Source organism: Dipteris shenzhenensis, chromosome 15, assembly GCF_047967505.1.
Source record: "Dipteris shenzhenensis isolate YYH24624 ecotype China chromosome 15, Dip_SZ_1.0, whole genome shotgun sequence".
Taxonomy (NCBI): Eukaryota; Viridiplantae; Streptophyta; class Polypodiopsida; order Gleicheniales; family Dipteridaceae; genus Dipteris; species Dipteris shenzhenensis.
Genome location: NC_141610.1, coordinates 22516428 through 22658380, shown reverse-complemented (window position 1 = coordinate 22658380; position 141953 = coordinate 22516428). Strand labels below are relative to the sequence as shown.

General features: G+C 44.4%; 4 protein-coding genes and 1 pseudogene across 8 annotated transcripts; 3 read left to right on the top strand and 2 right to left on the bottom strand.

Annotated features, from left to right (window-relative positions):
* The first annotated feature begins 11340 nt into the window (after nucleotides 1-11340).
* Nucleotides 11341-13818, top strand: LOC147893548 (putative pentatricopeptide repeat-containing protein At3g47840). Its single transcript, XM_087386309.1, has one exon. It carries the CDS (start codon nucleotides 11341-11343, stop codon nucleotides 13816-13818), a length of 2478 nt encoding a protein of 825 aa, XP_087242435.1.
* Nucleotides 13819-29143: 15325 nt separating this feature from the next.
* ABC4 (UbiA prenyltransferase family protein) lies at nucleotides 29144-98775 on the top strand. 3 transcript variants are annotated; one of them, XM_087386129.1, is made up of 13 exons: nucleotides 29144-29555; nucleotides 30119-30222; nucleotides 41951-42022; nucleotides 42124-42262; nucleotides 42419-42525; nucleotides 42629-42728; nucleotides 42856-42894; nucleotides 43093-43203; nucleotides 58042-58107; nucleotides 97575-97689; nucleotides 97793-97918; nucleotides 98133-98293; nucleotides 98421-98773. In XM_087386129.1, the coding sequence occupies exons 1-10, from the start codon at nucleotides 29163-29165 to the stop codon at nucleotides 97686-97688; spliced, it is 1245 nt and encodes a 414-aa protein (XP_087242255.1). In that variant the 5' UTR covers nucleotides 29144-29162; the 3' UTR covers nucleotide 97689; nucleotides 97793-97918; nucleotides 98133-98293; nucleotides 98421-98773. The 3 variants fall into 3 exon arrangements, with proteins under 3 accessions (XP_087242255.1, XP_087242254.1, XP_087242253.1); XM_087386128.1 differs by having other exon boundaries at nucleotides 97793-97837; nucleotides 98421-98772; XM_087386127.1 differs by having other exon boundaries at nucleotides 97793-98293; nucleotides 98421-98775.
* On the top strand, nucleotides 54287-55574 carry LOC147893547 (uncharacterized; annotated as a pseudogene).
* Nucleotides 98776-102900: 4125 nt separating the features above from the next.
* On the bottom strand, nucleotides 102901-114079 carry LOC147893545 (putative lysophospholipase BODYGUARD 4). Of its 2 annotated transcripts, none has more exons than XM_087385910.1 (4): nucleotides 113498-114079; nucleotides 112408-112769; nucleotides 112034-112233; nucleotides 102901-103653 (listed from the first exon to the last, which is right to left on the bottom strand). In XM_087385910.1, the coding sequence occupies exons 1-4, from the start codon at nucleotides 114042-114044 to the stop codon at nucleotides 103311-103313; spliced, it is 1452 nt and encodes a 483-aa protein (XP_087242036.1). In that variant the 5' UTR covers nucleotides 114045-114079; the 3' UTR covers nucleotides 102901-103310. The 2 variants fall into 2 exon arrangements, with proteins under 2 accessions (XP_087242036.1, XP_087242037.1); XM_087385911.1 differs by having other exon boundaries at nucleotides 103328-103657.
* Nucleotides 114080-138336: 24257 nt separating this feature from the next.
* On the bottom strand, nucleotides 138337-141345 carry LOC147893544 (uncharacterized). 2 transcript variants are annotated; one of them, XM_087385571.1, is made up of 3 exons: nucleotides 140891-141345; nucleotides 139523-140768; nucleotides 138337-138799 (listed from the first exon to the last, which is right to left on the bottom strand). In XM_087385571.1, exons 1-3 carry the CDS (start codon nucleotides 141110-141112, stop codon nucleotides 138780-138782), a joined length of 1488 nt encoding a protein of 495 aa, XP_087241697.1. In that variant the 5' UTR covers nucleotides 141113-141345; the 3' UTR covers nucleotides 138337-138779. The 2 variants fall into 2 exon arrangements, with proteins under 2 accessions (XP_087241697.1, XP_087241698.1); XM_087385572.1 differs by lacking the exon at nucleotides 138337-138799 and having other exon boundaries at nucleotides 139046-140768.
* Between the last annotated feature and the right edge of the window lie 608 nt (nucleotides 141346-141953).

Genomic DNA, 141953 nt, shown 5'->3' with positions numbered 1-141953 from the left:
TATTATTTGTTGGTGGATTCGGCCTGTCCATTCCCTTAGGGGTAGTAGGGTGTGCTTTTTCTATGGATTACCATGAAGCTAGACAAGAGTTCTTGGATTACCTCATTGACAAAATGTGTGCCTCTATCCGACACAATTTCAATGGGGCATCCGAATCGGGTGATCACATTCGTATAAGAATCGTGCTGTGCTTCTGGCATCTGCCTTTCTGACTACTTTAGGTTCAGCCCATTTTGTAAAGTAATCAGTGGCCACAATGATGTAGCGTGCCTGTGTTCCTTTTGCTGTTGGATGTATGGGACCCACATAGTCAATCCCCCATTTTTTTAATGGTTTTTGTGCAACAACTATTGTTAAGGGATTGAAGTCTTTGTGTTGTGGTTTAGTAGTCCGTTGGCATACATCGCAGCCTTTTACATATTCTTAGGCATCTGGCCATAGTGTTGGCCACCAGTAGTCTACGAGGAAAACTTTTCTTGCTGTGGCTTCCCCTTGGAAGTGTCCTGCAATGCCTTCATGGACTTCACTCAAGATTGGCATGATCTCATGAGACATTACACATCTTCTTAATATTTGGTCCTTGCCCATCTTGTAAAGTTGTCTTGCAATGAGTTGATAGGGTGCAGCCTTTAGAATTAGTTTTCTGGCATCTACTACTTTCATTTCAGAGGGTGGTCTTCCTGCCATTAAGTACCCAATGATATCTTCACACCACTCTGGAACAGCATCTATTTGAAATAATGTGGCATTCGGTAAGTCGTCTTCTACTCCAGTGGCTTCTTCTCCCGACTTGACATGAGACATGTGATCGGCAATGTAGTGTTGGGCACCTTTGCGGACCACTATTTTGAAGTTGAATTCTTGAAGAAAGAGGAGCCATCTGGTTATTCTTCCTATTGTACACAGATGGTTCACAAGAGGAGCCATCTGATTCTTCCTGTTGTAATGCTTGATGGTCGGTGTAGAAGACAAAATCATTCGCCAGTAAATAGTGCCGAAATTTCTTTACACTATACACCATTGCTAGGGCTTCTCTTTCTGTGGTGGTATAGTTGATCTCTGCATCATTGAGTTGTCGACTGGCAAAGTAGAATGGGTAGGCTTTCTTATGTTCACCAGGTTAACAAAGCACACTCCCAATTGCATACTTGGATCCATCAGTATGAACATGAAAATCAATATCCCAATTGGGAGATATAAGGATGGGTGGTGTGATTAGGCACCACTTTAAGAGCTCAAAGGCTTGGTCGCACTCTTCGATCCAGAAGAATTCCACTAATAATTTGTCAAGTGGTCTAGCTATCATGGCATACCGCAATATAAATCTTCTATAATAGCTAGCATGTCCCGTAAAGACCTGTACACCTTTGGAATTTGTAGGAGGAGGCAATTCCATGATGATTTTGATTTTATCCATGTTAGTTGCAATCCCATGTTGAGAGACAATGTGTCCCAAAACAACTCCGTGTGAAGCTATATATTTCTGAACCTGCCCCTTTTCCAACACTGTTTCTATTAAGGGTAGGGGATAGTGATCCCTAATTGTGGCGGCATTCACATTTTTTAAGTTTACTTCTTGTTGCATTTAGGCACAATGATGATGGGCAAAACCCAATCAGTGTGCTCTATCTCGTAGATGAATTCGGCATCTAGGAGTTTTTCCAGCTCGTCATAAACCATGGTGCCATATTTAGGATTTGTGCGATAAGGTCCACATACCTTAGGGTGAGCACCTTCCCTTATAGGTATCGTGTGTACTACCACGTCTAGTGAAATTCCTTTCATCTCTTTGTATGACCATGCTAGGCAGTCACCGTATTCCATTAGGAGTGCTTTGAGTTTGGTTTCATCTTCTTGTCGAAGCTGTTTCCCAATGAAAACCAGTTTTTCTTCCTCTGCTTCAAGGGCGATGTTTATTGTGCGTGTTTCTGCTGGTCCCTCATAGATTGGAGTTTCTCCAATGCTATCAGTTTCTTGAACTTCAGATTCTCTTAGTGGTCTTGGCATTGCTATTGGCACACTCCCATGTGTGTAATTCTTGAAGTATTTTGGCACTTCTCAAAGATTGACCTCTAATGGTGTTGAACTATCCTGACATGTGCCATGTGCACTGGGTGGCATAGTTGCATTTACTAATTTGTTAGGCTCTTCTTTGCTTTCTTTTCTGAAGTCTCTTGATCGAGCTTCATCTGCACATGTGGTTATATTTCCGAAACTTCTTACATAGGGAACTGTGGGGTAACTTTTCCATTGGTAAGGTGTTTCCAAGTAAGGGTTCAGTTGTTGCGCGCATACTCCTTCCAGTCCCTCAGCGGACCATTCAAGAGGCGGTGGTTCTGATTTTGAGGGAGTTGGCTTTGCAAGGTACAATTCGACGATCCTTGTTTGGACTCATTCGAATTCATTGAAGTGTTTGGCCTTGAATTTTTGTGATTTCCTCCAGCTTTCTTGCGGGATCTTCTGCTGTTATTCAACTTTAGAGGTTCAACTTTTGGGAGTTCGACTGCCTTTAGGGCATGCAGAATGGCTAAGTCATTATCAAAGATTTGATTTTCAATTTCAGCATTCTCAGCCTCTGTTTCAAGGTCCCAATAAAATTTGAGTTATCATTGGTATGGGTACCTTCTTCAGGTTCATTATCCCACTTGAGGTCAGCCATAAAGAATGGCATCTCTAGATCAATTGGTTCTTCATGTGTGAGTGTAAGATCTACCTGTAGCACCTTAGCATCTATCTATGAGAAGATGGGGCCTAATGAATGGCAGTTGTCAATGGTTGCCAATGTTTGTATCCAGTTATTGACATTGCTTTGTGAGTCACCCGCTATGGCATGCTATTGCAAGGGAGCTGATTTTCATGAGATTATCGTGGAAGATGTGTCATCCAGTGCTCTAGGCACAATTGGTTTTATAGCTAAAGCCTCCTATTCCCACATTCACCCTGACTACGGTGTCGCGATTCTGGATTGTCAGTTTATCAGTTCCCTGCGCGGCATGCGGCATCAAAATGCTGGAGGAATCGGGCTAGATCTCCCCTACCATTATATTTGGGAAGCTCCAGTTTTCCCAAGGGGCGCCTGCCTTGAGTGTTATTATTTCTTCGATTAAAGAAATTGTCAGCCTCTACATCGAGGTCGATATCCCCATCATTGTCACGATGGCATCCAGCCATGTTGTGGCATGGAGGAGTCAAAGGGAGTGATTGAATTTTAGGGGGGGATTCGGGGTAGAGGATTGTCAGAGGCGGTGGTTGCAGTGGATTTGGCGAGTGTTAGAGTCGGAGGCATTGGCCGGAATGTAGCTGCATGCAAATTGGGCGAGATTTGCAAAGGGTGTCTCTACCGCAAGTGTGGGTGTGGATGTAGTTTTGTTGGGAGGGTTAGAGTGGTGTTAGTTTGTGTAGGGACCGTCATGTTAATAATGTGCCTAAGATTATCCTACGTGTGTAGGAAACTGTCGGTGTAGACGGATCGTTAATCGGAGGTCACAGCATGAAGATATGAGCGAATTTGTACAAAACAAGGCCCACACGGGGGCATGAATGAGCGAATGCTAGGGATGCCAAAATGGTGTGAAATGGGTTGGAAAAATACCCCGTAGCGTGATGTTTTCGTGTGTGAAATGTAGGTTCATGGGGTCTAGTTTGGGTCCCAAACGGATGAGTTATGAGGGGTTAAAGTAGGGGTAAATTTGGCTTTTTGGGGGGGGTCTTAAAGGTGGTGTGAATGGACTTTAAGTCCAACTGAGGGGTTTGAACCAAGTTAGTTCTAGCTAGATAAACTAACCTATATCCTCCCAGTTACTGTAACTAGAAGATTAACCTAAGTTTACTAACTACAGTTAGTTACTAGCTGATAGTTAGTTAAACTAACCTAACTGTTAGTAACTAACCTAGGGTAAACCTAACTAAGTTAGACTAACCTAACCTAGGTTAAACTAACCTAGGGTTAAAGTAATGGTTAGGTTAAGGTGTTTTTTTTTTTGGGTATTTTTGTAGGGGGGGGAATTCCCGCAGCGGTGGCGCGGGGGGGGGGGGTGTTTTCGCATAGAGGGGAGGGGAGGGGAGGGGAGGGTGTTTTCGCACAGAGGGGAGGGGAGGGGAGGGTGGAGGGTGCAGGGTAGGGGATGGAGGGGGCGGGCAGGTGCGGGGAGGAGAGGGAGGGTGCGCAGAGGAGATGGAGGGGGCGCACGGGCACGGCATTGAGATGGCACTGGCAAGCGGGCAGGTGCTATGCCACTCCACCGTAGGCTAGCGCTGCGCGCGATCGCCGCTTGGTTGACCGGCATCGCTACGGGTGCTGGCCCATAGAGCCAAGGGCCTTAAGGCCCTTGCTTAGTTAGTAGGTTAGTTTTTGTTAGGTTAGTGTAGGGAGCGGTCGGCGAGGGGGGGGTAGAGAGAGAGAGAGAGAGAGAGAGAGAGAGAGAGAAGACAGAGAGGGGGTAGAGAGAGAGATTGAGAGAGAGAGAGAGAGAGAGAGGGGGGGGGGGAGGGAAAGAGAGAGAGAGGGAGAGAGAGAGGGGGGGAAAGAGAGAGAGAGAGAGAGAGAGAGAGAGAGAGAGAGAGAGAGAGAGAGAAGAGGGAGGGGGAGGAAAAGAGAGAGAGAGGGAGAGAGAGAGGGGGGGAACAGAGAGAGAGGGGGGGAAGAGAGAGAGATAGAGAGAGAGAAGAGGGAGGGGGAGGGAAAGAGAGAGAGAGGGAGAGAGAGAGAGAGAGAGGGGGGGGGAAAGAGAGAGAGAGAGAGAGAGAGCACGGGGGGGGATGGGGGGGGTGGTGGTAGAGATGGAGGCCCCGAAAGGGGGAGGGGGTGGTGGAGGAGGGGGGGGTGGTGGTGGTGGAAGGGGGTGGTGGAGATGGAGGAGGGGAGGGGGGAGGGGGTAGTGGAGATGGAGGGGGTGGGGGGAGGGGGGTGGAGAAAGGGGGTGGTGGAGACGGGAGGGGTGGAGGGAAGGGGGGTTGTGGTGAAGGGGGAGGGGTGGAGGGAAAGTGGTAGTGGAGATGGAGGGGGGTGGGGGGAGGGGAAATGGAGGGAGGGAGGGGGAAATGGAGGGAGGGAGGGGGTGGTGGAGATGGAGGGGGGGTGGGGGGAGGGGAAATGGAGGGAGCGAGGGGGAAAAGGGGTGGTGGAGATGGAGGGGGGTGGGGGGAGGGAGGGGGAAAAGGGGTCTCTGAACTTGCACAACTTCTCTGCACCCAATGCCTTCGTGAATGTGCCAGCTACCTGATCCTCTGTGCTGACATAAACTAGATCAATAAAACCGACTAGAATCTTCTCCCACACATAGTGATAATGCACCTCAATGTGCTTTGTTCTAGTATGATAGACTGGGTTATTTGCCAAGTGTATACTACTCATGTTGTCACAATAAATGACAACTAGCCCATTTATAGACTGATGCATATCATAAAGTAGCTTATGCAACCAAGCTACCTCACATGCAGCCATTGCTACACCCCTGTACTCAGCCTCTATGCTCAACAAGGCAACTATAGGATGTTTCTTGCTGCTCCAAGTGATTGCAGCACTCCCAAAAGAGAACATATATCCACTTGTAGATCGTCTATCAAAAATACTACCAGCCCAATCACCATCAGTGTATCGATGCAAGTATATCTGAACCCCAGTCTCATAAAATAGTCCATACTACAATGTGGACTTCATATACCTCAGTATGCGTCTAGTCGCATCCAAATGCGGTTTCCTTGGAGCCTGCATAAATTGACTTACCAACCCAACAGCATAGCTCAAATCTGGCCTGGTAATAGTCATATATCCTACTATGCGTCTGTACATAGTAGGGTCTTCCAGAAGCTCACCTGCATTTGTGCTCAACTTCACATTCTGCTCCAAAGGGACAAAAATAGGCTTACAGCCTATCATCCCATATTTGGACAGCATGTCCAATCCATACTGCCTCTGTAAGAGCCATATCCCACTTGTGGATCTAATCACCTCAATGCCCAAGAAGTAACGCAACTCTCCCAAATCCTTCATCCCAAACTTCTGCTTCAATAGCATTTTCACATGAAGGATATCTTCATCACTATCACCTGTGATGATCAAATCATCAACATAAATGACAAGCAACATAATGCCTTTCTCTATTTTTCTCACATAAAGTGAGAAATCTGCCTTGGAAATCTAAAAGCCAATAGTGACAAGATACTATCCTATCTTGTCAGACCATGCTCTGGGTGCTTGCTTCAAGCCATACAAGGCTTTCTTCAACCTGCAAACAAACTCAGGATGAACAGCATGAACACAACCTGGTGGCTGCTCCATATAGACCTCTTCTTGCAAATCACCATGCAAGAAAGCATTCTTTACATCCATCTGATGTAAAGACCATCCCTTTGATGCAGCCATAGCAATGACTGCTCTTACAATTGCCATCCTTGCAACCGGACTGAATGTTTCTTCATAATCAATGCCATATGTGTGCGCATACCCTTTGACAACTAATCTTGCCTTATATTTGTTCACAGAACCATCTGCATTGTGCTTCACCTTATAAACCCACTTGCAGCCAATTGCATTCTTGTCTTTAGGCAAAGGCACCAATTCCCATGTAGCATTTGCTTCCAAGGCATCCATTTCTTCATCCATGGCTTTCTCCCATTTTTCTTTTCGCATGGCTGGCTCAAAAGAAGTGGGTTCTGGTTCATGTATCACTTTGACCATATAGGCATAGTGAATGGCTATAAATCCATCATATTTCAGCCTATCCACAGGATACCTAGCTTTGGTAGACCTGTGCAAAATAGGCTCACTACCAGGTGCTCTCAAAACATCCCTTGTCTTCCTTACTCCAGGTATAACAACAGAAGGAATACCCAACTCATCATTAAGGCTCTGTTCTGAGCCACTAGATTCACCATCCACATAGAGTGACCTGCATTACATCAACCATGGGTTGATCTACTTTCTCTTTTCCTTTTTGTGATACTTGCATACCACTATCTGCATTGCTTTGAGGAGATCCTCCTAATCTCACTCTATCTATCCATGGAAAAATATGTGAACCACTGCTAGAGAACACTACAGGTCCACTAATATTTTGTGATTGCTGCTATGAATTCTGTGCAGCATTACCATTTTGTGCATCTACATCATCAATCACATTTACTGGTTTATATCAGCTGCTCATCTCATCAAAAACAACATCTTTGCTCACTGTAAACTTACAAGTAGAAGGGTTATAGCATCTATACCCTTTCTGTTGTAGAGAATAACCAATAAAGATGCACTTCTCAACTTTTGGATCCAACTTGGATCTCAACTCATCTAGCACATGAACATAGGCAATGCAACCAAAAACTTTCAAATGAGAAATATCTAGTTTCCTACCAGTATACCTCTCCTCTAGCATCATGCCATGTATTGCTACAGTGGGAGTCTTGTGTTCATTATGTAGAGTGCTATAGCAACTGCTTCAGCCCAATAATAATCTGGCAGGTCTTTTTCATTGTGCATGGCATGAGATACCTCTCCAATATGCCTCTTTTTCCTTTCTGCAAGTCCATTTTGCTGTGGGGTATGACTGCATGAATATTGCTACTTTATGCCATGCTCCTGTAGGAAACTTGCAAACTCATTTAAGAGGTACTCTCCCCCTCCATCTAACCTTAGGCATTTTATTTGCAAGCCTGTTTCTTTTTCGACCATAGCTTTAAAAGCTTTAAATGCCCAAACACTTCACTTTTCTTTTTCAAAAAATACACCCAAACTTTTCTGCTGTAGTCATCAATAAAAGTGATAAAATAATAACAGCCTCCAATAGATGTAGCTTTAGTAGTCCACACATCAGAGTGGATTAATTCCAATGGCCTCTTATTCTGTTGAACATGTCTAGGTCATAAGTCAAACACATAAAATTCAAATCCAAGGTAACTTGAGAGTTGAGTTGGGAGAGTTGAGCTAGAGAACTTTGAAATTGGCATAATTTTGTAGAGTGAGGGATGAAGTGTAAAACAAAGTAGTTCAGATGAATCATTGGAACTTCAATGCAAGAGGGGAGATGCTTGAGGACATAAATCCAAATTAGTCGATGACATCTAAGTGTTGGGACAACCTAATTTGCATTAAGCGACAAAAAGCTCATTGTCTATAGTGATTATCTTTAATAGTACCATATCTTGGTGGTGGGGCTTTAGGTATTGGACATTTCTTTCCTTAGCTTCAAGGGTGTCAACTTGGTACAACCAAGAAATCCCCTCATGGGTGCAAAAAGGCATCATCAGCTAATTAAAGGATCTGCATTTGGGGTGTCCAAATCAACCCTTCATAATATCATTTCTAGGTGAAAGTTCATAGGACATGTAATGCTACATTAGTAAAAATTCTATGTGATATTTTCCATTTATCTAAGCAACTTACCTTGAGGATTTTTGCCTGACTATATAAATTTAGAAGTAGCTAGTGTAAATGATTAGAATTTAGTTGAAGATGCAAGGCCAAGGGTAAAACTGTAAGCAAAGATATATTTAGACCAAAATTTCATAAGGCAAGGTATCTAATTGTCTTCCACCTAGGTAAGCCTCACTTGTTAAGAAAAATGTAATTTTATCTTATAACAATATGGGTGTGATGTGTGGCTCATAGAATCCAATCCTTATTACATAATGACACATTCACAATACCAATCCTAATTCTACTCAATCCTTAAGTATACCAACAATAAATCTCAATGGCCCTTTCTACAGTCAAGGTAAAGCATTGCCTGGAAAAATTCCATAAATACTTATATCTAAGGATTAACTTCATGGTTAAGAGGGGGGGAGGGAGAGTAGTTCGTGCCTAACCACAAACCCAAAAAAGTCAATGGTCATCCTTACACAAGGAATGTGGGAGCCCCTTCAATGCCTTTAGAATCTAAGGCCATCCTTATGCAAGAAAGGTGGCAGCCCCTTCAATGCCTTTAGATTGGATTTTCCTATGCTATAATAAGAATAAATAACAAAAATTGTTATCAAAAATCAAATATAAAGCATAAGGAAAAATCACCAAGCCTTTTTATGTTCATCCTTACTCGAGGGAAAGATTTCTCCAAAAAGTTCATTATAATACTTCAACTATGCAATTAGGATTTTGCTATATCTAGAAAGTCCATTATAATACTTCATCTATGCTTGGAAAGGCTTTATGATGAAAGCGTAAACTTTGCAAAGAAGGATAAGGCTATCGAGTTTTTATACACGTAACCATTAATTAGTGATCTCCTATCAATTATGCTATCAAATGTCATGGTGTTTAAGCAAGGTGTGGGAGTCCCTATCAGCTCTCTTCTTTACCCATATTATGCAATTTGTACTTTTTCTAGTTCGAGTTCCAATTTATCAAGAGACTTGTCACATTATATGCACTTGGATTTATTGCCAATGTTTAGAAGTAACTTTTGTTACATGGATGATATCATGTTTACCAATGTACCAAATGCACACATGTTTTCAAATCTCCTTGAAAATCAAAGATGAGTTTTAGATTATACCCTTTGCAATCTTTAAAAATCAAGCAAATCTAGCCTCTAAACATTTGACTATAGCTAATTGAGAAATGGACCAAAAAATACCACCATTATAGTAATCCCTTATTGAAGACAACAAGGTGGCAATACAACTATAATTGTACTATTTGTGATTTTTTTTAATATTTGGTAGAAATATATCATGCACAATGATGTTTACATGATTTAATAGTTGTAATGTCCCAAAGACTTTATAAGGGTTATTTTAAAAATCCTCCATTTTCTGGGTGAATGGAGGGGTGAAAAGGGAGGGGAAAGTAACGTAATTGGGGGAGCCTCTAATATACCATTGACCCAAAACATTACCCATTTTAAACTTTGACTATATCCCATTTGGCCCTTGACGCCAAAAATCCAACTTACCTCAACCAAAAAGATTGAAGTGACGAGTCCGACAAAAAGTAAAGAGTCATAAGCACTAAATTGGGCAAAAAGGACCATAATGTGTCGTATCTTCTGTAAGGTGCTCTAAATAAGACTCAGAGTTCCCTTTTGTTGCTTGTTGATATGTTGATTACCAATATCACTCAAATCATTATTGAAATCGTGTGATTAGTATCATTGCTCACTAGGAAATTGCTCTCATTGCTATATTTTAACGAGTCCTTCCTTGACCCCCTAGTACCACTTTTCCAAACACCCAAACAAGAAGAAGAGCTAACTCAAACTAACGTCTTGCCAAAGGGAGATGATTGAACAATTGAACTCTAAGCGTGAATCTCATCCAAATTAGTATTTAAATGTATGACAAAAGGCTCGACTCCCTCTCCTTAATTAATGGACATTTGCCTTCCCTGCACCGAGGCCCAAAGGCCCCCCGTCACCTGCTCTTTCTTTTTGACACTCACCTCTCATCTCGCCCATATGCATTAACAGTTTTCTCTCTTCCCCTTTTACGAATCGTTGTTGGAGAATTTTATTTTTATTTTCTTTTACTTTTTGTAGGACCTAGTTAGGTAGCACAAAATGGGTACATAATGGAGTTTTAGTGTCAGCATTAGTTGTTGTTTCTTTCTTCTGCTTCTTCTTCCTCCAGGTTAGTGGTGGAAGTTTAACCTAATTTAATTCTCTCTCTCTCTCTCTCTCTCTCTCTCTCTCTCTCTCTCAATTTCTTATTCTTACTTTTTGCTTCTATCAAGTTGTATGGTTGTGATGTCAAAGCTTAGTAAGCATTGGGTCTATCCAAGTGATTCCAAAACCTAGACGACAACTTATGCTTCGGTACTCAAGAGAACATAAAAGTAGCTTTGCTTATTAAGTATTCTTTTATAAAAATATTTATTTTCCTCTTTTACTCTTAATTTTATCTAAAGTGACTTAGAGACTCTCTTCTTTCCTTTGTGCTTTCGCTTGTTTTATGGAAAATTTTAATTTATGATACGACATATTATTTGTTTTTTCGCTGGTTTCATGAAAAAATTTAATTTGTGAGACTATATATTCTAGTATTATGAAAGTATATAAAGGTTGGGTTCACAGCACCTGCCTATAGGTGGTTGTCCGAGTTGGCCGAATAAGAAGGATGGGCTCAGACACCTACTACAAGATTGGCCCATTCCATTTCCACCAACTCCTACACCAATCACAGGTTGGTGACATAAATTAGCAGGTGGTCGTTTGTGTGCGACCTACACGAACTCTTCATCCAATCAAAGGTTGGTGGCATAAATTAGCAGCCTGATGACCGCCTGCAGGTGGACACACCCTGCGGAAGCGATCCTCCAATTCTATTTCGTTCTCCACGGGATGTCCGCTGGTGTGAACCGAGCCATGTTTTAGTATCTTGTGTGAGCACAGTTCACTTGTTTCTTGATGGGTTATGGGCGCACAGCCCAGGCTGTTCCTCTGCCATTCCTCTCGTGCAGGCAGATCTGGATATGCAGCCCGCAACAAATTGCCTCAGCTGGATGAGATCAGGAAAATTCATGCCTCTTTGTTAGAACAATTAAATGAATTTCCCTTGTCCAAGGCAAATAATTTAATTCAACTGTATGCACAGCGTGGTAGCATGTCGGATGCTCACCATGTCTTTGACAACATGCCACACCGTGATCTGCACTCATGGAACATTATGATCCTGGGTTATGCCAGGCACGTAGAGGGCGCGTGTGCTTTGAATTTGTATGCCCGAATGCACCAGGAAGGTGTTCAACCTAGTGATAGAACATTCGTTGGCGTATTAAAGGCTTGCAGGCACCTGGCAGCACTGGAAGATGGAGGAGAGGTTGCAAGTGAATTTCCTAAAACAGGATGCCTGGAGAGAGGTCGAGCCATCCATTCCCAAGTAGTAAAGAGTGGCTTCAACTCAGATACTTTTCTGGGAACCATCGTGCTTGATATGTATGCAAACTGTGGGAGCATGGAGGATGCAAGGCGTGTCTTTGATGAACTGCCTGATCGTAATATGGTTACATGGACTACTATGATACTTGGGTATGCTAAGCAAGAACAGGGTGCACGGGCTTTGGAGTTGTATGGATGGATGCGCCAGGAAGGTGTCACACCAGATGGCCGAACTTTTGTTGTTGCATTGAAGGCTTGCAGTACCTTGGCAACCATGGAAGACTGTAAGCATAGTAACAGGGAATTTGTGAAAACCGGCTGCCTGGGAAAAGGTAGAGCCATCCACTTCCATCTTGTAAAGAGTGGCTTGGAGTCGGATATATTCTTGGGAACCACCTTGGTTGATTTATATGTTAAATGTGGGAGCATGGATGATGCATGGCGAGTCTTTAATGAGTTGCCTCATCGTAATGTGGTCACGTGGACGACTATGATTCTGGGGTGTGCCAAGCAAGAAGAGGGTGCACAAGCGTTAGAGTTGTATGCACAGATGCACCAGGAAGGCATCAATCCGAATGCTCGAATCTTTGTTGGTGCATTGAAGGCTTGCAGTAGCCTGGCACTAGAAGAGGGAAAGCAAGGTCCCCATAAATTTTTTAAAATTGGATGCCTGGACAAAGGTAGAGCTATCCACACCCAGGTAGTAACAAATGGCTTTGAGAGAGATGGATTCATAGGAAATACCTTGGTGGATGTGTATGCAAAATGTGGGAGTATGGACGATGCAGGCTGTGTCTTTGATGAACTGCCTCATCGTGATGTGGTTTCCTGGAATGCAATGATCATCGGGTGCAGCAAGCAGGGAGAGGGTGCACTAGCTCTGGATTTGTATGCACAGATGCAACACGAAGGCTTTGCACCAGATTATCGAACATTTGTTGGTGCATTTAAGGCGTGCAGTGACCTGGCAGCAGTGGAAGAGTGGGAACACGGTGACAGGAATTTTGCAAAGATAGGATGTCTGGAGAAAGGAAGAGCCATACACTCCCAAGTAGTAGAGAATGGTTTTGAATCAGATCTATTTGTGGGAACCACCTTGGTGGATATGTATATAAAATGTGGGAGCAGGGAGGATGCACACTGTATTTTTGCTGCACTACCTCATCATGATGTTGTTTCCTGGAATGCTATGATTCTGAGGTATGCTGATCAAGAAGAAAATGAGGAGGCCTTTAAGCTTTTTGTACAAATGCAAGAGCAAGGCTTGTTACCAAATATCTTCACCTATGTCGCCATCCTGAAAGCATGTGGCAATGCAGCAGCTTTGGAAATTGGAAAGGAACACCATTCCCAGATTATAAGGGTTGGCTTTGAGACTTTTGCAATTGTGGTAACCAGTCTTATCGACATGTATGCTAAAAGTGGAAGCATGGTTGATGCCCAGCAGGTGTTTGATGTGTTTCCTTTGGGGGATGTTGTACCATGGAGTGCATTGATTGCAGGGTATGCCCGCCAGGGACAAAGTGAACTTGTGTTTCATTTGTATGAGAGAATGAAACAGAAAGGCATACAGCCAAATGGGGTCACATTTGTGAGTATTCTCACTGTATGCAGTCATGTGGGCTTAGTAGACAAGGGCCAGAAGTACTTTCAGGCTATGAGCAAACAGTATGGAATTATGCCAACTATTGAACATTATACTTGCATGGTTGATCTCCTCAGCCGTGCAGGTCAAGTGGACAAGGCATTGGCGATTATTGGGAGGATGCCTTTCCTACCTGATGTTGCTGTATGGTCAACCGTGTTGGGTGCATGCCGAATGGGCAAGGATGTTGAAGTTGGAAGGCATGCCTTTGAAAATGCAGTGAGATTAGATGAAAAACTTCATTCAGCATATGTCTTAATGGCAAATATATATGCAGATGCTCACATGTGGGAGGACTCTGATAGAATCCAATTAATGAGAAAGAATGCCCAGGAAAGAGCTGGTGGACTGACCTTAGTGGAATGGTAAATGCATTTGTGGTGGGGGACAGAAGATATCCCCAAAGATATTCATGAGAAGCTGAACGATATTTCTTTGAAAATGGAGGAGGAAGGTTATACAGCCAGTTTAGACTATGTTTTACCGCGGACATGCGTTTAAGAAGAGGAAGGTTATACAGGCAGTTTAGACTAAGTTTTTTACCACGGACATGCGATTAAGAAGAGGAAGATGTTTTGTGTGGGCTGAGCGAGGAGCTTGCTAGGGCTTGCGCGATTATCTATACAGCCGAGGGGATAGCCATACGTGTAAAAAAATCTGCAGATTTATGATGGTATTACAAGGCCATGGCTCTTGGATCAAAGATAGAATGGCAAAAGATTATTTGCAGAGATGCAAGTCGGCTTCATAATTACAAGTAGGGACAGTTCTTGTGGGGAATGTTGGTGATATCTCTGCATAAGTTTTCCTGTGCTGAGTGTTACGCCATGGAGAAACTTTCTTGGAAGGCAAACTTTCGTCTTTTTGACCATGGCAGAGCAGTGTGGGGCAGAATATGATCATGTGTCTCCGGAAAGTTCCTGTTATGAGGGAAAAAAAAAAAAGAAACCTTCTCCCGAAAGCATTTAAGGGTATACATAGACAAGGTCACAACATGGTTGTATAAATCTTGACCTTAGTCAAGTTACCCTGATGGAGAAGAATGCAAATACTGAAAAGGGAAAAACCATACAATTGAGCTGTATACATGTGCGCCAGTGGAAAAAGATCGTTCATATTCTTGGTACATGAAATTGCAATGCACTGATCTTGTGCTATGTTCAATTGACCAAGAGCAACAAGTACACCAATAATGCCATGCTGCCAAAAGATGACAAGCTTCAGACATTGCGTGGTGGACCATAAGGAGATGGAAGATGCTGGCAAGATGAAGAAACAATACCTCGGAGTATGCCAAGCGTGTACAATATGACGCCTCTCATGGAAAGGGATGAATCCTCTTGGGAAAGCGAAGCCCTTGCCCTCAAAACAAAAAGAAAGAAGCCACTTAAGAGGCTTTTGATCCAAAGGATCTAGCTGGCACAGGCCTATAAGCTATGGTGACTTTCATCCTCTAGGGCAAGCTTAAGAAACCATAAAATTAGAGAAATTTGGCAAGGGTAGCACACTATATGCTCAACAATCAATATTTAAAGGACTGTATAATGCCCTAAGCCTCCCAACAGGTTGATGGTAGTGGGCTCCAAGCTGAGTGCTCCCAAATCCAATGTCTTCAAGTGGGATCAATACTAGCAATGGGATGTGTGGTGATTTGACAAATAGTTACCATTAGCAAACCTGAGTTGGTTTAGATGCATGGAAGTGACAATGAGATGAATACTGATAGGGTAGAACTTCTCTTTCTAGCCATAACTGCAAAGTGGATAAAAAACTAGTCCTAAATGACATAGATGCATCAATTTGGTGATTTGGACTAGTCGTTAATCCATGTGAAGCAATATGTAATCGACTACATAGAGCCACTATAATGGAGTGAGGTCGTAGACATGAAAGATGCCACGAGATAGTAGAAAGGAGGGAGAAAGAGGAAGCAAGAGAAAAGGAAGCATATAGAAATTGTTATGTTGCGGGAGTAGGGAAGGATGCACAGCATCGATTGGTAGCATGGTACGGAATTCCTATAATAGAAGCTATTACGAATCATCTACTAGGCATGGAGAGCATTGGCAGAGTGATCTTCGAACCGCTGATTTAGGAATGAACGCTACATTTTAGTCAAAATGTAACATGACCTTGGATGGGTGTGTTGAAGACGGTCTAGAGAGGCATATTAGAGTGATTTATAACATGAAAATATAGCATAACTGAAGGATAGCTAAGCAAATTGGTCCAAGGTAGTTGTTTGTGCATCAATCTAAGGAGCGGTTCGAGGAATGAATAACCAACGCATAGCAAAAGGTGTGTAGCGAGTAGTAGCATAGCTTTGCTTGTAGTGATGGATATTCTCAAGTGTGAGCATGTAGCAAAGGAGGGAAATCCAAATTACTATTGATCCTTGTCAAATAAGCACAAAGAGAGAAAAATGCATACTACATGCTCTCTCTCTCTCTCTCTCTCTCTCTCTCTCTCTCTCTCTCTCTCTCTCTCCCTGAAAATTCAAGTTCACTCAAGCACAAAAATTTTTGGAGTTTCACTCACCAAAATCAACCGACGTGCCACATAGCTCATGAAAACCACTATCCTTTGCATCAAAATGCATCGATCACCATGATTGATTAAGAAATGTGCATAAAATCAAAGCTTCTTCACTCTAGAATTTGAGTCATCTTGAATTATGAAGATGTGCCAAAAATTTCATCCAGCTCTTCCAAATAATCAATTTTCTCCACAATTGCATATAGATGTACAAGAAATAAGGCACAGAAACCATTCATAAGGAGCTCAAGTTGCTTTCTTTGAGGTTGAGTCAATGACTCTAGAGCTTAAGTGATTTAGCAAAAATGTATATCCCTTACTACAACTAGGCTTACACTTGCTAATCAGTAAAAGGCAATTCTAGTATGTATAAATGAACCTAATACATGCCAAAGTTGGATATTCCTTGGAGCTTGAGCACAAGGTACGTGATCTCAATTCAACCAGAATCTTGAGCTCACTAAGCACCTAGATTTGTGGCCATAAAGCATCATTAAGCAGAAGAACTACTTGCACTCTAAAAAATTGCCTTAAGGTATGAGATAAGGCTATTAAAACCCTCATATAAAGCCGACTTTGAGATCAATTCAAAGGTGATGTATTGGAGTTATAAGCTCAAGTCAAAAGCCATGCCTAGCCCTATAATTGAACTAAAATTCCAATCAAGATTTTACATGCTCAAGCCCTTGGAAAATCACTTAAAAATTGACCTCTCAACTTGAAAAAAAAATGGGTTTAGAGTTGGTAGGCAATAAGAGCCTATCACACCTTCTTCGTACTATCACAATGGCCTACTGTACACATCCTATAGAACATAAGACCTCAATCATAGAAGTTTAGCCCATCATCAAGGGATCCAACTATAGATAGAGTTTGTTTGACTAAGGTGTACTTGAGGAAAATCCCCCTCACACTTGGTACAAGTAAGTCTATGCCCTATTTGCCTATCAAAATGCATCCTGTACATCAAGGAAGCACTAGTGCACATATCTAGAGCACATGTCCATTTAAAAAACAAATGAGTGAGGGGAAATTGAAGAAAAATCAAGGCTTCAAGACAAAAAGAGCATCAAAATTGACAATTCGATCTCTAGTTCACAGATCCCAATGTTTTCCCACTTAGTTCACATTCAAGCAATTCAAGGTGATGCATGTGCATGACATCCAATTGACTACATCATCAAAGTATTTCATGATTATAACATGTTCTTTTATTGGGAAAAATTAGTGCTTTACTGTTCAAAATACACTTTGTGAACATTTGCTTGCAACGAAGGAAACCACATGAGTGGTGGACTAGTAGTGATAAAATTTAGCTCTAGAAACGTAGATATAACATTTTAGTTCCCAAAAACCGCAAAATTTCATAGATTTAAAGACCTCATGGTAATGATTCTTTGGAGCTCCCAAACTTATGGAGGGAAATTTCACCAAAGCCCCAAGTTTCATGTTAGCACTTGAGGATGGAAATTTTGGGTCAATCAAGAACTATAAAACAAGGTGAGGCTGACCACTAGAAAGAAAATGAGAGATAAGTCTTCAATCTGAAAGCTCCAAAACCCATGTCAAATAAGGAAAGAAGAAAAAATCTAGAATTTGCAAAAGTAGAAATCGGTCCATAAATAGATGCCAATCACTTAAGGGTAATAGAAAATTAGAAGGCTTTATGGCTGATCGAAGACACATATCCAAAATCTAAGACCATATCTCTTAGGTTAAATTTGAATTTTTAGTTGACTAGTGACATTCACATTCACTATGCTTACCCAAGGCATATTAATTTCGTCATGCAGTCATAGGTGGGAAAGAAATTGAGATCAATGAGCATCAATACTTCTTTATTCCTTATAGCCAAAATAGCCTATAAGTTAGGTACTTGTGGGGCGATGAGCAAAGGGCACGGCGGTGGTAGTGGTACTAGTATTACTAATACTAGTGGGCTTGCTTTCTAGGTTTAGGGAAATATTCATGTGACCTATGGTACATTGAGAGTTTCTCTTGGTATTCATTGAACCTTTGATGGGATACTCAATTATCTTTTCAGGCTACCATCTAAGAAAGTGCATTAAAGACTCATGATACCATCAAAAGATGTAATATCCCAAGAGAATACGCATCTAAGTATATGGAACATTGAAAGTCTATAATCAATACATTTCAAATTTCCATTTCCCAATTCCAAAGCTATAACCTCAAGGCTCATTCCTCGAGTGATTTTGGCGATTGTTCAAGTGTCTAGACAACATCTTCAAAACCCCACAAGAGACCTAAGGTATATATTTTCAAGATCCCATTGGTGACCCAAGGAATAAATTTGACCAAATCAAACCTTTATCCCTACTATATCTCTTAATTTACTAGAAATTCAGTCCTTTGGAGGATTCCTTAACATCGATAATCCTCTGGTACTCATCATGATAGAATTGGAAAAAGTACATTGCACAAAGGAGAGCATAAATTGTGCTCGTAGGCCATTCAAGGGCCAAGTGTTGCCTATATAAGTCCATCTTCGTCGCATGTGGCTATACGGGGGAAATGTCTAGGTCCTATGGATGTATGCCTACCATAAGTCATCACAAATGATTTGATGGATCTCTTATTGTGTCAAGTGCAAGAAAGAAAATCTAATGACTGGTATCATGGTATGGTGGTAGGTGGTCAATAGACGTGTCATATTATTGGCACCATCTAGATACTCGTGCATACTAGCACTACTCGTCCCCCTACAAGCTTCATAGAGGATGGAAGTATTAAAAACCATGGTGGAAGCAAGAGACATGGCATTGCATCAATGTGTGCGGAGTCTAGCCACATGTATAAAGCGTGGTTTGCAAAGAAGCAAAATTGGAAGGAGAGATAAGAAAACAAGGAGAGACCAAGATTACACAATAATTAAAACACATGTTTATAGACCTATGGGCTCATCCCTTTGACATCATGCATTAGGTCACTCCCTAACACCTCATGTCCTATATCATTCAATCTTATCTATCCTCGTCACTCACAAATGACAACTAATCAATATGTCACACTTCTCCTCTTCACACCACTCTCTCGCACACATGTGCATGCGCGCATACACACATGCATGCACCCCACCACCACCATCTCCAAGCTTCTCACCCAAGAAAGATCACATCTTCGACACCCTCTCTTGATTGGGCTGTTAGACCTTGCTTTTTTATGACCTCTACAATGTAGTCCCAATGCAGATGGACCATACCAAACACTAAGGATTCCTTCACCTCTCATGTGGACCAAAACCCTCTAGCAAGATAGAACCCACTCTCAACCAAAGAATGTACTCTTAGACCTCAAGATTTTTATCTTTTATACTTAGACCCCATTATCCATTTCTATGAGTAGACTTAATTGTAGACTTAACTACAAGACCCCTATCTCACTTCTCGCAAACCCACACTCATTATTACATTGATTTAGGCATTGACCAAGGTAGAGAACCTTCCAAACCACACAATTCCTTTCATTTCATTTCTTTTGAGCTTTTCTTTTGAATTTTTTTACTTGGGTAGAGCATCCCTAGACCTTTCTAAAAACACACACAATTGCTTTCATTTCTTTTGAGCTTTTCACTTGGCTAGAGTAGTGTGAAATATAGATGCAATTCATACTTCCTTTTTTCATAAAGTAAGGATAGAGCATCCACAATATCCCTTCAATAAGATATTCCACAACCACAAAACACAAGGGAAGTAGGATACAAGCTTAAATTCTGTGGCACCAATTATATGCGATGAATTTACATAATCATTTATATATCTAATTGTTGCAGTGCCAGAGAATTTGTGTTCCCTTTATTCACCCTTGTATAACTTTGTATTAACACCTCCATTACCCTTCTTGGGCTCAAATCCCAAAGCCATGAACGTGTTTGGCCTCCTTTGTTGTATTCTAGACTCACTTTATGCAACTTCTTGGTGGGTAGCTAGTGTTGTAGCCTTTTCCTCCTCCTTACACTTATGATTAGCCTCTAGTATCTCAGATGCCATGCGCTTTTATTCTTCTTACTTTGGCATTCATTCTCTTGATTTTCTTGTAGGTTATCTTAGTATGCAACTTCTTTTTTTGAACTACTTCTCTTCTTCAATTCTTTCTACAATAAGTGATGGGCCCTTCTTCCATAATATTCTATAGAGCAATCACAAGGTTGCCACTTGACTTTGGTCCTACAGCTATTGTACAAGATCAACCCTTTGATTGGGAAAAGCCATGACCACCACATAGAAAGGAAATATCAAAGCTTTTAGGCTCTTTCACATTCTAAATTCTTCACTAACCCTTACATTGCTACCCCGACCCACAAATTTTTGTTAACAAAATTGCACTATCAATTCAAAGCACAAAGTATTCTTAAAAAAGAGGGAGGTATCTTTTGGCAGTACCTAGGCCCTACATTTCTTGCAAAAATTTCTAGAGAGAGTATGGAGACTATCATCAGCTTCTACAAGTTTCATGGATGCTCTTTAGAGATCCTCCAACTTCAATGTGCAAAGGCTAGAACACATATACATTGATCCTCACAACTCAGGTGCATGAAAAAAGCTAGAGATAGAGGGCTACAAGGGGAATCTTGGCTTTGATATGATGTTAAGGACCATAGTGGAGAAAAGAGAGAGATGCATCAAGGTGTAGGGAGGTGGAGATTTGCTACAATGGAGGCTAACATGGAGAGACCTTACTATTGAAAATGTGATCTCACTTGGATAAGAAGCTTGGTGGTGTGGTTTTGTGTACATGTGTTTGTGTGCATGAGAGAGTGGTGTGAGGAAGAGCCAAAGTGCAGTAAAGTGTGAGAGATTGATTGGGTATGAATGATTGTGAGAAACTAATTGGTTGTGAGACATTGTGAGTGACTAGGAGATTAGATGTGTATATTGTAGGAGGTGAGGTGTTGAGGAGACCTTATGCATGATGTTAAAGGGATGAGCCCATGGGCTATAAAATATACACTTGTGTCTTATTGGAACGTAAAAAATTTTGACCATTATGTGATCTTCCTTTTATTTCGTTGCCATTTTAATCCACTCCATGAACATGTTGCCTTTGTGTGTCTTGCAAATTTCCCCACCAACCAAATTGTCTGCCTCTGTTCAGAATGGTAATGATCTAAAATGATGCATCTGTGTATAGAGATCTCACAACCAAATGTACTAGGATGATGGTGTCTAGTGCACATCTGTGTATAGGGATCTCACAACAAATTGTCTGACTCTATTCAAAATTGTAATGATCTGATGCATGTGTGTATAGGGACCTCACAACAAAATCTACTAGGATGATGTTGTCTAGTGGCACATCTCTACCTTAGATCATGCTAGATATGATCACGATCTATAGTCTTTCAAAGCTAGCTCACTCATCTTTCTTGAGTTCTACTACCCAAAAAGATCTTGCAAAGAGGACTGATTTGATCAAACTAAAGAGTTAAAGAGGATTCATTTTGTGCTCATTTTGGAAGTGTGCCTAGAAGCAATGTATCTCTAATCTCAATAAGGAATCATATTCTCTAGCATATGTTGTCGATTTCATTGTAAACTTGGAGCCTATGAAAATGCATCTCAAGTATACATAAGATCTAACTATCTCAAGCATATCCTCTACAAGTGTGAATGCTTTATGCTAGAGCTTAGCCTCATGGGTATTGAACATCATGACCTTAGTTTTACCTAGGTTGACCATATCTTGATTGCCACAAAATCCATTAGAGCTATTGGACCCTCTGTATATTGGATGAATCCATTAGAGATATCGAATGAATTTATATCCCCTCTATATGCTTACAATCAACGCAACGTCATTTGTATATAGCAAGTTGGGTGTGATACATTGTATTGATCGTCAGCCTCCTTGTGTGTCCACAAAAAAGGCCGACATCGTTACTTCTTCACCCTGATGCTTGTGTGATGCACACTTTAGAAAATGGAAGAAACACAAGAGGCTCCCCCTTTGGCTGATCCTCAGTGATGATGGACATTTTCCTTACTAGAGTTGAAGATGTAATTGCTCCAATTGATGTCATCGACTCCTTGTGGAGATTTCTTGTAGTTAGGGCTGTGGCCCTACACATGACAATAATAGCAACAATTTTCCTTGTTGCACATGTCACATATGTTGGTATCTAGGAAACCAATGTAGCCATTGTTGTCCTTAGTTGTCTAATTTGTAGCCATTTTTGTCCTTAGTTGTCCAATTTGTAGCCATTGTAGCCTTAGTTTGTCTTACTACTTTGCAACCCATTCTCAAGCTTCTTTCCATTGGTGGAGCTACTCTGTTAAAAGTGGAATCTTGGTACTTCATGCTAGGGGTAGCCTTTGGTCCTTGACCATAGGCATGATTGTCATTCCTCTACCTCTAAAAGATCCACCAGGGCCTTTATGAGAGTCTCTACCTCTGTCATGATAAAACACATGATCATGGCCACTAGAGCCACTGCCACTAGTGCCTCTTATGCCCAATTTTATTTCTTCTATCATGCATAGTTCCACAAGCTACTCAAAGTCAAGCATGTTCCCTCTGACTGAAATACAAGTGTCCAATGACTTGTATTGAGGGTCTAATCCATTTAATGTAATAGATACCAAATCATCATCCTCTACTGTGCAATTGATGGATGCTAAATCTTCAGCTATTTATCTAATCTCCACAACATAATCAGTGATGGAACTACTACCTCTCCATACACCGTATAGTCTTTGTTTGAGGCGATTTCCCTAACTTCAGTGCTAGTGCCATACATCTTGTGGATTATGTCCCATGCATTGTTTTCTTTCTTTATATGAGATATCAATGTCTTAGATGTGCAAAATGAAATCCTGTAGCACTTTTCTTGATTTCTCTACCCATTTTTAATAATTTTTCTTCTCGTGGTCACTCGGATTTACTTTTGGTAGATCAGGGCACTCATCTTCACCCGTTACCAAGCCCTGTAAATCTTTTCCCATCAAGAAGTTCTCCATTCTATACAAACATACACTGTGATTATCTTTTGTAAGTCTATCACCCACAATTCGGGTCACTTGAGAGGTCTTAGCCATCTCCAAAATTATTACAGCAAAGGCATACAATGTCCAAAATGCAACACCAACAATATCATCCAAACCTGAATTTTGTTTGGGCATGTATAGCACCAATAACATCCAATTTATGGCATCAACAACTACCAATAACCACTCACAAAATTTATGGCCAAGGTATGTGTAGACCACTTTTCAATCGAAGCATAAAATCCATCAAATGCCTCAAAAAACTGAAAATTTTGATCACACTTTTAACCTCTCACAACACGTGAGGGATGGGGGCATCAATCCACAACCAACCAGGCATTAAAACCTTTGGCGTAACACAAGCAAATGCCCTAATTCAAGGTAATGAACTGCATATTTGATGGCCCTCAATGAAAGAAAGAGATATTGTCTCTACAATCCTCAAACTTAGAGGATTTTTTCAGCCCATGATTGAGTTAGAAAAACAACTTTCTACTTGTTCACAGGAAGTGTTGAAGGATTTCTCCTTGTGCCAGTTGATAGTAGTTTACAAGGGGGAACATCATGCTGAAAATCAACATTTACAGCCTACACAAAAGAGTTTGGATGCTCTAAAACATGGTCATGAACAACCTATATGAGAATGTGGAAAAAATAGTAAGAGAACAAAGGGTTTTTGTAGAAGAAGCCAAAACAGTCCCTAAGTGGTTGATATAGACTTTGCAAGACAGCAAAGTCATAACTCCTCTTTCTAGTAGGGCATAGGTTGGTTTAAAAAGTTTTGAAGTAGACACACTTGACTGAGTAGTCTTTTTGATGCAAATGAACCTCAGATCTTTGAGGATGCTCAAGAGAGTGACGATTGGATGAGAGCCATGTGGGTTGAATTGGATTCAATAGAGTTGCCAATAAGTAAAAAGGCTATTGGGATAAAGCGGGTTTATAAGGTGACAAGAAAATCAGATGGTACCATTGATACATATGACATAAGGTTGTTGCCAAAGACCAGCGTCAATGGAAGGGATTACATGATGAAACCTTTGCTCCCATTTTTAGGATGATCATTATCACATATATTGTTTCAATGGCTGCTCATTATAAGTGAAAAGCACATTAGCTCGATGTAAAAGAGCTCTTTTGAATGGGAGCTTGCAAGAGGATGTCTATGTACGTCAACCCATTGGATTTGTAATGATTGAATGGGAAGGTAAAGTGTGTAAGCTGTCTAAGTCATGGCCTCAAATAAGCTCCACGAACTTGGTATGAGGTTATACACACTTATTTGACTAGTCGGGGTTTTAAGAATCGTACAATTGAAAGTACACTCGAGCAAGAGAGACAAAGGGGAGCAAGAGAGACAAAGGGTGGTCATCCTTTATGTAGATGATTTGCTGCTCACTGTGAGGCACTAATGGAACAATTTCAAAAATCAATAATGATTTTGAAGCCTCATTTGAGATGTCAGATTTGGGGCTATTGCTTGGAAATTTAGTCTATGTAGTTAGAAGAGGGCATAGTCATGAAATAGTTCAAGTATATATACATGCTATTACATGGGTTTGGAATGCAGAACTATAAGACAATTTCTATTTCGGTTGAACTTCCAGGCTTAAGCTGTATGCTAGGAGTGGGCCTTTTAATGTCACTCTATACAACTAGGCTAGTAGCTGCCTAAGCAATACATGTCCTGGCATTTAGTACAAGATGTCACAAGTAAGCAGATTTGAAGGCCATTCACTAGAATGCAGTTAAGCACATTCTCAAATACTTGTATGGCACGCAGCGTCTTGGATTGGGGGTTGAATAGTACTCACTATTAGCTACCATCTTGTATGTAAGGAAATTCTTATTTTGCTGTTGGTTTTGCTTTTTGTGAGTATGCATATCGATTCCAATGTCATATTTGTCTCTTATCTTGAATGCTGATAAATTGATGATGTTTTAGAGGAATTGCTTGACATAGAGGGAAACTTTGGAATGAGCTTATTGAATTTTTCTTTGTTAGAATTTATGGTTTCTTTGTTATCATTGTACATGTCATGCCATGTAGTAGTGATTGCATCAAGTTCAAGTTCATTGGTATTGTATGGCAGGTATAACACGCAAAGTTCCCAATAGTTATTTTCAAGATTAGTGAATTTATTGTAGTTGTTATAGCAAATGATTTTTCTTTTCTTCCTTCTTTGTGTTTTAGTTGGTGAGATTGTGTATCCACTTGTGAATGTTGCTAAACAAATGTTGCAGAGAATGGTTGAACACTTCAAATATGTGACTATAATGTCGTCGAAGTAGATATCAGTGCTTTCTGGATTAAGAAGTTGCAATTGTTCTCTTCTTTTCAATAAGTATGTTCGTCTTTCTGGTGGATTGGTGTTAATGTATTGAAATTGTCTTATGGACGAGGTTAGTGGCAATGACAAAGACAAGTACACTGCTTGTTGAGAGCTTATATGTTGTGTGTTCAATATTGCATTCCTGACTTTGCGTATTCTCTCGTTTGTTGGAGCATTTGTCGCGAAATACTGTGTGTTAAAGTTGATTTCACTGCTTCTGTTGTTTCCTTGGCTATTTTAGTTATGTATGATGTGCAATATGATGCTGCACCAAGGGGTTTCAAAATGAATTGAACATCTGTATTGGCATTCCATAGTTTAGATAAAGTTGGATTGAAGTTGTTTGTGTATATATCTTTGGGATGCATTTTCAAAAATAATGTGGGTTGTGAAATAAATGCTTGTATTGTTTGAATGTATTCATTTTTTGTCATCTGTAATATTTTGAGAAAGTTGTTATAGTCTAGCGATAAGGTTTTCTCATCTAACAAAAAAGATTGTATCTTCTTCATTTTTTGTTTGTGAGTTTTGTCATTGTCTTCTTTCTTTAGTGGAACCAGGATTTTAGTACTGTCCATTGGTAAGCGTGGAAATCCAAATCTGCATTTTGTTTTTTTCTTAAAACAAGTTTTGCGGTGTTTGTGAGTTTGCATGAGCTTGTTATTGAAGGGGAACTTGTCAATGTCTGTGGATATATAAGTATCGACAAATGTTTCAATATTGTGTGATGGTGAAATTCCAAATATGGGTGCATTTTTAATCCAAAGTAGGCCATGATGACTGCCTCTTTTGAAATTCTGTTACAAAGAAGTAGTCATTCAATTTCCCTAGTATAGTATTGTCTTTCTTTAGTAAAGTTTTAAGAGCTTGGAATTTATGGGGACATAGTATTGTGCTGTTGTCACCAGATCCGATCTTATTAAATTATGTATGCTTATATTGGTGTTCAAATTACGACTTTCTTCTGTTGGATTGAGTTTTTTAGGGGCATTCATTAAAGGATCCCAAAGCTTTTCAGCTGCAGAAAGTGTGATGAAGAAAGATGGGGGTCCAAGTTGTCGCAACATTGCAAATATGTTTTTCTTTAGATGATACTTGTAGTCAATGGCTCCCCTCAAGAAGCATCAAGAAGCAAAGAGTATCTAGATGTTCCACCTTCGATGGCTCCCCTCAAAACTACACTAGCCCCTTCAATTTTATAGAACTCTCCAACTTGGAGGAAATTCACAAATTGGTTGATATAGGTGGAGGGTATGAGCAAAGTCACAATGTGAGATCTAACCCTATCTATAAAATCGCCTTTCAAAAATGTAGGGTATTTTGGATTTGTGACTTTATAAGTGCCATATTTACAAAGCAACTTCCCTTCGAAAACAAATCTTTATGTTGCGCAATCAAACAATTGAGTTATAGAAAGGGTTGCCAAAGAATTTCCCTCCCCTTCAAAAATTTCCTTTGAAGGAATAATTGCATTTCCTATGGATGGGAAGTTATGAAATGATGGTTGCAAATTGTTATAACGATCAAGACCATTGTGAGAATTAACTTCATCGTTTTCTTCTTTGCACATCAATTTTTTGCTAGTTGCAAATACAAATGGAAAACATAGTAAGATACTAACATTGCTAGACTTTTTCCTACATTGGTAATTTGAAAATGTATATAGTCATATTCAACAGTAGAAATTCTTAGCAAAGTATTGTAAATTGAAGCCATAATGTCTTCTCATAGACAATGTGATTTTCACATACAAAGAGTAGTGTGATTCACATACAAAAGATCGTCGACTTCCAAATTGTGATAATACATCAATCAATAACAATAACTTCATTCATGCGTCGTTTTGAGGGGGGAGGTTTGGGTTCTTCATGTTTCAATTTCATAGGTGTGCATTCACGTTGCACACGTGACGTTATAGTTGATTTAAAACTAACGCACTCCGGGTTTTCATGGAGAAGTCTCTTCACTGATACACAAAATAAATACACACTTATTAAACAACATTTTATAAAAGGCCAAAAAAAAAAGAAAAACTCTTCACTATTTTCACCTTGTACATATGCTTCCTACACCACTTCCTGGAAGGAGTGCTTCAAGGAATGACGCAGAGTTTTCTGCTGAACTCTTCAAAAGATTCTTTTTTGGTGGTCTAGTTGGCGTACCAACAACCAATGGAGCTGAAGTTGGGCTACTAGGTGATACACTCTTTGGAGCATGAGAATAAGCAGAGGCAGCAACAAGACCTATACAAGAATTGCTCACCCATTCAACCCTTATTCAAAAGTTTAAGAACAATTGAAACTTAACATATAAAATTTTACTAATGAAAGTCTAATAAGTGAAAAGATATCCATTCTAAAGTTAGTCGTTATAATATGAGGTAGACTACCAAAGGAGAAACGAAAAACAATAACAACTCGGTCTCCACGACAGGCATACAGTAATCTAAGTCACAATTCCTCTTATGAAAATCGGGGTTGGGTCTGGAGGTCGCAACTAGCAATGGCGAAACTGAAACTCTGCTGCTACTGCATGCAGGAGCGATACGAAGTCTACAAGGCTATGACATCAGAAAGCTCTGAGGCTGCTATTACGACTTAGTACAAGGGCTGTACAAGGGACCTATATTTCAGAATTCGAACATGGGGCTAGGCCTGGGAAGTGACGCTGCGATGGCGAAAGAGCAAAAGGTTGCTGTTGAGACGCAGCGTCTTTCATAGCTGCATGTAGGAGTGTCACGGATACTAGAAGAGCATTAAAAGCAGAAGATCTCTACAACTGCTATTAGGAGATGTGTACAAGAGTTGTGCACAGAAACTATATTACAGCGTTCGGACAACAGAAGTGTGAGCAAATGGATGGAAAAAGAGAGAAAGCAAGAGCCATAGCAACAATCTTTACAAGAGACGAACAGACCGAACAGATGTAAACTAAAGCATTGTGTGCAACTTTAGCATAGACCATCGATGGACTTCGATTCGGTACCTGCAATCAGGTAAGTCCGTCACTCCATTAGTCTATTGCAATCCTGTAGAATTAATACATACAACGAAACGAAGAACGTATGTTTTTCCATTAGTCTATTGCAATCCTGTAGTATTAATAGATACAGGGAAACAAAAAGCATCTATTTTTTCGTAGTACAATGAAACGATAAGCGTCACAAATCAAAACCGTTGAACCAAGAACAAGCCATGCATGTACCTCCTTCCATCGGGTCAATGGCTTTGCCAATCTTTTCGATATCTTCACCAATGATACGTTTCATAGATTTTGGAGTAGAGGGAGATCCAATCACCTGGGGACATGCTTTAGCAAGCCCTGCGTGAAGAAAACGTTTGGTAAGTTCAAGATAAATCCAAAGAAGGAAAGAAAGACGCTTAAATCAACGAAGGAAGAAGTATTGTCACAATGCTCCACTTCAAACCGTGAACGAACGCACCGCTACTGGTATCCATGTAATCGCTACCACCCTCCATTGGATGCTAATGAAGTAGAGAGACACACTGAATAGTACCTAAAGAAGGCTTCCACCATGCACGTATTTATCCTAGGGAGGACTTAATCGCAAGGTAAGCAAAAGTCTCATGCATGCAGGGAAAGATCTCCATAAAGAGCCTACAAATTAAATCAAGCCAAGGAATTGAATAGCAGGAAGACGAAAGAGCGCTAAACGCCCCGATAATCCCCATACACTAATGCAAAGCAATCACCCAACTCTGACTCTGACTTAGAAACACAAAGAATTAGAGCTAGACCAATGAAAAACAACATTGAAATATAATCTAAATAATTCCAAGAATCACGCCGTTGCTACACAAGTGCGAGCTAAAGTCTGGCTATGGCGATGGTTATTGCTCTTCCATCTTCACCTCCTTTCCTCCTTCCTCCCCACCTTTCTCCTCCCCCCTTCCCTCGCTCCACCTCCCCTCTCCCTCTCTCCTTCCCCCCGTCTCGCAATTCTCACTCCTTCCGCCTCACACCCCCTCGCATTCACAATAACATTGACATTCTTCATCACGTAGCTGTGGGAAGCGCGCAGAACGAGGACGAGGAGAGTGAGACGGTGGCGGCGCAGGAGCAAGAGCAAGAGAACGTGCAGACGATGGAAAAGAATCGTGACGCGGAAGCTCAGCAGTTCCTCCCTGCGGAAGAAGAAGACCTCAGCTATCAAATATTGCTATGGCGGGCTATCAAACTGCCCATGTATTCCGTGGCGTTGGTTCCGCTTTCGGTTTGTCTAATTGCCTCCGCCAGCGTAGTTTAAGCTTCGAACAAGTGAGATACTCGTTGCCCAATTGGCACATTTTTATGCTTAAGGGCTTCCTTTATCGAATTGTCTTAGGGAATACCACTGTTTTAGGGAAAGTTTGAATGTTGCATGCGCGATTCTGTTACCTTTTGTAACTTCGTAAAACACCCTGTGCCAATTTTCACCTATGTTTTGCCTCCTTTCCAAGGCGGAGAAACATGAAATACGTAATTTGCACGCGATTGTTGAAAAGGAGCTTGCATTGGGCAAGATTAGCAAACAATGTCTCCCACACAAGTGGTAGTTGACAAGTAAAGTTATGCTATTCTTTACGAAAATGTCCTAAGTTTCGAAAATGTCTTAAGTTTTATCTACCTCTCTGCAAGTGGCTTTAAAAGTTATCTACAGATAGGTGCTTGCTGTTTCAACGGTAATCACGTCAGTACGAAATGACACATTTTAGTTTATCCTAGTATCTGTAAATAAGTTCTTGGAACGTGTGCCATGCCTGCCTTAACTGGGTGGATGTGAATTTTGAGAGACAGGTCGGTGCTGCTGTTGCCTTTTGGCAAACGAGGGTCTTTCATCACGGTCGTTTTTATCTATGTTTGGTTTCAGCCATTCTTGTAATCGCATGGCTTAATTTGAGGTGAGAAACGACGTCTCTCCAATTATTGCGAAGAATCATTTGACGTGCTATGTTTTTTCCCCTATTAGCATTCAAGGACACGTCATTTAGGTTAGGGCCTGGGAGTGTTATACTTTTAATATTTGTGGGCTAGAGATTATGAATTGAGCAATGCAGCATGTGAAAACCTTTGAACACAAGAAGACTTGGCGGTTATAGTAAGCACTAGAATTGAGTAATGCAGCATGAGAAAAGGTACGAATACCCTAGAAGAAGATTCAGCAGTTATCTTCAAGCCCTGTGACACCTTCGGCAAACCAATGGTCTAGCCTGCAACGTCCACTAGATCTGGATGTTGGGTATTGTTTTGTTCCAAGTATCTCCAAGTTGTATACATCAAGTTCCTTGGCTTTAGCCGATAGCGTTTGAGTTTGCCTTGGATCACTAAAGCTTGGATATATATTCATTATGTACAGCATTGTATAATTATTTGCTCATGCTTTTAAAATGTGGGTGTGTGAGTATGCGTGAGAGCGTTACGTGAATGTACATACTGATGATGTAGCTAGTCAAGATGAAATTGTTGATGTGTAACCATGGAGCCAAGCCAAATTTGTAAAAGCTGCACGCAAATTGTCATATCTGTACATATGTAATGAATGGATGTGCGTGATTGTTGATATGTGTGTATATGTTGATATGTATGTGCCTGTCTCCATGCAATTACGTATATGTATACTTATGTAGGCTTCTGTTATGTCTATTTTTTTGGCCTTTCTACTCATGATCTAGACTCTCCCTTATTCTCATGGCACCACACACACACACACACACACACACACACACACACAGAGTAGTTATTATATTTCAAGAAACAGTCTCAAAGAAAGGGACAATTAGCTACACACACACACACACACATTTTTTTTTGGTGAAGTCCATTTTTCATTATATCACAAAGAGCAGTCCCTAAAAGGGGACAGCCAGTTACAAGCATCAGAAGATCTCATTTTTATAACAAGAAAGCAGTATAATGATTGCCGTAAAGATACCCTGAAAAACCTATATTTATATGTATATATATATATATATAGCCAAAAGTGGGTCACAAAGACTCGATGGTTGCGATCCTTTCATAGAGTCCATAGTGCCCAATAATGAACCCAAGTAAAAAGAAGATCATATCCCTGCCTTTGTGCCAAACAGCCAGAATCGCTTGTCAAAGCAAGCACTAGGAAAACGAGCCAGAAGCCTTTGCTGTAGAAGCAACAAGAGATTCAAGGCAATGCCAAAACACACACACACTCTTCATCTTGGAGCTTTATATTACAAAAAGCAGTCCCCTAAGAGGAAACATGCAAATACAATCTCAGAATATGACAAGAACACTGAGTAATCTATCTGACGAACAGATAGGAAATCATATTAAGATTGCTGAAGTGACATACAGAAACAGTGAAACATGCCAAAACACACACACACACACTTTTTTTTTTGGGTGAGATTTTTTTGCCTTTATATTACAGAGTAAGCAAATACATCAAGAGAAGATTTCAATATAGGATAAATATACATCTTGATCTATAGACCCTGTCAAAAGCTTTAGCAATATCAACCTGCAATAATAAAACATCTTGCTCATTATATTTGGCATCTTCTATGCCAACATATGCATTGGCAATACTGTCTGTGATATGCCGTCGAGGAACAAAGCCATACTGTGCAGGATGAAGGCCATCATGCAGATACCGTTTGATGCGATCAACCACCAATTTAGTGATGATCTTGTATATAGCAAGCATAAGAGTAATAGGCCTCCAATCAGCCAGAGATTCACATATCTGTTTGTTAGGAATTAATTTTACAATTCCTTCTTCCTATGAATCCGGCAAATGCTGATTTTCCCAAGCAGAATTGATCATGCATAACATAGGTAGCTTAAGAATATCCCAATATGCAAGGAAAAAACTCAACTGTGAGACCATCCTATCCTGGAGATTTACATCTGCCACAAGATTTTAATGTAGCAAACAACTCCGTTTCAGTAAAAGACACTTCCAGTTCTATAACTTGTGCAGAAGTAACAATAGGAGAGACATAACGAAGGAGCTCAGCCCTTGCTGAAAGAACCTCTTCTGAAGGCACAGACACACACACACACACTTTTTTTTAGTGAAATCTTTTATTTCTGTGTGGGAAACCCCAAAAAGAGGTAAAAACCCACCAATAAGTACAAAGAAAAAATTTACAATTATAGCTTTAGAGGAAAACTCATGAGACAGTGAAGTAAAAAGTTACAATATCAAACTGGCGGAGGATCAAACACAACATCCTCCAGTTGCAGATTGTTGCTTTGTAAAAATTGATGCAGTGAAGAAACTGCACCTTCAATAAAAACCACCTGTTTTTTGCCCTTGTGATTCTTCTTAATATAAGCTGGGAGCCTGAATTTTTGAATCGCAGGGTCAAAAACTTGTTGCAACATAGGATGAAAAGACTCCAGAGAAAAAGAAACAACTACATCCTAAACAAAAAGAGACTCTGGCACAGTCTTCACAGGCATATGAACTGGATCAACATCTGTACTCTTTGAAGAAGGAGCGTTTGACGAAAGAGCTGCATTGGATAAATCATGACTCATCATGTCAGCTTCAGTCAGGGTATCACCTTGAGAGGTAGCAGGAGCATCATCTTGTATAATCCCTGCTTCAAGAGGCACATCCATATCCTAAGGAGAAAGAGGCTAATGGTGCTCAATAGGAGAGGGATCCTGAACTGCTTTGGGAACAAAAAGATCATCCTTGGATTTATCTACCTTCCTCCAGTAGTGCTTCGGAGTAGTAAAAGAAAGCTTATCCAGTGAAGCCATAGCAGAGACCGGAGGAGAAGGTAGAGGAATCTTGACAGCTGAGGAAGGAGCAGGAGGAGTGGTCCTAGAAAAGAAAGCTTATCCAGTGAAGCCATAGCAGAGACCGGAGGAGAAGGTATATGAATCTTGATAGCTGAGGAAGGAGCAGGAGGAGTGGTCCTGGAAGCAGAAGGGCAAGCTCATGTAAAATGACCAACCTGACGGCACCGATAACAAGCTGTAGGAAAAGATGTAAATTGCAGCCGGATGCGCAAAGGATGAACAAATCCCAAATCAAGATCCAGAGAAGAAGGCACCGGCTGCATCATATCCCATAAAATACAGACACAAACATCCCAAGTGGCCTGCAGAAACTCGTGTCTCGGAACATGTAGAGCCCTCCCCAAAAGCGCTGCAAGGGTAGGAAGATGCAAAAGAAGAGGAACAGGGAGCGCTTTTAGAGTAATCCAAACTGGATAGTGAGTGAGAAGAGAAGCAGCCGGATCAAAAATTGGATCCGAGGGCATCACATAAACAAAGAAACCAGCCCCAGGAACACCAGCACGGTTGACAAGGCTCTCCACCACCTCAGTCGAAGAACACCGAGCATAATAAAAACCTTTGCCCAGAAAAAGAAAGGAAGAAACAAGATCTGGGCCTACTGCAACTTCAGCCCAACGACGGTGCTGAGCTGCAGAAAGAATCCTGCCCATAAAAGAGAGACAGATCCCAAACTGCTGAGCCTATCGAAGACCAGAAACTAAGAGGGCAGACTCCAAAGAACAAACCATAGGAGAACCCGAGGAGGGAACATCTGTGACGGAGGCAGCACACAGTTGTCGAAGAAGATCCAACTGGAGGGAGGAAGAAGGACCATCCGCCACATTGAGCTTTGCAGATTTGAATAAACACGAAGCAAGCAGACCACCACGCTTCCGGGGAATAAAAACACGGGTAGGAGGATCAGGCACGGAAGGAGTAGTAGAAGCAGAGAACACAAAGGACCCATTTGTCGAAGCAGCAAGGAGAAAGGAAGAGGATACATCAGGAAAAGGCAACGATAACGGGGGCTGCTGCTGGAATTGTATAGATTTGAAAGGCTGAGCAGGTACATGGTGTACTAACAGCAAAGGGGGCACAAAAGAAGAGGGTACAGTCGAAATTGGAACAGCAGCTGTAGCAGAGAAACGCTGCGCATCCAACTGTACAGGCTATACAATCGGCCGTACGGTCTGTACGGCTGGCCGTACGGTAGAGGTAGAAGGTGCAAGTAACTGAGGCGGCTGCTACAGAGCAGGTACAGACAGCAACAAAGGGAGTGAAGGGGGTGAGGCAAAACGGGACTGCAGGAAGCAGGTACGGATGGTGAAGAAACCTGTACGGACAACAAAACTTGCACGGACTGAGACAGAGAATCTACAAAAGGAGGTAGGGACTGCAGAGGGATGAACGGAGGAGGGACTGCGGAAGGCTGAAGGTGTACGGAGGTAGACGGGAAGGGAACATATGCACACAAGGATACGGGCAGGGAAGGAGGAACAGTAGGGCTCTCCATGGCGCTACCTTCTTTCTCTCACACACACACACACACACACACACGTTTTTTTGGGATGAAATAAACTTTTCATGAAGAAGAATGTACACTCATAGCTGTCCCAGAGTGGAATAGCTACTACTCAAAACAAAAAACACTGACAAAAAAACTCCAATTGGGCTAGAGGAAGGTCTCCAACATCCTCGGGAGATTGAAGCAAGGATGAACGAAAGAAATGAAAGACATCAACAGAACAATGCCCCCCCACACACACACACACATTTACATTTTTTTAAAAGGGTGAAATCCATTTTTCATTATATTACAAAAAACAGTCCTAAAGAAAGGGACTAATAACTATAGACATAAGAAGACGTCATTAGATGACAAGAAGGCAAGATAACCTATGTCCCATGCATGCAAACAATTGTAAAACGATTGTCGTAAAGATGCACGGAAGAACTGATATTTAGCCAGATAGGGGTCACCAAAGACTTGATAATTGCAGTCCTTCCATAGGGTCCATAGTGCCCAATAATGAACTCAATAAAAAAGATCATATTCCTGCATTTCAAGATGAAAACCAAACTGCCAAATGTTCCTACCAAAGGAAGGATTGGGGAAACAAGACTGAAGCCGCTGCTGTAGCAAGAGCAAGAAAATCACGAGACACAAGCTAATGCCAAAACAGATGAGGCATAGATTCCTATATAGATAGGCATCATTGACAAGTGGTAGGAGCAATATGACGACGAGCTAGAATTTGTCCAAAAGGAAGAACCCCAAGCATAACCCCCCATAAGAAAAACTTTTGCCGAAGAGGGAGTTTGGAAGCCCAAATGCGTTGTAATCTTTTGTGTCACCACCGAGAGGTGCGTGCCATATACCAGATGCGATTGGCATGATGAGAAAGCCGAGGAGGAGGCAACAAAACCTTATACAAAGATGCAACCGTAATATCAGCTAATGGTAATGCACAGCAAAGACGATCATTTGATCGAAGAACCTAATCTTTGAGGCAGTCAAGGATCTCAAGACGAGGTAATGATTGAAAGTCATGGATCATTTGTGACAATAAATGCAATGTAGGCATATAATGCTGTCCCAAAGCATACTTTGTGACAGTTGCAAGCAAAGAAATGACCTTACCAGCTGCATCAAGCACATCATTCACATGGTAGATACCTTTAGACCAAAGAAATTAAGAGCAGTGAGGTTCCTATAAGGCCAAAGGATGCATCAACGCGTTTGACCAATGCATACTATCAGCACGAAAGGAGTTACTTGCAAGAGTGTCCCTGGCATTCTATTTAAGATGGGAGGGTATGTGATTCCAATCAGCAATCAAATGAGAGACAACAAGGCATGCCTTTACTTTACCCCTCTCTCTCTCTCTCCTCTCTCTCTCTCTCTCTCTCCCTCTCTTTGTTTGGCTGAAATCCATTTGTCAATATATTACAAAAAAGTCCCAAAGAAAGGGACTAAGAACTACAAACATCAAAAGATATCATTATATGACAAGAAGGCAAGGTAATCTATGTCTCGCCTATAGACGATCATAAAATGAAATGATTGTCTAAAGAGGCACGGAAGAACTGATATTGAGCCGGAGGGGGATCACCAAAGACCCAATGGTTGCGGTCCTTCTAGAGGGTCCAAAGTGCCAATAACGCTCCCAAGAATATCATATCCCTGTGTCACCGGATGACAACCAAAAGCCAAGTTCTTGCCAAAGGCAGCACTGGGGAAATGGGCCTGAAGCCACTGCTGTAGAAAGATCAGGAAATCAAAGAGACTACAGGCAATACCAAAATAGATGATGCATAGACTCCTGTGTGGACAGGTATTGTTGACAATTGGCAGGAGCAATATGACGGACGAGCTAAAGTCTGTCCAAAAGGAAGAACCCCAAGCATAATGCGCCATAGCAATTTTCTTTGCCAAAGATGGAGCTTGGAAGCCCAAATGCCCTGCAACCTTTTGCACCACCACCGAGAAGGATATGAGAGCATGGGTATTTGTAAAATCTAGGGTTTTTTCATTCACTTGGTTTGGGAGGTTGCATGCATGGTTTGTGGTCTTGCACATCTATAGGCTCCATCGAACATGACATATCCATCAGCATGTTAGGAACCTGCAGTCTTTCACGTGTGTCCCTATAAGAAACATTGCATGTGGGGATCCTACACCCACCACCTGGTCATGCACAGTAGTTTGAGAACTAAACGTTTTTTAGGGTTTCAGCCTTTCTTTATTACATGGTGGTTGTCACATTAATTTCATTGCCTATTAGATCGATTCCAAGGCCCTTCCTACATTGTGTTTCTCTCTATGCTAGGCGTAAAGTGCATTTATCTTTTCCTACGGCATGTGACCTTGAGGGTGAGGAGACGTGCACCCCAAAATCCCCTCTATAGGGCCAACTTGAGCATCAATGGTCTAGCTGCTTCTCAAGAGCCACTATCTTTATAAATTGACACTCATGTCTAGCTTGCTTGTCGCTATCAGATCATTACTACTCACCACGATCAGCTCCATATCGGATTTTTGTTAGCCGCACTAGTATCTGTAACCCCTACCTATGCCATGCCAATGAGCCATGGTCTTCCATCATATGGAGTCATCATGACTTTGGACTTCTAGGGGCTGCCAAATGATGCAAAAGCTCCAAAATCTGTGCCACCACTAAGTATTGTGATGCTGCTGTAGGCCCCCATCCCAAGAGAGCAGAGCCATCGAATCATTTCAGAATAGGTTACAACGTACAGTCCCACATGTCACCTTCGTAACAGAGTTTCAGTTCTTCCATGCTTTGATATGACATGTGAGGATTCAGCAGTCTGTGCCACGTGTTCCACTGTTTGTGAGGGCCTCAATCCCCACAGCCTAGCCGTGCATAACCTCTTGAGTACCGTATTGTAGAGGGCCTCAAACTTTTTATTATATGGGAATTATCACAGTAATGTTCTTGCCTTTGGGAATGCCAAGCCCTTCCTGCCATATGTCAATATGCACTTTGGCGAACAAATAGAAGCCTATGGTTCTTTCACTCCAATGTGCCAATTCTTAGTCCCATGGATCCTACAAAAAGCAGATGTGAGGTGTTAAGGAAGCTAACCCAGCTGAGGATAGATGTATTCATTTCTTCGTGTGCTTAGGTATGATATCTAGCAGTGTAGCAGTTGCAGACCAGCAGATTACAATCGTGGCTTTGAATTAGCCTAGAATATAGAGACGAGAAAGGTCGCATGCACTCGTTACAAGGATGATGTGGCATGCTTGCTAGACTCTTGCTAGGGTTGGGACACCTCCCATGTGGTGAGTGGCACCCATTGTGGGGCAGTGGGATGATCTCTGCCATTAGAGTATGCACGGGTTTCAGCATTTATTAGGGCCAAGAGATGCAATGTGTAGCCAATTGCAGGGGCCCTTCACCAGGCTGAGTACAAGGAGAGGTGGGGCAGCCGAAGACTGCCATATGGAGCAGTTCTGGGCAAGGGGTTGCAATTTGGAGTACCAGTTGGGCAGCTCATGGTTTGCCAAACGGCAGTAACTAGGGTCACCAAGTAGGTGCTAGCCTGCTGCAGCATCAGCACACAATTGCAGCAAGCCTTGTGGTATGTTGCCACATTGCATGTTGGCCAGCTGTCTGGTAAGTCGGCTGACCAGGTTGGCTGTCTGTCAAAATAGGACCCAGTCTGCCTGCAAGGGCCGATTAGAAGCAGGAAGGGGGAAGCATCAGCATATATGAAGGCCCCTTAGCCGGCTCGTTGGGGCATCATCAGCAGCAGCAGCAATCAGGTACTAAGCTTGTGGATGAGGATCCATGGAAGACTTTCTTATTGGAAGTGATCGGTGGTGGGCAAGGGTCTTGTGTCAGAGATATTAGGGATTTCAGTATGAAAACCCCAGCAGCCGAATGATTGTAGCCCATGTATCACACTACCCTCAGATCACACTTAACGAGTAGACCTAGACAAACGTCTGGAAAAATATGCAGCCAACTAGACAGCCAAACAGCCGAAATGTGAATATATGCTGCTCCACAATAGTACTGAATATAGTACAAAAGATACTCCTCATTGTACTCCACACCTACAGCCCAAGGCTGCTCAGATCTGGGATCAAATGTCGCAGTAGATTCTGGAGTGATAAGATCCTTGGAAGTGGGTGATGGTGGGCAAGGGTGTTGAATCAGTATGAAAACCCCAGCAGCGGAATGATTATATTCCATGTATCACAATACTCCCACATCACAATTAACGAGTAGATCTAGACACACAAGTCTGGAGAAATCTGCAGCCAAGTAGATGGCCAAACAACCAAAATGACGTATATATCATCTTCCACAATAGTACTGAGCATAGTACAAAAGATACCCGTCAGTGTACTCCACACCTACAACCCAAGATCTGGTATCAAAATGTGTACAATTGATTCTGGAGTGATAAGATCCTTGCCAAATTATTTGTGTCATACAGGTCCTAGGATGGTCCATGCTTCCAGCATTAGTGTGTGCCAACTGAATGCGATCACTCCTTCCAGTGTAGTGTGTGCCAACTGTGTAGTGTGTCCTAGGATGGTCCATGCTTCCAGCATTAGTGTGTGCCAACTGAATGCAATCACTTCTTCCAGTGTAGCGTGTGCCAACTGAATGTGATCACCATATCTGATGTACTCAAATTGATTATGGATAATGCCTCACAATCTTCGCCTTTCATTCTTCCAGCTTTAGTGGGTCTGCCAGTGGTAGTGCCTTCGCCTTCAGCATCCAATGTGGCTTCGGGCTGCAATTCCAGGTGGCCAGCCACCTTCAATATCTTCCTTTCCACCATATGGCTTTCAACTCTTTGCCTTCCACCCATGAGTAATATGATCAAACCGAAATAAAACACCGTGCCACCTTACTTGACAAATGGCAGGCCTTTCTAAATCGGAGTCACCTTCCTTCCCACAAAGGTTCTCGCTCTTCAAATGTTAGCAAATGCTCTGGGCTTGCTTTGATACCATGTCATAGACACTAGGGCTTGCTTGCTCTAGCCAAACTCCCACCGTAGACCGATTGATCATAATATCATTAGATCACACTAATATTGGATCACACTTCAACATGTGCTTCCAACTAGATCTGGAACACACAAGCTTGGAAAAATAAGCTGCAAAATAGAAAGCCAAAATTATGTATATATCATGCAACATAAAAGGATTGAACGTAGTACAAAAGATACCCCTCAGTGTACTCCACATCTACAGCCCAAGGCTGCTCAGATGTGGGATCAAAATGGGTCCTCACTGCTTCTACTCCTGCTATTGATCTTCTCCTGCCACATACCCTTAATTGAAGGCTTCTGCGGCCGCTACAATGCCCCAAAGGGGACTTATATACATGTAGGAGGCTAGGTCTGCCCCCCTCCTGCTGGTCAACTTGGCTCTACATAGTCTGACGAGGTTCATCCCTAGACCCGACATGAGTTTGTTGTTGGCTGAACAGTCCTGACTCGGTCTGGAGCTATCTGAATGGACGTGACCCCTTCAAAGGCCCTACCTCAGCGCCCATAAGGCTTTGTCCTACCTTTCTTTTCCAGACCATGATGGGTCTATTCCATGACAGGCCCATATGGACTGCTCCAGCCCTAAATATGGGCTCCAACTGAACCTTCCAAATTTAGGGGAGGGCTTGTAGAAGAAGTGAAACATGTTTTTTTTTTAGTATGCCTCTTCTGAATTTGGATGTGGCTTGCGAGTCAAGTGAGGATTGCTTTGTTTTGTCTTTGATTTAGGCTAAATTGTCGAACTTGCAGAATATAAGACAATGGGTTAGTGATTTGACATCATTGTACCTGCCAAAATCCTAGTTAACCCTCCCCTATCCAGTGCCCGATCACCAATATAAAACCCGTCTACTATCTCCAAGAGCTCATCATAGCAGCACTGCCCGAAGGAATATTGTAGGCTCCTTGGGACCCTAGTGAACGCAGCATCCTGCCAAGCATCCTGCCCTCCAATCAAATAAATGAACTCCTCCCACGTGCCTCTCTCGGCAAGAGCTTCTTGGACTTTGGGTTGTTCAAGTCACCTCCAACAACCCAAGAGTCCACATTTGGTAAGCAGTCAGTGAGATGGCACCAAAAGGGTGCTCTCTGTTAGCAACACATAGGTGCGTAGACGTTGGGGATCCCAGGTGCATTGACGTTGAGGATCCCAAGCCATAAATCCTTAAGACAAAGGCCACAATTCCCCAGCCTCTAATAAGCTTGCCTTGATTATAAACCTTAGAAGCTTAAGGTGCATCCCCCTCGTTCTGTCCTATTATCGGCCCTAGGTAGAGCAGGGGTCTCTGTACTAGTGTCTGAGCTGTCTCAACGGTGGATAATGGGATTACTAAGACAACATATATTGTCACCTCCTAGATGTGATCTCCATGTCACTATACCTAATCTTGTACTTGTCATCAAGCGATGGTAAGAACGACAAGACATCCAAGGATTTCTTTGTCGTTCTCTTGCACTACTTGCTCAACCTGGTTCTTATCCTTCGTGGATCCTGCCACTTGAGCTCCTCTGGTTAGACCCAATGGGGTCACCTAACTATTGGCTTCAAGGCAGGAAAGAAAAAAGGTGGGGAAAGGAAGGGGGGATGGAAGGGAAAAGGCAAAGCAAGAGGAAGAAGAAAACGGTGGAAAGGAGAGGCTCGAAAGGCTCCCTTGGTGAGAAAGGGAATGCACAACAGAAAAACATCGAAGAGGGGAAAGCGATGGGGAAAACTCTGCCAAAGGAAGTGGGTGAACAAGCAATGAGGCGGGAAAAAGAGGGTAAGATAGATGCAGTTTTCACGAATTTTCTCCTTTGCCAAAAGGGAGAGCTAATGAGGCCTCCTGGGTCTTCTAAGGCAGCCTTTTGGCTTGCCAAGCCAGCCCAAGGGCAAAATGTTGGGAGGGTGACAGCCTGGCAGAGAGGTTGTCGGGTGGCAGACAGAGGAAGCAAAAGGGGGAACAGCATGCAGATGGGATAGCAGAGGAAGAAGGCAGAATAGCAGTGGGGGGACTTGAGTGTATTATCACTAAGGGCAGCCTTTTGGCTTGCCAAGCCAGCCCAAGGGCAAAATGTTGGGGGGGTGACAGCCTGGCAGAGAGGTTGTCGGGTGGCAGACAGAGGAAGCAAAAGGGGGAACAGCATGCAGATGGGATAGCAGAGGAAGAAGGCAGAATAGCAGTGGGGGGACTTACTAGAGTGTATTATCACTAAGCTTGAAAAATTTTGAACAAGCATGATAACAATGTGCGTTAAAAGGTGCTTTATATTTGCTTACTGAATGTTGTTTCTGAAATCTTCAAGAGTACTATTCATTCCACATGTGCTGTTGGACAGCAATGATGCCTATGACGCTGAGACAGGAGTTGATAAGGGGAAGAAAGAGTCTGTTGTCAATATGACAGGAAGGTGAGCTGAGCTAGTTTTTGGATTGATATTAAGTTTACATTTTCTCAAGTTGCATTGGCTTCTTATAGAAGTATATTTCTTTGATTTTTTGGCCTATGCAGTCGTGAGGGAGTGCTAGTTGCTGCATATACATGCCTTCTTTCTGGAATCATGGGTCTTGCAAGAGGAGCTTGGGAAGCGCAGAATTTGGAAGTTGTTGTACTTTTAGTAGGAGCGATTGCCTGTGGTTATGTATACCAGGTTTTCTCTAGTTTCCCTTAAAACTTTTGTGTGGTCATAGTAAACATCCACTGAACATGTTCTGCTGTGAAGATAATGTCTTTCTGGAGACACGCAGTAAACAGGCATGTTTAGCCTCATGTCTAATCATGGTAACTTTTAAATGAAATTGATCAGTGTCCGCCATTTCGACTTAGCTACCAAGGGCTAGGAGAACCTCTTTGCTTTATTGCCTTTGGTCCTTTTGCAACAACGGCCTTTTATTTGAGCCAAGCTAGTGGAAGGTAGTATCTTCTATGCCAAGTACTGTTTTAAAAGCATGTTCTATCGAGTTTTGGCTATCAAATTTCGGACTCCTATGCCAAATTTAGATTTTTTTTGCTTCAGGGGAGCTTATAACCTTTCAGTAACTGGCACAATTTTCGCAGCAGCAGTGCTAGTGGGCATTACAACTACACTGATTCTTTTCTGCAGCCACTTCCACCAGGTACTTTTTAAGTACTCTTGTTTTTTTTAAATGGCACTTCCTCACCCCGTCCCCCTCCCCCAAGGATAGAGCAAATTTGGAAAATTGTTTTGTCCTGGATAATGAAGTTGCACCTTTGTGAATGCAGATTGAAGGAGATAGGCTTGTTGGCAAGCTCTCGCCTTTGGTAATACACCCAATACATGAAAGAGCTGCTTATGGCTGAAATGATTTATGCTGTCATTAGGAAATTTGATTTGCTTGGGATTCTAATGTTATTGAGAGCTCGACTCTGGATGTTTCTCTTGGGCCTCGATTCAAGGAGGTTGATGCATTTTTCAACCTTTTAATTTTAACACCATCATGCTTGTTGTGGTGATCTCAGGTGAGACTAGGGACACAGCAAGGAGCACGAGTAGTGAAGGCTGCTGTCATTGGTCTTTACTCACTAGCTGTAGCTCTGACTGCAACAAAAGTTCTACCTTATCCCTGTGCTGTGAGCTTCCCTCTTTAGCAACCTTTGTTCTCATGTAACCTTGGATTTTGGATTGAAAGAGAAATTATCCTGAATAAATGGTAGTCATTTAATATATATGTTCTAAGATTCTGATAAACATGTGAGATGAAATAACTTGTGCATGACATGTAATGCTTTAATAATTGGAGCCATCCAGTTTATCCTCTTGGGCCAAAACTCCAAAAACATCTTCTAGATTCTGGTTTTTATTCTAAGTCATCTTCAAAGATGAATGCACAAATTCTTTTTGGAAAAAAAAAGGAATGCACAAACAGTCCTGAAGATTCACCTGCTGTGAATTATACTGCAACAGCATAAGAACACTGCTTCACAAGCCAATACTTGGCTAGGCAAATGTAGCCTGAAAATGGACTGTTTGAATGTTCCAAATTAGAATCAAATCTGCCCTATTGATTCTGTCCCAAACAAGCCAATGCTTGGCCCAGACAAAGCACAAGTGCCAACTGAATTCTGAGTGTACCTAAAAAGAAGATTCCCCAAGGCACGAAAAAGCTCATTCCAAGAGCTTCTTCACCCAACAAGCACCCCCACCAGCTTAACAAAGCCATAAAGGAGGAATTAGAGCCCTAGTTGGAGGATTGGATAAGGTACAACTTTATGAGACCTAGCAATTCTCTATATGCAGCTCCCATCTTTTCTTTTAAAAAGGACATTTCAACTAGATGTATGTCGATTACTGTGCGCTCAACAAGTTCACAGTTAAGAGTCAGCTCTCCATGCCCAACATCGACTACATATTGGAACCACTCAATGAAGCCAAGATGTTTTCAAAGATTGATTTGAAAAGCAAGTATCATCAGATTTGGATTCATGAGCTGAATATGTTGCGGTTTCGGGAACTTGTGCAACAATCTTTGTTGTTCTTAATGATAGATTTTGTCAAAGGATCTTGCCCAGCATGAGCATCATGTTAGACAAGTCCTACAGCTTTTGAAGGACAACTAGATGTATATCAATTCCAAGAGGGTACATTATTTGGGCTACATCATCAATTCTATTAGTGTTGAGGGCTTAGACCCTACGAATGTCAAAGACATTATGTATTGAAAGGTGTCCACAAATGCATAGGAGAATCGCATGTTCATGGGAATTTGAGGGGCTTATAGAAGGCACATCAAGGACACGGGTGTATCGATCACCAATTAAGTGTAGGGAGTGAAGAAGCAGGCCAGCTGCTTCACTTGAGAAGCACTTGCCACTTACATCCTTCAGCCTATTGAAGGAAGTAGTTACTAGAGCTCTATGCTTGACATTGGTTTAGTTGATCGCCAACGACACAAGGTATTCGGTGTATGACAAGCAGCGTCTCGCAATTATCCTTGCCCTCATGACATAGAAGCATTTTGGTTTGGCGCAATGGAGGAAGCAGTAAAACCATCACTTTATGGTTGGAATTGGTTCAGTGGACCAGCCGCCGTGACAACTGCCAACAACTACACCTTAGAGCAGTCCTTGATTAACATCATCACCCCATTGCATCGGGGACGCGCGTTGATCCTTGTCGAATGTCCGAGTTGTGCTTATGTGGAAGCACACTTTGCAATTGGATAAGTTAATAAACTTAGAATTTTAGGATTTCCACGATCTTCAAATAAAAATACTATTCACACATATTTGTATATCTCATATAATAGAGGTATATGCTTAGTCCAATCAAAATTTGATACAGATCTTTGGACAAAACCTTGAGGACTTTTGCCTACTGGTCCTTGACCAAAATAATGATTCTTTCAAGAGACTAGACTCAAATACAAATATACTTTCAGAATTTCCAAGAAAGTAACCACTAGCAGCCCCTGGTTGAACCCAGGTGAAGAGGGTACGATTGTAGCTCCATCTTTCTTTTGAACCTTGAAACAGAGGCACAAATAGTTTTCATCCGTTAGGGTTAGTATGAACAGACAAAAACCCTAAAGATAGCGTGCAATCTTTGGTAAATAAAACCCTAACTATCTAAAGATCGAAGGAGAGAACGTTGGATTGAAATTTGAAATCTTTCTAAGGCACTTTTAGAAGAAAAACGAAATATGGAAATAAGGAAGTAATTTGTCAAGACAGTGTTGTGAGAGTTCAATGGAAGTTGGACAGAAATGAGAGAGAGAGAGAGAGAGAGCGAGAGAGAGAGAGAGAGAGAGAGAGAGAGAACAGTCACACAAGCTGCTCATAAAAACAGAGAGAGAAAAGGACAAGAGGATGCAAGTGATCTCAAGCAAAACTCGACCAACTGCTTGGGGAAAACCTCTGCTATAGATGCTCAACACTGCTCCACAAGAGATGCTCAACAAAGAGGGAATGTGGTCGGCTGACCTATGTGGGCTAACCCATTGCCGTCCAATGGCCAACTCCTTTTGCTAGGTGGCCAACCCCTCAGCCCTCTATAAGGGCTGGCACACATCCCTAAGAGGGCTGGTCTCTTGCCTCAAGGTACGACTAGACTGTGCGCCCACCTCTTGCCCTATAGGGAGCCGACCCCTGCCCTACATGAGGCCCTGCCATATGGGCTGCACACAGCCATAAAAGGGGCTGCTCCCCCGCAAGGCAAACAAGTGGCCGACCAGCAGGTTGATCCACCTCAGCTCATAACTGGGCCCACAGGGCTGGGGCTGCAACACACAAGGGTGGCCACACGAACCCTCCAAGTGTAATTTTTCTTCCTAACGGGAATGAAGTGTGCCTGCTCATTGAACCGGCACAATAGTCCAGAGACCATCATTCCTCGTAGTTAGGCGTCTCAGGAAGATCAAATATGAAATCCATGGCAATGCTCTCCCACAGTCTATCTGGTATTGGCAATGGCTGCAACAATTCAGGGGTCTTCTTCCTGTCAAACATGACCTTCTGGCAGATGATGCCAAAGGCACATGCCTATAAGAGCTGACTGGCAAGAGAGCTTCCCAAAACTGTTTATTATATTCTTCCAAGTTATGACAGTTGGCTGCATCCAACTTGTGCCATGCTGTCATAACATCTACCTCAAAGGTAGCGGTCATCCAGGTAGCTGAAAACACCTACTTAAACTGAACCCAACTCATGGGTGCTCTATTTTGGAGCAGCAAATTTGTCCACCATTGTAGAGCATTCCCCTTTAGGAAGGTGGCTGCCTTTCGCATTTTTGATGACTCGGTGAAGTTCCCCCCTGAGACGGCTGCATCAAATTGTTAGAAATGACCCAATAGAGGGTACGCATAGCGGAAGATTGATAGTAATGCCGAGGAGCTCACACAGTGTGCGTGTGGGGTGTGGAATCACAGACTTCTTAACTCAATGTGCATAGATGTGCAAGCCAATAAATAGACAATGCTCAAAAACAAATATAGAAGCAACTCTTTATATTTCCGTCAGTCCACAAAGTAGGACATGATACAATAACAAAAGGTTCTCCTACTGATGTCAAGCACTTCTAGATCTCTGACCCCGCGTGCTCCACCTCGAGCAAATGTGGATTCTCTGTCTAGAGTGATCCTCTTCACCTTGCTGTCTCGAAACCAGCCTAGGTGGGCAGCCCTTCTCAACTTAGTCTGCAGCTTCTCTGTACCTCCTTCACCTCCTGGATATAGGCCCAAGGAAGGTCTGTGCTGCTCCTATCTGTTGGCTGAAGTGCTGCTCCAGAAGATGTGATCACAACACCTTGCTGCCCCGAGAGACAGCTAAGGTTCAGGCCCTAGGGAACTCAGTCTGCAGTACACCTTCCTCTCTCCTTCACCCCGAGTGTGAGGCCCAAGGGAGTGGCTTCTGGCTGCTCTTGTCTGCTGCCTTTTCTGCTGAACTTGTTGGATGTGAAATGAGGCCTGAGGCCTCTCCTTTTATAGGCCCCCAAGTGGCTGTCATAGAACCGACCAGCCAGCCTCATTCTGGCCGACCTGGCTGACTTGGTTGGCTGGTCCAACCAGCCCTATATAAGGACCGTAGCCAGGCCCTTTTGGGCTGCTGCTAGGCTGTCCTTTGTTGCTGCTGGAGGCCCTCTTGCAGGCTGTACACCTGCCCACAGACCCCTGCCATGCTGCAGCTCTTTGCCAGCACTATGCCCTGCCCGTACACCTCCGTACTACTGCTGACATCATCGCGCCTCCTACCTGGGACACCCCGCCATGTCTGCTGTTCCAAACCACCTCTTCCAGGCCAGATCCTGATGCTGAATGCCTCGCCATGTGCTCCTGTTGTTGGCGCCATCTGTTGCAGCCACCTTTGGTCCAAGTGTGTTCCCTTTGCTTGCTGCCCACATGACAGCTTATGTGCTGCCCATGTGGCAGCCCCATTCTCTGCCCATGTGGGAGTCTATACATCCCTAGGTCCACCCCCCCATGCTCTCCTCATATGGGGGCTTACAGATGGGGAGGTGACCATTCCAACACAAATTGTTGCACAAAAGTTAAAACCTTCAATCTGTCTTGAGCCCCATTAAAGGTCTCAAACTTCACTGCTGCACCACGCTCCTTGTAATCTTTTACCTTTCCTTTGGGTGTCAAATTGTCATACACAGGTGGCTGCGAAAATGGAGGTTGTATTGCATTCCCTCCATCCAGCCTGTCCTGCGCTGCCACTACCCATCAGAGGATTTGTCAAACCAGCCCCTGGCATACAATACATACCTATAGGAGCTCCAAAGGCAGAGCACCTTCCATTTTGCATTCCTGGCTGTATGCCAATATTCCATACATCATGTTAGGCATTGCGGGCTGCATATCCACAGATACATTGCCTTGCATCCCCCCTTGCATCCCAGGCTGAAAACCAACAGGGTAATTTCCAAGCATTCCTTGACCATCATAAACTTGACCAGCCATCGCTCGAAATACTGAACCCCCACCAAAATACCCTGGATGCAAAAAGGGTTGGGGAAAGATTTGCTGCCCTTGATTTAAATTCTGAAAATCAGTCCCTTGGCCATGCATAACCATACCAGGACCTTGAAAGGGCTGCCGCCCTGGAACTCCCTTTGCATTTGGTATTATTGGAGGCTGTCCATCTAATGGATTCACACCAAATGACTCTTTTTGAACTCCACTAGGCCCCCTTGCATGAGAACGCTTCTTTCTCTCTTTAGACAAAGAACCTTGGGTCTTGCGTGAGCTGCGTGAGTGTTCCCACATCGCTCAATAACTGTGCCTTAAACAAAGCATTAGCATCCTCTGCCTCTTTTGACCCTTTTGACTTAGAGGTACTCACACCGAAAGGATTAATAGCTTGCTGTGCCTCAACATTTTAGTCATTCTGGGTGGCTCCCTCATGCATAGATTGCTCTTCTTGCTCATCCTTGGAGGTCTGTCCCTCCATATCCCAATCATTATCTGTCAAATACATATTTGCTGATTTTCTTCTCTCTGTAATCAAATTACAGCAAACGACACCTCACCAGAGACAATCATATTCTCACCTCCTTAGGAAAGATGGTGATGTCTCAGAAATGGAAACATGAAACCAGCCTCAAGGCCAACAAGAGGGTGGTAGAACAACTAACCAGCCATAAGCCTTCACAATAAGATATTCAGCAAACACTTCAAACACAGATTGGGGGAGCTAGAGTGCTCCTACTCAAACACAAGGACACAAATTGGCCCCAAATCCTTGGCCCCCCTTTCGGTATTTCTTTATTAATTGGAGAAACCAGCAAATAGGTTACACAATGAGTACTATCTCATTCACATTCAATGCTTTTCCCACTCTCAGTAGGCATCAATATCACAAACATTAGCCCTGCAGGGCTCTACTCTCACACCCATGTGACCATAGGCATCCATCTTTAGTGCAAACACCTGCATTAAACCTTGGGAGCTGTTACTTGCAGCCCAAACATGGCCACACGCTCCCGAGACAACCACAAGTGTCCACTGACTCACTGGGATACCCAAACAATGGGTGAAAGCATAACTAATCTGCCCACAATGCTCGGAAGCACGAACTTACTCTGCAAGCATTCATTGTGAATCATCGTGCCAAGCAAGACCCTCCAAAAACACAGCCCACTGCTCAAGGGCAATCACCAAAAAGCATGAGTGAACCCTTTAACAGCTCAGAGTTCAACCTAAGCTCTTCGTCGAGCCAATGCACAACTCCTGACTAGCTTTCTAAACACATTGCCACCTAGTTAGCTGCCTCAAGCATCCTCAGCCCAAATGCCCGTGCACACAGCCCAAGGCATCTACAAGCAGCCCACGAAAGTTGTACGGTTGATCAGCGCTATCAATCCACAAGGTTGTACGGACTGCTCAAAACTTTCTAGTGAAGCTGTATGGCCTGCATTAGAATGATATGGACTCCAAAACATTTGCCTCAAGACCTCCTTATGTACGGATGTACGGATCCATCAGCATATATACGGCTGAACGGACGCGTTAGACCATACGGAATCCCTCCACGAAGCGTATGGCTGTACGGATTGATCATGTGTTCACCGTACGGCTGCGAGCATTCAATGCGCTGCCCTCTCCACGAGAAAGATCTTCAGCTCATTCTCTTTTCTGACCCGTTAATTGACCATCCTGCGCCGTTTTGCCTTCTAAGGCCTTCCTTTCTAAAATCACTTGCATGGGCATGCACACTTGGCAGCCCACGTCTTGGTTTGCCTCTAGGCCCCCTCTAGTGGGAGCTTTGTAGAAACCCCACCAATGACCAACTTGAATTGGTAAAGGTTCTTTGGGCCCCTCTTGGCCTTAGACCTCTCATTTATCCCCAAGGCACAATTCCCTATGGAGAATCTTGCACACCCACATCCCGTGACCTTGCCTACTAAATTCCTAGGGTCGGACCCACATGCAAGTACAAAACTCACGCCCTCATGACAGCAAGAGGGGCACCTTGCATACGCAGCCCCAAGGCCTTCCTGAAATGGCCCAAAAGGGCCTAGTTTTATAGGCAAGGGCTAGCAGCCTGGTCTGCCAAAACCGACCAGCCAATCGGTTGTGCTGGCCCAAGGTTGGCTGGTTCCCAGCTCTATATAAGGGGCCTTCAGCCCCCCTTTTCACTCACTCAGCCTTCCTTAGTTGAGGACTCAGCTCCCATCCTTTAGCAACACTTCCAGCCAGCATATGAGCGAGGTTTGGGTGTCCTATTTCCGTAGCATAGTTCCATCTCCCGCATGTCATAGTTAGGGGAGTGGTCTCAACATAGTTTTGTATGCCAATTTGGTGACCAAATATAAATAAAGTAGTGTACAATAGCTAGGTAGATCTCTTGCGTCTCTCATGCTTGAGTTCTCTTGTATGTTAATCTATGTTTCGGCTCAGCTAGTCCTTGCTTGTTACATTGGTATTAGAGCAGTATGGTTACTTCCGATCTGAGTTAGGTTGGAGGGAATCCTGGCAGCAAAGCTTAGTTATGGGAACTCAGCTAGCAAAGGAGAATGGAGCATGTGTGGGATATTATCTAATTTTGTATTTGGTCCCTACCTCGGACTAGTGGTAGTACCATACTCCATTAGCCTCTCCCTCCCAACCTTCATCGTGCATTGGGCCGGCTCCCATCTTCACTTGTATTCTGCGGGGCAAGGTTAGGTAGGGGGAATTTTTTTTCTCCTCTGGCAAGCATTATTGCAGTAGTGGATGAGTCTACTAGTCTTCCATCCTGGACCCGTACAGTAGAGCAGCTCCCAGGCAAGCGTTCAGGGAACAGGATCATCTCCTTGAGCAAAATAAGCTCTTTTCTAAGCCGCCCGAGCAAGACAAGAAGACAAAGGAGGAAGCAACGAAATTGGACCGTTTTCGACTTCTATTGGAACATGAAATCCTTGAGGCGGCCGCGCAATGATCTAGACGTTGCACCAACTTGGCAGCATATGAAGTCCAATGCAGGTGAGACCGAGAGCAGATGCTTGTACAGCTCGAGTAGTTTCTCATGGCTTGCTCACAGTTACTCTCCTCATCTTGAGTACGCACAGACTGTGCATCAGCATGAAGTCCTTTATTTGCTCCGGAGTCTTCTATCTCTGAGCATAGTTCAGTGGCTTAAACAATGGTTTCCTTATCAATCCAGGGGATCATTCAGTTTCCACATTAGCTACATGCAGTGCCTCAAGGTTTTCCACCATGGGGTAGTGCAACCATCTCCACAGCGTGGTCTTAGGGGTCTTCCATCCCTGGGGTGAGCTTAGCTCATTCCACATGCCCAAATGATGAGACTCTTGGGTCTACCACTCATGGGGATCATCTAGCTTCCGCAGCCTATTCTCTTGGAGTTTCCACCCGAGAGGATCAGTTAGTTCATGCAGTTATGTCGGATGAGTCTTTTATTCGTCCAACAACTTTATCATGTCCAATTAGTTCCTCTGGGTCTTCCACCTCGGGACCTCAGTCAACTGGATCAGTTTTAGTAGGGGAGCAGATGGTTTTCACAGCTATGAGGGGTGTGTCTTCCTCCTCTAGAGATATCTCAGACCCATCAGCATTTTCCCTAGATTAGCCGCTTGGGTCCACTCCCCATAGTTAGCTCTCTTGGGGCTTCCACCCAAGGGGACACCCTAGATGCAACAAATAGGTGTGATGGGTTTTCCACCCATCAGACCTCTTCATCAGCTCCGGTCAGTTCCTATGGGGCTTCCACCCTTGAAGCTCTATTGGGCACATCAGCTTTAGTCGGCATGACTCACATCTCACCTTCTCATCAGGAATTCTCAAGGGGACATGCTTAGTCCCATTATCCCATCAAGAAGAAGCTATGCGAGCCATCTCTCACTTCTTTCGAGAGGCACCACTCAGCTCCTCGAAGAGACAGCCATAGTTCCATCTCTCTCAGAGTTTCTCAAAGAGATAGCTATAGTTTCCGCAGCTCCCGGCATCATGCAAGTTCTTTGGGAGACATTTCCATCCAGAGCTCTAGATCCCAGAAGGGTGGCAGGGTTTTTACCCTCAGTAGTTATGACGCAAGCGGAAAAGGCAGGTTCATTCCAGCTCTCCCTCACTATACTCATGCAGAGAGCAGTACCACAGTTTCGAGGAGTGCATGTGAGTATTTTGGAATTCCTAGGTTTCCAGTTTTGGCTGCCTAACTTCACTGGTTTTCTCATCACCCTAGCAATTCTTGGAGTAGCACCAACATTTCTATGTTGGTGGATCTTCCTCAATGGGAGAATGCATGCCAACAGTTGGTAGCCAGGTTCATGCCATTGGACTTCCGGAGTGCAGTGCCTCCACATCAGCAGCCCAATCAGCCCTCAACAGGTCACGAGGCTAGCAGGTAGTTACTATGTCAAGGAGCCTATTTGAGTGCCATACCACCCAAGGATCAAGTTTTCGCTATAGTAGTGTGGTGGGATGACTGGTCTCAGCAATTTGGCTTCCACTCTTCACGGCAGTACCGGTTCTCAGGAGTTTTTATTGAGTCATTGTGTTATCATAACAAAACATTTGTTCCTTAGCCTTTTGGAGCGGTATCAGATCAGTCCCAGTGCCAGACTGATATTCCTCAGTTCTTTGGGAGGAGAGTCAAGTTTTGAGCAGCAGTTGGTGGTCATCACAATCACATTTGCTTCACAGATTCACTCAATCCCTCAGCATAGCTATCATCCTCCAGAATTTAAGCAAGAGGGAATGTCACATGCACCCCTACAATAGGGAGCATGGTGACACACAGTCTGACCCATTTGTCATACGTCGTGACCCCGTTGTGAGCCCTAGTTCAGGGATGAGTTAGGCACGAGATATGGGGGTCCGTTCCCAGTTCCCAAGGTCACAAGCCACGGCGGAGCAATTCAGGTCGCTAGGGCAAAGCGTTGCGAGGTATCCACCTAAACAAGTTTAGAAGAGGGGAATGTCACATGCACCAGGGTGAAGCCCAGGTTACAGTGACAACTCGCTGCCCATCAGCAAATTGCAGCATATTTGGCAAGATTTGGGGGTTCCCAAAGGCAGCACACAGTGTGGACGGAGGGCAAGAGGGGCACCCTGCATACACGCAGGCCCAAGGACTTCCTGAAATAGCCCAAAAGGGCTTGGTTTTATAGGCAAGGGCCAGCAGCCTGGTTGTCCAAAACCGACCAGCCAGTCAGTTGGCTGGTTCCCAGCCCTATATAAGGGGCCATCATCCCCCCTTTTCACTCACTCAGCCTTCCTCAGTTCTGGACTCAGCTCCCAGCCTCCAGCAACACTTCCAGCCAGCATATGAGCGAGGTTTGGGTGTCCTAGTTCCCCAGCATAGTTCCATCTCCTGCATTTCGTAGTTAGGGGAGTGGTCTCAGCATAGTTTTGTATGCCGATTTGGCAACCTGTATAATAAAGCACTGTACTATAGTTAGGTAGATCTCTTGTGTCTCTCATGCAGGGTTGCCTACGTTCGACGTACGGAACAATATGAACGTTCCGTACTGTTCCGTATGGTCGACTGCGTTTTAGGGTTTTAGCCGATTAGGGTTTTCAGAGCTGCCTGTTTGCTGCCCGTTTTTGACTGTTTGGGACCATCCTCTCCTCCAAACCTGCATATATACCCCTCTCACCCTTGCCTCTCTCCACCAAGCACTCTTTCCTGTCCATTTCCCTAGCCATCAAGCAGCCCGCTGCCCACCTCTCCATCTCCCTCTCCCTCCCTCTCCCTCCAACTTCCAAGAACATCCCTCTCTATCTCTCACCCCTCCATCTCCATCTCCATCTCCATCTCCATCTTCCTCTCCCTCTCCCCCTCCCTCTCCATCTCCATCAAGCTTCCTCTTCATCCCCCTCCTCCATCACTTCTTCATCTCCATCAAGCTCCCTCTTCTTCAAGCTCTCTCTCTCCATCAAGCTCTCTCTCCATCTCCCTCAAGCCTCTTCATCAAGCTCTCCCTCCATCTCCATCTCCATCAAGCTCCCCCTCCATCTCCCCCTCCCTCTCCCTCTCCATCAAGCTCCTCTCCGTCTCCCTTGGGCCTCCCCATCAAGCTCCCTCTCCATCTCTCTCTCTCTCTCTCCCTCTCCATCAAGCTCCCTCTCCATCTCCCTCTTCCTCCCTCTCCATCAAGCTCCTCTCCATCTCCATCTCTCCCCTTCTCCATCTTCATCTCTCCCCCTTTCTCCAAGTATCAAGATTCAAGCCTCTCCGTCCTTCTCCCTCCTTATCTCTCTCCCTCTCTCCCACAATGCCATCAAATATTCATGAAGCCTTTTCCTTGCATTGTCCTTATTTTGAGAGAGTGAAAGAGAAGTCCAATGTTTGCAAGTGGCATTGCAAGTATTGCCCCAAGATCCAAACTAGTAGTGTGAACCGCCTTCTTATCCATTTGTGTAAGTTGGGTGGGCAATCCCAATCATGCAAGGGGATTCCCGATGACATTTTTCAAGATTGTTGTCAAAAGTACTTACCCTTGAAGCGAAGGAAGAAGACTTCTATGGTACGAGAGGAGATGGTGTGCTCAGACATTTCCTCATCCGAAGTGGAGGATGAGACCTCTCAATCCGTCTCCGTTGCCTCTGTTGGGGCTGCTATGTCCTCCGGTACGGCATCAAAGAGAACAAAGGCAAGTGATGCACCAAGGAGGAGGCAAGCCACTCTTGCCCTAGCCACGGGTGGCCTCTCCGGTCCATTGTCATTCCTGAAGGAGTGGCAAAGACAAGCTAAAATAGAGATTTCCTGCAACGTCATTGAGTCCAATCTCTCTTTCCATGTGCTTCGATGTGAACGGTGGCGAAGAATGGTGAAAGCCATATCCTCGGTTGGTCCATGTGAAGGGTGGGATGGAGTTAGCTACAACGACATGCGTACCAAGAAGCTAGATGAAGAGAGGGAGAGAATCAACAAGTCTCTCGAGCCCGTGCGTGGCGGGTGGGCCAAGTATGGATGCTCCATTCTCTCCGACGGATGGCGTGATAGAAAGAAGAGAGACATCATCAATATTCTTGCCTCTTGTCCTCTTGGCACATACTTCTCGTGGGCTGTGGATGCGAGAGAGAAGGGAAGAAAAACCACCGCCTCCTTTATCTATCGTCACATTCGGGATGCTATACTTGAGGTAAGTTGAGAGTCAGCTAGCTTCTTTATATTCTTTGATCTCCATAAGCAAATCTACTTCTTCTTGAATCTTATAAGCTGAAACTTGTCATGTAGGTCGGTCTCCCAAATGTGGTGCAAGTTGTAACATACAATGCCTCCAATTGTAGGTCCATGGGTCGCATGCTTGAAGGAGAGTTTCCCTCAATAGTGTGGACTCCATGTGCTAGTCATTGCCTTGGCCTTCTCATGGAGGACATAGGTAAATTGCCGTGGGTAAAGACCATTGTGAGTGACGCTTGCTCCATTGTGAGCTTCATCAACTCCAAAAAAAAGCTTCTTGCCATCTTTTGTATTGAGCTCCATCAAAGACACGATTTGCTGCTATGTGGCTACTTCTTGAGCGGCTCTATTACCGTGGGAGAAGGATCACCATTTGAGTTAGTGGCACTCGTGGTGGCAGAGCATCCACAGCCCGTATCAGGACATCCGTGCCATCGATTCCCCAAACCCATGTGAGGCGCGGCTTCGGGAGCATATCAACCACATCCATTGCTGAGGACACCCCGGTGGCTAGAGAGCCGGAGTATGATGAGGAGGGCAATGTTCAAGTTAGTGGCACTCGTGGTGACAGAGCATCCACAGCCCGTATTAGAACATCCGTGCCATCGATTCCCCGAACCCATGTGAGGCGCGGCTTTGGGAGCATATCAACCACATCCATTGCTGAGGACACCCCGGTGGCTAGAGAGCCGGAGTATGATGAGGAGGGCAATGTTCATAGTGAGGGTGACTCTAGTGAGGGGTCTCATGGATCCTCATCATCCTCTAGTGAGAGTGATCATAGTCTTGGATTTGACAATGATGGGAGTACCTAGAGGCCAAGACCTAGGCCCTAGGCTCTAGCCTGTAGTAGTAAAGCTTTTTGTAAAACTTTTTTGCATCTATATTAGACCTTGGTCTCCCTTTTTGTACTCACTACTTTATGTCACAAGTCACGACTCGCTACTATTTGTAATGATATATCTTCAGTCCTTTTGTCATGAATCATGAATCATGATATATCTTGGGTTCTTTTAAGTTTTGCAAATTGCACCTATGCAACATGTAGAATGTTTTTGTTTCAACTTTCAAGAATCAAGTCATGGACATCTTCTAAGCATTGAATGTCCATTCAAGAAAAGCTTGTACTACTCAAACTCTAAAATATTTGTTGTATCGAACGTACCATCGAACGTACGCTCAATATTTTTAGTTCTTTTAGTACCGCACTAATATCAAACGGTACGTATCGAACGGTACGTATCAAACGTGATCAGACGTGTCAACCATGCTCTCATGCTTGAGTTCTCCTGTATGTTCATCTATGTTTCTGCTCAACTAGTCCCCGCATGTTACACCGTCAGTGGATGTGACTATCATGGATACTAGAGATCCATCACCATATTGAAGATGGTGCATAGTATACTTCGGCTTGCCATGACAACCTTTGATGATATGGTGACTCTTCTTCTTGAAAAGGATCGTCGGAACGAAGAATCTCCGATCTATTCATCAGGTACTACAGAGGCTCTTGCCTCCACCGGCAAATGGAAACCCAAGCCCTTGCCTCCACCAGCACATGGAAAGACAAAGTCATTCAAGCCTCTCAAGTGCACCTATTGTAACAAGCTTGGTCATACGGAGGACAGATGTTACCAAAAGCTTGCTAAACAACAAACTAAGGACCATGCCAGTTGGGTTGCAGCCACCACTAGTGACGATGAAGACGGCGACCCTCCGGCACAAGTTCATGCTCTCACTGCTCAAACCCAACATCTCTCTCTTCCTTGAGAGGACGATGGAGATGATGATCCATTTGTTTTCTAAGCATGTTGAATTCGAGTACTGTGCACTAGGGGTGTTTTCAAAAAATAAATGCAATAAATCATGTGTGTTGAGTCAATAAAGGTTCTTTGTCATGGATAGTCCTCCTAAAATGATGTATGGGTTTTCTATGGTGTGTGGCTACATGTCTCTTATTAGTGCCTGGAGCTAGGATGGGGATGTACTATGGGAGCCATGTATTGGCTTTGATAGGTCTATTGATCATGCCTGGCATGTGTGTTCCAGGATGTTGGTGCATTGGTGTCCTAGACCTCTAAGTTGGTCATGCATCTATGCATGATGAGCTTGTGAGCCATGCTAGGTGAGCCTCTGAGTCTATACCATGCTCAGTAGCCTCTGAGCCATTCTCACGTGCCTCTGAGTTAGCATAGGAGCCATGTCTAGCTCTAGACCATCATTGCACAATCCAATGACCATCATTGTCATGTTCTGTTCTTGGTTCCATTCTAGTATTCACTCACCTTTTCTCCATGGGGGAGTGTTAGGAAATGGAGTCAAGTTGAGTCAGTTTTGGTGAGTCCTAGTGTGAGTTTTGTAGTACTAGGTGTCTAGGAGTGCCACATGTCCTATTGGGAGTTATCCCGTATACATTTGGTACTTAGTGTGTGTGTGCCTATCCTATAAAGGCATTGTACTTGTCAAATCAATCAAGCCTCAAGCCTCTTTTGGTTATGTAAGTAGTTTCCTTTAGTTGTTCATTTCTTTCTAGCATTTCATTTCAATTTCCATTTCCATTATGTTTGCTATCTAGTCTAGTCTTTCATGTCTTAGCCTAGACTACCTTGCCTCCCATCTAGTTCCAACATTTCAGGTCATGCATGTTGTGCTGTCAATAAATATTGTGTTCTTGCTCAAAGAAAATGCAATCTAAGATTTCTTGCAACTATAGCTGATAACACCACTTACCTCTTGAACATAGAGAGCGAACTTTTCAAGGTGTCACAATTGAAACTACATTGATTTTCTGCTTTTTAAAAGTAGCTAATGAAAAACCTTTGCATGTGTTGTATGTTTGTGCAGTTTTTTTGTCTACTCACTTTACCAATTGGGAAATTAGTGGTGGATTTTGTGAGCAAGAATCATGAAGTGAGTCTTTCAATCAAAGTTGTTCCTGGTGTTCTCCATATGCATTGTTACCACAGTTGATATAACAAGTTGCTGTAAAAGGGATCACTTTAGGCCTCCTTTATTCCCTTTTCCACCCCTCTACTTGTATTCTTACTATTTTTTGTGAGAAATGTTCACACTGGCACCAATGAAAATAATAGTTCCCCATATTAAATTGATATGGGACTGATAGATTTGAATGGACGGAAAAACCTATATTTGATATTTCACATTATTTTGAATGGTTCCTAAAGTTGGTTGTGGTTTCTTTGACTTTCTTGCCATGGCTAAGAATGTCTTTGTTGGAGGGAGTGCAAACCATGATGTATTTAAATATGAGTAGCAGGTTAGACTTTGGGCAGAGGAAAGTATCCTAGAATGTCTGTGGGGGAGCTCTAATCATAGTTCAAAAGAAAGCAGTACACCAAGTTTTAAATGGCAGTCTGTAGCAACTGGTGGTGAGTGAAGTATACAAAAGCACGTCGTAGTGTTAGGTCTGAGAGGAGTCAGACCAGGGGTAGTCCTCGAGGTAGTTGCCTGAGTGGAATCAAAGTCCTCTGGAGCATAAAGATCATGAGCTCTTCTCCTGCGAGGCTGTCCGTACTCATCGGATGAGCGACGTGATCCCATATCTAACATAGACACAAACACGAAATAAAAAACATAAAAACAAACATAAGCATAGGCATAGGCAAAGAGGGAAAGAAGAGGAACAAGAGGAAGAGGAAGAGGAAGAGGAAGAAGAGGAAGAGGAATCTGAAGAAGAGGGAGAGAAGAGGGAAAAGAGAAGGGGGAGGAGAAGAGGAAGAAGAGGGAAAGGAAAGAGGGAAAGAAGAGGAGAGAAGAGGGAAAGGAAGAGGAAGAAGAGGGAGAGAAGCGGAAGAAGAGAGAAAGAAGAGGGAAAGGAGAGGGGAAGAGAGAAGAAGAGAGAAGAGCATAAGAGAAGAGGAATCTCTTATGCTCATGCATAAGCATAAGAATTCTTATGCTCATGCTTATGTTTATGCATGAGCATAAGAGAAGGGGGAAAGAGAGAAGAAGAGGAAGAGAAGAAGAGGAAGAGAGAAGGGGGAAATAGAGAAGAGCATAAGAGAAGAGGAATCTCTTATGCTCATGCATAAGCATAAGCATTCTTATGCTCATGCTTATGTTTATGCATGAGCATAAGAGAAGGGGGAAAGAGAGAAGAAGAGGAAGAGAAGAGGAATCTGAAGAAGAGGAAAGAGAAGAGGGAAATGATAGAATAAGGAGTGTTCAAGAGAAAAAAAATCACATAAGCAGAAGGCTTCCAGCGGATTGGAGTGGCCTTACTTAAGAGCTCCATTATAGGCATTGCTTCAGCTTGAATTAAGATTTTGTTAAAATAGCTAGCTTGCAACAGGAGATCATACGCTTGCTTGAGCAAGGGCGAGCTGCTGTGGTGCAGTACCTGGGCTTAAAGGAAGCTTTTACTTTTTCAGAGCATTTTCTAGAGGGCCAATGGGGAGGAACCAGATGAACAGAGCTGCATGAACTCTCATGGGCAACAGGTTGTGGACAGGGCATTGGGAGTTTGTAGAGACAATACACAGCGTGCAAGTCATTTAGAGTAGGCTAAACATGAGGTGCCAATCTTGAAAAATGGTATATATATATATATATATATATATATATGTATGTATGTATGTATGTATGTATGTATGTATGTATGTACATATATACATGTACACATGTATATATGTATATAGATGTACATGTATATATGTGTATACATACATATATATATATATATATATATATATATATATATAGATATATACATGTAGATGTATATATGTATATACATATATATATATACATGTAGATGCATATATATACATATATACATCTACATGTGTATATATATATATATACACACACACACACATGTATACATGTGGATATATATATATATATATCCACATGTATACATGTGTATATATATATATATATATATATATATGTACATGTATATGTACATGTATACATGTACATACATATACATGTATATATATATATACATTACATATACATGTATATGTATGCATATATACATATACATGTACATGTATATGTATGTATGTATATACATTACATATACATGTATATGTATACACATATACATAAACATTCCTTCCCTAGTGTTCTGAGCTCCTGCGAGCCCTCCTCCCTCCTTCCGTAGCCTCTACCTCCCTACCTTCCTCCGCCTCACCTACGCCCTCGCCTCGCGCCCCTCGCCCTCGCCCTCGCCCCCCCCTCGCCCTCGCCTTACGCCCCTCGCCCTCGCCTCACACCCCTCGCCCCTCGCCTTGCCTCCGCCACCACGCCCTCGCCTCGCCCCTCGCCCCTCGCCACCACACCTCGCCCCTCCGCCCTCGCCCCTCCGCCCTCGCCCCTCGCCCCTCGCCCCTCCACCCCTCTGCCCTCGCCTCTCCGCCCTCGCCCCTCCGCCCTCCGCCCTCGCCCCTCCGCCCTCCGCCCTCGCCCCTCGTCCCTCCGTCCCTCCGCCCTCCGCTCACCCCTCGCCCCTCGCCCTCGCCCCTCGGCCCTCCGCCTCCGCCGCCGCCCTTCTCCCTCGCCTTCGACCTCCGTCCTCCGCCCTCGCCTTCGACCTCCGCCCTCCGTCCTCCGCCTTCCGCCCTCCGCCCCCGCCATCGCCTCCTCTTCCTCCGCCCCGCCTCGCTTCGCCTCGCCTTATCCTCCTCCGTCACACCCAGGCTCATCCCTCGTCTATCTCCCCCCCCCTTTTTTGGTGGCAGCCTCTTCTTCATCGGAGGTCTCGCAGTTTGTCTTGGCGGTATGGCGGCTCCCTGCCCGAAACCGAGGCCCAGCCGGACGCTCCCTCTCCAGATGCCTACCGCGTGATCTTGACAGAGCAACAGTCGTCTCGAGTACAACAGGTTGCCAATGACTTTGCCCTCACTTCCATCTATGGCAGAGTCATTGGACACTCTCCCTCCAGACCAGCCATCAGGGATTGGCTCCAATCCACTCTTTTGCTAGAGGACAGCCACATCGAGGAGGTGGCCCTTATGGGAAGGGGCATCTCCTGGCTTAAACTCTCCACTGCGAAAGCTGCAAGCAACCTGATTGCTGGTTCCCCCACATCTGTGGATGGAAAGATCATCATGATAGTCCCTTGGTACCGAGGATTCAGCGCAGCGGACTTTGATGCTCGTTTCTGCATACCTCGCCACCCAGTGACGCTAGTTTTTCCAGGCCTTGCTGCTGAGTTGCGGCCGATAGTCAGGGACCTGGGTTCCCACTTTGGCTGGGTGATGCATGACACTTTCGTCGACGCAGTTGCTGCGGCAGGAGCTCTCAGAGTCCGTGTGGCTGTGGCAGACCCTGCGTCCCTCCCTGCAGTGATTGAGATCGTGATAGATGCTAGCAGCATTACTCAGAGCATGGTAGTCACAGGACAGCCAGGCCAGTGCCTGAGGTGTCACGGCTTTGGGCACCTGGCTGCTGCTTGTCCACGCTTCTCCAGCTCCTCTCGGCCCCCCCCGCCCCCCCCCTCCCTCAGCCCCCTCCCCCTCCCTCCGGGCAGCCACGTCAGGAAGAGCAGAGGCAGTCGGAGTCCGGTTCAGAGGTGGATGGCGGCTGGACGGAGGTCAGAAGGAAAAGAGGAAAGAATAAGAAGACTTCTGACAGAGGCAAGGAGGCAGAGGTTACCCAACTTGCAGCAGCGCCTCAGAGACCTGACAGGCAGCCGCCCCAGGGTCCTGGGAGAGCTTCTTCTTCGTCTGTAGCCCACCCTCCACAGCCTCAGGTCCCCCTCTCTTCCGATCCCCAGCTCCCTTCCACTCAGCCCCAGCCCCTACCCCAGCCGCAACCCCCTCTTCCCGACCCGCAGCATCAGCCCCCGCCTCTTCCTCTTCAGCCCCCTCCTCTTCCTCTTCAGCCTCAGTCCCAGCCCCAGCCCAAGCCCCAGCCCTCCTCCCCCGCCCCTCTCAGCTCTTCCGCAGTGTCAGCTGCACCGGTGGTTCCTCAGCCGCGGGCAGCCCCCACTCCCCCTCCTCCGCCCCCCCCGCTAGTCGCTTCCGTGGAGTCTGAGTTGCCTACCCGTCAGCCTCCTTCCCCTTCCCCACCCCAGGCAGGGCATCCCGAGACTGCACCACCCCTGGAGAAGTCTTCCTTGTCTGCTAGCCCGACCCCCTCAGTTGCAGACTCTGGCGGGCCTCAGCTCTAGGAGAGATAGCTTCCTCGCGACTTCTACAAATCCGGTCCCTGGGACTACTTGGATGTGGCCGACCTCGGGACCTTCCCAGCTTGCCTCGACATCAGTATCTTCCTGCTCCGTAAAGGGGCGGATGGGAAGATCGCAGCCTTGGCCTCGAGGGATGGCCCCAGCTTTGCTTTCACCTTTCTCAGCGACGGCACCGAGATTTGGACAGACGACTCGGTCTGGGAGGCTCTCAGAGAGCAGACGCACGCTCAGATTTGCTCCTGGATAGGCCCGTCGGGTGGACAGCTTCTCGAGACTCAGTGGTCCGAGGGTGATGTGCGCCTGCGGTGGCGTTGCGCCGCCAAGCGTTTCAGATTGATTGTGATCCTCAGGCCCCCTGTGTCGTGGCCCCTCCCCCAGGATGTCAGAGCCTGGACTCCTCAGAAACTTCGCGCCTTCTACGGGATGACTACCTCAGAGATCTCGAGTTGGCTCGAGAAAGCGTTTGTCCATGGCACCAAAGGCCTCACGCCTTTGCTAAAAGTTTTGAAGAACGGGCAGGATGACCCCGCCTCCCCCTCCAAACCCTCACAAAAGCGTCAGCGCCTTCATTCCGAAATTTCAGCCTCTTCATCGACCTCAGCCGCGAGCAGACAGTTGTTTGCAGCCTACCAGTCCTCATCATGAGCTTACACCTTGTCTCCTGGAACGTGAACGGGTTTCATTCTTCTGGCACCCGTGGTCCTAGGAAGCTCATCTTGAGACAGGAACTTCAGCCAGCAATGATTGGTCGCTTGGATATACTCCTGCTCCAGGAGCATAAGCTTTCAGTGGCTCATTCCCGTAGCTGCGGGAAGATCCTCCCTGGACGCTCTCACACTTACTGGGAGCCCTCGATCGGTGCACAGGGGAGGAGTGGCGGTGTCTGCACTTCCGTTTGCGAGTCGTTTGCCCAGGGAGTTTTTGGTCATGGTACGTTGATCCCAGGCCATGCACTTTGGGTTGGCCTAGAGTTGGAGGGCTCCAAAATAGGAATCCTCAACATCTATGCACCCACAGACCTCCGATGCAGAGCCACTTTCTGGAGGACACTCACAGAGATTCTCCCAGACATGGATTCGTGGATTGTTGGAGGTGACTTCAACAATCTGGAGACTTTGGAGGACCAGCAGGGCAGAGGACCAGAGTTTACAGGTATAGCTCAGGCAAAGCAGTCCGCTTGGGACTCCTTTATCTTCGCAACACGAGGTAGGGACAGCTGGAGAGACGCGTCCTTCCGCCGATGGCATGGGAGCTTGGACTTCTCGTGGGGCTTCCGCAGGGAAGGAGGCAGACTCCTGGAGAGACTGGACAAATTTTATGTCAGTGATTGGGCCATCAGCAGAGGTGGTCAGGTGGGTATAGTGCCAGGGACGACACTCTCCGACCACGCGCCAGTGCTCTTATCAATAGACTCGGCAGCTCAGTCCCTTCCTCCCCGTTCGTGCAGGATTCTTGATTCCATCTTCTCTAGGGAGGAGGTGCGCAGTAGTATCGGTAGCCTTTGGGACAGAGATTGGGGCGAGTGCGTGGATCTGGTAGAGTCGGTGGCGCAGGCTTTGCAGGAGTCCAGCCAGATTTGCCAGCTCGCAGCCCTTCAGGTTCGCCAGGAGTGGTGGGGCAGAGAGAGAGCTCTTCATAGGGACCTCGCCTCCATTCATCGACTCCAGCAGGCAGCTCCGGGTTCGGAGGAGCTTCGGATCCAGGCCCTTCGAGCCAGAGCCCTTCTTGAGGAGACTCTCCAGTGTCGCTCAGAGTTTTCTTATCATGCCTCCCTCTCCTACTGGGCTCGGAAGGGCGACCGGATGAGCAAGGAGTTCTTCAGGACGCATGGCCAGAGGGCAGCAGGTGATCAGCTCCGGAGTCTTAGGACAGCGGGGGGGCACATCGTTACTGATCCGGAAGAGGTCTTGGGGTTGGCTACCGACTTCTACAGGACTCTTTTCCAGCAGGAGCAGCTTGCCCCCCGTACTAGACGCTCCCGCGAGGAGGTGTGGAGCCACATTCCAGTCCTTGTTCAGCCCAGCATGCAGACGTCGTTGATGGCACCGTTCACTACTGTCGAGATGCAGGAGGCCTTGATCGCCATCGATGGGCAGAAATGCCCTGGCGAGGATGGGCTCTCTCGCGCTTTCTTCACCTCTTTCTGGGATCAGATCCATCAGCCCCTCCTAGCAGCCCTCCAGAGGATTTTCAGCAGCGGACATATGCCAGAGAGCCTCTCTTCGGGATTGATTTGCCTCATCCCGAAGGGAGGAGACCGACAGGAGATCCGTCAGTGGCGCCCGATCACTCTCCTCACCACTGCCTACAAAATCCTTGCCAAGATGATCAGCGCCAGAGTTCGGCCACTACTTCCTGACCTCATTCATGACACTCAGACAGGCTTTGTCCAGGATCGCAGTATCCTGGATAACGTCTTCACCTTCTCAGAGGCGACGGAGTGGGCTCAGCACAGCAGGTCGCACTTAGCCATCCTACTTCTCGACTTTGAGAAGGCCTACGATCGAGTCGACTCGTTTTCCTGGAGGGTACTATGGAGAGACTGGGATTCCCAGTAGGATGGATTCAGGGTATCTCAGCGTTATACAGGATAGCTTCCAGCAGGGTCATCATCGGCGGCAGGATGGGAGAGCGATTTCGATTGGAGAGATCAGTGCGTCAGGGTTGCCCCCTCGCTCCTTACTTGTTTCTCTTCTTCGTCGAGGCGATGACTTACTACCTTCGGGCGAGGTCGACCGGGATCCGGGGTGTTCGCCTTCCCATTAGGGAGGACACGGAGCTCCTGGACTCGGAGTATGCAGATGACACAGCGGTGTATGTTTAGGATGATGAGATGATGCTGGAGAGGGTGAGGCTGGACTTAGAGGTCTTCTACTCGGCAGCCGGTGCAAAAAACAACTGGAACAAATCAGTTGGTTTTCTCACAAACCCTGGGGCATGCTCACAGTGGGGGAGGTTTTTGGGTTTCAGATGGATCCCGCGGAAGCAGACAGCTAGATATCTCGGCTTTCAAGTCGGCCTGGACATCACGCCTGCTCAGCAGTTCTCTCGGTGCTAGATTCCATTCGATGGAAGCTGGCTTTCTGGAGCACTGCTAAGCTCTCTCTTGCAGGTCGTGCTCTTGTAGTCAGCGTGACACAGCTCAGGAGGATGGTCCGGAATTTCCTGTGATCTGGGGGGGATGGTCTCGGAGATACCAGAGCCAGGGTAGCCTGGCAGACAGTCATTCTTCCGCAGGCTGAGGGTGGCTTGGGGGTGGTCATTGATCCTGAGCTTCAGAGTCAAGCCCTGCTGGGCAACTTAGTTATCCGCGGTTTGACCCCGGGGGGGCAAACGTGGAAGATGTTACTTCAGCAGGGGAGCAGTTCTTGCGTCCCGTGCGGAGGTGGAGAGTGGCTACCGTCCCTCCGATGGATCTTCACCTCTGCACCGCTTACTCACCCTCGCTCCCCGCTCATTCGTAGCCTTCTCATGGTTTGGAGGCGACTCCGTCTCAGTCTCCTCCAGTCCCCTCCTAGCAGTCAGGAGGAGATCGACCGCCAGCCGCTCATCTGGAACGATCAGGTCAGAGATACCTTGGGCCTTCAGCTGGGGGAGAGGTCACATATCCTGTTGGACGGTTGGATGCGGGGGCCAGCCCGGTCCCTTGGAGTTTGGAAGGACACTTACAGACACTTGGAGACCGTTGCTCTAGCAGCCACAGCTGGAGGTGTCCGTGGAGCTCAGGCGAGACGCATAGAGATAGATGAAGCAATTCCTGTCGGTTGGATGGTTCCACCCGAGATTCAGATCCTCATGCCTGGTGATGACCGTTGGCTTGGACAATTCACCCCCCGTGGCATCCCACTGGTGGTTGCGGGCCGGATGGACGACACCTCTGTTTCCTTCTTCGCGGTTTTGGGGGATGGCCGACTCAGGAGAGAGGGTGTGCTCATTGACCCCCTTCTCTCGTGGCAGAGGGTTCGAGTCGTAGGCCTCGTGGGGAAGGTTTGGCGGATCGATCCTAGTATAGAGCAGGATCAGCTGCAGTTATGGCGACTCTGGCTTTGGGAGGGGCGGGCCCTGTCAGAGCTTGATTGGGACCCAGGGGAGTGGAGATGGCCAGAGGTTGTGGCAGGCCAGGGGCCGATCCCTTTCTTCGCTTACAGCACGACATTGGGCAGGAGAGTTCTCGGGAGGATGCAGAGCCGCCCGCCCACCCAGCGGCCCAGTTGATATGCTCAGGGTATCTCCAGGCTATTTTTGCAGGCCTTCTGGAAGGCCTTGTGGGAGAGCTGGCGGCCGCGGAAGATTTCCTACTTCCTTTGGCTACTCGCCCACAAGGGTCTTCCAGTGGGGAGCTGGTTGCGGCAGATTGGTCAGGATGGACTTTGTCAGGTTTGTCATGAGGACGAGGAGTCACCAAAACACTGCCTGTGGAGCTGCACTCGCGCCCAGGAAGTGTGGAGGTGGACCTTCGGGATCCTTACTCGCGCAGCACCGGAGTTAGGTTTGATCACCTGGGGCGCGTTCTGCTGGTGCAGCACCACACCTGGCTATCATCAGTTGTTCGAGGCAGGCCCGCAGGACCCCATGTTCCTTATCACACAGGGGACTCCGCCGCACTTGGGAGAGGCGGACACAGGATCTCAGGAGAGGCAGCCAGTCTGGGAGATTATTAGCAGCATCGCTGGATGGCACATTTGGACCTCGCGCTGCGCGCAGATCCTCGGTGGTACCTCTCTTTCGACTGCCCAGGTCATGGCCGACATATGGAGTGAGATTATACACACACTCAGAGGCCAGTGGGACCAGATACAGGGAGATTCCCGGGCTGGCCGGGAGAAGCGGAGACGTTTCCTCCGAGATTGGGATACGCAGGGCCTCTTCTTCGAGCATACTTCTCAGGGCCTTCGGTGGCGCTATTCACCACCTCTCTGGCTGTTTATTCACACCCGCCTGATCCCTCCGTGAGAGAGAGCTTTTTGTTTCCATTTAGGGCTGCGTCCGATTTGTGAACGCAGCCCCGTCAGCTGCAAAACTGACCTCATGTATCTTGTTTTTTCGAAGTAATATAATCAGCACTGAGTGCTGATTATATTACTTCGAAAAAACAAGATACATGAGGTCAGTTTTGCAGCTGACGGGGCTGCGTTCACAAATCGGACGCAGCCCTAAATGGAAACAATGAGTGCTGATTATATTACTTCGAGAAAACAAGATACATGAGGTCAGTTTTGCAGCTGACGGGGCTGCGTTCACAAATCGGACGCAGCCCTAAATGGAAACAAAAAGCTCTCTCTCACGGAGGGATCAGGCGGGTGTGAATAAACAGCCAGAGAGGTGGTGAATAGCGCCACCGAAGGCCTTGAGAAGTATGCTCGAAGAAGAGGCCCTGCGTATCCCAATCTCGGAGGAAACGTCTCCGCTTCTCCCGGCCAGCCCGGGAATCTCCCTGTATCTGGTCCCACTGGCCTCTGAGTGTGTGTATAATCTCACTCCAGATGTCGGCCATGACCTGGGCAGTCGAAAGAGAGGTACCACCGAGGATCTGCGCGCAGCGCGAGGTCCAAATGTGCCATCCAGCGATGCTGCTAATAATCTCCCAGACTGGCTGCCTCTCCTGAGATCCTGTGTCCGCCTCTGCCAGGTGCGGCGGGATGCCCTCAAGCGGCCCCCAAGTCCCCTGTGTGATAAGGAACATGGGGTCCTGCGGGCCAGCCTGGAACAACTGATGAAAGCCAGGTGTGGTGCTGCACCAGCAGAACGCGCCCCAGGTGATCAAACCTAGCTCCGGTGCTGCGCGAGTAAGGATCCCGAAGGTCCACCTCCACACTTCCTGGGCGCGAGTGCAGCTCCAAAGGCAGTGTTTTAGTGACTCCTCGTCCTCATGACAAATCTGACAAAGTCCATCCTGACCAATCTGCCGCAACCAGCTCCCCACTGGAAGACCCTTGTGGGCGAGTAGCCAAAGGAAGTAGGAAATCTTCCGTGGCCGCCAGCTCTCCCACAAGGCCTTCCAGAAGGCCTGCAAAAATAGCCTGGAGATACCCTGAGCATACCAACTGGGCCACTGGGTGGGCGGGCGGCTCTGCATCCTCCCGAGAACTCTCCTGCGCAATGTCGTGCTATAAGCGAAGAAAGGGATCGGCCCCTGGCCTGCCACAACCTCTGGCCATCTCCACTCCCCTGGGTCCCAATCAAGCTCTGACAGGGCCCGCCCCTCCCAAAGCCAGAGTCGCCATAACTGCAGCTGATCCTGCTCTGTACTAGGATCGATCCGCCAAACCTTCCCCACGAGGCCTACGACCCGAACCCTCTGCCACGAGAGAAGGGGGTCGATGAGCACACCCTCTCTCCTGAGTCGACCGTCCCCCAAAACCGCGAAGAAGGAAACAGAGGTGTCGTCCATCCGGCCTGCAACCACCAGTGGGATGCCACGGGGGGTGAACTGTCCAAGCCAACGGTCATCACGAGGCATGAGGATCTGAATCTCGGGTGGAACCATCCAACCGGCAGGAATCGCTCCGTCTATCTCTGTGCGTCTCGCCTGAGCTCCACGGACACCTCCGGCTGCGGCTGCTAGAGCAACGGTCTCCAAGTGTCTGTAAGTGTCCCTCCAAACTCGAAGGGACCGAGCTGGCCCCCGCATCCAACCGTCCCACAGGATATGTGACCTCTCCCCCAGCTGAAGGCCCAAGGTATCTCTGACCTGATCGTTCCAGATGAGCGGCTGGCGGTCGATCTCCTCCTGACTGCTAGGAGGGGACTGGAGGAGACTGAGACAGAGTCGCCTCCAAACCATGAGAAGGCTACGAATGAGCGGGGAGCGGGGGTGAGTAAGCGGTGCAGAGGTGAAGATCCACCGGAGGGACGGTAGCCACTCTCCACCTCGGCACGGGACGCAAGAACTGATCCCCTGCTGAAGTAACATCTTCCACGTTTGCCCCCCCGGGGTCAAACCGCGGATAACTAACCTACCCAACAGGGCCTGACTCTAAAGCTCAGGATCAATGACCCCCAAGCCACCCTGAGCCTGCGCAAGAATGACTGTCTGCGAGGCTACCCTGGCTTTGGTATCTCCGAGACCATCCCCCCCAGACCACAGGAAATTCCGGACCATCCTCCTGAGCTGTGCCACGCTGGATCTCGAGAAGCACCAACAAGAGGCCACATACCAGGCCGTGGCCAGGAGAACTTGGTTGACTACAAAAGCACGACCTGCAAGAGAGAGCTTAGTAGTGCTCCAGAAAGCCAGCTTCCGTCGAATGGAATCTAGCACCGGGAGAATCGCTGAGCTGGCGTGATGTCCAGGCCGACCTGAAAGCCGAGATATCTAGCTGTCTGCCCCCGCGGGATCCATCTGAAACCCAAAAACCTCCCCCACTGTGAGCATGCCTCAGGGTTTGTGAGAAAACCAACTGATTTGTTCAGTTGATTTTCGCACCGGCAGCCGAGCAGAAGAACTCTAAGGCCAGCCTCACCCTCTCCAGCATCATCTCATCATCCTGAACGTACAGCGCTGTGTCATTTGCATACTCCGAATCCAGGAGCTCCGTGTCCTCCCTGATGGGAAGGCGAACACCCCGGATCCCGGTCGACCTCGCCCGAAGGTAGTATGTCATCACCTCGGCGAAGAAGAGAAACAGGTAAGGAGCGAGGGGGCAACCCTGACGCACTGATCTCTCCAATCGAAATCGCTCTCCCATCTTGCCACCGATGATGACCCTGCTGGAAGCTGTCCTGTATAAAGCTGAGATACCTTGAATCCATCCTACTGGGAATCCGAGTCTCTCCAAAGTACCCTCCAGGAAGGACCAGTCCACTCGATCGTAGGCCTTCTCAAAGTCGAGAAGTAGGATGGCTAAGTGCGACCCGCTGTGCTGAGCCCACTCTGTCGCCTCTGAGAAGGTAAAGACATTATCCAGGATACTGCGATCCTGGACAAAGCCTGTATGAGTGTCATGAATTAGGTCAGGAAGTAGTGGCCGAACTCTGGCGCTGATCATCTTGGCAAGGATTTTGTAGGCAGTGGTGAGGAGAGTGATCGGGCGCCACTGACGGATCTCCTGTCGGTCTCCTCCCTTCGGGATGAGGCAAATCAATCCCGAAGAGAGTCTCTCTGGCATATGTCCGCTGCTGAAAATCCTCTGGAGGGCTGCTAGGAGGGGCTGATGGATCTGATCCCAGAAAGAGGTGAAGAAAGCGCGAGAGAGCCCATCCTCGCCAGGGCATTTCTGCCCATCGATGGCCATCAAGGCCTCCTGCATCTCGACAGTAGTGAACGGTGCCATCAACGTCGTCTGCATGCTGGGCTGAACAAGGACTGGAATGTGCCTCCACACCTCCTCGCGGGAGCGTCTAGTACGGGGGGCAAGCTGCTCCTGCTGGAAAAGAGTCCTGTAGAAGTCGGTAGCCAACCCCAAGACCTCTTCCGGATCAGTGACGATGTGCCCCCCTGCTGTCCTAAGACTCCGGAGCTGATCACCTCTGCTGCCCTCTGGCCATGCGTCCTGAAGAACTCCTTGCTCATCCGGTCGCCCTTCCGAGCCCAGTAGGAGAGGGAGGCATGATAAGAAAACTCTGAGCGATGCTGGAGAGTCTCCTCAAGAAGGGCTCTGGCTCGAAGGGCCTGGATCCGAAGCTCCTCCAAACCCGGAGCTGCCTGCTGGAGTCGCTGAATGGAGGCGAGGTCCCTATGAAGAGCTCTCTCTCTGCCCCACCACTCCTGGCGAACCTGAAGGGCTGCGAGCTGGCAAATCTGGCTAGACTCCTGCAAAGCATGCGCCACCGACTCTACCAGATCCACGCACTCGCCCCAATCTCTGTCCCAAAGGCTACCGATACTACTGCGCACCTCCTCCCTAGAGAAGATGGAATCAGGAATCCTGCACGAACGGGGAGGAAGGGACTGAGCTGCCGAGTCTAGTGATAAGAGCACTGGCACGTGGTCGGAGAGTGTCGTCCCTGGCACTATACCCACCTGACCACCTCTGCTGATGGCCCAATCACTGACATAAAATTTGTCCAGTCTCTCCAGGAGTCTGCCTCCTTCCCTGTGGAAGCCCCACGAGAAGTCCAAGCTCCCATGCCATCGGCGGAAGGACGGGTCTCTCCAGCTGTCCCTACCTCGTGTTGCGAAGATAAAGGAGTCCCAAGCGGACTGCTCTGCGTGAGCTATACCTGTAAACTCTGGTCCTCTGCCCTGCTGGTCCTTCAAAGTCTCCAGATTGTTGAAGTCACCTCCAACAATCCACGAATCCATGTCTGGGAGAATCTCTGTGAGTGTCCTCCAGAAAGTGGCTCTGCATCGGAGCTCTCCAGGAGTCTGCCTCCTTCCCTGCGGAAACCCCACGAGAAGTCCAAGCTCCCGTGCCATCGGCGGAAGGACGGGTCTCTCCAGCTGTCCCTACCTCCTGTTGCGAAGATAAAGGAGTCCCAAGCGGACTGCTCTGCCTGAGCTATACCTGTAAACTCTGGTCCTCTGCCCTGCTGGTCCTCCAAAGTCTCCAGATTGTTGAAGTCACCTCCAACAATCCACGAATCCATGTCTGGGAGAATCTCTGTGAGTGTTCTCAAGAAAGTGGCTCTGCATCGGAGGTCTGTGGGTGCATAGATGTTGAGGATTCCTATTTTGGAGCCCTCCAACTCTAGGCCAACCCAAAGTGCACGGCCTGGGATCAACGTACCATGACCAAAAACTCCCTGGGCAAACGACTCGCAAACGGAAGTACAGACACCGCCACTCCTCCCCTGTGCACCGATCGAGGGCTCCCAGTAAGTGTGAGAGCGTCCAGGGAGGATCTTCCCGCAGCTACGGGAATGAGCCACTGAAAGCTTATGCTCCTGGAGCAGGAGTATATCCAAGCGACCAATCATTGCTGGCTGAAGTTCCTGTCTCAAGATGAGCTTCCTAGGACCACGGGTGCCAGAAGAATGAAACCCGTTCACGTTCCAGGAGACAAGGTGTAAGCTCATGATGAGGACTGGTAGGCTGCGAACAACTGTCTGCTCGCGGCTGAGGTCGATGAAGAGGCTGAAATTTCGGAATGAAGGCGCTAACGCTTTTGTGAGGGTTTGGAGGGGGAGGCGGGGTCATCCTGCCCGTTCTTCAAAACTTTTAGCAAAGGCGTGAGGCCTTTGGTGCCATGGACAAACGCTTTCTCGAGCCAACTCGAGATCTCTGAGGTAGTCATCCCGTAGAAGGCGCGAAGTTTCTGAGGAGTCCAGGCCCTGACATCCTGGGGGAGGGGCCACGACAGAGGGGGCCTGAGGATCAAAATCAATCTGAAACGCTTGGCGGCGCAACGCCACCGCAGGCGCACGTCACCCTCGGACCACTGAGTCTCGAGAAGCTGTCCACCCGACGGGCCTATCCAGGAGCATATCTAAGCGTGCGTCTGCTCTCTGAGAGCCTCCCAGACCGAGTCGTTTGTCCAAGTCTCGGTGCCGTCGATGAGAAAGGTGAAAGCAAAGCTGGGGCCATCCCTCGGGGCCAAGGCTGCACCCCTTTACGGAGCAGGAAGATACTGATGTCGAGGCAAGCAAGGAAGGTCCCGAGGTCGGCCACATCAAGTAATCCCAGGGACCATATCTGTAGAAGTCGCGAGGAAGTCTCTCTCCTGGAGCTGAGGCCCGTCAGAGTCTGCAACTGAGGGGGACGGGCTAGCAGACAGGGAAGACTGCTCCAGGGGTGGTGCAGACTCGGGATGCCCTGCCTGGGGTGGGGAAGGCGAAGGAGGCTGAGGGGTAGGCAACTCAGACTCCACGGAAACGACTAGCGGGGGGGGGCGGAGGAGGGGGAGCGGGGGCTGCCCGCGGCTGAGGAACCACCGGTGCAGCTGACACTGCAGAAGAGCTGAGAGGGGCGGGGGAGGGGGGATGGGACTGGAGCTGGGACTGGGGCTGAAGAGGAAGAGGAGGGGGCTGAAGAGGAAGAGGCAGGGGCTGATGCTGCGGGTCGGGAAGAGGGGGCTGCGGCTGGGGTAGGGGCTAGGGCTGAGTGGAAGGGAGCTGGGGATCGGAAGAGAGGGGGACTTGAGGCTGCGGAGGGCGGGCTACAGACGAAGAAGAAGCTCTCCCAGGACCCTGGGGCTGCTGCCTGTCAGGTCTCTGAGGCGCTGCTGCAGGTTGGGTAACCTTTGCCTCCTTGCCTTTGTCAGAAGTCTTCTTATTCTTTCCTCTTTTCCTTCTGACCTCGGTCCAGCCACCTCTGAACCGGACTCTGGCTGCCTCTGCTCTTCCTGACGTGGCTGCCCGGAGGGAGGGGGAGGGGGCTGAGGGGGGGGGGGCGGGGGGGGCCGAGAGGAGCTGGAGAAGCGTGGACAAGCAGCAGCCAGGTGCCCAAAGCCGTGACATCTCAGGCACTGGCCTGGCTGTCCTGTGACTACCATGCTCTGAGTAATGCTGCCAGCATCTGTCACGATCTCAATCACTGCAGGGAGGGACGCAGGGTCTGCCACAGCCACACGGACTCTCAGAGCTCCTGCCGCAGTAACCGCGTCGACGAAAGTGTCATGCATCACCCAGCCAAAGTGGGAACCCAGGTCCCTGACTATCGGCCGCAACTCAGCAGCAAGGCCTGGAAAAACTAGCGTCACTGGGTGGCGAGGTATACGGAAACGAGCATCAAAGTCCGCTGCGCTGAATCCTCGGTACCAAGGGACTATCATGATGATCTTTCCATCCACAGATGTGGGGGAACTAGCAATCGGGTTGCTCGCAGCTTTCGCAGTGGAGAGTTTAAGCCAGAAGATGCCCCTTCCCATAAGGGCCACCTCCTCGATGTGGCTGTCCTCTAGCATAAGAGTGGACTGGAGCCAGTCCCTGATGGCTGGTCTGGAGGGAGAGTGTCCAATGACTCTGCCATAGACGGAAGTGAGGGCAAAGTCATTGGCAACCTATTGTACCCGAGACGACTGTTGCTCTGTCAAGATCACGCGGTAGGCATCTGGAGAGGGAGGGTCCGGCTGGGCCTCCGGTTCCGGGCAGGGAGCCGCCATACCGCCAAGACAAACTGCGAGACCTCCGATGAAGAAGAGGCTGCCACCAAAAAGGGGGGGAGATAGACGAGGGATGGAGCCTGGGTGTGATGGAGGAGGATAAGGCGAGGCGGGGCGGAGGAAGAGGAGGCGATGGCGGGGGCGGAGGGCGGAAGGCAGAAGGGGGCGGAGGGCGGAGGTCGGAGGCGAGAGCGGAGGGCGGAGGTCGAAGGCGAGGGAGACGGGCGGCGGCGGAGGCGAGGGCGGAGGGCGGAGGGGGGGCGAGGGACGAGGGCGAGGGGCGAGGGCGGAAAGCGGAGGGGCGGAAAGTGGAGGGGCGAGGGCGGAGGGCCAAGGGCGGAGGGCGAGGGGCGGGGGCGGAGGGCTGAGGGCGGGGGGCAGAGGGTGGCGAGGGCGGAGGGCCAAGGGCGGAGGGCGAGGGGCGGGGGCGGAGGGCTGAGGGCGGGGGGCAGAGGGTGGCGAGGGGCGAGGGCGGAGGGCGAGGGGCGGGGGCGGAGGGCTGAGGAGCGGGGTGTGGTGGCGAGGGGTGAGGGTCGAGGGGTGAGGCGAGGGCGTGGTGGCGGGGCGAGGCGAGGAGCGAGGGGTGTGAGGCGAGAGCGAGGGGCGTGAGGCGAGGGCGAGGGGGGGCGAGGGCGAGGGAGTGAGGCGGAGGAGGGTAGGGAGGTAGAGGCTACGGAAGGAGGGAGGAGGGCTCGCAGGAGCTTGTCTGGGTAGGATGCTGCTTATATATATATATATATATATATATATAGATATATATATAGATATATATATATGTACATGTACATGCTATATATATATATATATATACATATATGTACATGTACATGCACATGTATACATGTAAATATATACATGTACATGTATATATATATATATATATATATATGTATATATATACATCTATATATATATATATATATATACATATGTATATATATACATACATATATACATATATATATGTACATGTACATGTATACATGTATACATGTATATATATATATACATATATATATGTACATGTACATGTATACATGTATACATACATACATACATACATACATACATACATACATACATATATATATATGTACATGTACATGTATACATACATATATATATATATATAACCACATGAGGCCTGAGAAAGAAGGGTTCTCTAATCTCCATCCCAATCGGAATCCAAAAGAGAACATCATGATGGGAGATGACACACCCCACAAAATTGAAGGGATCAGCATAGCAAACCATTGCATAGTAATGGAGGCACCACAAGGAGCATTTGAGATGCGTTCTATGTCCCCACAATGGCACAGAACCTTCTCTCTATTGGACAGACTGAGAGTGACATGGAAGTTGTCTTCAACAAGTATGGATGTACCATGAGAGAGCTCAAGAGTCCCGAATGCATCATTGCTCAGGGTGTCAAAATTGGAAGAATGTTCAAGCTTTCTTCTACCATTCCGATCCAGAGAGCCCGAGCAGCACATCATCAAAATCAGAATGCCTATTTGAGTACATTATGGCACAAGAGGTATGGTCACCTCAACTTCAACAAGAGGTATGGTCACCTCAACTTCAAAAGCCTTGTAGCCCTCAAAAAGACAAACATGGTACAGGGGATTCCATAGTTGTACTTTCAAAAAGATGCATGTTAGGCTTGTTGCATGGGTAAGCAACACAAACAGCCCTTTCCAACATCTTTGACTCAAAGTACCAATGTTCTTCAGATCATTCATTGAGATCTATGGGGTCTGGCTACTATACAGTCTCTTGGCAAGGCTTTGTACTTCGTGACCTTCATCGATGATTACTCAAAGAAGACTTGGATCTACTTATATATATATATATATATATACATGTATACAAAAATTCTAAATTTGTATGATTGGACTTATTCTAGTCTTACAAAGGTATATTAAAAATACATGTACATGTACATGTATGTATATATATGTACATGTATATGTATATGTATACATGTATATACATATACATATACATATACATATATATATATACATGTATACATGTTACATGTATACATATACACGTACATATATACATGTATACATGTTACATGTATATATACATGTAACATGTATACATGTATATATGTACGTGTATATGTATACATGTATATATATATATATATATATATGTATATACATGTACATATATATATATATATGTATACATGTAACATGGTTACATGTATACATATACATATACATGTACATATATATATGTATATGTCCTTCATTACACTAATTTAACAACTTCATTACACTATGCCTTGCCTCCATCAGCTAATTTAACAACCAAGGAAGTACTCTCTTGGTCGGGAATTCCCCACTTTTCCCAACATTGGTTCGTGATGATGATGCTAACACCTGCTTGTCCGTTGGATGGACAAAAATAGTAGAGCCTAACCCGCCTTCACAGCCACCCTCATCCACGTTTAAAACACCCGAACAACACAATCACAAGGCAAAAGGCATCCATTCAACATTCTTCTCTCTATAGACCTTCTGAGACAACTCACACTTGGATACATTTTCTCTAGAGACGAGACAACCCCTCTGAAAGAAGCCCACTGGACTACACAGCCCAACATGAATAGACTTCTTCCCTCAACAACTTAGAAAGCATTCAGCTTCATGCTTCCAATCCACAACCTACAGTGAGACATATATTGTTCCTTCAAAAGCAGCTACAATGATCATGCTTTGTTACCAAGAGCCAGCCAAACACTCTTTTCTTCTCACAGAGTACCCGCATTACCCATGATCCTCCAACCTCCTAGTAGAGAACACCGCCCCTATCTCGAATCCCTTCACTTCACAATTGTCCTCTTGCTCACAAAGTCCTCCTGCTCATACATGACCTCCGCTATCCTCCATGAATCTCTAGACCTGCGTAGTCGTCAAGCTCCTTCAATCCAAAAAGCCCCCAGCCATGCAATTGATGTCCTTCCAACCGAAACACAGCTCGCCATAAGTGGAGCTCCTCAACTATCGAGATCCCCACAACTGTACCCATCGCCTTCTTCTATATGCAAAGATAGCTGCCGTTACGCAGCTCCTCCTCATAAATCTTGGCGCACACGCACTCGTTGCCAAGGTTCTCTGGCGTGGTAGTGTCGCCTCCAAAAACTCGTCACCCCAAACCTTCATGGAAATATCACTATTTCAACTACTCTCTTGCTCACGAAGCACTCATCTCTATCCTAAAGCTCCCGACCAGACCATCCCTCAAGCAAGATCTCTCTCACTCATCGCTTCTTCCCATTAGCCTATTGCGATCCTCCACAAGCTCAACTCCAAGCTTACGGTCCTCCTCATTTGTGGTCCTCCCTTCGCCCACAGAGCTCACGAAGCTCCCTCAACAAGATAACCAGCAGCGTCCTGCACTCTTCCAGAGCTCCTCCCTCATAAACATTGCTGTCACCTCCTTCCACACCCTCCTTTCGCTTTTGCTGGTCCTTTTGCTTTCTCCAATATCCTCGTAGTCTATCCTTCACACACGCAGCAGCACCTCCCACCAACAGCCCCCTTGACCAGGACTCTCCAGCAAGCTCCAATGAGGGATCCCCCTCCGCCGCATAGAGAGCTCTCGCCTCTTCCCAGCGTCATCCAATTCGCTGAGCTCCCCTCCTCCCGTATCACTGCAGCTTCTGTCAAGAGTGGCAGCGGAAGATGTAAGCAAACTGAAGCTACAGAATCACACAGAGAACACTAGAGACAACAAGATGTGCCACAAACAGATCTGCTGTAACTCAGCCCATAAACCAGGGCAGCAACTGTAATACAAGGAGTCCTGAACAGGATGAGAAACAGGAGCTGCAGAAGGGGCTGAACTGGAGCAGAGGAAAAGGGCACAAGGAGGCTGGAGCCTAGGAACGAGGAGGCTGGAGGAGCCTGGAGCAAGGAGGCAGGAGCCTGAGGCGTGGAGGCTCGAGGAGCCTGCAGCGAGGAGGCTGGAGGAGCCTGGAGCGAGGAGGCTGGAGGAGCCTGCAGCGAGGAGGCTGGAGGGGCCTGGAGCGAGGAGGCAGGGGAAGCCTGGAGCGAGGAAGCAAGAGCCTGAGGCGAGGAGGCTGGAGGAGCCTACAGCAAGGAGGCTGGAGGGGCCTGGAGCGAGGAGGTAGGGGAAGCCTGGAGCGAGGAAGCAGGAGCCTGAGGCGAGGAGGCTGGAGCCTAGGAACGAGGAGGCTGGAGGAGCTGCACCAGAAGATAATGACAATGAGGAGGGGGAAGGCCCTTATGTAGGGGAGGCCAGGGTAGGTGGTCGGTCTAGTTGGCCTAGGCCGACCAGCTGGTCGGCCAGCCAACTGGGCCGACCAGCTGGTCGGCCAGGAGTTGGTCGGCCTGGTCTGTCCCCCTCTGTCCCCCGCTTCGGCCCTGTCTCGTGGGTGCCCCCTCTGAGTGTAGGAATAGCCTCCGACCGATGGAAAATAGTGTCAGATACAAGTGTGGAACCGGGAATGAAAGAACCTCACGAGGGGCGGGCACACCCACAAAGAAGCCCTCACTCAGAGCAGTGTGCACACAAGTACACTGTAGACAGGAGATGCATATAATGCTAACACCCCCTCTTAGCTCCTGTCGAAGAAGCAGGGAGCTGGGTGAGTCCGCAAGAAGCTGGTACTGTCGATAACGAGCCGGACTGTTGAAGGATGGTGAACGGGAGAGTCCCCCTCGAGAGTATGTTCCCGGTTGGGGCCATGTAAAGAAACAATCCAAGACTCGGAGTGTAGTGCAAATGAGGAAAGTTTGTCGGTGAAGAGAATCCGGTAGATGGGAACCTGTACGAGAGAGTAAATGGAGAAGAGGATGTCTGTCCCCCTCTGAAACTGCGATGATGTTATCCTTCCAGGTGTCATAGTTAGTACCATCAAACTTCTGAGTTTCGGAGAAGTGGGGAAGGATTGGGATCTGTATCTGGGTGTGGAGATCCGTACTTTTTAGACAGAACTCATGATTTCTTGAGTGGCTGAGGCCCCCCATGTGTTTCAATACCAAGCAGAGAACTATCGAACCCAAAGATCAAGAGCCAATAAGTTCTGCCAGGAACCCCTGAATAAAGTCGTACGGGTGAAGACGGGAGCCGACCCGATGTGCGATGAAGGAAGGGGGAGAGAGGCTCTTGATGAAGCAGTAGGCTGCTATCGATAGTCCGGGCTGCTATTGATGAAGCAGTAGGCTGCAGGAGGGATGCCGGGACAAAATTTAAAAAATATAAATTCACAAAACCCTCTTTCAAGATGCCGAATGGTGCCTGGCTTCGGGGTAGGAGATGCTAGAGAAGCTGTCGAGGTCACAGATGTACCTGGATCAGGGGCAGGATGGATGCCGGGACAAAATTTAAAAAATATAAATTCACAAAACCCTCTTTCAAGATGCCGACTGGTGCCTGGCTTCGGGGTAGGAGATGCTAGAGAAGCTGTCGAGGTCACAGATGTACCTGGATTCAGGGGCAGGATGGATGCCGGGACAAAATTTAAAAAATATAAATTCACAAAACCCTCTTTCAAGATGCCGACTGGTGCCTGGCTTCGGGGTAGGAGATGCTAGAGAAGCTGTCGAGGTCACAGATGTACCTGGATTCAGGGGCAGGATGGATGCCGGGACAAAATTTAAAAAATATAAATTCACAAAACCCTCTTTCAAGATGCCGACTGGTGCCTGGCTTCGGGGTAGGAGATGCTAGAGAAGCTGTCGAGGTCACAGATGTACGTGGATTCAGGGGCAGGATGGATGCCGGGACAAAATTTAAAAAATATAAATTCACAAAACCCTCTTTCAAGATGCCGACTGGTGCCTGGCTTCGGGGTAGGAGATGCTAGAGAAGCTGTTGAGGTCACAAATGTACCTGGATTCAGGGGCAGGATGGATGCCGGGACAAAATTTAAAAAATATAAATTCACAAAACCCTCTTTCAAGATGCCGACTGGTGCCTGGCTTCGGGGTAGGAGATGCTAGGGAAGCTGTCGAGGTCACAGATGTACCTGGATTCAGGGGCAGGATGGATGCCGGGACAAAATTTAAAAAATATAAATTCACAAAACCCTCTTTCAAGATGCCGACTGGTGCCTGGCTTCGGGGTAGGAGATGCTAGAGAAGCTGTCGAGGTCACAGATGTACCTGGATTCAGGGGCAGGATGGATGCCGGGACAAAATTTAAAAAATATAAATTCACAAAACCCTCTTTCAAGATGCCGACTCTGGTGCCTGGCTTCGGGGTAGGAGATGCTAGAGAAGCTGTCGAGGTCACAGATGTACCTGGATTTAGGGGTAGGATGGATGCCGGGACAAAATTTAAAAAATATAAATTCACAAAACCCTCTTTCAAGATGCCGACTGGTGCCTGGCTTCGGGGTAGGAGATGCTAGAGAAGCTGTCGAGGTCACAGATGTACCTGGATTCAGGGGTAGGATGGATGCTAGGACAAAATTTAAAAAATATAAATTCACAAAACCCTCTTTCAAGATGCCGACTGGTGCCTGGCTTCGGGGTAGGAGATGCTAGAGAAGCTGTCGAGGTCACAAATGTACCTGGATTCAGGGGCAGGATGGATGCCGGGACAAAATTTAAAAAATATAAATTCACAAAACCCTCTTTCAAGATGCCGACTGGTGCCTGGCTTCGGGGTAGGAGATGCTAGAGAAGCTGTCGAGGTCACAGATCTTCTGGATTCAGGGGCAGGATGGATGCCGGGACAAAATTTAAAAAATATAAATTCACAAAACCCTCTTTCAAGATGCCGACTGGTGCCTGGCTTCGGGGTAGGAGATGCTAGAGAAGCTGTCGAGGTCACAGATGTACCTGGATTCAGGGGCAGGATGGATGCCGGGACAAAATTTAAAAAATATAAATTCACAAAACCCTCTGTCAAGATGCCGACTGGTGCCTGGCTTCGGGGTAGGAGATGCTAGAGAAGCTGTCGAGGTCACAGATGTACCTGGATTCAGGGGCAGGATGGATGCCGGGACAAAATTTAAAAAATATAAATTCACAAAACCCTCTTTCAAGATGCCGACTGGTGCCTGGCTTCGGGGTAGGAGATGCTAGAGAAGCTGTCGAGGTCACAGATGTACCTGGATTCAGGGGCAGGATGGATGCCGGGACAAAATTTAAAAAATATAAATTCACAAAACCCTCTTTCAAGATGCCGACTGGTGCCTGGCTTCGGGGTAGGAGATGCTAGAGAAGCTGTCGAGGTCACAGATGTACCTGGATTCAGGGGCAGGATGGATGCTAGGACAAAATTTAAAAAATATAAATTCACAAAACCCTCTTTCAAGATGCCGACTGGTGCCTGGCTTCGGGGTAGGAGATGCTAGAGAAGCTGTCGAGGTCACAGATGTACCTGGATTCAGGGGCAGGATGGATGCCGGGACAAAATTTAAAAAATATAAATTCACAAAACCCTCTTTCAAGATGCCGACTGGTGCCTGGCTTCGGGGTAGGAGATGCTAGAGAAGATGTCGAGGTCACAGATGTACCTGGATTCAGGGGCAGGATCGATGCCGGGACAAAATTTAAAAAATATAAATTCACAAAACCCTCTTTCAAGATGCCGACTGGTGCCTGGCTTCGGGGTAGGAGATGCTAGAGAAGCTGTCGAGGTCACAGATGTACCTGGATTCAGGGGCAGGATGGATGCCGGGACAAAATTTAAAAAATATAAATTCACAAAACCCTCTGTCAAGATGCCGACTGGTGCCTGGCTTCGGGGTAGGAGATGCTAGAGAAGCTGTCGAGGTCACAGATGTACCTGGATTCAGGGGCAGGATGGATGCCGGGACAAAATTTAAAAAATATAAATTCACAAAACCCTCTTTCAAGATGCCGACTGGTGCTTGGCTTCGGGGTAGGAGATGCTAGAGAAGCTGTCGAGGTCACAGATGTACCTGGATTCAGGGGCAGGATGGATGCCGGGAAAAAATTTAAAAAATATAAATTCACAAAACCCTCTTTCAAGATGCCGACTGGTGCCTGGCTTCGAGGTAGGAGATGCTAGAGAAGCTGTTGAGGTCACAGATGTACCTGGATTCAGGGTATGCCGGGACAAAATTTAAAAAATATAAATTCACAAAACCCTCTTTCAAGATGCCGACTGGTGCCTGGCTTCGGGGTAGGAGATGCTAGAGAAGCTGTCGAGGTCACAGATGTACCTGGATTCAGGGGCAGGATGGATGCCGGGACAAAATTTAAAAAATATAAATTCACAAAACCCTCTTTCAAGATGCCGACTGGTGCCTGGCTTCGGGGTAGGAGATGCTAGAGAAGTTGTCGAGGTCACAGATGTACCTGGATTCAGGGGCAGGATGGATGCCGACCAAAATTGGTGCACAAGTGGTAGAGGGAGAAGTGACCAAGGTGCCGATCTGGGGGCAGGAGGAACAAAGACTGCTAACCAGCAGAAGGAGAAGGCAAAGGGCTGATCACAGAGGCAGGAGGAACATAGGCTGCCGACCAGCAAGAGAGATGCATAGAAGAAATCACCCAGGTGTTGGTGGATGCTTTAGTAACCAAGAGGATGGGGAGCACCTAGTGCTCTGATACCATGTCAAGAGTGGCAGCGGAAGATGTAAGCAAACTGAAGCTACAGAATCACACAGAGAACACTAGAGACAACAAGATGTGCCACAAACAGATCTGCTGTAACTCAGCCCATAAACCAGGGCAGCAACTGTAATACAAGGAGTCCTGAACAGGATGAGAAACAGGAGCTGCAGAAGGGGCTGAACTGGAGCAGAGGAAAGGGGCACAAGGAGGCTGGAGCCTAGGAACGAGGAGGCTGGAGGAGCCTGGAGCGAGGAGGCAGGACAGCCTGCAGCGAGGAGGCTGGAGGAGCCTGGAGCGAGGAGGCTGGAGGAGCTTGGAGCGAGGAGGCTGGAGGAAGCCTGGAGCGAGGAAGCAGGAGCCTTAGGCGAGGAGGCTGGAGGAGCCTGCAGCAAGGAGGCTGGAGGGGCCTGGAGCGAGGAGGCAAGGGAAGCCTGGAGCGAGGAAGCAGGAGCCTGAGGCGAGGAGGCTGGAGCTTAGGAACGAGGAGGCTGGAGGAGCTGCACCAGAAGATAATGACAATGAGGAGGGGGAAGGCCCTTATGTAGGGGAGGCCAGGGTAGGTGGTCGGTCTAGTTGGCCTAGGCCGACCAGCTGGTCGGCCAGCCAACTGGGCCGACTAGCTGGTCGGCCAGGAGCTGGTCGGCTCTGGAGTGTCTGATGCACCCACACTGCACTTCATTATCTCCGAGAAGTCCTTGGAGAAGCATTTGCCATCTCAAGAAAGTATATCATCAATGTGGAGTCTTTTATGAGAGTATCCATAGCTCATTTCCACAACCAACTAGCTATATACATAGCTATGCACTCACCCATCAACATGCAACAAGTAAAAAACATTTTTTTTCATTTTTATCCACACATCTCTAGCAACCCCTACTCTTCTGCTGTGACATTCATGTCCAGCAGCTAAAGAAAAACATCAGCAAACCACCTGGATCAAAAACAAAGCAAGCTTGTACTCTATGCCTCTGCTTTCCTCCTCCCGGATCAGAAGGATAACTCTGAATCCTCCATTGCCAGATATGCATAATCCACCATCCACCTGGATCAAAGGGAATCAACAACACACCAAATTGATGTAGCAACCAGCTCCTTCCATATACCCACATCTTCACTAAGCCTCCAAGATTCCATAACTTATCCTGCCAAGACATTACACCACTCCACTGGCCATTAGCCATCATACTTATATCATGAGTCTTGCTCCTCTTCTCATGAGTCACATCTTTTGAGGTCACTACCTCACACACAGATCTCACGGGCACAACCAACTCATAATCTGTGATTAGGGACTTCTCAGCATACCCTATTGCCTCAACCTTGAAAGCTGCAAAACTTAACCCATCACATGAATTATCAAGATCACCCAGGAGCAAAATGACATCCTTCCCATGTGTAGAATGCTCAAATATATCAGCACACTCTTCCTTGTCATTGCCAACCACACATGCAAAATCCATGAGGGTATCATCAAGTAAAGCATCTAGCTGATCATCAACCACACTATCACTGCCATCCAGCTCAACATGCATACTGGTGTTTTCATTCTCTTCTGAAGAGATCAATGCTAACATATCACCCAGTGCATCATCAAGAGTGCAATCTAGCTCATCCTCTGAATCACCATCATCTTGTAAACACTGAATCTTAACCTCATCATTCACATCATAGTCCACATGCACACAATCAACACTTGCTGGTCCCACCCAAACTAAGTGTTTTAACTGCAGGTCTTTTACTTTATCAGCAATAGCCACATCAGCTTCATCTCTCTCCGACATGATTGAGCTCTCATCTTCACTACTATTTTCACACCTCTCTTCCTCACTTGCTGAACTTAAAATCTCAGCCTCATCGGTATGCACAATCACAGTGTCAACCACAAGCTGATTGCATTCAGCCATCATATGCACATCATCACCACACAACACTGGAGCATGATCATCATCTACACACACAGACTTATCCTTAGATGCCATTAATGGGCTCTCAACATTTCTGCCATCTGTGGCATCAACCCCTTCTTTCGGGCTCTCCTCTGCCACCCCACACAGAATGGGTTGAGCAACACCCTCCTCCATAGCAACTGACAAGCCTCCATTCATAAGTGTAATGATTTCCAGCTCCCCTACATCATCAACTCTATATGCATCCGGTTCCTTCAACAGTGAAGACAACTGACTCTCTTCCTCTGATGAGATGGTCTCTTCCTTTGTCTCACTCAAAAAATCTCTCTTCATCTGTGACTGTCTCCTCAGCCAAGCTGCCTCAATCTCTTGACTTTCCATTCCTTCTCCCTGGCCACTCTGACTGCATCCCCAAAACTATCAATATTCTTCAGCTCCACCTTCAAACGGAGTGAAGGCTCCAGACCAGCCACAAACCGGTCTCTCTTTATCATCTGCCGGGGTACTTCAGGAGTCAAAGCCTCACACCATAGACTCCACAGTCTACCAAACTCTATCAAATACGGATCCACATCCTGACTATCCTTTTGCTGAATTTTGCACAACTCCTTCCATACTTCATTCGGACTCCTGGGTTGTGCAAACCGTGCAAGAAAAGCTGCCCTCACCACTGTATACTCCGGATTTTGATGCTGAGGATGAGTAGTCCTGAAGGTAGCCACTTGAGTCTGTAACCATGCTTTTGCATCTCCCTGCAAACAATAATTCATGATTTGAAACAAAATCTCAGGGGTTGCCCTATCCTTCATCAGTGCTGTAAATTCCATCTTTTCCAAGAATCTCACTGCATTCTCATATGGCATCCCCCAAAACTCTGGAAAGTCTTGTGCCATCCTCACAATCTTTCAACTGTCACACACCCTGGCTTTCTCAACCACAACAAAGCTAGAAGGCAACAAAACAAATACACTACTGAAGAAGCTTTCTGCATCCGAAGAGCATTCTTTTTCCTGCGGGCAAGCACTTTCAAAGCTCTCTACACTCTGGCTCGGAGTCGCGGATCACACTTAGCTGGACTTCAATACATCTATCCTTCCTGTGACCACATTCTCCACACCACTCACACTGTATCACTCTCATGTGTGGATTTCTTCCCATTGCTTGCAACACGTCTCAGAACACCTGCTCCTCCAATCTTGTAAACTGAAGTGAACTTCCTCCGTGGAGGCACCAAAACGTGGATGGACAAAAATAGTAGAGCCTAACCCGCCTTCACAGCCACCCTTATCCACGTTTAAAACACCCGAACAACACAATCACAAGGCAAAAGGCATCCATTCAACATTCTTCTCTCTATAGACCTTCTGAGACAACTCACACTTGGATACATTTTCTCCAGAGACGAGACAACCTCAGAAAGAAGCCCACTGGACTACACAGCCCAACATGAATAGACTTCTTCCCTCAACAACTTAGAAAGCATTCAGCTTCATGCTTCCAATCCACAACCTACAGCGAGACATATATTGTTCCTTCAAAAGCAGCTACAATGATCATGCTTTGTTACCAAGAGCCAGCCAAACACTCCGGCTTGCTACAGCAGGGTCTCCCTTTACACAGTAGACAGCCACCCAAATCAAGAAGCTCCCTCCAAAGCTACCGTCAACCTCTTCAGCGAGATCCCTGGGTTGCCATTATTCTTCACATGATAATACCCAACTCACACGGTTTCTTTTCTTCTCACAGAGTACCCGCATTACCCATGATCCTCCAACCTCCTAGTAGAGAACACCGCCCCTATCTTGGATCCCTTCATTCCACAATTGTCCTCTTGCTCGCAAAGTTCTCCTGCTCATACATGACCTCCGCTATCCTCCATGAATCTCTAGACCTGCGTAGTCGTCAAGCTCCTTCAATCCAAAAAGCCCCCAGCCATGCAATTGACGTCCTTCCAACCGAAACACAGCTCGCCATAAGTGGAGCTCCTCAACTATCGAGATCCCCACAGCTGTACCCATCGCCTTCTTCTATATGCAAAGATAGCTGCCGTTACGCAGCTCCTCCTCATAAATCTTGGCGCACACGCACTCGTTGCCAAGGTTCTCTGGCGTGGTAGTGTCGCCTCCAAAAACTCGTCACCCCAAACCTTCATGGAAATATCACTGTTTCAACTACTCTCTTGCTCACGAAGCACTCATCTCTATCCTAAAGCTCCCGACCAGACCATCCCTCAAGCAAGATCTCTCTCACTCATCGCTTCTTCCCATTAGCCTATTGCGATCCTCCACAAGCTCAACTCCAAGCTTACGGTCCTCCTCATTTGTGGTCCTCCCTTCGCCCACAGAGCTCACGAAGCTCCCTCAACAAGATAACCAGCAGCGTCCTGCACTCTTCCAGAGCTCCTCCCTCATAAACATTGCTGTCGCCTCCTTCCACACCCTCCTTTCACTTTTGCTGGTCCTTTTGCTTTCTCCAATATCCTCGTAGTCTATCCTTCACACACGCAGCAGCACCTCCCACCAACAGCCCCCTTGACCAGGACTCTCCACCAGCAAGCAATGAGGGATCCCCCTCCGCCGCATAGAGAGCTCTCGCCTCTTCCCAGCGTCATCCAATTCGCTGAGCTCCCCTCCTCCCGTATCACTGCAGCTTCTCCCTCCTTCTACAGCTCATGAAGCTCACTAAGCTCACAGAGCTTACCAAGCTCCCGTATCCTCCCCTCCTCCTGTTCTATGACCCTCCAAGCCTCCTTCTCCACGTGAAGTCCAGACCCTTCCTCCTTTCGGCCAGCCGCCATCTCCACATTCATGCCAGCTCTCACGATCTAGAACCTCCTCTTCTACGTAGCACGTTGCATGGCCTCCTGCTTTTTTGATTATAGCCACGTCACCTTTTGCTTTTTCACCACTCTCCCACTCTTTCAACCTTAGACCAAGGTGCCTATATTCCAACCTTCGGCACAACACATTTGCACATAATCTTCTAGCACATTTTTATTGCTTGATTGCCACATATAACCGCACGTCCGTGAAGCCCACAGGCCATGACATGGATGTTCCCACAACTTGCAACAAATCAAAAATCACTCATGGCAAGATAAACACAGGACACAGGACGGCAATGAAAAGCATGTCATTCCACACCAATTGCTCTGGAGTGTCTGATGCACCCACACTGCACTTCATTATCTCCCAGAAGTCCTTGGAGAAGCATCTGCCATCTCAAGAAAGTATATCATCAATGTGGAGTCTTTTATGAGAGTATCCATAGCTCATTTCCACAACCAACTAGCTATATACATAGCTATGCACTCACCCATCAACATGCAACAAGTAAAAAACATTTTTTTCATTTTTATCCACACACCGTGTAAGATTTCCATAGCTTTCTTATCACAGAAGGAGATGGGTAACAGTGCATTCCTGTCATCACTCTCAAAATATTGGCCCAATTTGTTGACTGGCACCCTTGGAAGGTCTTGAGCATGATTGGGAGATTCATCATTATCAGGATTTGTGGGCCGGGGTGTCACTATTTGCCCATTCATCCAATCCGAGAGGTCTCTCCATAGAGTAGGATTACCCTATAATATTGTCGTGATGGGCATCTTGATCTCAGTGGACGGGAATGAGGCTAATCCTACAATGTCTTGAGGACCAGTGATAGATTCCGTGCCTATTGATTTTGACTCGTCTATGCCATATAAGGACATGTTGTCATCCTCCTTTAGTTGTTGGCAAGGCGGGGTCTTCTTCAAACATCCGTTGCATTAGGGTGGATCCCTCTGTTGAAGGGCATGGCACACCTTCTTCATCTACCACTTCATGTATTTGCAATGCTTTTAAGGCTCAAGTGTTTATCTCATGTCTTGGATGAATGGTATCAACACTCTTGCTTGCCTTGAGCTTCTACTCACACTGCTTGTGGCCCTTTCGTACGGATTTCTAAGCCTTGGTGAGACCTTGTTTCTGCACCCATGGGTTGGGATATTCACCGTGACCCTTAGGTGTTGTGGCTTGGCCATGGGTTGAAGCCGTTATTGTTTTCTCATTTGCCTCATGCCGGTGGTTTTTTAAATTGAAATTATTATTCTTCTCATTATAAGGATAAATTAAGATATTTAGACTTGCATTGAATTTGGATTTACTTTACTTCGTCATTTGTTGCAGGGAGCAAGTTGGATGTAGTTAATCAAGAAACGATAGTCATGAAATTCATTGGAGCTAGAACTATAGATGAGATGTATAGCCAATTAAAACTTGTTTGGAATTGTGTAAAGAGTAAAACAAAAGGTTCAAATGCCACTAGAAGTGACAAGGATTTAAGACAAAAGGTTCAAATGCCACTGGAAGTGACAAGGATTATCATTCCATGAGAGAGGAAGTAGTAGAATGGCTTTTACAGGAAGGCAAAATAGCAATTAAAAATCATGGAGCACCAATTTTATATCTTGATGATGTAGAATTGGTATAATTATAACATTTTGAACAATTACTTTTCCATTGACAATAACAAGACTTTATGTTGAGAATGTGAGCTCTAACCAATCAACTTAGTACCCCACTAGACAATAAGTCATTACGAGCATGGCTAATTATAGGCCATATTCAAATCGACCTTGAATCTCTAAAAATAGTCAACCCAACAAAGACATATGAAGAACTATTGCAGTAGAGAAAAGTGCACCTACCAAGAAGAAGACCAAGAAAATATTGAGGTGAGTGACAATAAAGACGCCTTGACAAACCGTGACAAGTTCAATTCAATGCTTGAAAAGGATCCAAAAGAGATGAGCTTTAGAGAAAAGCCATGCCAAGAAGAAAAATGACGTAACGGATGTTCTAGGTCGAGATCCACAAAGAATGATTGCATAACAAGATACTATGGGACTTGTTTCAAATATGGGCATGATGAGTCCAACTGTTTGTATGCCAAGAAGAAGATGCCAGAGGTGATTCAAGTTGCACCTAAGTCAAATACTAAGGGGTCACAACCACCAAAACGTGAGTAGGGTAAAGGCAAAGGTAAGAATGGTAAGGACAAAAATCAAGGTCCTTTACAAATTTGGTATTACTTCTATAATGTTAATCATATTGAAGCCGAGTGCCCACATATACATATATATATATACATGTATACATATACATGTACATGCATATGTATACATGTAACATGTATACATGTATATATATATATATATATATGTATATGTATATACATGTACATGTATATATATTTATGTATACATATATACATGTATACATAAATATATATACATGTATACATGTATATATATATATACATATATATGTATACATGTACATGTATACATGTATATATATATACATGTATACATGTACATGTATATACATGTTCATGTACATGTATATATATACATGTATACATATACATATACATGTACATGTACATGTATACATGTATACATGCATACATATATATATATATACACATGTACATATACATATATATACATATATATATATATGTATATGTGGGCACTCGGCTTCAATATGATTAACATTATATATATATATATATGTATACATGTATACATGTACATGTATATATATACATATATACATGTACATATACATGTATATATATGTATATGTATGTATATGTATATACATGTATATATGTATATGTACATGTATACATGTACATGTATATATATACATATATACATGTACATGTATATATATGTATATGTATGTATATGTATATACATGTATATATGTATATGTACATGTATACATGTATATATATATATATATATATATATAGGGTAGATTAAGCACCATGCAAAGTTTCATCCCCAACAGATAAGTCCACATGCGTATTTTGTTCGTGGCACTGGTGCCATTCCCCCTTTGCAATGGGAGAATGGAAGTGGAGCAAATTTAAAAAAATTTAGCTTTGTAAAATGGGGAGATTGGAGGATGGCTGTGTGTGTGTGTGTGTGTGTGTGTGTGTGTGAACGTGGTATTCATTTGAAACCATACACTATTTTACTTCCATTTATTCATATATGTGGTAAAGTTGATCGATATTACTTTATGAAATCTAGCTCGTTATGTGAGTTTATTCACGTTAGTTTGGTTATGCTAGGTTGGTTAAGTTACAAATTTTTATGTTAGAGTATGTTTTTCTTATATATATATACATGTACATGTACATGTACATGTACATGTATATATATATATATATATATATATATATATATATATATACATGTATACATATACATACATATACATATATATACATGTACACGTACATGTATACATGTATATACATGTATGTATATGTATACATGTATATATGTATGTATGTATATATGTATATATATAATATATATATATATACATATATACATACATACATATATACATGTATACATATACATACATGTATATACATGTATACATGTACGTGTACATGTATATATATGTAGATGTATATACATGTATACATATATACATGTATATATGTATACATGTATATATATATATACATCTACATATATATATATGTAGATGTATATATATATATACATGTATATATGTATATATACATATATATACATGTATATATGTATATATACATATATATACATGTATATATGTATATATATATATATATATATATATACATATATATACATGTATATATGTATATATATATATATATATATATATACATGTATATATAAATATATATATATATATATACATGTATATACATCTACATATATATACATATACATGTATATATATATATATATATGTATATATATATATATATATATACATGTATATACATCTACATATATATACATATACATGTATATATATATATATATATATATATGTATATATATATATATATATACATGTATATACATCTACATATATATACATACAGATGTAGATCTATATATATATATATATATATACATACAGATGTAGATATATATATACATATACATATACATATACAGATGTAGATATATATACATACATATATACATATACATATACAAATGTATATATATATGTATGTATATATATATGTTATATGTATATATATTTATATAATTTCGCTTGAGAAATAGGAATGGGCTTTAACATGCTAGGTAAATTCCATCATGTAAAGCTCATTTAGGGGGCAATGTGAGCCAAACCTTTGTCCCTTTTTATGAGGAAAGTGTGGAGAAGGGTTAGCTCCCTGTGACATATCTTGAGGATGTGTGAGCCAAACAAGTCTGTTTAAAAAATGTTTGAGGCATGGATCTATGTATGAGGAAACAGATTTCCAAGTGGGACAACTCTGTCCAATGATTGTCAATGTGTGTTAAATGTGTTGTAGGATTGAGTATGGTCAAGCTTGATGGTTCAATTGGTTCAATGGTGGTGCAGGCGTTGATAGGACAAAATTTGTATCAAGTTTTTGAGCACTGTATATAGCTGTGGGTAGGCACATAGTTGCACACATCTAGGGTAGGTGTGGGCTTTTGGCATTTGTGGATTTTTCTTTCACAAGCATGATGGACTAATGTATAGTTTTTTGAGACAATAAAGTATGTTTTGCAAGGACTTCATGGGAAATGATGAAATGCAATGTGGTTGTACTAGACTTCCAGAGCAAGGGTGTCTAGTGTGTGGTCAAGTGAAATGTTTTTGGGGTCATGTAAATCAAGTCATGAAGGGTTTCTTTATTTTATTTTTCTGAGTCAATGTGCACTTGCATGCTACGGGAATTTGACATGTTTTGGTGCCCACGTCAAGGGGCTTTTCATGTGTGTGTACAGGGGTGCATGCAAGCTTTAATGTGCATGCTAATGTGTGTGGGAATTGTGTGACTAAAGGTCCAAAATGTGCATTTAATGTGCCTTGGGGGTATATTTGTATTTTTTAAATGGGAGTGGTAAAATATCATTGATGAGGTGGCAAATTAGGCTGAGGTGGCTGGACTGATTGGGAAGGCATCCTGCTCATGCAAGGTGGCCACGTGAAAGGATGAAGCGAAGCTTCTGGACTGCGAGCTGGAGCTACGTGAAGATGGCGGCTGGGAGCTGATTCGGTTTTACGCTGGAAGGATCTACGATGCAAGGGGGGGCTCCTTGAAGAGAAGGCTGGACGACCAGATTTGGAGAGTCTAGTAGATGAAAGAGAGGGTGTGCATAAGCAAAAGGCTGTGTGAAGGTCTACGTACGTGACGGGATGAGGAATTTCGACTGCATGCTTGGCATAGATGGATTCCAGGTGCTCCGTGATGACGAACTCTGTGGTACAGTCAGCGCTTACTGAAGTCTTGTAAAGACTTGGCTGTAGTAGAAGATGCGGGCTGGGGAAAGGACTTTGGGCGACGGATAAACATAAAGCACCGTGGGTTCTCAGTTCTGTGGGGAAGTGTCGCTACTACCATGGAGGCTTGGGCAGAATATCTCGAGTGACAGAGGTGAAAGAACTCTACATAGGGCACATTGGCTGGGGCTCAGCCCAAAGGCTCCTGCAATGGAGCCTTATATAGGCCAGCAAGGCTGGTTGTTGTTGGCAGCAGCCTAGAGCTACAGGGTCTGGCAGGGGAGGCCACCAGGTCAGCAGAAGAAGGCCAGTCCCAGCCAATTTAGGCAGCATTCAACCTGATCAGGCAGGCATTTTGATGGCCTTGTGCCCTATTAAATCCCTGCCTTGGGGAGGCATTTTGCACTGCCAAGCAGTCTTCAAGGGTATCCGATGTGCAGACCAGCACATAGTTGGAGAGCAAATGGGATGCATATGTGATATTGCAATCCAATGTAGATACCAACAACCTGTTGGAGAGCAACTGGGGATGCATAGATAGTGATCATATCAGGCAGTAGGAGCTCATCTTTGAGCAGCTGCAGAAGCCCATGGAGAGTAGGAAAGATTTCTACACCATTAGCTAGAGCATATAGTGTCCATAGGGGTGCCACCTTTCTTGAGCTTTCAGCAGGTGGTGGTACTGTTGAAACAGTTCTGCACTGAATGTCATACATCTGTACATGGAGTTTTGGCTGTACTATCAAGTGCATTATTTTTGTTGGAAACAGTAAATATTAAAGGCAGCAGCCAATGTAATAATTAGTTAGAAGGGTTAGGGGTAATGTTTTCCTTATCTAAGGTTTTTCCTCTAACCATAGTTTATGGTTGAGTTTAGATGTGTGTCGGTTCTAACCCTAGTGTGGGTTGCTTGTGTACTTTTCCACTCTTTTATTCTTGCAAATTCAGGTCTCGTTTTTCTTCACAACTTCTCACTCCACTCTCAATCCTCCCCTCATTTCTCACATTGGTATTAGAGCAGGTGCCCTGCACCTCCTTGTGCTTGCCCAAGCCTTTGGGAGCACTTCTATAGCGAGAACCTACACTTTCATCGCAAGGAAACTTTTTGTCCAGCCCTCTTTGCATCAGCTGCTGCTATTTTTTGAGTTCCTTGTCAGGCCACCTCTACTACAAGCCTGTACAATGCTACCGGACGATTTTTTGGGCCTGCCTGTGTAAAATTTGACCTGCTGTACCTGTTTTTTAACAGGCTCCAAGTGTTTTGGTGGTTTCAAGCTTCTAGAGCTGGTTGAACTATTTTAAGCCAGCCACCACCATCTGCGACCTAAATGCGTGCTGTTTGCAGCTGTTTCAGACCCGTTTTCTAGGTTTTGGTGGCTGCTACGGGTTTGCAGACCTGTTTTTAGGGCTTTGCCAGCTGCTACAGGGTTTTCAGAGCTATTTGTAGAGTTTTGCCAGCTGCTTCAGGAGTTTAGACCCGTTTGTAGGGTTTTTCCATCAACCGACAGCTGCTACAGGGTTTACTATGGTTTCAAAGATTCTGCCTACTGTTTTGGACCTGCTGTTCTCAGTTTGGAGCTCCCACACATTTAGTGGTCCTTTATGCTGCTGTTCTGCAGATTCTCGACTTGCTTTAAAGGCTTTTCTTTTCTGCAGTAAAGTTGCCTCAGAATTTGGAAAATTCTGCAATTATCTGGACTTTTTCCAGTTCAGTGTGACTGAAGGTGGTGTATTCTGAAAAAGAATAGCTCTGATTTCTACTACACCAGCCCTAATAGAGAGTGAATAAACGTTACTTATGCACGGCCTATTAAGCTTAGATACAATTACTAAGAAATCAGTTCAGACAGTTCGACAATACCCTTCTTCGGTGAAGGACTGAGTGCAGTCTCTCAGAATTGCTGTCCATTCTTTTGGGACTATTCAGTCATTTGCAAATACAGTGGACTTAAGTGAGGTTGGACATTATTTAGTTAAGCATTGGCTGTCTGATTTTATTGGGGAAATTTTGAGATTTACGGCCGACTACCATGTCCACAGAAGCAAGGGTGGAGGAGCGAGAAAGAGACTCCACAAATGCCCAGCCAAACCACCGTTTTTTAAATTAATCAACTACAGGAGAATTAAAAGGAGAATTAAACAGCAGTTCCTACATCTCCCACCATGCATAGCAGGCTTGGGGTAGAGGTTCTTTCACGATGTAGTGGGCTTTGAAGATTGGAGTAGAGCCGGTGATGCTGCTAGTACGATGGCGCATGGATACAGATTACTCTCCCTGCAAGCCCCCTTGAAGTTGCAGAAGTTTGAGGTCGTTGTATACCCCCCCCCCCCCCGGTCGGCCTCCCCATGAATTGGACCATGGTGATTTGGAACATGCACGGGCTCCACGATCATGCACGTCAGCAGCCATACGCCTTGATACTCTGCAGTGGACTTCCTCTTGATCCAGGAGCATATGTTTTCAGTAGTAGATAGTAGTCATCGCCGCCTCCTCCAAGGGAGGGGGCCTGCGGTCTAGTCCCCTGTAGTTGATAGGAGTGAAGGAGTATGTATCTTCAGGTGGTTTCCTTGGAGTTATACAACCGGGGCAAGCTCATCACCGGGAGAGCAGTATGGATGGGCCTTTGGATGGGGGACTTTAGGATAATTGAGGTGGGATTTAGCCTTGATCTTTTTTCATTTCTTTTGGAATCTCACTCACACCCCCCTTCGGTTGGCTTTTCAAGAGGTTTTTGACTCAGGCTCCCTTCCTCACTCTCTGAGTTGAGGTGGATTTATTTGATTCCGGAGGGGGAGATAGATCTGACATCCGCTAGTGGAGACCGATCTCTTTGCTGGATACTGCCTACAATATCTTAGCAAAGGTCTTGAGACTATGATTGCGACCCCACCTTATTTAACATCATCCACGATACTCAGACATGTTTTGTTTAGCAACGCAACATCTTGGACAACATATTCTCTTTTTGGAGAGGCAATCGATGGGGCCCAAGAGGAGTCACAACCTCTCATGATCCTTCTCTTGGATTTTGAGAAGGCCTACAACAGGGTGGAGTGGTGCTTTTTGGAGGGCACCATGCAGAGGCTAGGCTTCTTAGAGCGGTGGATTCGAGGGGTTGCGGCCTTGCATGCACAGAGCACCAAGTCAGATGCTCATTGGTGGTCACATAGGGGACCCCTTCGTGCTGTCCCATTCAGTCCGCCAAGGTTGGTCTTTAGTCCCTTCCTATTTTTGTTCATGGTAGAGGCTTTGGGCTATTTCTTGAGATCTTAGGTAGCAGGCCGCGTGGGGATTTTGCCAAGAGGAGGAGCTTCTCAACTCTCAGTTTTCTGACCACACGCACTCTTCGTGGAGTGCTCAGCGGAGAGTTGGAAGGAGGTTAGGGGAGCACTGGAGATTTATTGTGAGGCCTCGGGAGCCAAGATCAACTGGACTAAATCAGTTGGTTTTCTCACAGCGCGACTGAGAAGATCCAGGATTGGGGGGCTACTCGGGGCCTTGTATGGATTCCGCGTTGTCACACTGTGAGATACCTTGGTTGCCATGTGGGCATTGACATTTCAGTCTAGTAGTAGATAACCCCCGTCTTAGAGAGCATTCGGCGCAAGCTTCTATACTGGAGCTCAGCCAAACCCTATCTAGTAGGCAGGGCCCTCGTGGCCAACGATGTTCTTTTGGCTACAGCCTGGTATATGGCCGCCTGCTCGTGTTTTCATAGGGGTTGTATGGGTTAGCTTACGTGCCTAGTGCACAACTTATGGATAGGATCGGATGTTATGTGGAACACCTATGCTAGGGTGGCTTAGCGGACAATGATTCAATTATTGCAGACTCAGGGAGGACTTGGCATCTTGATCCCGAGGTGCAAGGAGGTGCTATGAGGCCTTCCACCAGGTTTAAATCCTTGGAAGGTCCTGCTTCAGTGAGGGCTTCTCTGGAACACCCCTTGTACAAGAGGTCAGTGGCAGTCGTCCCATAGGTGGATTTTCATGTCCAATGGACTTGTATCCTCAGATCTGGAAGCGCACAGATTCCTGGCGCGATGCCTGACACAAGGCTGATCTAGGTTCCCTCAGACCCTGAGGACCTTACGGCTTGAGCAACTAAGGACTAACCTAGAACCCATTGAGATCCAACATACAGACAACCAAACTAGGAAAAAGTCATGACAAAAAAGAGAAACAAAAATTAAGTGCATTGCTTAATGTCTTGACAGAATATCTTAGCAGGGAGATCCTGGAATTCTCTGGCACAGACAAAAACACTCACCCTGTAGTGGCACGTAAAATCCTACATACATTCTAGGAACGTACAGTTCGCATTGATGAGGAGAGAAGATCTTTACGTTGTAATACTAATAGTTCCGCTTTGTATGAAACATATTCTGGCTTTACCAAGTACTGTGTAATGCTGCTTTTTTTGTTGACAGAACAAAGAAAAGATATTCCTTGCAAAGTACTACTGTGTACGGTTACATACGGCTTTTGGTGCAGCACTACTTCTAGGTTTTTTGACAGCATCCCAAATGCCATTAATCACATAAGGTATTGGACTGACTTAAAAGCTGATTGGAAGTAATAAATAGATGACTTTTTTTCTTTTTCACTGCAATCTTTCCTTGTATCTGAGAATAGTACGTGTGTGCAGATCATGCAATAAGGTGGATGCTCCGAGCAATTACAAATGTCACATGTGAGGGCTATTTTCTCTACATGAAATAAGCCAAAAGCTTAATATTAGTGCAAACAGCAATCTGCTTTGAAGGGATGAGAGGCGCTGTTTGTATTCCCATCTTTCCATGACTTAAATTGAACATGTGTGTGTGTCTCCCCTCACACCCCAACTTCTCTCTGTGACAAGTTTACGGGGAGGATAAGAAAATGAACTAATGCATACTCTTCTCATACATTATTGCTAATTTTCTTTTCATTTAGGTCTTTGCTCTATGTTGACATAACCTCCAAAGCCTTCTGTGTTTGATACACAGATATATGCCAAGGCCCGGTGTGCCCCTGTTCCTCTGGTTTTTCAAAAATGTTATCAGAAATAACATAAGAGACTGGCAACTGAGCAGTGAATCTTTGTTAATGTTTATATAAGAGCACATGAAATGGAATTTATTGTGATAAGGGGGACTCTTCTTTAAAGGTAACTTGTGCTTCTCACTGTGACAATTTATTTGACAATATTTTATTGGTAGAAATACAATGTCTTAATCATCATTATGATAACAAGGTTGTAAATAGGTTAATCGTGTTTCCTGTCCATGCTTCAGGAAACTGATTACTCACTGCTATAGGAAGGATGAAAGACGAGACCTTTGTGCTGTGAAGCTTCGGCCTACATGTCTCCATGCCTTAACTGGGCTTTGTCTTCTTGATTCACTCTCGATTTTAGTTTTTGTAGAGGAAGGAAATTGTTCAAGTTATTCTCTGATAGTGCTATGCCTCTCCCTTCTTCCTCCTCTTTTTTGGAAGGCCGTTTGGCCATTGATTTTCAGTGCCATTGTGAGACAAGATGAGGCTACATTAAGTCATGGTTGTTGGGATTTCTAGCCATTTTTGTGTCATTTTATGAAGACACTTTGGTGCGATGTTTAGAATGTAAGGTTTATTCAATTGTTCAGTTTCAAAGAAACGTTGTAAGGTCCATTGACATGGACATAAATAGTATGAAAATCAAGTGAACAGGCATTAGTTCAAGCAACTACAACTACGATGTCAGGTTGAACAAAGGCTAAGGTAAGTCATTAATTAGAATACAAACCAAGAAGACTATGCAAATAAATTAGATCAAAGAAAAGTTCATAAAGCTCCTACATAAGCAAATACCTACATCAGATGTAAATTACTTACATCATTAATGGCATTCGACTCAAAAGATTGTGTCAATGTTGGTGCTTTTGAGCACGAGTCATATGGAATGATCACAAAAGTCATTTGGAAGTCCATACACAGCAGTTAGCAACTGGAAGTAATATGCCTTCATGGCACATGGGCCTTATATTTCAAAATGGTCGGATGACCACGCATGTGTCAAGGTGGGTGGGTCAATTAATTGACTCGGGTTGGTTTTGGCCTATGGGGTGAGATTGAAGGGGCATATGCCTCTCCCTCTAAATTAATGTGGAGATAGGAGTAACAAGGAGGGGGCTAGTGGCACAAGTGGGCACATGCCAAAAAGGAGCCTTGGGGATGTGGCCTAGCATCAAATATTCAAGGTTGTGTTCATGACAAGAATCACTAAAGATTGGTTTATGACCAGGGGGTCTAAAGCAAGGTACCCATATTGGCAAGTTCAATCAAGGCTCATTGGTGGTATAGAGAGATACCAATTGTAAGGTTGGTGCATCCATCCCTCACCTCCTCACCCCTAAGTCTTCCTTGCTCAACTGAGTAGATTAGGTTGCAAACTTGCCAGCCTCAATCGGTACATGGGTTATAAATGCCACCTCACTTTGCACATGGCGACTCTTGGGATCATAACTATAAACATATAAATCAAGGCCAAACCAAAGCTCCAATTCATGACCATTATTTGATAATTCTTGGAAGACAATACAATGTGTATTAAGCTTTGCATATCCCTTGTGCATTAGTTTGAGATGGACGTTTGTATGTAAAAGTTATGATATGTTATCCATAAAATATTCATTCTTGTGAAATGAAAGGGGATCATTCGATGCCAATGCTCGAGCACTCACCCATGAGGGGGGTCGATAGTTTAGTACTTACGGCAGAAATGCTATGGGCTTTGAATCTAACGACCTTGCATGGATAAGGTACGAAAGTTTCCCATGTAAGGGTCAACATAATAGGTGAGCAATATTTCATGAGAGCATGAGAAGCAAGATCATAGATGTGAATGGGGAGTGAATGAGTGAAACAAATTTATAGACATGAAAAATGAGATCGTAGATGTGAATGGGGAGAGAATGAGTGACATAAATTTAGAAGCATACAAGACGATTCAAGAAGGGACTTGGAGTTTAAAACAGACTAAGAAGTAGATGTGCATGGGGAGAGAATGAGCGATACAAATTTTTAAGCATACAAAGTCATTCAAGAAGAGACTTGGTAGGGTGCAATTTTAAAACACAAAGATTTAGATGAGCAAAAAACCATTGTACAAATTCAATGGATACATCAAATTGTTCTCCTTTCTTCAATAGTACCATGGTGGTCACTATTTTCGAAAGTTTGATATGGTTGGAGTTAGATTTCTTACATAAAAATGTGATGTATAGTTTATACAATAGATATCTTTATAAGCATCCTTTAAAGTATGTACATAGGTGGGGTATCTAAAATATAGGAGGATAAAGGCCCTTATGTAAAATGGACGTTCATACATTGGAGGTTCTTAATTATCTCAAATTTTGTACTAAAGGGATTTTATATAGGGTGTTGAGAGACGTCTAAACAAAATCCTTCTTGGATAGAGAGTCCCATCTTAAGAATGTGATATTTTTTTGTTGCTTGGCAACAAATTCCATTTTGAGATCTTCCTAGTAGCTTGTGTTTGCAACTAAATTTCATTTTGAACACAGGAGGTGGCCATATATGATCCCAATCCACATTACTAAGGAGTGTTAGAGGGCCGCATATGATCACATTACAGATTGTTAGAGGGGCAACCTATTGCAAGCAAAATAGAAGGGATGAAATAGAGATTGGTATCAGAATAACAATGTAAATCATGTTATGGAAAGAACAAAGAAAAACATTTAAACAGAAACCAATATAGATCAAACTCTATACACTAGCATTGGTCAACTCGAATTGCACATTTTATTTTTGAGCTTTGTTTGTGTGAAATCGTAGTAATGTGATATTTTGCTACTCTAAATGTACTAATTGGCCTCCATACATGCATGATGCATTTGTGTGGTCTTGAGAGTTACTCAACTGCCGTAGGAAAATTCACCAATATGCTGAGGGCACTCCCTCCTCAACTCCTGTGGTGAGGAGCAATGCAAGACTTGTCGCCCACTTGTGTCACGCAAGCAATTCTAGATTTTTGCAGTGTGACTCCACGAGGAGAGGAGGGGGAGGGGAGACGAGAAGAGGAAGGGGAAGGGAAGAGGGAAGTGAATAAGGGGAGAAGGGGGAGAGGGAGTGGCAATCACAAAGGCACTATGATAGGAAACAAGAGAACACTCAAGACAACTCATGGAAGAGAAAAGAACTTATATTCCTAAATGTGTGCATACAACAAATAAGACCAAAGTCATTGGAAAGTGATGAGGAATGGTTTATCTACATGCAAGAGGCCGTTTTACATAAAAATAACCTTTGGCTTTTTATAAATTCCACCCTTTGAAGGGAGAGCCAACCCTATTATTTCTTAACTCTCTCTCTCTTTCTTTGAACCTTTGAATGGATTTTTAGTAGAGACGGAACTTCTCCAAATCTCCATAGAATCACGCAAGAGTTGACAGATAGGGTTTTTCATACCTTAGGAGATAGCCATACTCACATGAAGCTTATGAGAATCTCATTATAGATATGTAGAGGCATGCTCTATTGAATGGCAAACACTTCAACTTTGTTTGATTCTCTTAGTTTGTGCTATGTAATAGTTTTGTCATAAGCTTGTACCTAGATGAATCCAGGAACATTCCCAAACTCATCCTCTAAAAACACAACATAGTGCAATTTCAATCTCATGATAGTCACTCCTAAGATTGAAACCCATTAACTCCATCACGCAGAGCAAGGACTAGCTACTATGACATCCCCATAGACATCCTCGGCACCCAACACTGGGTATAGACCATACTATAAAAGTATGCTCACACATACAAATCCACAAACCCACACATACTTGAGCATCCACTTATACAAAGTCTTCATACTGAGTTCCTCTCGGCACTTTGGAGGTGACTTTGATTATCTTTAGAGACTAAACATTATCAATGCCTACAAATGACATATACAAGGTAAGCATAGAAAAGCTACAAAGACATGTCATGGCAAAGAGCTCATATTGTTGCTTAAGGACTTCCAATTGTTCTTCATGTAAATGTAGACAACCTTCATTCGATCTAAAGACTTTTAGGTACATAATTGTGGTTGGACATCACTATGTCAACTTGTACATTTACATGACTATGTGGGGATATGATTTGTCTAATATTTACTAATGTTTACCTTATGGTTACCCTTCAAGGATATTCCAATGGATGCTAAAATCAAAGGGTTACGGAACTAATCCATCACTTCAAACAATATGTCATTGTAACTCAGCACACAGATAGCTCAAGTTTTTCAAAATAATGTCTCTACTAGTACATAATTGAGTCAAGTTTTCCAAAAATTGTATCTACTGCTACATAATACCAACTGCAATGGGTTTCTAATTTTCAAAAAATAACACACATTGAACAATAGCACACAAAAAACCATCCCAACCACATAAAACAGAACCTGCCAATGTAATGCTTGCACAGTTAGTGCGGGCCATTCGTGAAGATTGCACATTTGGTCTCATGCACAACTAAAGGGATTAGCTAGTGCACATTAATTAAAGATTGAAATACTGATGTCGCATATGACAACTTAAAACTTGTAGTTCAGTATATATTTCAGCGAAATTAGAGTACATCAAGAGTTTATTAGTTATAATTGACAAGAAAGATAAAACTTTCTGATCCAAAATATAATCTCAGAAGAAGATTAATGACATGCAATACACAGAGGCTTTAGAGTATATACATGTTTTTGAACAAACAACACAGAACAATGTATGCAGGACTTTCACCATACAGTTTTTGTACTCAATAATGTCATCCTTGTGGTTAGACCAAATTCCCATCCAATTCCTAGATTGCAACAACACAATTGTATATTCAGGATACCACAATGCGGGAAAAGGGCACCCCTTATTTCCCCTCTTTAAAAAAATTAAAATGATTACATCACTTATTAAATATTGTCATTGCTCTTTTATGAATTGGTAAGTACAAAATGCAGGTCCCGTGGGTCAATCAACTATCCACAGACATAGTGATGAAGAAGCCAACCAAAATCAGATAAGTTGCAGCGCAAAGCCCATCAGACGTGCTACTACTAAAACCACAAACTTATATGGAAGCCACCCAACAGCAGGTACCTCTGCAGTCAGAGCCATCCATGAGAAACCAGTAGGAACCATATGCTGAGAGCTACCTTACAGTATGGTCGGAACACAATAATGCACTTCTCCATATTTCATTCAAGGTATGTGAGAATATTTTCTCCCTGCCAAAAATGATACTGAAATGATTGACTCCATCTAATATATTCAGCTTCACACTAGGATGCCTCTTATGGAGCTCCAGACTGCATTGAGCTGGGACCACTGTATCTTCTCTTCCATGAATGACATGTATCTCGCAATCTGCTCTTTCCAATGCACTTATGTAGCCATCCAATGCATCTGCCTCCCCACATATGATATTGTGGAAAATATGCCAGGCAGAATGATGGGTATGCTGCATGAAGTCCCGTATCCAACACCTGGAAATACTGGCTTTGAACCATGATAGGTAAGGGTTAGGTACAATAATGTTTCCCATTTGGATCAATCTATGACACAGATTACCATGTCCACTAAAGAACAGTTTTATTCCTGTTCCTTTTCATTTGTTTACAGTATTCCATGATTGTCATTTGACTTGGATCTTCCCTTCAGATCAACCATAAGAGCGAACACAATTCTTAATTGGAGGAAAATTTTGCTTTGTTTAATTTTTAATATGTCTTCTTCATTGTTTTTGCAAATACCTTTTTAGTTAGAATGGATTCTTAGATACCTTATTTATTTCCTTTTCTGTTTTTGGTGTTATTTCCTTTCTTTCTTATTAAAGTCCGTACTCAAGTGCTGCAGATGAAACTAAAGTCAGTGAACCATTCAAAAGAAGGTAGAGAACACATATATCTAGATAAATTCAAGAACATGCCCAAACTAATCACATAGTAAAGTTTCAATCTCATGACAGTCACTCATAACGTTGAAACCATAAACTCCATCACGCATAGCAGGGACTAGCTACTATGACATCCCCACTGACATCATCAGCGCCCAACAGAGGGTTAGTATAAACATATTCTCTCACATACAAATCCAGAATCCACACACCCACACATACTTGAGCATCCATTTATACAAAGTTCTTTGTACTGAGTGTCTGTCAGCAGTCCAGAGGTCAAGGCCAGACTCAGCCATGACAAAGGCGGGCACTAAATATACTTTTGGAAAAGGTGCAGTAGGTTCCATAATGACTCCCAGAAGAGGGATCTGGCTGCCCTGCTCCTGCCATTCACTGAAAGAGTGTCACCACAAGGGCTACATCACCCTTCTCATTCTCGTCCTCTCTTTTGTATGCATAGCTTTTTAGGTGAGAAACGCATACATCCTTCTGCCTCCCTCTAAACACTGATGAGAGCAATTCATGATCTTGAAGCAAGACATCACTTTTGGGTATTATAGCTGCCCTGTACTTCATTGTCAGTTTGCTTCTCATGGAAGCTTTAATGGCATGCCACACGGTACAGCTTGGAGGAACACCTTGTTAAGCCACTGTCTATCCGCCCCTGTCAGAGCTGAATTGTTACAAATACTAGTCCTAAGGGGTGACATTACCCCTAGGGGGTGTCTGGGTTAGGAAACTAGGAGACTAATAGTACCTAATTAGGACAATTATTGCAGTTATTCAACATGCATTGGACTGCTGATGCTATCTTCGAGACAAAGACGAGTTTGGGGCCTTTTATAGGCTGAGAACCACTGTAGTTTGGACTGGTCATCCCTGGTCCGCCGGTCTATGCACATTGTTGACCACGTCAGCCAAGAAGTCAACGTCAACCAAGAATCAAAATTGACTTTTGACCAAGAATCAAAATTGACTTTTGACCGAAAAGTAATGCTTGGCTGCTGCTTTAGGCTTCCATACTGCTGTTCGTAGGCTGACGTACTACTGTTGACGTGTGCTTTTTCTTGAGGAGATGCCATGGCAGAGCATTGGTAACACTAATTACACGAGTCCCGACCGATGGCCAAATCTGCTAGGCTAATCAATTGGCAGTATCACCATTGTGCTGTTAGCAAGAGCTTACAACTATGGGTACGCCCATGTACTCTAGGCAAGCCCTAAATGCCAAAGCTTGCCACGTTTGATAGGGCAATGGGTGTAACATGCCCACGGACTTAAGTTCAACCATGGATGTCAATGTGCATGGCGTCATTGTAACTGGCCAAGGACCCTTCATGGTCAAACCCTCCTGAGTTCCGCATCTGGATACATGTGAAACCCGTGCTTGACTGGGTACGTAGTGCAACTGCATGTTGAATTAATCTACGGTCTGGTTCTACGTGATCAGCGTCCTTTGGATGTGGAAGAGGCCTCGATACAGCATGCTGAATCGGTCCCCTCTCGTTCTACATCATGTTTTCAAACTCTACAAGCTGTGGCTCGAACTCTGCTCAAACTCACAAGGTGTGCGTGCGCATACGTGTAAGTGTGTGTGTGATGGGATGGCCTTATGGTGGAATTTTATATCTCTTTTTGGGATGATTTGAAAGATGTCCTTTTGCAAATGATCAATGTTGCCTGGCAAGAAAATCACTTGCCGCACCTTTGGAAGCATGGCATAATCAAACTTGTGCCCAAAAAACATCTGTGTGACCATATGTCAAATTGGAGGCCTATTACTTTGATGCCTGTAGTTTGCAAACTCATTGCCAAAATGATTGTGTATAGGCTTCATGGGATACTAAATGCGGGCCTTCATCCTCATCAGTATGGGTTTGTGCCGCGAAGACAAATCCATGACAATATCTCCAATGCATTGACTGCAATTGAATATGCTAAATACTCGCATCAAGGTGTGCTCATATTGCAGGTAGATATTGCTAAGGCATTTGACACTATTCAATGGGATTTTATCTCTCAAATCATGACAAAGTTGGGCTTTGGTCCCAAGATAGCAAATGCAATTTATTGGCTTTATTCTGGCCCTACTTCTTAGTACATTCTTGGGGGTCACCTATCTCGGTCATGGACATTGGGTAGATCACTTAGACAGGGCTGCCCTCTTAGTGCTCTCTTCTATGCCATTGCGACCCATCCCCTCTTGATGTATCTTGATCATCTTACAAACACAGGACAGATGACTGGTCTTAAAATCCCTAGGGCTGCATCTTTTTTGGCACAAGCCTATGCTGATGATTCCTTCTATATGCCACAGAATTCTCCCCGGGAAGTTCACATGCTTATGACCACACTATCATTGTATGGATTAGCAGCGGGATTGCATGTCAATTTTAACAAATCTAAATTGCTTCCCCTGAAACAATGTGACTGGCATTCTATTCTCTGGCCAGGTCAAGTAGTGCATTCCAAAGATGTAGTCAGGCATTTGGGATATCCTATAGGATGGCATATCACCAGGAAGCAGCAGTTAAAATGGATCTTCCAAAGACTTCAACATAAACTGGAATATTGGAAAATTTCCACTTGGCCACTTCATGTCAGGCTCAGAATAGTACAGTCCATTGTAATGTCTTACGTTCAGTTCTTTTTGCCTTTGCTACATTGGTCCTCCAGAGATATTTCAGCCTTTATGTCTCAAGCTATGGAGCTGTTATGGAGGACAAAAACTGCTGTGAAAGCATTGAGATTGATGAAGATGGAAATGGTGTGCTCTCCTAGGATGCATGGTGGACTTAATGTTCTCAATATAAGATATCATGTACTTGCAAGGAAGGCGACTATGCTCCATACTTTTTTCCGTCAACAACAGCCATGGACTTGTATGATAGCATCCATGTGTGTCAACATGAGGACCTCTGCTTATGGCCATTGGACTACTGATCATTGGGGGATTTGTAGGGAAGATACCCGGCTGTTCTTTCTCTACTACTCTGATACCTGACTGGAAACAAGTACTTTCTAAGGTCAAATGGGCTCCCGATAATTGCTCGGGGACAAACTCAATGAGGAAAGAAAGTATTCATTGGAGTACCATCTTTGACATTCCACTTGCTTTACAGGAACCTGTTCGGGCATATAATCTCATGAAATTGGGAATTAGATACATCAATGATGTGGTAGATGATCAGGGCTATGTCTTATCTTTTCCTCAGGCCACTGCTTCCTATGCATTGGGAATGCATCATAGGTCGATATGGAAGAAAATTGCTGATTTGTTACATCCTCTTCTACATGTTCCTCCTGTGGCTGGTACAGACAGGCTTATGGATTGGCAATTGCAACCCTCTGCTACATGCTCTCATCCTGTTCCTCTGCCTGAATGACCTCCATCAAAGTCTACAGGCTTCTTCAGCCTGCTCTATGGAAGTGTAAAATGCCTTTGAAACAAAGACTTTTTCTTTGGAGATGCATGACCAGCACATTGTCAGTGGGAATCACACTTGCCAAACGTCACATTGCACCATCCACATGTTTACGATGTCAAGCTCCTTCAGAGACTGTCCCTCATTTTCTTTGGCACTGCCCGTGTTCTAGGAATCTCCTTGGGAGAATTTCAGATCATCTTCGGCTCCATTTCCTGAGTCACAGATTTGGGAAACAATTTTGGATATTTGGCAGATTTATGAGGTCACTATCTCAATACTCACTATTTCTCTCATGGGTGAGATATTGGGCTCTTTGGACAATCTGGAGTGAGCATAAGTTGGCATACTTGGGTCGGCAGATTCACAAGTCATATGAATCTTTCCGAGCCTCATTGCGGCAATCCTTATATGATGCCTGCCATGAGGGTGATATACATGCTTCTTGCATAGAGCTTTTCTTTTTATGTTTATGATCTTTGGGATACTCTCCATTTTGGAGACTTCTCATCTTGTAAATTTATGAGAATATAAATACACTGCACTGGATTTTACTAATAAAAAAGTGTGACTGTGTGTGTGTGCGTGTGTACACGTATGTCTGTGTGTACGCACGTGCATGCACGTGCACACCCCTACGTGCGCACACGCACACACAACACACACATATATCCAGGCTTCATGCAGATGAGCTGGATGTGGCATATCTGAGTGATGAGTCCATGTTCTCTCCTTGGCAAGGAGATATTTTACCATTCAATTAATCTACACAATTGCCAAAAACTCCCCGATAAGGGAGAATATGCAAGTGGAAGAAGCACTCCTGTCAATGTCTGGACTGAGTATGACCATGTGCGTATTTGGATCCTGCATATGAAACTGGGAAGATGGACTACGTGACCCACATACGTGGTCTGGTGCCATGCAGAGGTCCTTTGTGTCTATGTGCACATTTACTTGAATGTGCATCGTCTACTCGTAAAAGCGGAAGCATGTCATGCCAAGGCGCAGATGCATAAGCATACTGAAGGAGAAAAAACAAATACTGAGGAAAAACAAATACTTAAGGAGAGAGGAACCGAAAGACAGTGCAAAAAGTAGCCCACGATGCAGGATTGGATTGGAATGGCCACCCACCCCCCAAGAAGAATATTTGCTTCACTTCTGGCCCAGTGTGGGAGGAAGAAGGAAGCTGCACTACGATGGGTGCCTCCTGCTAGAAGAGCGAGGAAACTCAATGAGCTCACACGAAAGTGTACAATCAACTACTGGCTGGAAGTACAATGTGCTGGAAGAGCAAGGACGCTCAACAAGCCCACAAAAAGTGTACAATTGACTGCTGGCTGGAAGAACAGTGGCTATGGAAGGACCCCTCTTGGACTAATATGGAATGACTCTGTGCTCTGGTACTTACTGTACAGAACTCTGCTGCTGCTGAAATCAATACTATATAGAACTGAGATGCTGTCTCAAGGGAAAACAGTCTGCAGTAGATCTGCTATAGGAGCTGCCTTTGCTGTACTGAGCTATCCTCAAGATCTAGCTCAGAACAGTTCCACGTCGTACTGGTCTACACCGACAGTTGGCCAGGTCACCCAAAAAGTCAGCATTGACCACAAAGGCAACGCGTTGACTTTTTGACCAAAAAGTCACTTGATTTTTGGAACTTGTGACTTCAGCAATGCTTTGCTGCTGCTATAGGCTTCCACACTGTCCTTTGTAGGCCGCTGTACTGCTGTTGACTTCTACTTTGTCTTGAGGAGATGCCCTGGCAAAGCAACAGTAACAGCCCAACAAATAGCCAGATCTGTTAATCTAATCGAAAGGCAGTAACCACCATTGTCCCCTTCAACTGGTGGTATGCCCATGTACTCTAGACAGGCCCTAACTGCCAGAAGCTTGCCACATCATTTGAAGGGAATGGTTGTGCAAAGGAGCACTAACTACTGGCTTAAGTGTACTAGATACGGAAGTGGACTAGTACATGAACAGTAGGTGACCATTGGGCAGGAGGCAACAGGATAGTGCATATAGGCGCTGCTAGTTATTGTGCTTGGCTGGATGACTGACTGCCTATGGTTGGGAGGTGATGCAGATCTCCATAAGCTTTGTTAAGCAATTCTGAGCAATCTTCTGGTGTCATTGAAGCAGAGTGGACAATCACGCTTGAGAAGGGGCTAATTGTTGATTGTCACCATCTGCAAGGGTTGCTTGTTGATTGACAATCAAATGGGAGGTGCACCTTTGAGCGCATACAGATCGACGGGATAAGTAATCCTTGTGCGTTTGTGCATCTGTTCACTCGTCATCGACAAACAAAGAGTTAGAGTTTGCATGATTGGCTGAATGTAGGTCAACAGGCTGCATGCACAAGCGGAAGGTTGGCGCAAGCGAAAGCATCACAGCAAGGGGTGCAAGGGCTTCAGCAGCGGAAGCACCATAGTGGGCTATGTAGCCTGCAAGCTGATCAGCAACAGTGATCAGTGTGAAGTAAGCCAGTGTGTTTATGCACAATGGTCTACACAACATGAGGCATTGCAATCTTCATCATCGACCTGTTAGTTGTAGATGGTATTTTGTTGACAACAGCAAGACTAGTGATTGTTGTCAGCAAGCATGCTTGTGTATTGTCAGCTGCAAAAGTTTGCTAGCTATTATTGTCTGTAAAAGCATACGCTCGTCGCTATGTTAAGAATCTCATGTTAAGAATCTCTTTGTCTATAAGCTGAGCACCAATTTGCTTCAGAGTACATAAGGAAGCTTGTTGAATTGAGTACCCCAGCTACGTGTACACATTAGAATGAATATTGTTTTCAAAAGGTGATTGGTTTTAGTGTGTAAATCTGGGTTTATTGAATGAGCTCAATTCATTTCCTTTGCAACGATTTTACCTTGCTATAGCTGCAAACTTTGTCTACAAGTGAACTAAATAGCGTGCTTTCAAAAGCCCTTTGTTTTTGGGCATAGATTGGTGAAATTTGCCACCTTTGGAGTGTCAAACCTAACAAAAATAGCATGTACGCAAAAAGTGAGGGAAAGGGGAAGTTCACAAGCGAGAGGGAGGGGAGGCACGCTTCTGTAGCCTGCATAGGGGTACAGTCACACATGAGGGCAAGGGAGGAGCAGATTTGTAGACTATGCAGGGAGCCTGTACAGAGCAAGGGGACAGACCTGCATACGGGCAGGGGGAGGGGGGGCTAGAAGAGGGAGGAGAACATTAAGGTGGTGAGGGAGAGGCGGACAGAGGCGCATACGGCTGAAAGAATTTGTTTAAATGCCCCACCCCCACTCATGTATTGCTTCGACTCCTTGTCCCTCTAACCTATGAAGCTCCATCCCCCAATCCTCCTACTGAGCCATCTGCAGCTAATTGCCCCCCTAGTACTAACCCACTAACTTAACATAATTTCCCCTGCATGACAGCCATCCTTCCCAAAGTCGGTTCAACTGCTCCGACAATGGCTGAAGAATGGTCATTTTTCTCTCATACCAATGCAAGAAGTCCTAGTAAACTAGTATCATTATTTAGCAAAGAAGCTGAAAGAGACAGTAATGAAGGAGGCTTTAAAAAAGGTAGAAGAGAAAGTTAGCTCTCATGACAATGTAAGAATCCAAGTGATCAAGCATCATTACTAGCCAAGGACCAGAAAGAGACTGCGATTACTGAAAGTGTCTCCCTTCCATGGGGGAAAGTCTCTTCCGAAAGGGCCTAGTGCCCATCCATCCAACCATCATAAGTCCAAGAGAAGGAAAGAATCAGGTCATCGATCATGACAACATCAATTCCAAAACCACTATTTATAATGCCATCTCACCAGTTTGATTTTGAGTTTCAAGAACAAAGTGGTAACAGTTTCTCTTCAAATTTCAATGTGACATTCTGTGTGTCTTTTCCATAACTTGTAACTTAAAAATGTACACCCTACAAAATTTTAGGAAATTTAAAAAAAAAATGTACACCCTCATCCCCTAACCTCTGATGCTTCTAAAATGAATGCAGTATTACGCAGTGTATGATGTTACAAAAAAAGGAAAAAAGGCAGAAAGGTGCCCCTTGGAAAAAGAAGGTCTAACAACAGCAATAACCCCTGCCAGTCCGGTTAGAGAAAAACTAACAGCTGGGGCACTGCAATTGCAGTACATAGAGGACACATCCTTGAAGACAAGTCATCCCTGCCCAACAACCAATATGGTTGTCTTTTCAATCAGGAAAAGAGAAAGGCAATGCAGTATTCAAGGAGTATCTATGATCTAATTAACCAAGCCCCAAATTAACTTGGTAAGGTTCAATCCAAATAAGGTTTTTTCTAGAGAATATATGCAGCATTAGATCGAAAGAACAGAATAAGGATTCTGCAAGAACAAACAATATACTCACAGTATAGAATACAATTCTAACTTCCAATAATAACTTCTTGTGATTTCGTTTTCTTCTTTTCACCATTATCTTAAGTGGTATAATTCTTATAGCCATTCTTGCATTAACAGACAAGATGCACATCATACATGGTTTTTTTTTTTAAGGGGAGGGAATGGTAAGCACGAGAATACCTGTTCAGTGTCAAAAGATTTGCTATAGGCTCCCACAGCCTATGATGCTTGCACACAAGAAAGCAAATTCCTCGACCAATATGCTCATACCAAGACATCACAGATGCACCAAAGGCTATGGGTGGCCAGATTCTTCGAGGAGCAACTTGGCTTAGTACATATGAAGCAGCAGGTTCATCATTTGGAAGGGGGAAATATGGCTAAGGACGCCACACAAAAACAAACAAGTTAACAAACTACATTATACTCACAACACTCCCAATTGCAATGACACTAAAAAACAAAGAAGCTTTGACAAAATTCACAGCCCATTGCTTATCAAAGCTGGCAATTGATTTATACAAAGACTAACTGCATTCATGTACTAAGCTTACCGGTGCAACAAGTGTGATTGTCTTCACAGCATCTGCATGTGCAGCAGCCAGCGCAAGTGCAATTATGCAGCCCATTGAATGGGCAACAAGGTGAAATGAATCAATCCCATAACGCTGTAGTACTGAAACTTCGATTCTTTCTAAATGGTCTGCCATGTTGTAGAAGCAATTTCTTGGTTTTGGACTCTTTCCAAATCCAAGCAAATCAACAGAATACATACAATATGACGTCTTTGTTGACTCTGGTAGGTTAGGGATTACCTTCTCAGTCCATAGGGAAGAGGATGAGAGAAACCCGTGAATAAAAATGATATTGCTAAGAGGAGCCTCTGCCTTGTTAAAGCTACGTAAGGCATCCTGATCTGCAAAAGACGTAGTTCCTCAGCAATCTGCATTGAGCATTAAATTAAGCCCCTTGACTCGGTTCTAGAACTATAAGATAGCATTTATTCCACTGATTACGTGGTATGCAAGACTTATCAAAGCACTACATCTAACATAGATAGCACAGTTACCCAGGACGGTAGCTCTACGGTAACATCTGACACAAAAAGCGGTAATCAACTTACATCACAACCCTTAAAAACTTCAATTAAGACAATTGTAAGTCCTACAGTCATTTGACATATAATTTATTGATATTTGCAGTCTTCCGAAGAAAATAAGTAAGCTTCGGTGGAAGGCGTTATGCAGGCACAATAGATTAAAGGCCTACAGACAAATGTTGCAGTATTAAGGAAAAGCACGTCAAATTTTAGTAGGGGCGGTGTGTGTGTGTGTGCGCGCGCGCGCGCGTGTGTCTGGAGCGCAATACTTTCAACCCGACGAATACTCCAAAGAAACGACGGCACGCAAGCAAAAAGATAATGAAAGAGGAGGTATCACTCAGCAGAGAACTTCTTCAGGAAGTTGTGGATTAACAACCAAAAAGAGTTTCTTGTTCCGTGAGGTTTGTGATGCAAGGCATTTGGCGGCAGCCATGAAGGAAATCACAGTGGTTTGATAGTGTACGATGTGAAAACACAACAAGGGGAAAGCTTTACGGTCGAATACAAGCCTAAGAGTTTGTGCATGTTGAATTCGGGATCACCTTTTCTTTCCACACGAACGTACAGGAGTTCCTTCTCAGTCGATTGCCACGAGGTGCATGTCGTGCAGCTACAATCTGACCACCTAGGCTTCAGCCCACCCGAAATCTTGCTGCTGTTCGAATAACTAATTGATGGGCCGCTGCGGGGTGAAATGCTGCTTCTCAGATCTGGCCTTGCAGCTGCTGGCGTGCATTGCAAGCTCAGCTTCGAATCTGGCGGGAGATATTGATCCCTGAAGCGGGAAGCGATAGCTGGCGAGCGTCGGGAGGGCTTCCGGCGTCGGATGCGTTTCCTGTCGTACAGAGTAACAGAGCCGTGAGACGAATGAACAACAGATGAAGACTGGGCAATGGAGCCGTCCAAAGGCGGCTGAGGAGGTCCATGATTGTGCGAAGGTCGCTGGCGGAGGCGACGTTCACAGTAGCAAGAGGAGGGTTCGGGATCGAAGATGGAGTCAAGAGCTTGGAAGGCAAAGCAAAGCAAGGAATCAATGAAGTCGAGGAAGGAGAAGACGAGGAAGCTGAGGGAAGCGATGAGGGAATTCATGAGAAATGAAGAAATGCCACCATAGCCAAACTAAAGATCTTGGTCACCTTAAGAGGTAAGCTTAATTCATTGGCCCAATATAAGAGCCACAGATGGCATCCTTCAATTTTACAAGCCATTCATTCACTCTTGCCAAATCTTACATCGAGGACTTCTTTTTGGCCTCCCATAGTTAGGTCTAATTTACTGCCATTCATGAAGTAGCGAAAATGGACATTTTTGTTGGCCTGCCTTCAAGGTAGCCTTATTAGTAATGAAACTCTTGTTTTGAGAATTGAAATTATGAATTTTCATTTTCAAATATTCTTTCTCCTAACCTTAGTCCAAATTTAGACATATTCCAATGCAACTTATGAATAATTTATAAGCATTCACCTTGCTTACTTTTAAAAAATCTCGATTTTGTATTTTCTAGAAACCCCTCCACATCTCTCTCTCTCACGCCCCCCCCCCTTTCCCTCATCACTCCGCCCTGTTTCGCTATTTGGATCTCCGCTCTCTTTTTCACAATCATTCACCTTGTTTTTTTTTTTGTTTAAACAAAAAATGCCGAGTTTATTGAAGTGGATGGTCAACCCACACAAAGAGATACCGTGGCTACAAAATTTGATCCTAGATGGGCTACCTGCCCTGGACCTGCGTTGCTTGCAGCTAACATTCTATCCAGATCTACATGGAGGAATTGAATTTGATTAGTTCATAAGGGGCTAATCTCATGGAGGAAAAAGGGGCTCGGGTGGTGCACCACGAAGAAATCCTTGGTATCACATGAGTTCAAGGGGTATTTTAAAAATCCCTCAACTAATTTTTTTCCCCCAATAAAACAACCCCTCCTTACTTATAAACTAATAGATTTTTTTCTAAAGCTGAATTAAAAACCCCCTCCTGTTATTGTAAACCTATTAAAATCTTTCCAAAAGTGGAATTAAAATACCCCTCGTTTTGAATGCACGTGGTACACTAAAATTTTGGGAGGTGAACCCCCTGAGAAAAGGGGTCAATTAATAATTCTTGAGCATGGTGCCTGATGTGCTATTTCCTATGGTCCCTCCCTTATATTTCCCCTCTATTTCCCCCAGTGCATTTGCACAAAGTCAAGGTCCTCGATCGGTGGAAGATAAATCTCCACCATCTGTTGGGATATCTCAAGGTGTATGCCTCAGGCACACCTTATGTTTCTATGTGTGAGTGCTAGAGGCACAGTTAGGTGCCCACAAGCACAGTTAGGTGGTGGAAAAGCCACATAGGATGATTGAGTGAATCTAGGAGCAGATTGAGGAGATGATTGTGGAGCTCTGAGGTCATCAGTGATGTCAGTGACCTTGTATGAGGTGCCTACTTAAGGACCTCTTTCTTCTTCATTCTATAAGCAAGTATTCTGAGTTTGTGTCCACTCTACTCTTTCTTTTCAGTATTCCAACATGGTATCAGAGCCCTTTGATCCCCCTTGAGCCCATTTCTGCCACATCATCATCTTCTTCTTCATCTTCTTCTTCTCCATTTTCCTCTTTCTTCCCAAAATCTTTGAGAGCTTGGTTCTCCATCTACAAACAGCCATTGCCCAAACCCTCTGAGCTGGAAACTCCTCTAGTATGGGCGAACTTCCACCTACAAGCAATTGAAGAAAAAACGTCTGTGGTGGCTGCCATTCTCCAAACAGCGAATTTCTTCTGTTGCTCAATACTCCCTGCATACTCCACCATTGCCTGAGCCCTCTTAGGAGTAGATGGGCGACCTCAAGACGAAGATTTTGAGCCATTTTTCAGGTCATTTGGTTCAGTAACGAGGGAGAAATCGTCAAAACTCAGTTTCAGCCTTTAGCAACTCTCCCGGGCAAAAGTGCGCACCATTTCGTCCAACCTCTGTGCTGGACCTTCTCTGGTATATGAGCTTTCTTTTGCTTCAGAAAGCCCTCTTTTCCTTGCTTTGAAGAGTGAGCTACAAGCCCTCCAAGTTCAGCTTTTCAGTTTTGACAGTTTTGGACAAGTTTTTGAAGATGATGCTACATAAAATGCTACTCTAGCATTTCTGGTTTTTTGAAGCTTTCAATAACTTCAGTACAAGTGTGGATTCAGTTTTGTTTTGACTTGCTAGACCTGGTTTTGATTGGAAAATGTTTATTTCATCCACTTCTATGAAGCATGTAAGAAGAAGCATCATTGTTTGAAATCTAGTCACTACTATTTGCTACATTAAGTGCTCATATTTTGGAAGTCTTTCAGTTATTTTTGCCTTGTAAGAGAGATAAACACTGCCCAATATCTGGGTTAGACCCTCTCATGGCTACCATATATAATCTTGAGAAGTTCAATGGAAAGGGGTTCCATACATGGCAAATGAAGGTAAAATTTGCATTAATGCGGGAGAACTTATGGGGACTTGTCAAATCTACTCCTACCGCTTCTTCTACAGCCTCAAATGCTGGGGAATCTTCAGCTCCGACACGACCGGCAAGGGATCCAGCAAGAGAAGAAAAAGCATATGGTATAATTGCTTTAGCTTTGGGTGATGATTACATACATCATATATCTGACTTGGAGTCTCCATCGGAAGCATGGCAGAAGCTAGATTTGATTTTTGGTGCAAGCTCTCATATTTCTAAACTATCACTTAAAATCTCTTTCTTTGAATTAAAGATGGCAAGTGATACTACTTTAGCTGCCCATGTCAACTATATGCGGAGTCTTATGACTCAGTTAGCTTCTATCAACTCTCCTATCACCCCTGATGATGCTATGGCAGTACTACTTAAGAGTATGCCTGAAAGCTTTGATCACATTGTAAGCACTTTGAAGAATCTTCCCAATCCAAACCTTGAAGGCATTATCTCAGCTCTCCAAGAAGAAGAAAGACACATGGAGTTAAGAAAAGGCAATGACACTGCTTATGTTATGAAATTCCAGAAGGGCAAGTACTCTCCTTGCAATCACTGTGGAAAGACAAATCACCTTTCAAAGGACTGCTTCAAAGTTAATCCATGTAAGCACTGTGGCAAAAACAACCATAGTGAGAAGTTCTGCAGAGCCAAAGCAAAGACAGAAAATGCAAATCTACTTACAGTTAATGAGCCTCCACAAGATGAGGCATCCTTTGAAGATTATGCATTTTAAATTATCTCTATGTATGCTCCAGATCACTCTTTTTATGTCAAGGTACTCAGCCTGGATAGTCCTCCAAAATGAATGAAAATAAACTATTGTGTTTTGTGTGTTTTGTAAACACCTCTGGTCACCTTATGATGTAGGCCATGTGTATGTTTTGTTCCATGGTACCTCCTGCAGACATTGTGTGCATGTACATGCAGGGGAGATAACCATTGGAAGGTCTTTTTGTATCCCTTTTTGTTTACCTTACACCCAAGGGAACCCTTGCTAGCATGAGAACCTAGCCATAGATTTATCCTTGACCACCATGAGATGGCATGAGAAACTATGAGACTAGATGTATCCTTGACATAGCCTGAGGCATTTCCTTGAGGGGGGGTTTGTTGGGATATCTCAAGGTGTATGCCTCAGGCACACCTTATGTTTCTATGTGTGAGTGCTAGAGGCACAGTTAGGTGCCCACAAGCACAGTTAGGTGGTGGAAAAGCCACATAGGATGATTGAGTGAATCTAGGAGCAGATTGAGGAGATGATTGTGGAGCTCTGAGGTCATCAGTGATGTCAGTGACCTTGTATGAGGTGCCTACTTAAGGACCTCTTTCTTCTTCATTCTATAAGCAAGTATTCTGAGTTTGTGTCCACTCTACTCTTTCTTTTCAGTATTCCAACACCATCCACCAATGAAAGCCCATTCTAAAACAAACTAATAGTAAATGGGCTGCCAAAAATGTAAACAGGCCTCACTTCTTATCTTATCGTACTACTTCCTTAAGAAAAGGTTTCCATGTGGTACTAGGAGGTGGAGTGGGGGCTAGCAAAGAGATGTGGCAAATGCAGGATGGGGATGGAGGAAGAGCTCCATGAGCTGACGTGGCGAACACACACGGGAGACTAGAGACTGTAGTAGCAAGGTTTGCTTGAGAAGCGAGTAGCGTGACAAGTGGTAAAACCTCTCTCTCTGCATGGCACAGTCGAACATTTGTATCAATAGTGTAATAGCCAATAGAGTGCACATGGTTGATAGCGTGCACCTGACTCTGACTCTGACTCTGAGCCTGTGCCCCACAGGCCCATCATTACAGCTTGTAGGTGTAGGACATGAGAGCATGGTGGGCCACGCATTGCTAGCCAACACGAAGAAGGGAGGCCAATTGAGGTGGAGAGTGTTGGCATAGATCAACACATGTGCGACACTAGATAGCAAAGCTCCTTGGTGGAAACAGATGGCACGACATGCAAAGAGATTGTGCACGGGCAAACGAGCTCTACAGGAGAGTTGGCTGTGGCCCTCAGTACTAACCTCCCAGAAGGTAACACGTGGTAAAAGTAGACCCGCTGATGTGGCACATCATAAAAAAAGAGAGCATGACACATAGCAAATTCACACGTGGACACACACACACAGAGATTTATAAATATTATATATATAAGATATTTATGTATATTTTTTCATTTTGTGTTTAGTTTTACATACACACACACACAACTTTTTATTTGATCTTTATAACTTTTTCGAGGCTTTAGCGGGAGAGAGGAGAGAGAGAGAGAGAGAGAGAGGGAGAGAGGGAGGGAGGGAGGGAGACACACACACACCTCCGCTTGGGGACCCATGTGATCCCAGGGTGTGCTATGGCTCCCCACATTGGTATGGGAAAGGAGTCTCTTGGACTTGACTAAAATTCCTATCTTTATGGCATGACCACTAAGGGATGCATGTACTTGCACTTGGATTGTATGAGCACAAATAGTATTGTGTGAGGGCCACTAAGGGAATTGATGGCACGTACACAACGTTTGGAATAGGAGTTATATGACCCTAGTGGAGGGGTATTAAAGACCTCGGTGGAGGAACTCTTAGTTAAAAAGAAAAGCATGGAAAGGTACACGAAGTTAACCCCATTGTTTTTGGAATATGCTACGTTGGACTGGTCTATATCTTTAACCTATTAACCGCGGACACCCAAAAAAAAAGAGAGGACACGTGGCAGCATGGAGGAGAAGAGCCTGCCACGTCTCACAAAGAAGGAGCTCTTGGATGGAGGCTTAGAGGGGGGAGGAGGTGGAAAGACAAGAGGCGGCTTTAGGGGCAAGGAGGAGATAGAAGGTCAATGGAATGGAGGAGATAGAAGGTCAATGGAATGGAGGAGATGGAAGGTCACCTTCTAGAGGAAGGAGGAGATGGAAGGTTAATGGAATGAAAGGAGGAGATGGAAGGTCCCAGAGCCATGGGTTAAGACTTAGCCAAAATTTAAGAATCAAAGATCCACCTTCAAATGGGGAGTGGTTGAGGATGGTCATGCATCTTTGCCCGTGCAAAGCATGGGTTCAATACTCGTATCCCTTATTGGGGTTGGCTAAGCTTGATTCATTTGTTGACAATTTTCCCAACTAGGCATGAGGAATTCCTTTATACTTGATAAGGGATTCCTTTATAGGTTAACGAATTCCATGACCCCCTCGTGTGAGCAATGGTCTCTGGAAGTATACATGTCTTGGTGGAAAAAGGAGGAAAGGAAATATCTCCTTGAGGTTACTAGAATGTAATCACATGGGGCATAGGATATATAAAATATATTCCCCCAAACAAAATGTTCCATTAAGTGGACATATGTGGTCATAAAGGAGTTATTAATGGTACTCAAGTGGGCACCAAAATGGTGACAACGGCCTAGGGTGAATTGGCGCACAATAGTAATGGTAGATACGACCAAAGAGCTGGTAGATTGGATCATTGGAAAGGAAAGAGTTTTGTACTTCTTCCTCGACTACCTTCAAAGAAAGGCTACTTACTACTAGGAAAGCTTGTAGAGGGGACTTCCAAAGCAACCATTCAATTGCCCTCATTTCTCGCATTGATAGAATCGACAAAGCTCGTAGGCGAGGTACTGGTTGGGGGGAGGACCCAAGGACCTTCACCATTAAGAACAGATTTCAGCTACAACAGTCGAGGTGGGTTGCCTGGAACTCCTTTGTTTGTCTTCACGATTCCCGCTACTTTGTGTGCCCTGTGCCCTGGGTAACCACCTTGCTCTTCTGATATTTGGCTTCAATGGCGGGGACCTAATCCAAAGCCTTCATGCTCCAGAACCTTTGTGATGTAAGCTGCTTGTTACATAGAATAGATGTTGCCTGGGATCTTCATTAATCAAAGGACTACAGCCCCTAGAATGGGAAACTATGTTCACCCAGTGTTAATTAGCTTCCATGGGTGACGAAATTACTACCGGCTGCTGGTGTGCAGCTCTACCTCTGCTGCACTCTACACACCTTGTGGAGGTGAAAATGTCTCCTCCAACTGGCTACTACCAGTTACCAAACAAGGGTGCATCGGTGCCATGTTTGGCAACCCAAAAATCCAAGGTGCTAAAATAAGCACCAAGTGTGCATCGATGCGCATTTGGTATTTCCATCGTGTGAGCTAAACTACAAGCAGCCAGTGGGGCATTTGCATGCCCGTGTGCACTGGCTCTAAGAGCTTGCCTATACTGTCTATTGGCATCGCATACCAAGGAGCCCATGATCCAGTCATGATTGTCAAATTTTAGTCTGGATGAACATTTAGCCCATTCCATTCTAATGGCCACGACCGTAAGATTTCTATTCTTTGCACGAGCATTGAAGCTACCTGTAGTGCTCATAGGGGTCACGATATTGCCCCTCAGTCTTACTCATTCTGCCCCTGACTATTCTGACCCACATCAACTATTAGTGGCTATTGAAGAACATTATGGGTAGTGTTATATGCCTAAGTAGCAATGCTTGTCGGGTACGAGTTTGTGAGCTTCTGTTGTTCGTAACTTGGGAGCTTTTGTTCAGAACTATTCATGGCAGCTTCTCCATAGGCTTGAGCTTGCCTTATTTTGATAGCCAAGTGTTTGCCTTCGGCACCTGGAAGATATCCCTTCTGTATGGCTTTGATTTTCTGGTTGTTTGTAAGCCTCTTTGAGTGGACTGCCATTCATCTAAGCAAAAGAGTTTTGTCTTCCATGAATAGCTACTACAACACTTATGAGAGATATTCAGAGGCATTCAACCCCTCTCAGAGGTTCTTGGGACAACGTTTTAGCCATTTTCCTCCACTCCCCAAAGCCATTCTTGTTGAACATTGTTCCTCCACTCACAAAAGCCATTCTTAATGAACAAACAAGACCAAACTTGAGGCCAAGAATGAGCATCGGTGGGCATGAGTTGGCTTGTGAATTGACTATGGTTTGAGGCACTACTTGATATTTCCTTAGCTCACTTTGCCTTAGTAGGTTATTATACGTGTTCGCATGCCTTAATATATTTCTTACTTAAACATCTATAGACTAGGTTTGGTGATGGAGGAAGCAACATAGACTGCCCCTAATGAGCAAGTCGCCCTACCTATATTGCTTCATCCCCCCAGTCCATGAACTCAGATCTCCAATTACTAGGAGTGAGGATGGTCATAGGAAGCTAGCCTGCAATGCTTCAACGACTCACAACCATGTGAGGAGTTTTTGCCTTAAGGGATAGTTATGCACTGGCTGTGTATTAGGCTAACTAGATTGTGGAATTTCTCAATTGCTCTATGAACCTCTAGCTCGAAATATGTGACTTTAGTCTTCTTTTCTTCATATTTGAATGTCTAGATTTATGGGAGTGTGTTAGATTTTCTACTAACTTCTATCCCTACTCTGGAATAAGTATATGCATTCACTAATGATGCAAAATTGAGAGGCAAAATTTTGAGCCATTGTTCGACTATACATTATATTTTAATAGATTCGCTTTAATAAAAGGAGTATGGGAAAATAAGAAATATTTTTCTTTTTGCACTTTGGGAATCCTTCAATCTTGAGCTTTTTAATACTTATGCTTATTTACTTAGGTTGTTATGTCAACAAAAAAACATGGTTTCATTAGTGCTTTTGGGAGCCTTGACTACCTAAGATTTGTTATGGAAAATTTTGGTAAGGCTTGAGAGCTGGGATTTGAATTTTAAAGAGATTTTTTCTATATTTTCCCCATATGTTTCCCTAGATTGTTCCCCTAATTGAGTTCCTTAATAGCTTGTCCCTATACTTCAGCTTGTATTTGTGATAGAATTGTAGAGATTGGCATTGAAATTCATGACCTTGGTTGGAACAAAGAAAATGTCCATGGACATTTAACACTTGGATAGTTGGATTAATGGCTTGACACTATGGATTCCTTCGTTTTTTCATTCTATATTCATATTATAGAGTTCTTGGGTTTTTCATTCTATATTCACTGTATGGATTGTCTTGGATATAAATTGAGTTGGGACATATTTTACCTTTGGTCTATATACTGGTTCCTATGCATATTTTTTGGGGTTCTTGTTTGCAGGCCCAACATGATGTAGTATCATGACTGGGTGAGAAGTGATCAAAGGATAATGGGGCCTTTGATTAGTTTGTATACTCCCTGGCAATTACACTAACATTTTATAAGCATTTTATTAAACTGTCTAGATGCCAACCTTTGATTATTTCCAAATATTTAAATGGGAGGAGAGAGAGAGAGAGAGAGAGAGAGAGAGAGAGAGAGAGAGAGAGAGAGAGATTTTATATTAGACATAACATGTTTATTTATATTTTAACATTTTGTGTTTAGTTTATATATATATTTGTGTGTGCATGTGCATATGTGTTGTTTTAGAGAGAGATGTACCACACACACACACACACACACACACACACACACACACACACACACACACACATGGAGGGAGGGAGGGAGGGAGATATGAGATGGCACATGGCACTTAGAGGGTGATTAAATAGGGGTTGAATGTGGCACCCATCATTGAGAGATGGATGTGATGTCTCTCTTTGAACTCACTTTGCTAGATTAGAGTGGAAAGGGCAAGCACAAGATGAACATTCATTTCATTCATTGATTGGAGAGAGCAAATCTTACCACTTCAAGTAACATGGGAGCAGGTGGTATGTGATCTATGTTGTTGTCTCTTTTGCTCTATAGCCTTTTGATGCTAGAAAGTGGGTCTTCCCTTTAGCGTAATAATCCATACCTTAAGGCTAGAAAGGCTAAACAACAACACCTTAAGCGTAATAATCCATACCTTAAGGCTAGAAAGGCTAAACGACAACACCTACCAATATCTAATCATCTCTTCTCTATATCTCTATCTGAGCTTGCATTGAAAGGGCAATGCCATGTGGTACTCCTCCTTGCACCCTCTCTTATGAAGGTAAAGGGCAACACCTATCAATATACAATCATCTTTTCTCTAGATCTCTATCTTTGTATTCCTTATCTGTGAGGTTGCACTCAAAGGGCAATTCCATGTGGACCCCCTGCTTCTCTTATGAAGGTAAAGGGTGAGAGTTAGAATAGAGGCAATGGATCCTCATGGGAAAGGATGATAGTGGCAACAGTCTGTCACTTTTGTCCTTCACCTATTCTCCCACAAACTTGAGGCTCGAGTTGACATGCATCCAACAAAACATCAGTCATGAGGAACATGAGTAGAACTTCAGAGTAGAGGAGGACACTCACTAAATCGAATCGAAGGTGATGAACCCAAATTTGCCACAAATCTTGAGGCTCGAGTAGCAAAACACCGATCATGAGGGGGATGAGAATAACATCAAAAGATGTGTGATGAGGTGGTGGCACCCAAAGCTCCCACAAATCTTGGCGCTCGCATCAACACACCTCTACAAAACACTGATCATGAGGGGGATGAGCAATAACATCAAAGTGTATATTATGTATAAATGGAACCCATAGTGCCCTAGGGAAGTCTAAAATTAAGAAAGATTGTCAAGGGGTACAACGTCATAGTTGTTTGAGTCAATACTTGCCCCAGATGTGTTTGGCTTTTTGCTCAAAGACATTACAACAAAGTAGCCACAATACCAGTGGAGGCTTTGAGCTCAGAATTACCCTTCCCCAAGGAGTAGGCCAACATTAATAAGCTATGCTAAATCAAGCATGGTAAAGGAGTGAAAATACAAGATCTTATGTAAACACAATATGCAAGATGATAAAGGAACTAACAATTGAAAATGTATTTTTGGACTTCCCTAAGCTTGAGTGTTTGTGTGTGTATGTGTGCATGTCTTCTAAGTTTGAGTGTTTATGTGTGTATGGGTGCACACATGCATCCGTGCATTTGTGTTTGTGTGTGTGAGGGGAATAGTAATTTGTTTGTGTATGCTAGGGTTTGTAACAAGAATGTGTGCACAAGTGTACGTGAGAAAGATTTAGATAAGGGAGGGATCCCAAATGTTTGGAGTGTCCATGTGTGTATACAAGTGAGGAAGGGAATCGACACAGAGAGAGAGAGAGAGAGAGAGAGAGAGACAGCGCACATGGGCTTGTGATAGAAAGCGAAATATTATATGTGCATTAAGAGAGATATTGTGTATGTGTGTGTGTGTGTGTGAGAGAGAGAGAGAGAGAGAAAGAGAGAGAGAGAGAGAGCATGTGTGTGTGTGTGTGGAGGGCGGGGAGTTTGTGAGAATGCTTTGCCCCGCTATCAAAATCACATGGTGGATGATCTAGCTAAATCATCACATGGTGGATGATCTAGCTAAACACACATATATATAGAGCAAAAAATTGTGTATTTATATTAGAGCCAGAAGATTTTTAGAATACAACTTTTGTCTGAGTTAAGTAAGCATCGAGCCAAGCTAAGAGGTGCCTACAATGGAGGGGGTTTTGAAATCAAAGATGTTCTAAGATCCCACCTTGAGACCCAGCGGAGTGGGCCTCTAGCCCATCATAAATGAGTCATACTACTCGTATTACTTATTTTAGAGTTTCAGGTGTCAATCAAGGGTTGTGCCACATGTTGTGCAAAGGGAACCTTTGTTCTCCTTGCCATGTGGCACCTCTTCTTTGGGTTCTCCTTTACTTCTTCGTTTCTCAAGGGTGCTCTTCATGCCTCCCCATTTGCCTGCGAATGATGCATTGCCTAGTTTTGGACCTTGTGAGAGACCACCTGTGTTTCATCAGTGGGCAAGGTGTCGAGAACAATCTCGATTTAGGGATTGGATTGGATTAAAGGGCCGAGGATGAGAGAGTGCCAATGTTAGGCCCTCCAAGCTACGCTTTCCAACACAAAATGCTATACACAAAAGATATGGTTCCCAGTGGACGAAGCAAGCTCGGAGCAGCCGATAAAGATGAAGCAACAACAAAGGGCATCCCAAGCTTGGCGAAAGGAGCATCAACCAACTGGCAAAACAAAACCCGCACAACTCAAAGGCAAAACATCTCCAAATCTCACCTCCAAGGTTCTGGCAAAGTCAAATTAGACTGCTACACAATGAAGCAAAATCCGAGTTTTCATGCAGCAGGCGCAATGGGTCTTACGTAGGACCGCGACTAGCAGGGGAGCGACAAAACAGGCAGCCCTCCAAGCCAAAGGCAGAAACGAAGCGCCCAGCCAATGAAGGCCCTCCAACGGTGCGACCAGCAAGAAAATGAGTGGCTCAGGCAACTCACATCGAAGAGAGACAAAGCACCAACAAGACAAGCGCTCAACTAACGAAAGTAAAGCGTTTAAGAGAAGAAGATGAGCCACGTAGATCGACAATGAACGGAGCAGCGAAATAGGTGAAGGCCAGAAGCAAAGCCGAAGATGGTGAATGAAGTGCGGGTGTCGCAAAGTGCAAAATGTGGACGTTCACGAGACAACTTGACCGAGGAAGTTCCAGATGCTAATAAAGGATACGAATGTGCTAATGCAATTTGGCCCATGTCGTTGAGGCGGTGAGCAATTCACCCACTCCACAAATTCTTCCCACGAAAAGGATCAACATGTCTAGCTTGCGGGATGGTGAAGTCGTCTCCTCGCTCAGGTCACTTGGAGACTAAAGTTTTCCTGGCAATATTGACTCGAGAGAAGCAGGATTGTTTGCTGATCTAGGGATCCCAAATGGAAGCTTGGAAGCTTGAGATAAGACTTGAGGCAAGGTTATGCAAGGAGGCTAATTCAAGGTGTAAGATGTTGATCGTTCGAAGATGATTTTGTTAGATCAGCAGAGCCCTCGAATTGGGCTGGAGCTATCTCATCTTCAAGATGCTCCCATTTGTGATCTGATTCCTTGGAAGACGTGTTTGAACCCAACACAGCTCATGATGCGTCGGTTAGGCTGCTGCGTGATCCCTCCTACGCTTCTGATTTTTGCTTAAATTTCTCAAGCTCTGCCCACACTGAAATCCACAAATTCGACATAATTAGAAGAACCATAATGATCTGATGGCCTTAACGATGGCCAACCATAGCGGAACCAAGTTCTCCGCGGTGAGGTAAAGGAACGATTGACACCATAAAATGGTGAGCACACGACACAAAAACTGGCCTATATAGAGAGCAGATGAGCCAGCCAGCTTGATCAAAGACAACACGGACGTGATTGTAGTATATTGAAATGGAAATGGCTCCTAATGGCTCGCGAAAATTATATTAATTAATTAATTTGTTTCGAGGGGTGAGGGTCCACTTTTAATTTATTAACCTAGGCTTATTAACCTCACCTTGTTAATTCGCTCCCTAAATTGCTCCCTACTTTGACTCCCTCACCTCGCCCTGCTCTGCTTCCTCCCTCGCCTCCTCCGCTCTGCAGCCCTACCCTCCCTGTTCCACCCTACTCTCCTCCCTCATCTGTCGAGCCTTGGGTACCTTTATAGGCAGGCCGCAGGAAGCTTCTGGCGGAAAACCACCCGAGCATAGGTCTAGGTGAAATATGTCAAGCCAGGCTTTCTACGCTCCAAAAACCATCAGCTTATTTTAATTTTTAATATGTGAGAGAGAGACAGACAGGCAGACACACACACACAGAGAGATCGAGAGAGAGAGAGAGAGAGAGACACACACACACACACACACATAGAAGGGGGGGTGGCAGTGCTCTCAGTACCCGGTGCCTCTTGTTTTCTAGTGAGAGCCACTCCACATGATCCTAGTAATGTGAGGGTGGTCATGGGTTTTGAAGGCTGGCACGGATTCCAAGAGCAGTTTGAAGCACATTGGTGCTAAAATCTGCACCTCAATATTGGAGGGTGCCAATTCGGGCACCAAATGTGCATTGCATTTCCAACCAATCGTAAGCTACCATCTCATGCTAGAGTTTTTCAATGCTTTGTCCAACCAATGAGGAATGGCCATGAGCACTCTGCAACCTCCTTGCAACTCATTAGAAGCACCTTCACAACCATTAAAGGCTTCAAAGGATTTGTTTCACAGGAAAGAATGAAGTCTGAACTTGAGCGTCACACCAGGGGCACATCCTTTTACCCATGGGCACTAGCTCTAAACTTCCATGGAGGCTCGTGCACGTTTTTATTAATTTTCATACATTTTCTCCCTGATGTGCTGATGGGCTCAAAAGGTGAGGAGCGCGTGGCATTCATCCTCCATATCTTGTGTGGGCATAAGCTACAAACCCGATCCTCTCATGGCACATTTTTTAGTGAGAGGCCATCCTCTATTAGAAGGAGAATTTGTGTATTGTGGATAGGTGGGTGCCGAAATCCAAATCTGCAATCATTACCCTTTTTTAACATGTTTTTCTATGTCGACATACTTGCAACTCTTTGTATTACAGATCAAGAAATGAGATATCAATTGTAAAGTAACAATCAATAAATTCTTCTATGTCCTCATTTGCGAAATGCCAAAGCAACCCATGGTCATGCTGGCTCCCTCTATTCTGAAACTCAATGACAAAGAAGAAGTCCAAAAATTTTCCTAAAATAGTAGGATCATTCTTCATTAAGTTTTTAAACTAGTTAGAACCTATGGACGTAGTATTGCACTGTAGTGGTATGGTAGGCAAATCAATTTTTGAATATGCATGGAAGCATGAGTTAACCCTTGCGTTGGCACAATGCTTTACAAGATTTTCAAGCAATTTATTATGGGCTCCCATAGTTTTTTTTGCAGCTAAAAATGTAATCAAGAAACTAGGGGCCTTAGGTATCAAACCATTGCAAAAAGATTTTTATTCAAAGTCTTGGCAAAAGCATTCTAGGCTACCGCCTTAGTAATACAAGTTCAATCAAAATTTCCATCGGACACATGGACTCAATTTTAATAGTCTTCATGCATATAGTGTTACAATGAAAGAAGGATTTGAAAGAAGAATCCATCCAATTTAGATGTTCTAAAATGTTAGTTGGAATTTCTCCCATCAGTTACTTATGGTTCATTGCTTGAAATGCTTTGCCACCACCTTTTAGTTGCTTCAACACCCAATCCAACACCCCGGGTATGTGCTTACTATAACCTCTTGGCAGAAGCAATCACACACGTTCTCAAAACATAACATTTCTCAACAAGTCACTACTAATTCTACTTCTTGGTCTCTACTCTTTGATTGTCTAATGAATTTCTCAAATGCATTCAACAACACATTTATTGTATTGTGTTTAAATGGGGCTAAAGTCTTCAAAGTATTCGAAATGGGCAGAATTACAATCCAACCTAATCATATTCTTTTTCTAGAATGAAACTTCTACTCCAACTATAATTCTCTTGGTTCCAATTTAAAAAATGCTCATATGTCACGTGGATAGAAGAGCATCATGCACAACTATTTGAACTCTAAGTTGAAAGTTGCCCTACTTTGGTGAAAAAGATTGTGACTAAGTATAATGCAAAGTACTCGCACAAAGGATACGCTTTCCAAGACATTGTTAACAAAGTAAATAGAATTAGAGATACTATTATAACTAAAACAAACATGTCTCAAAAATGCATTTTGTCGCTTTGATTCTAACTCTACAAGTGCATCAAGTTCAAAATGCATTGGAAGGAACACTTCATCAAGTACAATTACACAAGTGCACCTAGGAGATGAATAGATCTTCAAAAAAAAAACAATCCTCGTACGCAAGAGAAATTGTGGACTCTCCCAAGTTCCCACGACTTTCTTATGGGCATTTAGCATTCTTTTGCAAACTAAAGAGATTAAAATCAACAACCAAACACCTTTTAGAACAACATGGCCTAATGTTTAATGACCTTCCTTGAAACAAAAATGTATGTATTCTACTTGATTGAAATAATTTAAAAAAAAACAAACTTCCAATATTTTGTATCGAAAAAACTGCCACTCCCACCAAAAGATCAATACACATCCACACCTCAAGGTACCCTTTGCCCAAATTTGAGAGCTAACTATGAAGAGCATTATGGCCTTTGTGGAAGCGTTGTCAATGCTTTTGTAGATGTTGACAGAGTGCAATGAATACTTTGATGTTTTTTGACTGATGAAGCCACTGTCTTGGTTGCGATAAAGAAAAAACTACGGTATGCACACAATTACATGAGTGGCCTTATGAGTCCCACTTTGATGATTCAAGCATTGAACAAACTAGTTGACAAGCCTTTACACAAAGACAATAAAGTCGAACAAAACCTACTTTGGGTAGAGCACATATGCACTCTACACTCAATTTGCAAAGCTCTCTAGCATGACAAGTTGTGGAGAAACAAAATTGATGAATTGCAAGATGAACTTGAAATGGACACTTTAGTTTGTTGGATATACACTAGTTAACAAGTTGATGACTTTGAGACAAACTAATTGTGGTTTTTCCTGGTTTCTCACCCTTGAGCATTTTCAAAGCCAAATGTTATGAGTTGTCATTTCCTACACTATTCTATGGATACACACCAGATTACGGCACTTTCTACCAAGACATAGCTCATTGGGAGGCTCACAAATAAGGATAGATGACTCGCTCTATCTATTGAAAATCTCTTTTTCAAAACAATGAAAATCTTGGCATGGCAAGTGATGTCCTCCAAATGGATTTGTTTATGAAAGGCTCAAATAGAGGTAGAACTGTATAAGCTAAAGATGCCCTTTTGGACACAAACATAGCAAAACTATTCAAATCTAAAATTGGTTTCTTGACTTTAAAGCTCCCCAAACATAAGCAAAGTATGAGGAAAACTTTATTTGGGAACTTCTTAATAGGCAAGTTCTTTAGCAACACTCCATCTCTATTTAGTTTGCTCCTACTGGTAAGAAATAAAGGCATTGTCGACAATGCAGGCTAGCTTAAGGGAGCACTCGCAAAACAAAGACTTGGAAGTGACGTGTTTTTTAGAGGTGATGATGTCAAGCAAGCCAAAAAACCTCCAAGAATTCAGTGCAAGTAAGAAACCAATCAAAAACCCATCATGAGCTTAAGAAATCGAATCATAGCATCAATTAGAGATTTCCCTTCATCAATGCACTGATCAACATCATTTGGATAAGCAATTGCAAGCTCTATTACAAGAGTAAGCTAAGGCCAAAGACGCAAAAAGAGAAATTTGAAGCTAAGGAAGTTTGAAGGATAAAAGTTTAAAAGTTCAAGAAGATTTGGCAAGATTCAAAGTTGCCCTCCTAAGTGTCCATTGAGTCATTCGATAGCTCACATCTTGCCATTTGTATCGGCAATGTACATCAAAAATGAAATGCTAAAGCTACCTGAAATTGATGAAGACTGTTGTAGGGGCTTGAAGGTAACCCCCAGGTTACTTATCTTATGTAATAAGTGTTTTGGATCGACGAGCCCTCATTTAACCAAATTTTGACTATGGTAATTCATCTTATGTAACAAGTATTTTGGATGGATGAGCCCTCATTCAACCGATTTTTGAGGGTGGTTAATATTTAAACACCTGCCCAATAATGGCACCATGTCAAGCTATGAGAGTAAGTACAGTGAGGCCAATAAAGGAGCAATGCACAAACCTCACATCCTCTCTTAGAGCTAGACATGGACAATACTCCCATAAAATCAATGCCCACCTAAATTGAATGAAAGAGCCATCAATAGTGAATGCATTGCACAGCTACAAAAATCAATGAAAGTGGAGGACCCTATAGAGATATTAAAGAAGAGGTATGTGTGATCAACCCCAAGAGGATAGGGTGTGATAGTAAAATTAGTGATATGAGTGGTGAAGGTAAGGGATCCCATGATGTAGTCAACAACACTAGAGCCCCCTCCATGTGGGAGGTAGGTAAAACCACTTGAGGAGGTCCATCTATCAAGACCATTATAAACAATACAATCATGCATCCGCCTAGATCTAACAGGGCCTACTCGTAAGATGTGAGTGGAGCTCGTCTATCAGTTAGCTGAAACTTGCATCATATCTCCACCCTCAAGATCAACTCTGAAGTCGAGAAGTGGCACCTGACGAGCCCTTGTCCTTGCGTTGAAGTCCCCAACCATGAGGACTTCCCCACAACTCGAAAGGTCGACAATGTCCTGGTATAGAGCTACGTATGGTGATGTCTCCATCTCAACCATTAGATGGAATGGAAGAGAGAGTAGGAGATGGGGGAGAGTGTGAGAGACTATGAAGATGGAAGGGAAGAGAGTAGAAGATGGTTAGAGCATGAAATCCATGTTGATGATCATGGATACTAATTTCTCAATGTAGGTATTTGAAGAATGTTGCTTGTATAGAATGTCCCTTAATGCTAGTTTGGTAGTACCATAGGATGTATAAGTGTTAGTTCATGGGTTTGGAAAGAAAATAACTTCTTTCATGAAAAAAGCTATTCCATAATGTCTTATCCGTGCTAAATATAAAGTATCCTAACATTATGGTTAAAAAACTATTTGATAACTTCTTATCCATGCTTGAAATTTTCTCACGGAAATTTTTTCTTATGTGAGATTAATAGAAATAATCCTAACATTATGGTATCATTATTGGGATGGGGGAAAATAATCATTCCTTGTGGTTATAACTCAATAAATAGAAGGTACTATAGTGAGCACTAAAAAGTAGTGGATGTCTCTTTAAAACAAAAAACATTTTGATAATTTCCTTGACCATGATCAATCTACATATTAACCCATGTCATGAAGGGTCAAATCAAAGTGAAGTGTAGTCCATGAGGTCCATGAGTGGCAACATGTGCATGTGGACTAGAGGAAACTTCTACTTGTAATAACTTGAGCCTGCGAGCATATTTAATAGATCTATTAAAATGGTATAGATCTCTAAGGTGTGCCCCCTGAGATTTGTCAACATCAAATCCCCTTATTACCAATGCAAAGCCAGTATTCCAATAGCATCCTATGATCCCAAATCATGGAAAATAAGTAAAGGACAAACTAGATAATATCATCAAAGGAGGGCTTTCAAGCCATTTTGGCACTTTTGAAAAAAAGTAAAAAATTTGGGAGGAAAGGTGGCCTCGAGATAGTTTTAGGGCTTGGAAAGTGATTTGGGCACATAGGAATGGTTTGGGGAAAGGTTTGGAAGGGTTTCATAGCCATTTGTGCACTTGAAATACTTTTTGGGAATGAGGACCACTTGGGTGAGTAAAGAGGGGCACGTGGGGTCCCCTCCAAGTGGGAGAGGGAGGTGGACTTTTTGAGGCATAGTTGGGGATCACCAAAGCCTGGGGAGGTGTGCTTTTTTGGACTCACATGGGGGTGATGGGACCCTTATAGGCCTTGTTAGTCCTTAATCCATTTTCCTAATCCACTCCTTATGAGGCCCTTTTTTGGGTCGAAGATTCTCCTAATGTCTTGTGATGAAGAAGTCATCCATGCTCTTAATTGAGTCTATGTTTTGCCATGCTAGATGGTCAATATTATAGATGATTTCATATTAATACTAATATCACTATTAGTATAAGTATAATGCTTAAGTATTATATGTTAAGCGTAATTATGTTGGCATTGATTAATTCAGTGGGTTTGTTCAATTGATTCTTACTAAGGTCATTTGTCTTGAGCATAGATAATGGACTTATGATGAGGATTAGAGACGGTGTGAGGATATTGATTGAGGTGTCACACAAATTGAACTATGCAGCCATGGGTCAGATTTTTTATTTACATTAATATCCTATAGATCCTTTCAGCAATTTACATTCTTTGAGCTATATTAAAACTATAAAAATATGCACAATAATGAGTGCATGGATTGTGCAAGTGTTGATAAGGGAGAGGGCTAGAATGGAACCTCACCACTCAATGACATGAAGAAAATGGGACAATGGCTTAATCCCACATACAATGTGGGGTACTAATATGGAAGGAATATGATGCCTTGAGTTGTAGAGACCTCATTACCTTGGATACTTGGAGTTCTTATAAAGGTTGCCAAGGGTTGAGGAACCGTCAGTACATAGATCCACAGATGAATGCCACATGTCCATGTATTCCAACATGGTATCAAAACCACTGGCTCCAATTGTTTGTGACTAGGCATGAGACCACCACATGGCATTAGGGTAGTGAACATTATATTTATGGCTTTAAGTGCTTAAATGGGATATCTTTAATACTCTAGATGGGAATGCATGAGCCACCCATCTAGAGGGGGAAATTATACCTAATTGGAGTCACCATCTTCTTGCTAATGTGCTTTGGTTCTTTCCATTATTCAAGTGGTGTTTCTATCGACATCCTCTACTTCAATTCTTCTTTCAACAATTGTAGTGCCACAACTACCAAATTGTTAGTACTTAGGACCACTTCACAATACTACATATGTACTCATGGGACAAAGTTGGCATTGCTACTTCGCTTCATGATGCATTCCAAAAATCTCTAAGAAAACACTTTCTATAGACCCTTAGTTGGGCCAAATTTTTTATATATAAAAGAGAAGAATAGTCAATAGTGGGTGCCTAGGAGGTTGCAATGTAAGCAATAGTGGAATGGTGATGTGTATTAACACAACCTCCTAGGCACCCACCGACTATTCTTCCCTATTGCTTACATCATAGCCTCCTAGATCTTTTATATAAAAACTTTAGCCCTACTAAGGGTCTATAGAAAGTGCTATGCTTCTCCAACTAATCTAGGATGAGGGTTGGTTTTTGTTTCTTTTTTGTCAAGCTTACTGTATTGGAAAGAAGGTTAGTGTTTGATTTTGTGTTAGTCTTTAATGGGCATTTAAAACGGTTGGTGTTTAATTTTGTGTTAGTCTTTAATGGGCATTAAAGGTTCCTTTTCATCTACTCTTCCTTTCACTAAAGGAGAGCCATAGTGGCTTGGCCACATGTTTTTTTTTTGTTTTTTCGTTAAACGAGGGCCACAGTGTCTTTGCCACATTATTTTAATGTGTGCCATCAAAGGGGAACCCTTTGCCATGCTATTCACCTGTCCATCGTGATGGCCCTACTTTTTTGGACTGTCCCTTTGGGTTGGACTTCATAATGGCATTAGTTTGAAAGGGAGAAATACATTCTGAATTTGTCCATTTTGAGAATTTTGATGTTTACTTTGGTTTCGCATTCATTATGCCCTTCTTTCTTCTCTTTTACTACATGTGGTGACACCCTTCTTTCTAGACTCCTTCTTAGCTTCATTCCTCACTTGCTCATGCTTTGTTTTTTTATGATCTCTACCTAAAAGACGGCATGTATAAATATAATTCATTGTTGCTTCTTGATTTGTGCATGGTGGCAAGATGAGAATCTAGTATCTACAAGTTGTTAGCAAATTTGGCTACATGCAACATCAAGATGATGTAATTTCTTACAAAGGCTTACTAGAACATTTTTGCTTTATGTGTGGATGATTTAACACCTACTCAATGAACTATTTCTATAGCTTTGAGTCCATAATTACTATGCACAAGTTGGCATGCTTGAAGGTATTCCCCATAAGCATCTATGGTCAAAACTGTGTAGGAAAGGATTAGTTCAAGGTTATTACTCATATTGGAACTTAGTAGGTGTCAAACTTATAGCACCTCTAAGGCATAGAATGCACCGAAATTCAATACCAATTGAACTTGAACATTTGTACCCATCACCCAATAGCCACAAGATTACAACAACAGAGGGTATATTTGAAGTCCTTGTAAGATGTGTAAACCTTTGCAGCATGGGTTGTAAGAAACATCTCATAAAATATATTTTCAGCAAGACTTGATAAGAACTAGTGCTTGTTTGCAACATGTAGCTCCCCCAGGTGCAATGTATGTGCCCCTTGATGCATGCGATGTACAACATGGGGGGTGATGCAGGTAGCAGCTTGAATTAGGGGAGATGACGAGAACATTGTTTAAAATCTAGCTATGATTGGCACACAATTTAGTAACTCTTAGAAGTTACAAGTTTGAACTTCCAACCTTAACCTTATTACGTGCTGGATCATGACTCTATATTCACACGTAGAAAATTTATGCAACAATGATGCAAATGATTCTAGGCCAGAGAGATTCAACAATCCTACCTATGAGATTGCACAGTGTCCCTTTTGAATGGTACAATAGAAATAATTCCAGTCAGAGAGCTGCCAACAAATTCAAAACAAGTCATGCTGGTACACAGGTAGCTATCACTCAACTCTCTCTTATGAAATAAGGGGAATTCCCACCTCTTCTTTGGATACTTTGAAATTTGTCTCTTTGCTCACAATCGACTAAGTTTCTCAATCCTCTTTGATTCTAGATTGGCACACATTAAAGCTTCATCGATTGGTATGTAGGAAGAAGCTAGATTTCATTCGTCGAAGCGAGGAAGTATTACTGAATATTATGTTTAGTAACAACTCTAAGGACTTTTGGCGGAGATTTCTAGAGGGGCGGTCACCTTCACCACTCACTAACACTCAAGTCTGGGATAACTATGCACATACACTCTATGATATCCCAAATCAGCCAGCTCCTGATCTCTCACTCATACCTCACCCCACATCCTAAACACTTTTCACTAGGAGGGGCTGTGAAGGATGTTGTGATGAAACTCCATAATGACCGAGCAAAAGATCATGAGGGCCTATGCACTAAATTCATTGCATATGGGACTAATCTCCTAGCCCTGATCTTAGCAAAGCTCTTTAATGAAGCGGTTTGTTTGGGGTTTCCATGCACCTGGACTGTCAACACTATCTCACCCATCGACAAGGCAAGGTATCCCATTAGCTCGAAGATCTACAGGACCATTATAATCGGACACGTCATGTCCAAGATTTATGCATCAGTACTTAATTCTGAGATCAATCGATTCGCAAAGTGCAGGGGACCTAGAGCAGTCGGACAAGCTGAATTCCGTCGTGATCATGGGACCAAGGGATCACATTCTCACACTCAGGTGTATTATCGAGAGGCGAGGACACAAAAACAGAAGGTATATTACTGCTTTGTAGATTTTCGAAAGCCTTTGACACGGTTCCGAGAGCCCGCCTCCTCCAACACCTACAAGATTTGGGATATGGAGTATGACTAGGAGATCATCTGGGCCATCATGGCACTTTGCGAGAGTCTTAGGTAGAGTCCGAGCAGGGTTGAGGTGGACAGAGGAGATCATGAGTACTATTGGGATCAAACAAGGGTGTCCTTAATCGCCCACCTTGTTTGGCCTCTACATTGACGAGCTCGAGTATGTTCGAGGGGGGAGGGGGGGGTGGATTCTCTCTAGTTGACACGCTAATCTGGATATTGCTATTTGCAAATGATGTTCACTTTTGTCTTCATCAACAAAGGGCCCCCAAAGACACCTTGATGCACTACAATCCTTTTGTAAGTCCCACAATTTGGAGATCAACCTTGGTAAAACCAAGGTCATAATCTTCAATACATCTCAAGCCATCATGCGCTTAGAGCACTCCACGTTTGACAAGTCACCTGTTGAGATTCTTTCATCATATGCATACCTTGGTGTTATCTTCAGTGGACCTATCCTCACCATGAGACCTACGATGCAAGCCCACCTAGGGGTAGATAAATCTTCCACTTTACCAAAAATTCTCATATTTTTGATTCATAAGTGATACATCCTTAATTTCTATTAAGGCTAAATGGTATGTCTATAATTTTTATTTGATTTTTTTAGTGATACTTCCATAATTTCCATAATGTCTTCGACTACAAATGCACAAGTGCAAACACACGTTGAGAATCTTGACACTTTCAAAAGCCACACATGAAAAGCGCTGAGTAATTTGAATTATGGGGCTACATCCAAATTTGTACAAACTTGTTCAAAATCCTCTTCATTAACATTGTCTACAATATTCCGATTTAAGCTACTTATTTTCTTTATTCCGTTTGATGTTGTAATGAACTCCATGCCCCCTAGATGTATATATTTCCCATATGCCTTAAGAGGTTTTTAATTTTAATAGTTCCCTTCTGTTAGAGATTTCAATGTTACTAATTGGATCAATGTTACTAATTGGATCATACCATGTTGCAACAAGGCGAAACAATGTTGACAATAATCTCTAATGCAGTCATTTCGGAATGTATTGATTTTAATAGTTTCTTCTTTTTGTTAGAGATTTCAACGTTACTAATTGGATTATACCATGTTGCAACAAGGAAAAACAATGTTGACAATAATCTCTAAATGCAGTCATCCCCTCAATGCAAGTACTAGGTCAATAATGAACCCTTCTCTATAAAAAAAACACCCTAAGCATGTCTTCATCTTTCTATCTACACTTCAACTTCAGGATGATAACACCACTCAAACTCTAATTTAGGATGCAAAATTGTTTATCTGAGTTGGGAATAAGAAAATATACATTGCCAATATTTATTAGAAAAGCATAGAATATTGTGTTTATGGCTTTCTGTATTTCACTAAAATTAATCTTCATGCATATTCAGTGACAGACTTTTACATAGATGCAGAGCTCCAACAAAGTCCAATCCAGTTGCTGCAAGGACCCCTCCTTTTCATACAGTCATTACAATTAACTCTCAAATTAAAAGCTTTTGAAGCACTTTAAAACATCAAATGGTGAAACCGTGGGTCTACAATGCAGAGAGAGAGAGAGAGAGAGTCACAAGGTTACCAATGAAGCGCTTTAAAATAGTGCCGTCAGCCAAGAAAGCAAACTAATCCAGATGCACCAGATGCACAGAGAGAGAGAGAGAGAGAGAGAGAGAGAGAGAGAGAGAGAGAGGGAGCTCTGATGTGAATTAAATATATGCGCACAGAGCCTAGAAGCTATGAAGTTAGAGACACCTATGGAGTAAAAGCCCAGCTTCAAGGTCAATCATAGAATAAAAAAGGATTTGAATCGAAATCAAAGCTCTAAATCCTTCCAAATTTTTATTGGTAATGAAGTGAATTTCCAGGCTTTTGAATGAAAGCTTGCACTTAATGAGGTTAGACAACTCCAAGAACAGTGTCAGTTGGTTCAAAACAAATGTACGTATCACAGCTTATTATAACACAAACAAATAAGAAAATCTGCAGCCGTGTGAACATCCCATGTTTAATACAAGCCTTAACATGAGCCTATGATCTATCTCAAAACCAAAAATTCAACACTAAAAGGGAACTCAAAGCCTATTAAATAGCTATTTTCGCAAAAGATAAGAAGCCCCACCTGTGCTCTTCAAATTGAATAGTGTACAGTTCCCCATTCTTAGGAGACCCAGACGATTTTCTCAACACTCAGGTATACTATGAAACCACCTCTTGGTCAAAGTAACACCGTGACTTCAGCCCTAGACTAAGCTATGAGTTTAACTACTTGCAAAATTCGTTTATGTCTACTAACTTGTATTGGGACACCTAATAATGATCTAAATTCCTTAAAGAACTACAGTGCAGAGTAGTTCCACAATGTTCACCTGGGGGCCCAATCACCCAGTTACCAGTAAATAGTTCCAAATCTCAGCCCTGAGGAGCGCTCCAGACTTCAGACCATCAGCTTGAATCTTCTCTCATGACTGGGCAGCAACCCCTGTACAGAGGGCACATTCAGCCAGAAAAGGCATAAGAAAAGGAAAGCTTCTTCTTATCCCTACAGAGCTTGTCCTGAATCCTGGAAGGCTAGAAATACGAAGATAAATGCAGCTTTCTCTATCTACACTATGGTTAATTTGCCATGCTACCTACTTCCTCTCTACACTGTTAACCACATAGCGTTACAAGAAGGGGCCAGACACTTTACATGAAATTGAAACTGCGTCCACAAATTCAACCATGATGATCAGAAAACACTCCTTGTTCTAGAAAAAAGAAAAGAAAATATATTGCTAGTTCCTACTATCCAGACATTCCATTATTGTTTCAAAATAGCAGAGACAGTTTCAACCTTGCCCTACAATTGACTGCAGTACGAAATGGTATAAGAAGAAAATGAGTGAGTCTACAAACAAAATACTAAGAATACGTATGCATGGAGGCAAGACCGTTTAAGAAATCAGATAGACTATGTAACCGCCCCTAGACTGGTCCTATAACCTCTACTATAATCACACAAATAACTGAACTGGCAGACTTCCCGACTCCCCTTAGATCTGCTCAGCAGAGTAATCAGCCCCTTCAAGGAAATGTTTGGGATAAGACATTCCTGACGACAGACCCTTAAAGATCACAGATCCAGAAGAGTTGACCGAGTTTTAAACACTCAAGAAAATTAAACATGCTCAGCCTAAAATGAAAAATCAGGCAGCACGTTCACCAGCAGCAGGGTATGGCCTAAACCGAGTATCAGGACCACGTTGAGCCTGCCGACCTGCCACACCATAACCTGTAGCATCAGTGGCACCTCCAGCACCCATTCCACCTGCAACACCCATTCCGGTACCACTAGTAGCCATTCCATAGCCCCCACCAGCTCCTGCTCCAGAGGCCGTAACCGGTGAGCTATGAGATTCACCTGATCTCCAATTTGAGTCTCCATAGGGTTGAGCTGCGGAGTAAGTATCAGCATAACCAACTGGTCCTCCTGCAGCACCTCGAGCTGGGTAGCCCCCTGCGTTTGAACTGTAACCAGCAGCATCGGTAGCCCCATATCCATATCCACCACTTCCATATCCAGCAGCGCCACCACTTGCCTGACCACCGGCAGCGCCTGAAGCCCAACCTGCAGTTCCATAGCCACTCATAGCACCAGCTCCACCATAAGCAGCTGGACTCCCTCCACCAGCGAATCCTGTACCAGCGTTGCCCCAAGGGCTCCTTGGACCACCAGGGGCAGATACGTACGCTGCTGTTGGAGCCCCTGCAGTGCCATATCCAGCTCCACCTGCGTATCCCGTTGGGGTGGGGGCGCTTCCGTATCCACCACCATAGCCCCCGGCAGCTGGGTATCCAGCTCCCCCACCATAGCCACTCGCTGCATATCCTCCATTCATCGCTACTCCGTAACCACCGCTGGCTCCATATCCAGGGGTGCCATAAGCAGCCGGACCGTACGATGGATAACCCCCTCTGCCAGCAGGGGCCGGTGCATAGCGGTTACCTCCATATGCATTACCTGGACTTGAATTGTATCCCTGCCCATAGCCAGAGTTGTAAGGTGCACCACGGCCAGCCCCAGCGCCTGGACCAAATCCCCCCGCACCGCTGCGTCCACCAGAACCGGCAGAAAGCTCCTTGGGAATTGCCTTTTTCACCTCAACCATCTTGTCGTGAAGCTCGTGAAAAGTCTTTTGGACAACTTTCTCAACTGCATCCTCAGAGTCGAAGGTGATGAATCCAAATCCTCGCGGCCGTTGCGTATTGTGATCATACATAACAACGACATCGGTGATATTGCCGAATTGAGCGAAGTAATTCCTGAAATCGTTCTCTGTTACGGTCGAGGCTAATCCACCGACAAAAATTTTCTTAGTCCTACTTAGACCTCCCGACACGGGACCAGCGCTGTTGCTCCTAGCAAAATTCTGTTGCTCCTCCCTCGGGACAGCTTTCTTGCATTCCACCTAAATAGATTAAAGACACAGCTAAACTAGTTACAAGCGAAACAGAACCCGGCCCGGATGCGACCCGACAGGCGAAACACTCCCAACAGCAGGCAAGCCAAGCCAAGCCAAGAGGGACTCACCATGCGGCCATCGATGGAGTGCTTCTCAAGAAGGACGCGATCGGCGACGGAAGGGTCAGCGAAGGCGACGAAACCGAAGCCACGGGCGCGGCCCGTGGCACGGTCCTTCATGATAACGCTTTCAACGACGTCGCCATAGTTCTTGAAGTAATCCTTGAGCTTCTCCTCGGTGGTTTCCCAGGAGATACCGCCTACGAAGATCTTGCCCTGGTCTGAATCCATGGAAGAGCAAGCAACAGAAGCAAAAAACAACACCACCAACAGCAGCAGCAGCAACTACAGAGAGGGGAAGATGAAGAAGAAGAAGATGAAGAACTCTACCCAAAACCCTAAATTTTCAGCAACACAGAATGGGGGGTACAAAAAGTACCTACTACAAAACCCTAAAGAGAACCTCCCTTTATCTCCCCCCCTCCTTATCAAAGCCGTTGGAAGGTTCTTTTAAAACAACTGAATACCACTAACCACACCGCCCCCCCTCCCAAAAACACCACTTTTTACACTCACGGATTTTTCACACCCATCGCCCCCCTCCCCTCCCACCCATTGCAAAGAACGCGTGTGGTATCCTAGTCACAGGTTTTAAAAGCTGGGCGGGCTTCGTCCCCCGCCCAAGCAGGCACTGCCCACTACCACCCAGTCAATTGCCGCCCCAGGATTCGAGCTCATGCCCAGCTGTCAAAGGTCTGAGACACTTACCGGCTGGCCCAAATGTATTTGATGTAAGGGTGTTGCACATTTAATATTTATTTCAGATGTGAAAGCCCTCCAGGTGTACATGGGTTCTGACAATGGTGGTAGGGCGGACAAGCAATTTGGGGGTCCCACATGTCCACAGACGGGTGTGAAACCCCCTTAACCAACCCCCCGGCACGATTGCTAAAACCTAGCCAAGAACTATTATATTTAGAAAAAGACCTTGAAATTTTGGGAGAGAAGATTTTGTAATGTGTAATTTCATTACATTTTAGTGAATAAACTTGCAAAATCTTGCGAAAAACTTGTAAATTTTGAAGTTGAAGGTTTTTTTATTGGTACTCGAAGATGTTTTTGGGCTGGCCCT

Coding starts and splice junctions, on each gene's coding strand:
- LOC147893545 (XM_087385910.1), bottom strand. CDS start 114,044: ATGAATTCCCTCATCGCTTCCCTCAGCTTCCTCGTCTTCTCCTTCCTC. Junction 112,234..112,407: donor CAATCACACTTGTTGCACCG/GTAAGCTTAGTA, acceptor TGGCGTCCTTAG/CCATATTTCCCCCTTCCAAA. Junction 103,654..112,033: donor AATCTTTTGACACTGAACAG/GTATTCTCGTGC, acceptor GTTCAAAGCCAG/TATTTCCAGGTGTTGGATAC.
- LOC147893544 (XM_087385571.1), bottom strand. CDS start 141,112: ATGGATTCAGACCAGGGCAAGATCTTCGTAGGCGGTATCTCCTGGGAA. Junction 140,769..140,890: donor ACTCCATCGATGGCCGCATG/GTGAGTCCCTCT, acceptor TAATCTATTTAG/GTGGAATGCAAGAAAGCTGT. Junction 138,800..139,522: donor TAGGCCATACCCTGCTGCTG/GTGAACGTGCTG, acceptor CCCTCTGTACAG/GGGTTGCTGCCCAGTCATGA.
- LOC147893548 (XM_087386309.1), top strand. CDS start 11,341: ATGGGCGCACAGCCCAGGCTGTTCCTCTGCCATTCCTCTCGTGCAGGC.
- ABC4 (XM_087386127.1), top strand. CDS start 29,163: ATGGCGATGGTTATTGCTCTTCCATCTTCACCTCCTTTCCTCCTTCCT. Junction 42,023..42,123: donor GTTGTCAATATGACAGGAAG/GTGAGCTGAGCT, acceptor TGGCCTATGCAG/TCGTGAGGGAGTGCTAGTTG. Junction 42,263..42,418: donor CCTGTGGTTATGTATACCAG/GTTTTCTCTAGT, acceptor GAAATTGATCAG/TGTCCGCCATTTCGACTTAG.